The sequence below is a fragment of the Rhinolophus ferrumequinum genome, chromosome 7 (assembly GCF_004115265.2).
Source record: "Rhinolophus ferrumequinum isolate MPI-CBG mRhiFer1 chromosome 7, mRhiFer1_v1.p, whole genome shotgun sequence".
NCBI lineage: Eukaryota > Metazoa > Chordata > Mammalia > Chiroptera > Rhinolophidae > Rhinolophus > Rhinolophus ferrumequinum.
The window spans coordinates 65,876,520-66,020,698 of record NC_046290.1 but is presented as its reverse complement, the minus strand read 5'-3'; the positions used below and the strand labels follow the sequence as shown (position 1 = coordinate 66,020,698).

General features: G+C 35.2%; 1 protein-coding gene across 1 annotated transcript; it reads left to right on the top strand.

Moving 5' to 3' along the window:
- Positions 1–46,850: 46,850 nt before the first annotated feature.
- CHD1 (chromodomain helicase DNA binding protein 1) lies at positions 46,851–125,005 on the top strand. The gene is made up of 36 exons (XM_033110329.1): positions 46,851–48,709; positions 50,757–50,955; positions 74,667–74,868; positions 76,415–76,537; positions 78,465–78,529; positions 80,394–80,543; positions 80,680–80,954; positions 82,463–82,688; positions 83,085–83,185; positions 83,418–83,596; positions 84,604–84,731; positions 85,750–85,966; positions 86,764–86,853; positions 87,902–88,092; positions 88,854–89,042; positions 90,283–90,445; positions 91,282–91,434; positions 93,573–93,644; positions 94,114–94,263; positions 99,463–99,611; positions 99,977–100,073; positions 100,185–100,280; positions 102,076–102,252; positions 105,127–105,287; positions 106,589–106,630; positions 107,773–107,903; positions 108,628–108,766; positions 108,990–109,140; positions 110,315–110,437; positions 111,257–111,382; positions 112,458–112,598; positions 116,334–116,512; positions 120,451–120,547; positions 121,568–121,619; positions 122,164–122,374; positions 123,470–125,005. The coding sequence occupies exons 2-36, from the start codon at positions 50,903–50,905 to the stop codon at positions 123,813–123,815; spliced, it is 5,145 nt and encodes a 1,714-aa protein (XP_032966220.1). The 5' UTR covers positions 46,851–48,709; positions 50,757–50,902; the 3' UTR covers positions 123,816–125,005.
- Positions 125,006–144,179: the final 19,174 nt, after the last annotated feature.

The following is a 144,179-nucleotide window of genomic DNA, read 5'->3' as shown; positions in this document are numbered from 1 at the left end:
GTAAACAAATCAGACATGTATAGCCCATGAGAAGAGTGAAAAATTAGTCAGGAAAGAGAAGTGGGGTCTGGGACAAGAATCTCCTTTGATGAGTATTAGTGCACTTTTTTATCTTCATAGAGTTAAGTAATACATCTCTCTAATGTCTCAGTAAGGGGAATATTGTTCCCTACACTAAGGTTCTTAATCTTTTTTGTGTGCCATGAACCTTTTTGTAACATTTTCATGAAGCCATAAACTGCTTCTCATAATAATCTTTAAATGTATTAAAAAATATGTAGGATTCTGTAAGAAACCAATTTTATTAAGGCACAGTTATCAAAATGTTTTTAAATTTAATTTTAGAATAATACGTGTGCTTCTTTATTAAATTAAATGAGATCTAATAATAGTCTAATAACTGCCATTATTTCAAAGTAGTGATGGTTGTAAACAACATTTGAAGATATTTACAACCCTAATGTCATATGAAAATATGTTTTCTATTGGTGATAAGGTTAGAGAACTGCTCTTATTTCTGTGGCTTGTTGACTACATTTATAATTCTTTAAATGCTAAGGTTTAGTTGGAAGTTACTAAAAATTAAGATTTTTTTTTTCCCTATCCAAGTTCGTAGACTCTCTAGATTTTATCCATTGGCTCCTTGAGGATATTCGGATTTCAGGATAAGATACCCTGTTCTATACCTAGCCTGGTCCCTCAGAGAACCAAACACTTAATAATATTTCTGAAAGTGTGATCAGGTGATCACAGTTAGGGAGTGTTTATCAAAAATGCAAATCTCTTGGCCTTTTTCTAGACCTGCTGAATCTGTATTCTTTTTTTTTTCCTTAAAGATTTTATTGGAGAAGGGGAACAGCACATTATTGGGGAACAGTGTGTACTTCCAGGACTTTTTTCCAAGTCAAGTTGTTGTCCTTTCAATCTTAGTTGTGGAGGGTGCCGTTCAGCTTCAAGTTGTTGTCCTTTCAGTCTTAGTTGTGGAGGGCGCAGCTCAGCTCCAGGTTCAGTTGCCATTGCTAGTTGCAGGGGGCGCAGCCCACCATCCCTTGTGGGAGTCGAACCGGCAACCTTGTGGTTGAGAGGACGCACTCCAACCAACTGAGCCATCCAGGAGCTCAGTGGCAGCTCAGCTCAAGGTGCCGTGTTCAGTCTTAGTTGCAGGGGGTGGAGCCCAGCATCCCTTGCGGGACTTGAGGAATTGAACCAGCAACTTTGTGGTTGAGAGCCCACTGGCCCATGTGGGAATCAAACCCGCAGACTTCGGAGTTAGGAGCATGGAGTTCCAACCGCCTGAGCCACCGGGATGGCCCCCTGAATCTGTATTCTTAATAAGCATTCAGGTGACTGATATACACACTAAAGTCTGAGAATCACCTCAAAGGTTATAGTTATCTGCAGTGGAATCATAGTTATCAAGCCAGAGATTCTTAAATATTAATTTGAGTTATTATAATATGGTATATTATAATATGATATATAGTAGGCCTGGAAGGGACCTAGAAATTTTAATTTTTTGGTAGGCATTTCAAATATTGGGATGAATATGTTTTTAGTTCCATTGTGAAAAATATTCCTAAATAAAGACACTTAAAAGTCAAAGTATAAAATCCTCCTGGGAATTAAAGGAGCTCATGAGGAATGTAAATCAGAATCATCATAACACTACTCTACTCCCCTTTCCTTTCCTGTACCAGTTAACACCCTTCAAAATAAAATCTTTACATAGAACAGTTAATGTATGGAATCAATGCATTCTATCACAGAAGATATAAAAGGTGAGTGACATTCTCTCTTCTCTTTTTTTTTTTTTTTGGTTAAAGTTTATTGGGGACAATTGTTAGTAAATTTACATAGATTTCAGGTGTACAACTCTTAATATGTCATTTATATATACCATATTGTGTGTTCACCACCCAGAGTGAGTTCTATTTTCATCACCATATATTTGATCCCTTTTACCCTCGTCTACCACCCCCTCTCCCCCCTTACCCTCTGGTAACCACTAAACTATTGTCTGTGTCTATGAGTCTTTGTTTCTTCATTTGTTTCTCTCTTCCCATTTTTAACATCAGGCTTTAAACTAGTAGGCAAAAATTAAATTTTTCATCAGCTCAAAAAGCAGTAATAATAAAGTAACAAGGCTGCAGAAAATCTAAAGATCATCTTTCAACTACTACCTTCTTTCTTCTGCCTCACAAAGCTTTATCCCTGTCCCAGAACTCTGTTATTTGAGCTTCAGACCAGTATATCCAACTGCCTACTAGATATTTACCCCTGGATATCACAGACAACTCAAACACAACAAACCAAAACCAAACTCACATTACATTCTTCCATAGAATGGCTTTCTCTTTTACATAGTTAGCCTTGGATGTTGGTACCACCACCAAACAAAATATTCAGAAATTGTCCTAGATGTCTTTCTATTTCTCACTGATTTTTCGGTTAGGGCACACTTTGGGAGTAATGACAAATTTTAAAGCTCCAGCAGTGACCTGGTGTTCTTTAAGTATGCATTTTTTGGAATGCCAGCCTCCAATGTGGCTGATGTAAGACAGATACAGTGATGAGAAGAGTGCTTCTAAGACAGATATAGTAACTGGAAGAGTGCTTTCATTTCCCAAACTAACTGCAACAACACAACTGTAGCCCTCAGAAGGCTTAGGAGATTGGGTTTATACCAGCTCAAGTTTAGGCCTCTGAAAGAAATGCCGTTTGCTTCTATGATTCATATGTCCTTGTATTCATGTTTTCTTGCCATTCAAGTACTACAATTTTTGAGGTTCAAGTTTAGGGTGTAGACCCTGGAGAAGGCAAGATAAATCCTTGGGGACTCACAGGACTCAACTGAATCATCCTGCAATGGAGTTAGAGGCTGAAGCCCAACCTAATTAACTATAATTCTGAATTTGGAACGCTGATCACCAACATCTGGTGTTAACGGACCAAAGCAAGTACATTGCTAAGGTTTGGAAGGTAAGATCACTCAAAAACCTGAAATTTGAAGGGCTGTTGCAGTATTTATGGGTAAAACCTCACAAAAAGAGCAAGGCTTTTGTACCAGGACAGGATCAGGTAAGTGGACCATAGACTTGATGAAGACAAAGATTTAGCTTTAGGATATCAGTCTAACCTCAAGACAGAGCCTCAGTATGCAAACTTTTGACTTCGCAATGCCAATCACATTGTAGGACTGCTCTATATTCTCCACCCCGGGATCTATTTTTCTCTTCATCCTATTCCTCAGCCAGGGCAGAAGGAGTAATATGTACCTCCAGAGAAAATGCAGCTAAGTCCTGCTAGAGCTGGAAAATCAGTGACAGAAAAATATGTTTGTATCCCTATAAGAAGGAAAAGTCTAGCCAAGGCTACGTGATTTCAGTGCTAACGAAAGGTAAGATTTGGTGAATGAGACTTGGCAAAGAAAATACACTTCTTAATGTTTCCCTGTGTGTACCGTGGTGGGAAGATCTTAGAGCACGGTGCAAGCAGACAAAGCTGGGGTTCTGCGGGGATTAAGGCAGCTCACAGAGTGTCGTCTACGTGACTGAGCACAGGCCACCCTCAACAGAGGATTGTGGGGCCAAAACAGTTGAAACATTAGGGGACAATAAAATAATTCATAAAAAGAAAAAAGAGGAGGCTCTCAGGAAATCCTGCATCATGGAGGTACAAACCTTGCAGTCAGTGAGAGTGGACCCTGAACAGCTGATAGGAATTGATTGGTGTCTTGGCGAAATTGGAATCAAATAGCCTTTATTTATTATTTCATTTCATTTTTATTTTATTTCATTTTATTTTTCTGTTTACTCCTTTTCCCTGGAAAATACCTATGCTCTTTTGACCTATGGCTGGTAACAGCAATGCGAATTTCAACTTGCTCCCTCCAATATAGTAGGCACTAATCACAAGTGGTTATTGGCCATTTGAAAAGTGGCTCGTCTGAATTGAGAGATTCCTTAGCTATAAAATATCTATTACATTTCAAAAACTTAGTATAGAAAAAGTAGTCATGAATTTATATATTAATTACATGTTGAAAATATATTATTTTGGACGTATTAGCTTAAATAAATATATTACTACAAGTAACAGCATCTGTTTCTTTACACTTCTTTAATGTAACTACTAGAAAACTCAAAATTACATATACGGCTTATATTATTTTTCCATTGGACAGTGCTGATCTAGACCATGACAGATGTTGGTTCTGCGGCCATTTTTCCTTTTGTATACGAGGTCTGACAATTAAGCTCATGAACTCATCGTACAAAAAGTGCTACATACCTCATTGCTGAATATCACTATGGTCACCTTCAAAGTACTCCCCTTGGGAAGCATTGTACCGACGCCAGTGCCTAGTCCACCCTTCAAAACAATGTTGGAACTCTTTTTCTGGAATGGCCATCAGAGCTGTCGTAGTATTACCCTTGATATCCTGAATGTCATTAAAATGTCTTCCTTTCAATATCTCCTTTATCTTCATGTAAAGAAAGAAATCATTGGCAGCCAGATCAGGTGAGTGGGGAGGGTGTTCCAATACAGTTATTTGTTTACTGGCTAAAAACTCCCTCACAGACAGGGCCACCTGAACTGGTACATTGCTGTGATGCAAGAGCCATGAATTGGCGAAAAGTTCAGGTCATTTTTCATCTAACTTTTTCACGCAGCCTTTTCAGCACTTCCAAATAGTAAACTTGGTTAACTATCTGTCCAGTTGGTACAAATTCATAATGAATAATCCCTCTGATATTAAAAAAGTTTAACAACATCTTTGCAACAAGTTCGCGAACTTAATTGTCCGACCTCATATGTGGTAAATAGAAAGGAATTAGTATTTAACCTATGGTTCTCAATTTAGTATGCTTAGAAATCATGGGGGATCATCAAAAAATGCCATTCTTGCTCCCACCTTCCCAGCAAGATTCTAACTATTATATTTGGGATGCAAACAATGAATTTGTATTGTCAACCAGTTCCCTAGGAGATTTTGATACCGGAGGTCCTCTGACCATACTTAGAAATACTGATGCAGGGTGTACAGACTGCTTTGCTTATCGTAGACAGCGATGGGAAGTAGCTCAGATGCTTGTAGAGAACAGAGACATTGCATAGTATATATAATATTGGGGGATAAGGAGAGAGGGAAATAAAATAGGGAATGATAGAATCTGGAAGAAGAAGTTGCCTTTTGCAAATTAGAGCAAGCATGTGACATTCAAATTCAATATTTATCAAAAGGTCTGGCCAAATATAAAATATGTCTTTGAGTCAGATTACTCTAAGCTCCCATTCAGACACAGGTGTAGTTTCTAGAGTTGTCATGTGTCATCTCAGTTAAAGCACTGTCCCTTCCTATTTCAAATATTTCTGGGGGAAATTCCAGGACTCCAGGAGACTGAATGGCCCCTCTCTGGATGATGCAAGGGAGTTGCGGTGAGGATTATGTGCGGCTGAGGCATTTCCAATACTCTGTAACCTCCCTTGAATGGAAAAGCAACATTCCAAGGCTTGAGTGTTAAATCCATGTGGGTCAACAGGAGGAGGACAAAACACAGGCTCCTATTGGCTTCATAATTGAGGAAAATCAAGGTGTTCTTGCTTCACTTCACCTTCAAAAGAGGACAAGTGATAAAAACAAAAGTAGACAAGAATGCTGGGGGCTGGAGTTTTTCATGTGACACGAGAAGGGTTACACAGCACCATCTCAACCTTTTTCAGTTTATGTCACAGCCTGAGACAACTGGCACAGGGTCCTGGCTATCTGGCTTCCAACCCCCTACCTCCCCTGAAGACATACTTCTCACAGTTTCCTTTGACAAGCACTATTTAAAGTCCCATGATGCAGCATTACTTACAATAGCCAAGATATGGAAGCAACCTAGAGGCCCATTAATAGATGAATGCATAAAGAAGAGGTGGTACACGTATACAAAGGAATATTACTACTCAACAATAAAAAAGAATGACAACATGGATGGACCTACAGGGTATATGTTAAGCAAAATAGTCAGACAGAGAAAGACAAATACCATGTGATTTCACTTACATGTGGAATTTAAAAGAATAAAACAAATGAATAAACAAAACACAATAGAAACAGACCCATAGATACAGAGAATAAGCTGATGGTTGCCAAAGGGGAAGGGTGAAAAATAAACAAATAAATGAGCCCTGGCAGTATAAACAAACAAATAAATACATAAATAAATAAATGTCCCATGAATACATACAGTGTTACATCTGGCTTTTCTTCACTCAGTTTTTCTCTAAGAAACTTGCTTTCTTTATGGATAAGGGACAGGTGGACTCAGGGCTCCTCTTAATTGACTAGGTGGTTTCTCCTTTTCTTTCTTCTCCTGAATTCCTAAACCTTGCCTTTTTAAAAGATCTCATGGGAAAAGAGATCAAAGAGATTATTTGAGTTTGCTTGTTCTTAGTCTTCAGGAAAAACTTTATTTTTGCTTGTGATTTACTTTTGCTTGGGGTAGTTTTTCCTAACCTCTTCTTACCATTTCACCTATGAGTCAAGAGCCCAGATTAGAATATGGGAATATGAGAAAGTGACCGGGGGTGACAGATGGGCATTAGGGAAGTGTGTAACGGTATAGATACAGAACAAAAGGAAAGCAAAGATGCCTAAGCAAATTCAAAACCGGGAATCATAGCGCTAACCTTCATGTACCAAGAACTAGAATAATTTAATATTGATGAAATACTAACACAACTCTGGAAAGACTAGTTACTCTGGGTTGCAGATATTCAGAAATATTAAGTATGAGAATAAGAGTGGTATGTAAAACCTCAATAGTATTCCATATAATACTATTCCACAAATTCAGTCACAGTGGTGGCTCTCGTAACTCACATGTACTTAACTCCTCACTCCCACTGGCGGAAGCTCATGGTTTGATGAATCCTGCACTGGGTTCCTTTCTAGTGCTTACTACCGTTCTACTCCCTCAGAAAATTGTAAGCTTTCTAACTGTTACATATATGTAATCCCAAAACTATTTAGGCCACCTGGGCTCAAATAGATTGGAAAATACATATTTAATGTAATAAAATATTTATTTTTGTTAAATTATAAATGAATACTATTGTAATAAAACATTCTTAAATTTAACACAATATATTCCATTATATTATAAATATAATAAATGCCAAAATATAACAGTAAAATTTGAAACCAAAGAAATATAAATGTAAAGAGTTATATCTACTAAAACTAAATTCCACACAATGTGAGATATAGATAATATGTTACAGAATTGTACACCTGTACAATTTACACTCTATGTAACTTTACTAACAATTGTCACCCCAATAAACTTTAATAAAAAAAAAGAAAATTAAATTCTATGCCTAATAAAGACTTAATAAGAGTGAGTCATTTTGAAAATATTGCTGTCAAATTAGAGTGTTCACGGCAACGGTAAAAATTGGGCGGAAAGTTTTAAAAGTTGAAAGGCTGCACTCAAATTGCTTTATAGGTGTCATTAATTCCTGTTTCACTTTAAAGAAACAGAAACTGTAAAACAGAAATGATGCAATTTGTGTATTCCATCATGCCATTTTGAGTATTTTTTCATGCCAGAAAGAAGACATAGCCAACTCATACTCAAGGGAACTTCATGAATGAATGTATAAGTATGTTTTAAGGCAAGATAACATGTTAAGGTTATGTTTTTACCTTTTGTTTATGATTTCCTCATCTAAATTGACTTTTTTTGGTGTGAACCAAACAATTCTGGGTCATCTTTGGGTACCAACCACATGGAGTAAGATTCCTGCTATTGAGTTTTTTTTTAATTTGCAAATGAATGCATTTATGTAGTTGCTTTGTGTGATTGTATTGTTTTGTTTTGGGCAGGGAGGGAATGAATGGCACCATAATGCTACAGGATATTTTGTAGCACGTAGGAAATAAAGCATAGGAGGTGAGAGTGTAGCAAATAGATAACTGATGAGATACCCTTCAAAACCAATAAACTCTGTCAAAACAGCCATAAATAGCTAAATAAGATTTTTTGGAAGGTCTGGGTTTTTTTGTTTTGTTTTGTTTTGTTTTTTTGTATTTAACTTTTTAAATTTAATAATGTTTTCATGTAATAAAATATCTTGGGCAGTCGGATGGCTCAGTTGGTTGGAGTGGGAGCTCTGAACAACAGGATTGCCAGTTTGATTCTAACATGGGCCAAAGAGCTCCGCTCTAAAAAACAAGGTTGCTGGTTCAATTCCCGCATAGGATGGTGGGCTGTGCCCCCTGCAACTAAAGATTGAAAACGGCAAGTGGATTTGGAGCGGAGGGAGCTGTGCACCCACCACAACTAGATTGAAGGACAACGACTTGGAGCTGGTGGGTCCTGGGGAGGTACACTGTTCCCCAATATTCCTCAATTAAAAAAAAATCTCAATAATATTATAAATATTTATATTGAACCAAAATTTTAGTGATATTCTGTAGGAATTAGTGAAAATAAAGTCATTTAATATAAACTGAAACTTACGACATGATTTCTAGCACAAATTCATACTATTATTGGAGTTCATCAAGGTTCTTATCAAGGATGCAGTACTCAGAGTTCCTTTCCTTCTTTTGACTCCAAATTATATTATTTCATTGTAAATTTTTATAAAATGCATAATGGATGTGTTCATCTGCAGATGACTTTCAACAAATTCTAATTTTACTAGGAAAACTGTGTAGCTAAAAAAGTTATTACCCATTCATCTCTTTTTAAATGCCCTAACACATTTTAGAAACTAAGAGATGAGAAGTAGAAATATTAAATTCAGTATTCAAAATTAAGAATTTTTACATTAATGCTATGATATAGCTTTTATTCATTTAATATTTATCAAGTTTGATTTTGTCACAGATTGACTTTCTTATAGTAGACGTAACAGGACAACTTTTCAATCACAGTAACAAGTGACTAAGGGAAAAATCATGCCTAAAGGAAATTTTGAATTCTGCTTATATTTAATTAAATATGAACAGAAAAAAGTAGTCCAAGTAACCTCCTATAATAATTCACTTATGTCCCATTAGAAACTATCTTACTTGTCTCTTTTATATTGCCAAGAATGGTGATATAGTTAACATTTCAGCAGAATGACTGAATAAAGCTTTAAATAAAATTCTTTAACTCTTCTTGTTAGAGTAGTTTTATGTAACAAATTGTGCCTCAAAAATTATAAGAAAGCTTCTCTCTCTACTTGGAGGTTGCAAAAGGATATAAAATACATTGAAGTTCTATAATGATAATTAATTATAAAATTTAATCAGCACTTTTAATGGCACATGTTTTTAAGTTGTCCTTTTTTTTTAATAACCAAGGATATACACTTTTTAAATAATTCTTTTTAAATAATTACAACCCCTCTTCGTTTATAATGTATATGGGAATAAACCTACTTTGACCTAACTGGATAGAAATCTTTATTTCTTCATTTAAAAAATATTTACTGAGTGCTAAATATGTCAGGCATGATTCTAGATGCTAGAGATACAGCAGTAAACAAAATAATCCTTATGGAGTTTATATTATGACAGGGGGAGACAGACAACAACAAAATTAATAAGTAATTATCTAAGTTTTTCAACTAGTGACAAGGACTAAAAATAAAGCAGGGAAGGGAGACAGAAAGTGTGGGGATAAGGAGAAACACATAAGGCAGTTTGATATTTTAAATAGGATGGTCAAGAAAGGTCTCACTAAAAGATATTGGTAGGGCTTCTACACATTTGTAAAAACTATGACTTTTATGTTAAGTAAAATGGGAAGCTTTTGGAAGTTTGGAAAAGAGAAAAAGTGGCATGCTCCAACTTACCCTTTAAAAACATTCCCAGCTGCTGTGTTGAGCAGACTAGAGGGGACGGGGAGAGGGTAGGAGGAGAATGCAGAGGATGAGTTAAGAAGCTATGGTGGTAGTCCACATAAAAGATTGCGATGGTTTAACAATAGTGAAAAGTTCTTTTATTATTGGGATATCTCTTAAAGGTGGATTCTGAAAGAATTAGTAATGGATTGAATGTGGGTATAAAAAAAGAAAAAAGAAAAAAATAAATTATTGCTCCAAATTATACAGTCCTTATTGTAAAACAGCATTCCAGAAAAATTCAATTTAACAGTTTTTAAATGAGAGCATCTTTGGAAATAATAATCACAATACTAGCTGGAGTAATTAGGAGAGTCTAGGTTATGCTAGTATAAGAAAAATAGAAAGGAAAAATAAATCTCAGATAAAAGTTGATTTCTTCCTTTATGCAAAATTCACTGCCAGTTCAAGAGTTGTTCTAGGGCAGCTGTGTTCCATAGACTTTCCAGGGATCCAGATTGCTTTGATGTATTGGCTCTTTCATCTCATTTTGAGGCCTCTCTAATGACCAGCAGAGAAAGATGAAGAACTGTGAATGGGCTTTTCACTACCTCTGCCTGAAAGTGGTATGCATCACGTCTGCTCATATTTCATTCATCAAATCTAGTAGTATAGCTCTACTCAACAGCAAGGGAGCTGAGGAATAGTAGTCTTCCATGTGTCGGGAAGGGGAGAAGAATGTACATTACTAAAAGCTAGCTTTATTTACTACATTAGCTAACATTATATGATTTTCTATGTGGCAGGCTATGACCCACAAATAAAGACTTCCAGTGATAATGTTCTCAACTTTGATTGGAGCAGCACTTAGGCATGTCCAGTCTGGGCTCATTGTCCTATATACCCTAACAGACGTGATTTCTAATGGTTGGGAATCCACCAGGGCCTGGATTTCCAAATGTTCTGGGGAAAAACAACTACTCCCAGAAATCTACATGTAATAAGGGAAAAGAGATTATGTCTACCAACTTCTCCCTTTATTTGTGGGTCATAGCATACCTTGGCAAGGGGATTATAGTACCCACTAAAGACACACCCATGTAAACAAGCCCCAGCTCTCAGCAGCGTCCATGCCTAGGCACAAACATTCATGAACTCTCTGTTATTTCAATTTTGAACATCAAATTTCACGTCTTGGGAAGTGGATGCTGTGTGTGAAAAGATTCATCATCAAGGTGTCTAGGTGACATCTCTATGCGGAAGCATCCTCCAACTTCATGAATGTTATTCCCTGCCAAGTAGGACTGAAGGAAATCTCTGGCACCCACATGGCACCATATGCAATGAGGATTCCTGTATCCAGCACTGCATTTAGGCCCAGTGTCTGTGTTATGTTGCCTCTCATTTTCCTCAGGTCACTCGTTGGGACCAAAACACAAGTGTTGATCCAAAATACAAACTTAGAAATCCAAGGGACTGTGAGAACCACTTCTGGTCTTTCAAGGGCATCGCTCTATGTTTATTGTCCCAGAACCATGAAGCAATAAATAAGTGGTGATGAACCAGTTAATTCTGAACAACAATTTATCTTTTATTCAAGGCCATGCTCAGCCCCAGACATTACAATCCTTTGGTCCTCCATGGCACACCAAAACAGACTCAGTTCAAGTTCAGTTTTTAGAAAACACAGACTCATTGTAAAGATGGAGAGATGTTTATTATCTTAGAAGTGAATGTGAGAATTCCTTTTATTGAGAGAGGTATTTCATATTCAGAAAATATTTTTCTTAAAGTTGAGAGCAGAAGCTGGGGTCCTGAAAGTCTGGGTATTAGCTGGCATGAAAACTTAAGAGGAAAGGGAAAGTACTGTTTATAATAGAAGCAGAGATATTTGAGCCTCTGGGGAATATTTAAGGGGTGGGGGGGTGGGGAGTGAAACAAGTTGATAGATATATGAGAGCAGGGCTGGAGAGATAAAAGCCCTATGGCACGATATCTGAGAAAAAACTTAGGAAATTAAGGATGACTTACAAGAATATAAACTGTGAACTGGCTTAGCTTCGCATCCCTGTGGGTGCTTAGTAGGCCTGTGGGTGTAAAAGTCTAACAAAATACAAAAACATAAAGGAAATTCAAGGCAATGATCACTTGGGATGAGTTATAGGGGAAGGATTACAAGTTCTTCTTATTTATTCCTCAATTTTGTAATTAAAGAGAATAAACATACCTGACTGTATTACATTAAAAAAAAAAAGAATATAAACTGTGGCGTGCACAGTATTCCTCCTTATCCCCTACAACACGTCAAATGAAATCTACATTTGTCACTAATATGTTAGTGCAAGTCGGTTTTTATGTGAAAGCTCTGAGTTCTGCATCTTGGATGGGACAAAGTAAAACAACGTGAGCCACATATGGCGATGTGGCAGGGAAAAGGAAAAGGCATTTCCTGTTGATATCTTCATTACATCTTAAGAGCTCCATATCCTGATTCTCCTCACCACTGTCCAACAGATGGGCTGTGTGAAACTTGTTTTAGGAGAAATCCTCTAATCTTATTACTAGCCAGTGGTTTTGAAGGAGAAATACAAAGCATTTTTAAGGGATGAGTCAACAGTACACTCCAAGAGATGTTCACTAGAGTGTTGTGTGTGTGTGTGTGTGTGTGTTTGTGTGAAATTTTCTTACTTGACTGAGGCTATCATATTCTCCAAAATTGCTGACTATCTCAAAAAGTTTGGCGGACATTGTCTAGATGCCCACAAATCCATATCTCTTCCTGAGCACCTAGATAAGACAACATTTCCCAGCCTTTGTTACAATCAAATGTGTGATAAGACTGAGTTCTAGCCAATGGGATATGAGCATAAATGACACGAGTCACTCCCAGCCTGACCCATCAAAACTTCCTACGTAAGGTTTTCAATCTGCGATTTGACTGGAGAGGTCTTGAAAGACCTAAAATAGGGCAGAGCCTGGGTCCTTGAAAAAATATTTGGAAGGCCTCCCAATCAGCGCCACTTACAAGAGAGTGCCGGAAGAGTCAGAAATAAACGCAATATGTTAAGCCATTGAAGTTTGGTGTTTATCTGCTAGAGGAGCTAGCATTACAACTTTAATACAAAGAATCACGGTTTTCACTCCAAAAAAAAAAAAAAAAAAAAAGATTCATGTCTTTTCTCTGACGCTTAAAATCATATAATTCCGGAGTTAATATTGAAATAAGAAACCCTCTAGTCCAACCTCTGTTCTGCATTTATTGGACCCCAAGTTCGTCAATAATTTTTCATGAACTCTCTTCTAAGTGAGATTATAAACTTGATTTATTTCCCACATCCTTCCACCATTCCTAGCCTGGGTTTCCGTATATGAGTACCTTCCCCAAGTATACCTTAACTGTTCAAGAATGGTGCTTATTTTGAGGTTACTCCCTAGTGCAATGCAAACTCATAAGCAAATTACATGAGCTTATTAAAAACAAACAAACAAACAACTGTTCAAGGTGCTAATATTGTTCTGGATGAAGTTATACTCCAAACATTGTGTAAGCATAAAAATAGGGTCCTATACTCTCCTTCCAGATGAGCAGTACCTAGGAATTTAATATTTAGAATATTTGTTCCTATTAATAGTTATTGTCCCATGCTTTCACCTTAGGAGTTTTTCTTTTCCTTCCTTTCTCATGAATGCATCTTCCCCATGATGATTACTCTGCTACTTCAAAACAAACTCTCACATATCTGCCACTGGTGAAAAGTCTAGAATCAATTTTGATTTTTGACAAGCGATGTTTCTTCCAGAAGAATTTTTTTTTCCAATACAAGCTTTTTATATATCCACAATCGTAAATATGTAATTTATTTTTTATATCACAAACATTTAGACTCTATTTAGGAATCTTACTTCAGTGATTAAAGCAGTAGCAGCATCAATATGTGAAATGCTTAACGAAATATTATTTTCGATAACTCTTCCCAGACCACCTTAGAGCATTCTGCTAAAATGTTTTCTTCTTTTTTTTTTTTCTCCAAGTGGTTCATATTTAACTTTAAAGGACTCCTTGGTTCACTTCTATTATGCAATAATGTCCTTATATCTTATATTACATTACTACAGGAAAATTTTATATTATAGCAATTAGACTGCAACAAAGCATATCTACAGCAAATTACATATTAAATGTTTCATTCAAATGCCAAAGTAAAACTTTGTCACTTGAACAGCTCATAACAAAAGCACAAAATTTCAAATTGTGTATATTTCCAAGATTTATGCCCCACTACAGAATCAGTAATCCCTTGAAAGGCCATGGAGCATCAAAATGGTTCTCTAATAACTGAAACATTTGTAGCCTTCTTTCTTTGTAGTAACAATTGCCATTTGATGTTTAACAGCATATCTTACTTTTTCTTCCAAGATAGATCTCCTTATTCGGTCCAAACAGTGACAGAATCTCATCATCTTTTAAAAATTATAATCAGGTGCTTTATAAAACTTATGTTTAGTGTTATCATCTAGAAAACTATTTGATGAATTTATTACAGTGTGGTGTTTTGTTTTTGTTTGTTTGTTTGAATGTTTGAAATGCTTTTCGTCTAATTCAACTGGAACCACATACAGTTAGATTGATAAAATATTGGTAGGTTTTTGTTTTTAGAATAAACAAATACTATTCCTAACTGTGTGGCTTCAAAATAGCTTCCCAATGTATTATTCTTTATGTATAATATCTATTAGGAAAAAAGTTTCTAATGCTTCTTCCTTATTAATGTATTATTTCTCTTTTCCTCTTTCCATTGACACATCCAGTGGACTTTAGATCAGCACAGTTACTGCCGATTCCTAATTGTTCTCTCTCTCTCTTTCTTTCTCTCTCTCTCTCTTTCTCCCCCCTTCCAGTCTCTTCTGTACATGAATGCCTTATTATTTTCCTAAAATCACACCATTAGATCATTTTCTTATTTAATAATTTGCTATTGCTGACCAAAGTAGTAATTTGTTCATCTGTCAATTATACATGTATCTTACTCATTTTTGTAACCTTCACACCTAGTACCAAGTACAACTATAGTAAACAAATGGCTTCAAAATTATTCCAAGTAGGTTCTAGAGGGATACAAAGCAGAAAGCAATACTGCAAGGAAAAAGGAAAGCAAAGAGAAATAATATGTAATGAGCTCTTACCATATCATGTTTGGGGAATACCCCGCCCCCAAAACAGCGTGTGAGATAGATATCATTATTCTTATTTCATGGATGAGCAACTAAGGCTAAAAAGTTAAGTGATGACCAAGTGCACACAGCTTAAAAGTGGCAAGCCAAAAGTCAGCGACAGCTCCGTCTATAAAACCTTTCTACTCTTTTTTTTTTTTTTTGGCCTCAGGTGGTGCCATCTGTTTTGAATCATGAGTAGTGTTTCTTACCTGGGAGAGAAGCAGGGATTCTTTGATAGAGAAAACAATATGAACTAATAGGTATTCATATACACGGAGCATTGGGTAAAATTTCAATTGTCCACTATTTTTGGAGCATGGTTCTACCACCACTTCCTTTGGTGAATCAGGTAGACGGATTGGGGAACTTGCCAGTGATCTGAGGCAGGACTTGGGGTAGAGGGTAGAATTACCCACTAAGCAGTTAGCCATGATAGTATGTGTGTTACCAGAGGTGTCCTCGAGCAAGATGGAGCTATCCGCTCCCTCATTCTCAAAGGTAACCATTATTCTCACTTCTAATATTTACTTAGTTTCTGAAGATTATATGAATGGAATCGTGCAGTTATATTATTTGATGTCTGGTTTCTTTCAATCAACACTATATTTATCAGATTCATCCATATTATATATGTAGCTATAGAATATGTTCACGTTCACTGATGAATGGTATTCTATTTTATGAATATGCCACACATTACGTATTGACTTCTTATTATTATTTTATTGCGGTAAGAAAACGTAACATGAGCTCTACTTAAGAAACTTTAAGTGTACAATATATTATTGCTGACTACAGGTACAATCTTGTACAATGTATTTCTAGAGCATATTCATCTCACTTAACTGACACTTTATGCCTGTTGACTAATTACTCCCCATTCCCTCTCTGCCCAGCCTCTGGTAACCACCATTCCAATCTTTGACTGTACGAATGTGTCTATTTTAGATACTTCATACAAGTGGAATCATATTGTATTCGTCTTTCTCTATCTGGTTTATTTCCCTTAGCATAAGGTCCTCAAGGTCCATTCATATTGTTCCATATTGCAGAATTTCCTTCTTTTTAAAGGTTGAATTCCGTTCCATTGTGTGTTTGTGTGTGAGTGTTTATATATCACATTTTCTTTTTATGTATCCATTCTAATTCCACCTGGATTGCTTCCAGTTTGTAGTCTTAGTAAATAATGGTGTTCTGAATCTCCAGTGTAGTTCTCATGTGTGTGTGTATTTCTGTCAGATGTGTACCTAAGACTGAAATTGCCGTTCACTGAATGTGCATTATGTTCAATTTTAGAGATATCATTTTTTCCAAAGTTATTGTGCCAATTATACTCCCATTTAATGCATATGAGAGTTCTAGATCAACACTAACACTTAGTATCCAAATCCACATCAACTATTAGTGTTGATATTTTTAATTTAACCATTTTGATCCCTGGGTAGTGTTAACTAATTATAGTTTTAATTTTCACTTCCCCATTGACAAATGATGTTCAGTACCTTGTCATATATTTATTGATTATTTGGATATCACATTTTATAATGTAACTATTCAAGTTACTTATCCATTTCTATTGTTACCTCCCTTATTAATTTGTAGGGTCCCTTTGATATAAGTATTGCAAGTGTCTTTTCCTGTCTATAGCTTAATTTTTACTCTCTTAATAGTATCTTTTGATGAACAGAAGTTCCTAATTTTAATATTATCCATTTTGTCAATATTTGCCAATCTTTTCCTTTTGTAAGACTGATGAAGGAATCTTTGCCTATAGAAGTGGGATGATAAATAAGAGTTGTCTCTAAGAACCAGGAATCAATTAAAGACAGGATCAAAGCAGAAAGGGAACAAGTGCGCAGGGTCAAGTCACGCACCTTGAGGTTCACTATGTGTGAATATGCTGGGATGACTTAAAGTGTCAGAATTGAAGTGGACACACGCTTTGACTCAGGTCTCTCCACCAAACAGGGCTCAGTCTAAGTGTCTTTGGAATGACCTAAGGGAAAGATGGCGTGCATTCAGGGACAACCTTGATATGGGAGGCTGGTTGGGTTGCAGCACACCAGGTAGCCGGGCCACGGCTTTCACTCTGTACTCTGATTCCCCACCTGAAGCTGTAGGCCCTAGGGGTGGAACAGGGTATATGTCAGCCAGGCGTGGCATGAAGAAATAAAAGATAGCATGAGCAGGGGTAAATATAGGGGGAATATTAAATGGTTGGTTAATTTAATGAATTGTCTTAAAGAAACTTCTAAATTGTCCTCAAACAGGTGCAGTGTAAAGGCCAAAGGGTAGGGAGAGCCATCCAGTGTTTCCCAGGTAGTATGTATGCATTGATGTCTGTTATAGTTTTCTACATCTTTATATTGCTCCTTGCATGTTGGAGAGTATATTACTCCGTCTTTCCACGTTTAAGAGTCAAACTGGCATCTGAAGAAAGAGCAGAAGGGGAGAGACATTTATTTGCTTGTTTAACTGAAAAAAATCCAAGAAGTTCATCATTTCAGGCATCTAGATCCAGGGACTCAAAGATAAATAATTGGGTCTCTGTCTCTCTTCCTTCCTCCCTGAAGTCTATGTTATTAGCAGAAGCAAATACTGAGGCAGTGTAACATAGTGTTGATGAACATAGATTCTAGATCCAGACTGCCTAGATTCAAATCTCAGCTTTAACATTAGCTGTGAAACTTTGGGTGAGACAATTAGCCTTCTTTACCTCATCGCTAGATTTGGGAATGATAAATGTTGACCCTGCCTCTAGTATTATTGTAGGACTAAATGATTTGTGGTTAATAAACACATAGCAATTGCTCAGCTAGTATTATGTAGGAATATCTTGATTCTGTTTTCCTCTGCTTTAACTTCAATCTCAGACAGGCTCTCCTCAGACAGGCTCTCCAAAGATGGTAGCAAAATTGCCACCAGCAGCTCAAGATTTTTATTATTAGGTTTACATCTGCTGTAAGGCGAGATTTTCTGCCCCCAGTAATTCCAACATACCTGTATAGCTCAGAATTTATCTTCCTGTCTTCTATTGTGTAGTTATCCACGACCCAAGCTCTGTGGTTAGGCTAAGGTGACTCTCTGACTGAATCAAAGCTGGTGGGATCAGTCCCAACCTAACAATGTGCGTTGAAAATGGAAGAGAGGCAATGCCCTGAAAAAAGCTCATACCTATACCATAATAAAGGAGAATGTGCTGGCTAAGCTGAAGCATCAAATGTCCAAGAACAGAGGGAGTCCTGTAGGTTTTCTTGAGCAGCTCATCCACGTATCAATCAGAGGTTTGTTCTTAGGGGTGCAGAAAGTGGGAAAGGAGGGATAGAAACCATGATGGCAATGAATATTGTGATTAGCTGAATGGGTAGAGCAATACACTCTTTGAAAATCTCCACTGTTGTAGATTATCCCTTGGGCCTGTATTGTATGTAGCAGTGCAAATGATTTTCTAGAACATGGTTGGTGCAGTAATTGCTCTAAGATGGAGGGTGATGGACAATTGGATATGGAGATGGAGAACTTTGAGCAGTGACTGCTGGAAGCACGAGGAGAAAGGACTCAAATAGTAAGTTATCAGTGTTAGGCAGTTTTTCTCAATAAATCATATGAAAATGACTACAGGAATTGTAGGTTCAGGATAAAGAAGTCTGCCATTTTGGCGAGTGCATCTACCAAGATTGTGATGTGATCTTTGAGGAGATGTAAGTATTCTATGAAATCCAGGGTGATAGTTTTACAGGGGGGCCCAGAGGTTGGGGTAAATGAATAAAGTCTTCCAGGATTTCCTAGTCCCAAAGAAGTAGTTAACTGGGTGATGCTATAGCAAAGGGTGTTATGTTGGAAAGTGGAGCACATGAAATTTCTAAGAGCAACATGAGCATGAGGTACAATTAAGACTCGTGTTTGTATTTCCTCATTTGAATCATGGGGCAAGGTATTTTTTGTCTAGTTTAGGACCTGAATGGGGCTGTGTCTGGCTCACCACCAGACACTAAAAGGTACAATCTCCACTTGTTGTCTCTGCCTTGTTGTCTCAGTTATTGCTAACATTGGTCAAACAGTGAGCTCATAGTCTGGGGTTAGCTTCCCAGTCAGCGCTCGCGTAAGGTCCTCCTGCTCTAAGCCACATGTGTGTTCTTCTAGGTGCTGCTAGAGCAGGGGTGTCCAAACTGCGGCCCGTGGGCCAACTGCGGCCCGCAATCCATTCATTGTTAATCGCCCCTCAGCAAATTCCAAAAATATATTTAGTTTACTTAAATAAACCAGGTGAGGCAATACGTACTTCACCTCGAGTGAGTGGCCCAGCTGTTTGTGTATTTTACTGCCCTTGGTAAAAAACGTTGAAAAAAGTTTGGACACCCCGGTGCTAGAAGAACCTGAATTCTACTTTCATACACTCCAAGCCAGCCATGATCACTCATTCGGTTAGGGTAGGGCTGGACCCTTCAAACAAAGCCTAGAAGATGGCCAGGGACCCCCTCGTAATTACCCAATGGGAAATGCCAGGTTATCTAAATCAAATTTTTCATGTATCTATGCTTAACTAACAAGAGACTTTAAAGTGTCACTTTCTAGATCCTATAGTCATTCATTAAAAAAATATTTATTGAGTATTTATGCGCCAGGCATGTTTTTAAGGTGCTGAGAATGTTTCTGTGAATAAAGCAGACAGACATTGCTGGCCTCCTCCGGCTCCCATTCTTAGCAAAGTAAGACAGAACATTAGATACAATAAGTAAAACATACAGCATGGGAGGAAATGCCATCATGTCTGGGGTTTGCTTTAAAATACACCAGAAATAAAAGTAGTGGGGGTATAAGGCTGAATAAGATGGGTAAAATATTGATAATTATTGAAAGTTAGTTATGGAACGTGGGGGTGCATTACACCATTCAAACACACGCAGACACAACTGTGATAAATGTGATAAAGGCTATATAGAAAAGTAACGCAGAATAGGAGAATAAGGATTAGTTGGGGTACAGTTATAAACAGAGTCGTTAGGGGCGGCCTGCCGAAAGGTGACGTTGGAGAGAGGGTCATATGGATAAGGTCACAGGTTTACTCACTATACGCAGATGTATAATAACAATGAGCTGTTTTCATTTTCTCTGACCTATCTGATTTTCCTGCTGAGGCCCTATCCTTTTGGGAAGCAAGAAAGGAAAAAAATCTAAATTTAATCCAACCTCAGAAAACCTCAGCCGAATCTACTCATTGCCTCAGATGTGTTAGATGGGACACGCTTGTGAGGCAATGTAGAGACGCAAACTTCTCTTATCTAGAATGAACACTACCTTGTCAGTTAATAGTAACAGGCCTGAGGCACCCAAGGATTTTCTAAGTGCAGAAGTCTGCACATCTTTCTGCCTAGCCCAAGTTTATCAATTTTATGTTCTCATCTTTCTTGACAAACTTCCCTCCTCCTCACTCCTACAATCGCTCCCTAGTTTTTTTCTCAAAGTGACACTAACTAGACCATAGATTGCACTGTTCAACAATTACTTCATTTTCTTATTTTATTTTCTTATTAAAATACCATTATCGTGATAAGGGATTCCATTGCCCAGGCCATCAGGAGAGAGGTCTATATACAGTGTGTTGTCAGTCGTAGCCTGTCCTTTGGTCAAACTCCAATTGTGGTTTTAGCTCATCCTATATTTATTGCTACAAGAAACAAACATTCTGCAGTTGCCTCATCCTTATCTACTTTTCACAATGTCTTGGTGACCTGAGTGCAGTGACTTGATACATTCTGCTTTTTATAACCTAATTAATACAATTCCATTCTCCAATATAAGATAGTTTCTTCCTGATCTGTTCTACTCAACACCAAGAATTGAACACTGATCCTTCAGATTCTCTTCCTAAGCACTGCCCCCAACTCCTGTTCATCCCATCCAGAAACTGACTTAACCTTTCTCATTTTTGTGTCTCATTGAATGCTGCTTTTTGAAAAATCCTAGGCTAGTGTTTTTCTTTGTAAAAAATTCTGATCACGGTTCAGTGTGTTGTGAATAGTGTATTAAAAAGAAATGAAATTGTAGTGGATAGAGTATATCAAAATGCACAGCAAGTAATAAGTGTGAGTTTTTTTATGCGAAACTTTTGTTTCAGCTATAACATATATATACACTGAATATTATATATACATGTGATCTAGGTCATAACACAATATTTCCTATTGTGGTTACTGGTGCTTTGAAAGCTTTAGCTTTTGATATGTTAAATGTAAGTAAAAGGAGTTTGGGAAAACCTTTTCACTCTCTAGGTTTTGCAAGACAATTATCTTCTTAGAGAGGTCAAGAAAGTCAGCTTTTGAATCTAAAGCTCATCAATGTCTTTTTTGGTGTAGCTTCTTTTGTGTAATAGCCTCCGGCTTCTTTTATGTAATAAGCCTCAAACCCAGGGGAAATAAGGCTGCAAAGAAGCACTAAATTCTATCAGTATAATATTGTAAAATATCACCCTACTAAACATGCCAATTATGAGTCTTGGGCTTCCATATGGATTTGCAGTTTCTTAAGCAAGAAACGCAGTTTTTCTTATTGCCCCCAAGACATGTTTGAGGAGAAGAAGCAGTAATGGCATGCAAGTCACTTGGACAGCTGTGGGAGAGAAGGCTGGTACTGCAGGACAAGCTGTTTCTCTTTTTCACAAACTAGTTCAGCCAGGTGTTTATGTATAAGTTTTGTGGTCAGCATTCCCCATCCTCCCACCCCTCTCAACTCTGGGCTTCAACAGATGCACTTATCCCACTAGAGCGTAAGGAGTTTGGTTGACAGCTGTATCACTAGTAGCCAGAATAGAATCTAGCATATAGTGTGTGCTCAAAAAAATATTTGTTGAAAAAATTACTGATACAAAGTATATTTTTGCATGTATCTTTAAGAAAAGTATGTTCCTACAATCAACAGTTAGCTGCAAAATGTCCATTGTCCCCACACAGGGATTGGGTGTTAGGCTGTCTGGCCGTAGACCATTGGGCATAAGAATGATAATGCTGACTACAGTACCTGAAGAGGTCCAGAATAGAGAAATCCAAGTCAGAATCCCAAGATTCAAGATTTAAGAGCCAGAAGTTAGACATAAATTCTAAGTTTAGGAAGTAGAAGAGATGGAATGAAGACTCAGAGTATGTATAATAAATGGATCAGAAACAGGGAAGCAGGGCCCAGAATGGTTGCTGCAAATACCATTGGGTCATTTCTTTTAAAGGCCTATGGGTAAGTGGCACATGGTGAGTTACACAGAGTGAGAGGTACAGGGTTGAAAGAGAAAATGGGAAGATGGATAAAGAAAGAAAATTAGACATGTAGGTTGGCATTGGGGTTTAAAAAAGAAAAAAAAAATGTGAGGGCCTGAGTACAGCAGAGGACAAAATCGATTTTGGACACGTTTCTGATAAGAATTTTCAAGACTTGGTGACCAATTGCTAGTATGATATAGAGGAAGAATAACAATGTTTAAGGTAACTTTACTTTGGGGAACTGGAAAGACAGTGATTGTATAATATTAAAAAGGGGTGGAGACTCTATAGAGGAGTAGTTTTGTTACCCCACATACTCATTACTTTTATGAGTTAGTTTTGAACACAGTGAATTTGAAGTGTGTAGAAAATTCAAGTTCAGAGGTCAAAAAGTCCTTTGGAAAATTCTCATCTAGAGCTCAGAAAAGAGATTAGTGTTGGAGCTAAGATTTAGGAATCCATTTGTGTGTGTTAATTAATTTCATAGGACTAATTTGAATGCAGATCATTCATGGAAACATATAGAGAAAAGACAGTGAAGGATGGAAGGATGAGATAGTCTAAAATTTAGGGATAAATGGAAGAAGATAATCCAGTATAAGGAATATAGATGAAACAGGACCAGTGGTATTTAAGAAAACGAATTTGATATCCAAGCCTTGTTTTCTTGTCCTTTCATCCAAGATTATGCCACACGTGATAGCCAAAATTAATCAGCTCATTCAAATTTCTTCCACTTTCTTCTCTTATTTCCTTATGCACATATAGGTTTACTATTACAGGTTGGAATCCCAGGAGACAGACTAAGAATTGGAGATCTGCATGTAGGAGGCCTGTTAGGGGTGTGGGTTACTCTTGGGAACAATATCTGTGAAAGAAAAAGAAGTAGGATCGAACAGAGGGAGAAACTAAACTGTGAGGCAGTTGTAATAGGGGTCTCAGTTGACCTACGGGAGCTCTGAAGCCCTTTGGAAAAGTTCTGAATTATGGCAAGGGGTCCTCATCTTTGTATCCCACACCGACAGACGGGATGTAAACTTGGATACAATAGCTTCTTTAAGTCAAAATCAATTTTTGGAAAAGAATGTAGCTATCAGCAGTCAGCAGCCACTCTAGGCACATGTGGCATGAGCATCTCAGTCCTATAGGGGTTGGAATCTAGGTGTCATAGCACAACATACACTACAGGTTCACTTTTTCATTTTTGTAGGGTGTGTGTGTGTGTGTGTGTGTGTGTGTGTGTGTGTGTTTAATGATTCTCTGGTTTGTCAGTAAGTGTACTATTAAAAATGTGTACTATAAAAAATGATTGCTGAAGTGTTTCTGGGTTGTCTCAAATCCTCTTTGTAAAGAATTCAGATGTATATAAATACTAACACACTAATGAAAAATAATTAAAACTAGGTAATAGGATCAGGAACAGGCATCAGATTTGTGAATTCAGATAATGTAAATTAATGATTTTTTTACTAGTAATTATTATTAAGTAATTCTGAGGGGGTAAACCTGACCTTATGCAAGCCTAAATTTCTTCAGATCTCTTCTGCATCCACTACAAAGTTCATAATTAGTTTCCATTTCATGGATACAAATGAAAGAAATTGTTTGTTGTAGAGGGGTGGTAAGAAGGACAAAATTAAACAAACTCTGCCATCAAGTGACTAGGTAATCTTGGATACATGTGACCTCTCTAGGCTTTTATTTTCTTACCTATAAAATAAGGGGGGTAGACAATTATTCATACCCTTATGCTGTAATGGATACATCAGAAGTGTAAATGATTGATTCATCAGCAATGAATTTATATAGCATGTAGCACATGTTACTGAAGGAACTACTTTTAAAGCAGAATTATAAGATTTTGCCTCTGAAATATATGTAGAATTCTTGAAAGTAGTCTATGACTGCCCTCTCCTGTTAATTATACGGTGAAGGTAAGAAGAAATAAACCAAGTACAAAGCATTTTTATTTTAAGCTAACTTAAAGTTTCCTACCATTCATCCCAACAAGTATTCATTTACTCAGAAAGGAGGACATATATTAAAATACTACATTCATGTGAGTTTGATCAAACATTGTAAAAATTTACAGTTAATGAAAGAGCCCATGGCTATCATTGCATTAAGAAATTGACCCAAGGAAATAATATGCAACATATTAGCCAACATGAATTCATGTCATTAAAGGTAAGTATAACACTTACAAAGCATAAAAATATTTTTAAATGCCATAAAGGAGCAGAGCTAGTATAGTCACTATTTTGCCTCTGAAAAAGCAGCAAGAAAATTTCTATCATTGCTTGCCAAACTCTCAGAGTTCAAGCATGTATCCCAAATATCTTTAATGTCTCCTGACAAATAATGGTGCTATTAGGTATTTAATTTAAATTTCTTATTTATTTATTTATTTATTTATTTATTTATTTATTTATTTATTTATTTATTTGGTTGTTGTTGCTGTCGTTATTTTATTTTGAGCACCAGAAATGAGCATTTTAAAATTGCAACATGAATTCCCTTCTACGTTCAAAACATAACTATTTCTCTCATTCACACACGTCTTTTAAAATTGAGATATAGCTCACACACCATAAAATTCACCCTCTTAACATGTATAGTTCAGTGGTTTTTACATAGTCACCGGAGACAGCCACTATTTATTGAATGTCTACTATGTGCCAGGTTTCTGTCCCATTTGATATTCATGTACCAGAAGTCAGAGTATTCAAATTACAACATGAGCATTCCTTACCTATGCCAGATAAACCGGGCAATGTTGGAATAATTCTTGAGCAGAGATGAATTTAGCCAGTGTGGAAAATGGAATGTGCTTCCAGAGTTAAAGACAATGCAGAGGACAGAATCACGAATTGTTTCCCCTTTGGCATAACCTGTCTTGCTCCTGAACTTAGATGAAATCTCTGGTATTTGCTGGACAAATGTGGAATGGTTTGTCACCAGGTAAAACCGGAGCTCACAGAATTTTAGAGCCGGGAGGTGCCTTAAAACTCCATATCTTATATCTCCACTGTACAGATCAGGGAACCAAAGGCCAAAGAGAGCTACTGACCAGCTCAAATTCACAAACTCGGAGCAAAGTTTTCAGATTCTTACCTAGTGCTTGTTCCTCTGTAACAGTTTCCCAGCTGTATTTCTCAGGGACTCAGGATTCTCCAAATCGCCTACAGGGCTTCTAGGATGATGGAGGTGTGAAGAAGTGGAATAGCCTCTACATCCCTGCCTAACCTCAACTCTAGCGCCTCTGCGTTTACTTCTTTCACTTCATAAGATTCTAGGCCAGCTTTTGTTTAAAGGTAGCTTCACTGTAAAAAAAACTAGGTATATAAAACAAATTTGGAAATTGCCCAACTACTCCTCGTCATCCAGAGGGGATGTGTGCCTATTACTACACACACAGTGTAAGAATTCTGTCCAGAAAACTGCTCAGCACCGCCCATACACTTAACAGATTTTTTAGCAAATGGTACATATTTTAGAATTGCTCATTTTTCAGGCTAGCATAATTTTTAAAAGACCAAAACAGAAAAGGTTTTTCATTTACTGACCTCAAGTTAAGGTATCAAAATTACAGGAAAAAATACAAATGGGTAGATGATTGTACTTACTGACTGAATGCAGATCTTATCTATCTACATTTCAAAAACATCTGTCTGACCATAGTTTCTGAAATATTGAGAATTGAAAATAGAATAGCATCTTCCCTAAAATATTTCATTTAAAAAAATACTTATAAAGGGTTTAAAGTCAAATTGTGCCTAAAGGAGTAATAAAGATACTTTGCCGACAGTCTACTCAAATACATATTCTGGTACTAGTAAAGTACTACCAGTAGTATAGTATTTGTTTATTTCCTAGGGGGACTGATCTTTAAGGAGCACAAAAGTGTGACTTGGCACCTTTAGTGCCAAACAGGTACTAAATGTCACCAAAATGCAGCTGGGTAGAAACAGTAGGGTGCAGATACTCTGTCAAAGCTCTTTGAGATTTTTTTCAATAAATTTCCTTCTGTTGGAACTATGATACTCTCTTGGGTCACTTACTACATTAATTTTCTAGGGCTGCCATAACAAGGCACCACAGACTGGGCGGCTTACACAGCACAAAATGTATTTCCTCAGAGTTCTGTGATGCGAGATGCCAGAGATCAAGGTGTCAGCAGGGCTGATTTCTTCTGAAGCCTCTCACCTTGGCTTGTCCCTGACCATCCTCTCCTGAGTCTTCACATGGTCTTCCCTCTGTACCTGTCTATTTCCAGATTTCTTCTTATAAGGACATGAGTCATTTTCCACCAGAGCTCACCTGAATGATCTCATTCGAACTTACTTCTCTTTTTAAAGACCCTATCTCCAAATGCAGTCACATCCTGAGGTCCTGGGCGTTAGGACTTCAACATCGGAATTTGGGGTGGACACAATTCAGATCACAACACTTACTGTGCAGCAACAAATGCTGCTGGTAAGTGTATAACAAGCAGCAGCTCTCTACAAAGAAAAAGCTCTGACTTGTTTATTTCTGTGGTAAAAATGTCCCCATCGCAGCCAATTTCAAGTTACCACTGTGATTGCCCTGAATGCCGAGTTGGGAAGAGATATGCAGCAGCCCACCATTTCATAGTGTTTGTACCACAGAAATACAAAGATGTAAATAACTTTAAAAGCATACATAGATCAGGAGTCAGCAAACTTTTCTGTGTAGGACCAGGTAGTAAATACCTCCAATTTTCTCAACTCTGTGTTGTATCGAGAAAGCAGCCACGGATATATGTAAACGGATGGTTATGGCTATATTCCAATAAAAGTCCAGTTTGCAGTTGGCCTTTGCCTAGTGATAAGGAGTTGGCACACTCTATTGTTCTAATTGCTTCTTCAGCAGCTTTCAACCACCCTTCCATGATTCAGCTTTCCTCCCGCCTCCCTGATCAAGTTCTGTTACTAGTTGCTGGCATTCCCCGACCTTTCTCGGGCTAGATCACTAGAGAAGTACACTACTTAGATGTCTCTCTAAGACAGAACTTGTCATTCAGCTGCACTGAGTGCTATTTAGCTAACTGCCTTCATCTGTAGCATTTTCAAGACCTGCTATCGTGTTTCAATTGAGGTGACTGACCTCTTCCCTAGCAGCCCTCAGCCAACGCTTGAAACTGGCCTAGCCGTTTCTGCCCAATGTAAGATTTCTCTCACAGGCAGGATTTGTTCTAGACCTCCACATAGTGCTGGCTGAGCTTTGGTCAGATCTGCACCACATCTGAAGCTTTTCCTTCCCAATCTTGCTTTCTTCCACTTTAGCTCTTGTCCAATAGACTCCTTGTACTCCTAATTTCATGTCATCTGTTTCTTAGAATACCCAAAGTGACACAGTTGGTAAAAGACGAGAAAGCAGGCAGTAAGATGGCGTCTGGGGAACTAGCTCAGAACTGTTCCACTTTATCAGAACTGTCAGTGAACCTTTCATTACATGTGGTATTTGGTGCATGGATAGTCCCTGGTAGAATGTGGTGACCCAGTTACTAAAACTTTTACCATCTGTGACTTGTGAGATTATTCTGACATAAAGTGATACCCTGGGTAGAGCAAAAATGCAAGGAGTTCAAAAGTGTGTGTATGTGTAGGAACAATGGGTACAAACTATTAATGGATGGCTTTTATGTTGCATTGAGGCCTACCGAAGGTCAATGAAAACCTGTGAGGTGTCCAGTCAGCTCAGTTGGTTAGAGCATGGTACTGATAATACCAAGGTTGCTGTTTCGATCCCTTCATGGGCCACTGTGAGCTGCACCCTCCTTAAAAATAAATAAATAACCTGAGAGCAGTTAACAAACAAGTGAAAACTCACTATGTAGGCCGGATGGCTTCTTTAGTAGCTTCCAAAGAAGACTTTATTTCCTGCCTTGGGAAAAGAGAAAAAGATTGGACACCAAACTCAGAACTTAATTGTCAAGAAGCTTCAAAAACAATTTAAGCCAAGAATAGGTAACTTGTTGGAAAACTTGGGACTCTGACACATGGGATGGGGATAGCTGGGTGTATGTCCTCCAAAATTTTGGCTCCTGAATGCTCAAAATTTTTGGCTTCTGAATGCTCAGAATCTGCAGAGGTTCCTCACCTGTCTTATTACTAAAACCTAGCACAATAGAAGCCCTTGTAGCAAGCTCTTCAGAAGGCAACAGAGGGCCCTCTCAGAAACTCACCTCCTCTCATGGCTACCACACCAATAACTAGGGTTAAGTCGCAGCATAATCCACATGGGAATGTGCTAGGCCTGATCTGTACCCCAAAGAAGCTGCAAGAATTAGTCAGCATACACTGGCAGGAAATAGGGGAGGATTTGGGACTGGGTCTTGAGCGTGCTTGATCAAGAGAGCTAGAACATAAGACTGAATAAGGGTGAGTTTATTGATTTGGAGGCATTCTTGGGATATGGGATTTAATACCCTATTGTGGCAGGGTCCCAGAGGATGGTGCAAAATCCCTGTTAGGATGGTTCTTAGAGAAAGTAATGGCCCCTGCTGAGAGATGTTGAAATGCCTGAATTGCCAGGGCAGATGGTAAAGGATGAGATTAAAAAGCACAGGGAAACATGCAGGCATATACTCTGTAAGGTCAGAAGCCCACAGGGATGATTATATTCCATGGGAGAGGCCAGAGGATACGCCATTCACCAAGATCATCAGGAATGAGATGACATTCCTGGTAAGAGAGACAAGTGTCTCACTGACAAGTTCAGTGACAACTCACTTCTTAAGACCAGGGCTCACAGTAGATGCTGTCATAGAACTTGGCTTATTAGTAGCAATAGGAATGATGGGGCCCAAAAGCACATTAGATAAGCAAAGCGGAACTTAATGCCAGAAATCAGGGGGAGTCACAATTATCATCAGGACTGGCAAATCACAGTGACAGCCAAGGGAGCTCAACCTGGAAAAAGTTGTGGAGATGGTTTTTAGAACCCCGTGTCCCCCGTGGGAAAACAGATGGGCAAGGGTACTGCCTAATATATGTAATCAAAGAAAGTGAGAGTGGATGAGAAGACTGAGAGTGGTCACTACAATAAAATGTATCACGATCCCTTGCCCAATTCCCAGATATGAGCCATTTTTCAGCTCCAGAACCCATTGACTATAGTGATAACCAGGTCTTAGAGGAAAGGATCCCACAACACTATGACAAGTATACATGATGATTCTGCTACCCTTCCCCAAAGGGACCTAGGCCATATTCTCAGGTAATCATGCACTGAGCAAAGGGGAATATCCAGACATTTCAGGGAAAATTAGGCACAGGGTCTGAGTTGATGTTGATACTTGGAGACCCAGAGAATCATCTTTGCCATCCCTGTTAACAGTAGAAGCATATGGAGGCCGATAATGAAGTACTCCTGGCTGAATCCTGGCTCACAGTGGGTACACTGGGACCATGGAAAAGAGCTAGCCATCATTTCCTTAGTCCCTTAAGGCTACAATTGAGATGCACAGACTGGGCAGTTGGCATGATCCTCTCACTGGGTTTTAGTAAGAGCTGCTATAGTGGGGAAGTCCAAACGGAAGTCTTGGATACCCAGCCCACTTCAGACAAAATAAACCAAAAGCAATATATCATATTTTGGGTGGGGAGGGTGGAGATTAGTGCCACTTTTAAGATTTATAAGGATGCCTGGTGGTGGTCTGTGATGGCTAATTTTATGTGTCCACTTCACTGAGCCACAGGGTGCCCAGATTATTTGGTTAAACTTTCTGGGTGTGCTTGTGAGGGTGTTTCTGGATGAGATTAACATTCGAATGTTAATCTGAGCAGAATGCCGTCCCCAACGTGGGCGGCCTCATCCAATCTGTTGAAGGCAAAGAGGCTGAGTTTATTTATTTTTAAGGAGGGCGCAGCTCACAGTGGCCCATGAAGGGATCGAAACAGCAACCTTGGTATTATCAGTACCAGGCTCTAATCAACTGAGCTGACTGGACACCTTACAGGTTTTCATTAGCCTTCTGTAGGCCTCAATGCAACTTAATAGCCATCCGTTAATAGTTTGTACCCATTGTTCCTACACATACACACTTTTGAACTCCCTGCATTTTTGCTCTACCCAGGGTATCACTTTATGTCAGAATAATCTCACAAGACTCGGACTGAAATTTACACCATCAGCTCTCCTGGGTTTTAGGCCTTTGGACGAGGACTGGAACTGCACCATCAGCTCTTTAGGGTCTCCAGCTTGACCGCTGCAGATCTAGAAACTTCTCCATCTCTATAATCACATGAGCCAATTCCTTATAATAAATTTCCTTTTACATACCAGGGGTGCCAAAAAAGTGTATACACATGACTTGTGTTCATCTCTTGTTATCGGCATACAGAGAGTGCCAAAAAATATATACTCATTTTAAGAAAGGAAAACTGTATTAAAATTGTAATATTCAATATATACTGATAACAAAAGAGGAATACAAGTCACGTTTGGACTTCTGCAAGTACAGAGGTGTTCAAAGTGGTTACCATCAGCGTCAAGACACTTCATTGTTTTTTTATTCTTATGCACATACACATATTTTTTTTAGCTTTTTTTCTATTTTTAGTTTTTGTTTTTTAAAATTAGTTTCAAATGTACAAAACACTGTAATAGTTAGACATTTATTAATTATACCCCTCACACTGTGTCAACCCCCCTCCCCCATCCACTACCCCTCTGACATCGCACAGAGCCATTACATTTCCACTGTCTCTATTCCTAATGCTGTACTCTGCTTCTTGTAAGTATATACATATACATACATGTATATGTGTATATATATATATATGTATATATATATACTTGTAGTTCACATTCATTATTGTTCAGCTTCAGCTTCAGGTGTACAGCGCAGTGATCAGGCATCTACACCATCCCTGAAGTGGTCTCCCTAATAAGACAAGCGTCCATCGGATACCCTACAGAGACTTCTGATTACAGCGAACTACTGCTTGAGCAACATTGACCAAAGTGTCCACTTGTTTACATTTTTTGGCACCCCCAGTTGATTGAGTATTACAATTTTAATACAGGTTTTTTTTTAACCTTCTGGATATTTATGCTATTTCTTTTCCTTTTTTTTTTTTTTTTTTTACAGTTGTCTCATTCATACCTCATTTATCTGAATTTTAGCCAGTTGTCGTTCAGTTTTTCCAAAGCGGTCCACAGAATTTTCATAGAAACAACTACTTGCTTTCTTCATCGACTTACATATTTTTCTTAAAATGTGTATACACTTTTTTTGGCACCCTCTGTATATCCTATTGGTTCAATTCTCTGGAGAACCCGGATACATACATGATCCCTATCATATCTCCATTTAATTTACCTGTCTGCCCCCTGCAGAAACTGGATGGATCCTGGAGAATGATCATAGATGACTGCAAGCCTAACCAAGTAGTAGTCCTGACTGTAGTTGCCAGACTCAACCTGTCTCTTCACTCAAGCATATTCATATGGCTTCAGTTATACAGTATATGATAAAACAAACTGGGCATAGAACCTTCTGGATATTTCTGCTATTTCTTTTCTTTTCTTTTCTTTTCTTTTTTTTTACAATTGTTTCATTCACACCTCATTTATCTGAATTTTAGCCAGTTGTCTTTCAGTTTTTCAAAAGTGGTTCACAGAATTTTCATAGAAACAACTACTTGCTTTCTTCATCGATTTACATGTTTTTTCAATTACATAATTGCAATAACTAGTACAACTAGCATTAACAGATTTAAGAACAAATACATATTTCTTTAAATATACATTTGGACTTATAGGAGCAGAAATATAGGTTGTACTAGAGTAACTTACCACCTGTAAGCATTTAGAGATTCAATATGCCAATGACAGCAGTCAGTATGTTTCACAGATGGAATGGAGTCGGTTATGCATTCCAAGAAGTTATAGTGGATTTAAGATGAAGTGGAGCTCGGCTATGAGAGTGTGTATACTCAAAAAGGACATGATTCTTTTCTCTTTCTCCCTCGCCCCACATGTGTGTATTGGGGAGGGGGGTGAAGCACGGAGGGTAGCGGCAGGGAAATGGACTTTTGCTCTTTTCAACACTCAGCAGATCTGATCTTATCAGTTGTCTGACACCAAACCACCATCAGTCCCCAAAGCCTTCAATACAAATAAAAACTCCTAAACAGGGGTGCATAAGACCCTTCACAAGCTCAGACACCCTATTATTTGAAGTCATATTTCTACCGCGTGCCATTTCACCTCACCAAACCTCCTGTCATGCCAAAGCAGAGGAGACAACACGTTTTCACTTACCCATGACATTGCCACTCGGTCTAGAATGAATTTTTCCTTTTCTAGAGTGACTACATAATTTATTGTCCAAACTGGTGCACATGTGAGAGTGAAAGGGGACAAGAAACACTTACAAACTGCGGTACTCCTATGCAAACAGGCCTATGATCACACTACTTATTATGGGCCCCGTGATGTTCTGATTTCTGTGATCTCAGTGCTTAACACTCAGTGGGTGCTCCAAATTCTTAGTTAAAATTAATTAAGTATTCTATGACTGTCTCCGATTGCTGGTTTTATTTCCCTCGCTAACCCTAGTCGCCAATAATACATATAAAAACTTTGTCTGAGTTACAAAATGCGCTCTTTTTTCCTGGCAGCAAATTCTAGATTACACTGTGAGTGAACACAGGCTGGATTTCAGCTACCACTTTCCCCTCGCCTGAGCATTTTGTGTAATAAAAAATTACTCCAATAGTGTATCTCCAACTATTTATCCTGCATAAAAATTAAGTGGTTGTGGAAGATACTGAAACGCTCCACTAAAATATCTGTCAGATGACACTTGAAATCTGGATGAGAAAACATGCAAAGTGAATTTGTAGTAAGAGGAAGAGAATATCAAACACTTATCTGGAATTTTATGCAGAGTGAACATGAGAGCATGGGGAAAAATCTATTGGAGAGTAATAAATTTGCCTCACATTGAAACAGGGAAGTACTTTACAAGTGGAACATGGGGTCACAATATTACTTAGAGACCGCATACTATCAATATCAATCTAAGAAAAAGAAAAACTGATTTTTACAAGCACTCAGAAACACTATGACAACCATATGCATTAAATGTTCATTTTGTGTTAAGAGATCTATCTGAAACAACAAGCATTCAGTACTTTTTTGGTTGTTCAATACTTTTGTAGCATAGTATATACATTTAAAGGTATTAGCCATTAGGTACTTAAAAAAACAACTTCAAACCTCTTATCCTTTGAGACTCTGCCTTTTCTCCTATGTCTACTCCATGTACCTCATTCTTCTATTACCATTTCTACGTTAAAGCATCAAATATTTTAATTTTTAAAATGCCCGTATCAAAATAGTAATTAAATAACTTAAAAAATTGACTCAATTTAAAATTCAAAGCTTCATTAGGTTCTTTTGAAAACGTCTAAATAATTAAAAATAATTAAAATACATGGTTAAGAAATCAAATAGTTTAGAAAGACTAACAATTAAAAAGAACAACCTGGCCCTCATCTCTCGTCTCCATCTCTGGTCCCTGTTTCCCAGAGCCAAATACTTTTCAACTATTTAAAGCTGTTTCTTCTGCTAGCAAGCTCCAGTTTTCTAAATAACTTATATTTAACAGCTTAGATGATGTCTGATTTTTGTTACGAGAGAGTAGGATTTTGTCAGTTCGGATGCTTCAGCTTCTGGTAAACCCAATCCCAGCTGGTTTAAGAAATAAGAAATTCCTTGATTCCCACAACTGGAAGCCAGTTAATGATGAACTTGAGTCAGCCTCGTTCAGTGGCTCTGCCTCTATTTTTCAGTTCACTTCTCTCTTGGGTGATGGCCCCAACCTTAGACCTGCTCCTTCTGTGGGGGCCAGCGGAGCTGTAACAGTTCCTGGTCTCACACAGACACATCCAACACCCAGAGGAAGAAAGAGGTTCGTCCATTGATCTTTCACATGAGAATAAGGAAATCTGTTTTCTGACTTCTTTGACAAACCCCTTGGATCTCCTTCTTATAGACTGGGTAATATGCTCATTCCTGAACTCTCCCCTGTGGCCTAGGGAATACCAACAATTTATTGGCTTAGACCTGCCCTTCCATCCATAAGTTTATCAGAGTGGCAAAGGGATTGGATTACACTAAACAATTTAGATTAATCAGGCTGACCTCTGTAGGTGTACTAGATGGCCTCTATGCAGTGGTGGAAAGATGGAACGGATGTTAGATAGATGACGCCAACCTCCTCTATGAGCATTTAGCACTCCCACACCACTTCCACCCCTACCACTCCAACAGAACTCCATCACCAGATTTATTTAAATCAGTAACAGTGTTAACTTCATGATGACCATAGAAAAGATGACAATGGGACACTATTATTTTATTTCCTTTCTGTAGAGCCTTTATGCTTTACTTGTGATTTTAATTGCCTTTTTAAAAATCCTACAAAGTTTACTTTGAACATAGCCTTAACTTTTCCAAATTTTTCATCATATCAGTTTATGAGGGAGCTTACCTTCTAGTGGGGGACAAGACAATAGACAAGTAAGACAAGTAAAATGAGGTAATAAAAAAATTACTCACTATAGGAGTAAATCATGATCATTGCTGTGAAGACAATAAACAAGTTAACTAGGAAAAGTAACTGAGGAAGGCCTCTTTAGAGAATGTTGTTTAGAAGGCCTCCTCTGAGGCAGTGACATCTGGCCTGAGACCTGAAGGATAACAAATATGCATGAGAAGAGCTGAGAGAAGCGTGCCAGGCCCAGAAACCACCAAAGCAAAAGCCTGTGAGTGGAACAGAATGTGGGAGGCTTGAGAACAGAAAGGAAGCCACGTGGCTGGAACATAATGAGTAGGGGGGAGGATCATGGGGGTAAGGCTAATTACAACAAAATCCCAAACCTGTTAGAACTCAATTATTTGGTTCTTTGGGCAGAACCAAATATCTCTTAATAAAGAAATAATACAGTGAGGTGACTGATTTCTCTTTAAATTCATAACCACTGCTACACTGAAGGGAGATTATGCAGACTCTTGGAAGACCATGGAAAGGAGGTTGGATTTTCCATGCAAGGACATTAAACAGGGAAGCTATATGATTTGTTTCATGGTTTTAAAGACCTCTCCGGTTTCTATGTTGAGAGTGGATTTTGGGGTGGCAGTAACAGGGCAGAAACAAAGTATGAAAAACATACTAATAGGGTACTATTGCCACTCTCTTCCTCGTAGCAATTTTACTGGATTGTACTTTTTGTCCTATAAAGAGTTTTTTTGAAAAGCAGTTTGAACAGTTTTGAATGTCTAATCATCTTTATTTATTAATGTGTTGGCATTTAAAAATTAGTTATTAGTTTAAGTATGACGATTCATAGGACATCAAACTTAGACAAAATACTTGCACTTATTTTCCCTTCCTTCAAATATATTTTTTGTCTTGGCTAATTATTTCACATGAATCATGTAGGCTCAGCTACGATCTCCTCTGGAAGTTTTGTTAGTGATAAATATGGGACAACAGTTTCATGTAATTTTTTCTTACATTTCTCTAATTAAAGTGATATTAACTAGTCAGAGGAAAACATAGGTGAGAAGCTTCTAGCTAAAGGAGCATTCTTACTTCCTGAAATATTAATACAAAAATTAGTACCAGTATAATTTAAAAAATTTAGTGTGAGAGTGCTCACTCTATTGAAGTCCCATTGGATTCCCTGATGTTCCAGAAATATAATAAGCATGCACTCTCCCTTGTCTTCCTTCTACGTGGAACGCCCCTGCCCCTGCCAAATATCTGCAAGCCTCTCTTCTTCACTTTATTCAGTTGTAGGCTCACATGTTTATTACCTTATCAGAGAAGCTCTCTGTGACCCTGCTTAAAATACCATCCCCGTCACCTCTCTCTCTCTCTCTCTCTATATATATATATATACACACACACATACATATATATATGTATGTTCAATGACTGTGAATGACATTTGAATAAAATGTGTCCTTATTAAATTAAGACCTATATTTATATCACCTCTCTCTATATATACATATATGTGTATATATATAACATGTGTGTATATATTACACATATATTATTATATATATTTATGTTTAAATTTATATATTTATATAAATATATATAACGTATATTATATATATTATTTATATGTATGTATGTGTATATATAATATATATACCCCCCCTTTTATAGCACTTACTACTACCAAATATAACATGTTTATTTTCTGGCTCCTCTCACAAGAATATAAGTTCCAAAAAAATGCAGGAACTTTTTTGTTGTTATTGATTGCTATATCTCAAACATCTAAATCAAATGACATGATACACAGATGTTCAGTGACTGTGAATGACATTTGAATAAAATGTGTCCTTATTAAATTAAGACCTACATTCATAGCACTAACAGCGTCCATGATAAACTAATAATCATTCAACTGTATCTTTCTCAAGTGAACATTTTCTTTGCTCCTATATTATAAATCTCAGGATGAGGATCTGGGGTCTGTGTCCTCCTCGTCTCCAAAAATATAAGCGCCTGTAAAGCAAATGTCATCAGCTCTAGTACTGGCCAATCCTCTATAGCTGTCCACTTCTAGTCCGTCCCTAATTTACAGCCAACTGGAGTTCCTGGTTTACTACCATGTTTTCCCTTTCCAAGACTATAAACAGTCATTCTCAGTGACTTTCAAAATATATGATGACCCGTCCAACAACATCGTCATTTAATTCTATTCTGTTACAGTGGTTTTCATTTTTATTTCTAGATTTCTTTTTGGTTCTTTCTTAGGATTTCCATCTCTTTGTTTCCATTATCCACCTGTTCTTGCATGCCATCTACTTTATCTATTAGAACTGTTAGCATATTAATTACAGTTGTTTTAAATTCCTGATCTGATCATTCCAACATCCCTGCCATGTCTGGTTCTGGTGGTGTTTTTTTGTTTTCATTTTGTTCGTTTGTCTTTTGCCTTTTGGCATGCCTGGTAATTTTTCCCTGATAGCTGGATATGTTGTACTGGGTACAAGGAACTGTTGTAGATAGGCCTTCAGGATGTGGTAGTGAGGTGTGGGTGCAGGGAAGCATTCACCAGTCTTACGATTAGGTCTCAGTCTTTCAGTGAGCCTGCAACCTTCTCAAGTGGTTCTCAGTCTTTTGTGTCCCCCGGCCCCCTTACATAGGACAAGGCGGCTAGAGCGGTCTGGAGTTGGATATTTCCCTTCCCCTAGGTCAGTTAGGCTCTGATAATACCCCAGCAGGTTAGGCTTTCTTAACTAGTTTCCCCTGAAGTCAGTTCTTGTTTAGAAGAACAGAGTGCTCTGACAGAAGCCCAGGGGATTTTTGTCAGATTTTTTACTGTGGGAATTTAGTTGAGTTCCTGGAGGTAAATCTCATAATATTGTGAGGGTCCCCCTTTGAGTGGGTACCCTGAAGTTTTTAACTGAGTTGTCTGCATTGGGCCTCCAGCAATTCATCAATTACAGTTCAGATTTTCCTGCCTTGGACTGGTTCCCACAGTGGTTTCTGCTCGTCTTTGCTCAGGTAAACTATGAGTCCCTGTATTTATTTGCCTGTCTATCCAATTTTGGGGACAGAGGTTTGTCCTGTGTCCTCCCCTCTCTTATGCATCTAAGAAGAGTTGTTGATTTTTAGTCTGTTAGAACGGAGTGGCAATTTGTAAACTCCTTACACAAGGAACCAGAAAAAAAATTAATTCTGTCACTTCATCACCTCCAAAGACTATTACTCAACGTCATTTCACGCCCTCACTAACACTGGACCATGTAAGCACTGATAACTGAACTACCTGTGAAATGTTAATTTTGAACATCCTATTCAGTCCACCCCCTTCTATCTGTCCAGTTCACTTTAGCTTGGCAGTAAGTGTTCAGCCTCTTAGAGACCTCCAGTCCACTGAGCACCCCGCACACTACTTTTTATTATAGCAAAATCCAAACCTTCTTAAACTCAATTATTTGGTTCTTTGGGCAGAGACCCAAGCAACTTATTAAAGAAATAATATAATTAGGTGACTGATTTATCTTTAAAGTCATGACCACAGACGGCAAATGAGCACTGAAGCCAACCTAGCAATCCTACTATGCTTCCCTAGGAAGTTCATCTTTACATTTTCTGAGGTAAAAATGTCCCCTTTTCTTCTTCTGTTATCTCAGACTCCTTCACTCTACCCATTTTCAGCTGAGGATCCTACTCCGTAAGTCACGATGAATACAGAAACTACTAGGGAGGATTTACCTCATTTTCCTTCCAACAAATATTCAAACCTCTCTGCATCTATACTCAACCTTCTTAGCCTTCTTTTCTGTTAAAATTGAAGGACTATTATTTTTCCAATCATGGGCAATTCTAACTCTTGATACCTATATTTTTCTCTTCTTCAGTTATTCCATTTGTCTACTACACAACATCAAATTTCACTCTCTGCTTATTATTCATGCCAGTCCACCAACAAACATTAGTATTTTCTACTAAAAAAAAAAATCCTTCTTTGACTTCCTCCATCCACCACCACACACCTCTCTAACCTTTTCACAGCAAAGCAAGGCTTACACACACACACATTTACCTATCCAAATACAATTTTTATAAGAAAATCATATTGAATATTTATAATAAACAGTATCCCCTCTCAACTGTACCTTCAATTCTGGCTTTTTTATTTTCATCTCCACATTCCACATATGCGTAAGACGCTTGTATTGCTATTTATTAACATATTTAGATTCTAATACATGGTAAATGAGGACGTCAACTCAAATGTTGTGTCTTTTACAACCCCAATTTATTTTGATTCCATCTTCTCTACATCACTGAAGCTACTCCTGTAATCTTAACAGCCATTACACACCGTGTTTTCCCGAAAATAAGACCTAGCCGGACCATCAGCTCTAATGCGTCTTTTGGAGCAAAAATTAATACAAGACCTGGTCTTACATTATATTATGTTAAATAAGACCCAGTCTGATATTGTAAGTAAAGTAAGACCCTACTGCTCTATTCATTGCTCTCTTTACCCTCTCTGGTATTACCCTATCTTTCCTTTACAGAATCCATCCCAATTTGTAACCTTATTTCCTTATTCATTTCTCTTCTCCCTCCCCCAAACTAGTTTTTTCTCAATTCCAAGTGAGAAAAACCTTTGTCCATCTTAACACTATTTTTCATGTATTATATGCCTGAGAAGAGGCATATAAAGAACATCTAAGCAATACTTGAATTAATTCTGCAATCTGTGGACTAAATATAAATTTAACTAGCTCAACTAGAGTATATATTGTACCCAGCTGGAGTGGGATAGTAAATAATAGGCCCTTGAAATCTTATAAGGAATGAGATAATTGAGCCACGTCCTAGTCAGTTATTGGAAAATCTGGCTGCACCCAATTTGGATTTCTTTTTACAGAGTCCTCCAGGGCCATTCCCGACAAGGGACACTTCATTTGTGGCAAGGGTGCCCACTTCTGGCTGGTGCAGATTTTTTTGTACTCGCGAACAGGAAGTGCTTGAGGGGTTAAGATAGTCTGTGGTCTGAGTCTACTTTGGGGTTTTATGGCACGCTCTACTGTGGAGGATTGCCTGCCAATTTTCATTTCGGGAGATTCCTTTTGTGTTTAGCTAATGCTTAAGACCTTAGTGGGTCAGGTTTCTCCTTAAGTTGTCAATTCTTCTGGACTTCTGTTTCTTAGCAACAGCTGGGACTCTGCCTATTGTCATTGTTCTCTGCTTTCGCCTCAAAGCAAACATGAGAAATAGTGGGCATGGCAGCTTGCAGTATGTATGCCACTTAGTAATAGGTGGTGTATCCCAATCCTAGTGGCTGTTGGGAGACGATGTGAAGGATCGTCACAATGTCTTTTGTGGAGCCTGGAAGGGGATGGGCAGTGGAAAATGTTTTGGAGGTAGCTGAGGAATTGTAGTTCCTTTGTATCATTTACTCCTCCTTGAGAGTCCTATTCGTATTACTGCAATTGCACTTTGTGGTATTCAATGTAAAAAGTTGTTAGAACAATGTAAAAGGTTGTGCCAAAAAAGAAATTATGTTGCAATTCAATGAACCCTTCACGTAATTTCTTGATCTGGTTATATATTCTCAGACCAAAGGCAAACTAGCTTCCAATAATTGTCAAATTGCCAACCTACTTTCATCAGGCAACTTTGTTTAGAATTTCTCTTTCCTAATGTACTTTCCAAACTCCACATACAGTAAAACCAATGCATTTGATGTTTTTTTTTTATATTTGGCTACCATGTTCTCTAATGCCCTACCTCAGTGACTATACAGTCTAAGACACTATTGGCGAAAGCCTTAGTGAAGGATTTTCTATTGCATAGCACAAGGTAACAAGTTCCCGCCTTAAGGCAGGGAAGTCTTTATTACCTGCTACCCTCCGCCTTGACTCAGCCAGTTTGTTTCTCTAAGGCTTGTTATTCACAACCACATTCCTAGGCAAACTGAAGCAGGACCCTTCCAGTTGCAAATGGCTAAAATCCACTTAAGTCAGCTTAAACAAACATGCAATTTTATTGTAAAGATAAATTATGATAAGTAATTCAAAAATAGGGAGCAGACTCGAACTTCTCAGGGGACTGAGATCAAGAACTGGAAAGCTATTAGGAACCAAGACAACTATTATATCTGTGTTTTACATGTCAGCACTGCTTCATGAAAGCACCAACTCTGGAGTCAGACTGCTTGGGTTCTACTTTGGCTTCAGCACTTATTTTAGTCAAGCTTCTCAGTTTCCTTACCTGTAAATTAGAGATAATAGTACCAACTTCAGAGAGTCGTAACATTTAGGACACTGAGTGACACAGTAAGTAATCTGAGATGATTCTTGTTCTGCAACATAACTCTCATTCTCCACGTGCTGCTCTCAAACAAGGTTGCCCTGATCTAACTTTGCATGTTTCCCAGAACAGATCAGCTGTCTGATAATCCTTCTCAATTCCAAATCTAAATTCTCAGGACGATCGGACTGATCCAGATGGGGTTCCGTAGTTCATCCTAGCTAAAGCCACAAGCGTGAAGTCACCTAATACATATATAGCTGATATGGCCCACCCTTGAATGTAATATTTCTGTAGTGGGAGATCATGAATCAAAGCCAAAATTTTAAAAAAATAAAAGATTTTTGTGTACTTCTCTCAACTCACTGATCCTCCTGTTCTTCCTTAGTCACAAAGTCCCGATATATGTGACTTGCCCAATGTCGTATAGCTAATAATGGATAAAGCTGTAGTTCAAAACTAGGTCTGACATCAAATCCAAAATTTATTTTCACTAAATAATGCCTTAGAGTTGTTTATATTTATTGAGAACGTATTGAATAGCCGTTGAGATGACTTCAAAGAGTCCAAAATTAGGTTTCCTGGTTTTTTCCCTAATTTCCAATTTTTAAAAATTGGGGTAAAGCATATGTAAAGTTCACAAAATTTAAATGTTCAGCTCAATGAAGTTTTTCATATGTACACACTTGTATAACAACGACCCAGATCAAGATATAGACCTTTTCCAACCTAAGGCTCCCTTATTCCCCTTCTAAGTCAATACCCATGCCTGGAGAAGTTAACGACTATCCTGACTTCTATCGCCACGATTAGTTTTGTTTGTTCTTGAATTTCATATAAATGGAATTATACAATATGAATTCTTTTGTGTCTTTTTCACTCAACACAATGCCTATGAGATCCACCCATGTTATGGTGTGTAGCAGTTTACTCTCTCCTACTGCTGGGTAGTCATGCATTCCATTGTATGAATATGCTTCACTTGCTCCAGTTTGAGGCTATAATGAATCAAACTGCTATGAACATTCATGTAAAAGACATTTAGGATACACTTGCATTCATTTCTCTTGGATATACACTCAGGAGAGAAATTGCTGAATTATCAGATAGGTATAAATCCAGCTATAATGGATACCGCCTATAAATTTTCCAAAGTGGCTGCAACCAATTTACAGCCCCAACAACAGTAAGTTTCAGTTGCACTATAATTTCTCTCTCTCTCTCTCTACATATGTGTGTGTATATATATGTATATATATACTGTCTGTTTTGTTTTAAGCAAGGAAAACAACGTAGTCTATTGTGATAGTCACATTTCTTAGTTCTGCAAACATATTGGCTCTTTTGTTGCTGGTTTTCAGCAAGGCTGAGTTTACGCTAAGTTGTTAGGTAGAATAGATCCTCATTCATTAGCACCCTTATCAAACCACACCCCCCACCTGGTAAGATTTCACTACCTAGATTTTGCCATCTTTGATAGTAGGGTTTCTCTCAACAATGGCACTATTGTCATTTTGGGTCATATAATTCTTTGTTGTGGTGGACTGTCCAATGCATTGTAGTATCTTTAGCAGTATCCCTGACCTCTACCCACTATATATCAGCAGCAACCCCCCCCCCACTTCATTGTGACAACCAAAAATAACTCCAGAGTTTGTCAAAGGTTTCCCGTGGAGAAAAAAATCTTCCTCTGTCCCATTATAACAGTAACCACTATTTTCAAAATGAGTGTCCTTGCCTCTCCCCAGTTCTTCTAAACTGCTATAGTCAATGCAGTGTTAATGCAATGATTTCCATAGTTTTTCAATACTAATGGCACACTAGAATCACCTTTTAAAAAGGGAAGCTTATAAAGAACGCACATGCCAAGACCCCACCTCAGAACAATGGAATGGAATCTCTTGAGGTAGCACTTGAGCATTTTTAATGTAAAGCTCCTCAGGTAATTCTAAATTTTGGCACAGCTAAGAATCACTTTAGCATATTACTCTTCCCAGGAATATACACTTTAAAATAGATGTTTACCAATGACTTTTCAAACATTAGTAGAGCATGAGACAGATATCTGTGGGAAGTACAAGGCTCAAAGACACCAATTAAGTGACCACCTATAGCCGTAACTATAAACAGTGGTATCTCATTCCCAAATCAGGCTTTTAAAACATTCACATTATTTTGTTTGAATGATTAATATATTGATCCTTTCAGCTAATTCTTACAGCTAACTCTAAATGCCCTTCTCTCAAAACGGCATTTCCTTTTTTTTTTTTAAATTAGTTTCTGGTATACAAAACAACATAATAGTTAAGACATTTACACCCCTCATAAAATAACTCATCTCCCCATTTTTGCAACACTGTAAGTTTTTTATCTAAATAAATAAAAATCCACAACCCTCCCCAAACAAATTCATATTTCCTCTCAAGTCAAAGTCAAACCATCCGAAAGAGAAATTTAGACTGAGTCCATTTCTTCCTTTATCACATTCCACTCCAATCTAGTTTCTGGACCTATTATTCCAACAAAATAGTTCTGGCTATGGTGACCGATGACCAGCATGTTACTAAATCCAGTGGGTATTATTTAGGCCTTATTTCACATGACTTCTCAACAGCAATAGGACACTACTCACCACTCCTTCCTTGAAGCACTCATGCCTTTGCCCTCCATTGTACAACACCCTTGTGAAATCTGCAACTCCTTATCCTGTCCGTCATCCTGTACCTAGCCAACATTAATTGAAAGTTCTTTACTACAAAATCCTGGGCTGTCTCCCGTCTACTTCATGTATACGCGAGACCTTATGTAATTTCTCCCTACATACTTAACGGATTTTAATTTCAGTTTAAGATCACCCTTCTCAGCTCCAGACTTCTACCCAAAAGCCTTTTGGATGATTCAAAAGCATCAGAAATAAGCCCTAAATTTATGTCACACCTACCCATCTTCAAACTTATTACCACTCAAGTGGTTGTCATCACCATTAAGCTCCATTTCATTCCACTGTGTAGAGCGTCCCTCCTTGTCCTAACTCAGAATCCAATGACATTAACAAATCCTGTGATTTCCTTCCTTATCTACTCCACTTCTGTAGCACTGCCCTGGTCCATCATGTTATTTTTAATCTTTTAGCCTTCTCCTAATTCATTTAAGTATATTGTATCTACTTTGACCCGCCTCTAATCTTTTCTGGAATTTACAGCTACAGTAAAATCTTCAATTTGCAAATTCCATCATTACCACCCAGTATTAAATCCTTCAAGGGTTTCCACTTGTTCCAAGGAAAGAACCCATTTCTTTCCCTCGCCTTTGGTCCCTGAATAGCCTAGCCCCTGTGCAACTTCATTTTCCTCAGTTTAGTCTGTCCCAGTAGTACTATGTTTCCTGTAGTCCCTTACAGATATGGTGACAATGTAATTTATCATCCAAATCAGGGCACTTCTGAAAGTAAAAAAGGCCTATCGTGGTAAACTGGGATGCAAGCTGACATCATCTCTCTGGCCCCAGAAATTTTGCCTATGTTGTTTATTTTACCTGGAAAGCTCCTCATTTCCATTTTGACTAATTTATACAAACTTTTCAATTCTTAAACCATGTCACTTCCTTGGGGAGACTTTTCTGACTAGGGCTCTCCATTATGAATTCTCACAAGCTTCTTCATACCATTTTTTCTGTTATGATTTTGCAGTGTGATTGTTTCCTGCACTAGACTTTGGCTATCGAAAGCGCCTGTTTTTGCTCTATTATAATCCTCTCTCCTCAGCCCCAGCAGAATGTTTGGTATGCAATTTATTGAATGAATGTTAATATACTGCACTGGGTACACACAGTCTGTACTCAAGAAACTCACAAGGTAGTATGAAAACAAATGCTTTATTATAATACAATGACATGCTGCACTTACAGAATACACAATTTTATGTCTTAAAAGGGAGGTTAAAAAGCTGTGATGTTTCACAGGGTGTCAGTACAACTGTGTCAGGGCACTCAAATGGTTCTTGACAATTTACTTACACAAACCTAAAAGAGATTGATTCATAAGATAGATGGACTATATCCATTTAAAATGAGAGAGATACCTTGCCAATAACCTGAAGAAATATGTGGCTAGAGTCAAGTGTCTGCTAAGAATGGGAGGAGATGCTGGGGTCAAACTGTGAAAAGACTAAGTAATTAAAATATTATGTATGCAAATATGTGTGGTATATATCAATATATGCATTTAAAGCTGGGAAGTAATTTCAGAAGATTTCAAATCTGAAGGAAGCCTACAGGGTGAGCTGGAGGGGAAGATGCACAGAAAATAAGGCCTAAATAAACAAAGTAGTGGGGATAAAGAATCAAAGCTGAAGAAAATATACATGGACAGTAAATAAAGGACGTGGGGGAGAAGAAATGATATAGCATCAATGCACCAATTTGGTATTTTGAGGTTAGCTACCTTTTTGTTTTACTCTGTGTGCACACTTAATTTTGTAAGTAGACAAAGTAGAACCTTTGTATCCACTTAATGCCTAGTAGATTGTATATACAGTTGCCTCTTAGTATCATCTGTAAGAACTTTCCATTTGAAATTTAACTTGTGATTCAAGAATTTACTAGTAAAAATCCCAACACAGTGGCCATAAACAAGGTAAATGAGCTGTTGATGGGTATCAGAACAACCTAGAATTTTTTCCACACTACCTAGAACCTAGACATTCTGCATAGAAGAGGGGAGGGATGGGAGTGTCAGGCACGTGTAGTTAGGAAAAAGCTTCCTAGGTGACTGACTCCTGCCCCCTGCCCAATACTGAGAACCACTGCTTGTTTCTCCTATAAATTTTATGATTAAGAAAATAGAAAATGTACAGTAAATTTTCACTAAAGTAATTTGGGATTTATGGGTTCTAGTTATAGAGGACTTTGTAAATGCAAGTATCATATTTGGGACGCTCTTCCTCTGTTTGGCAATGACCTGGGAGATGACGTCATCACAGGTTCAGATTCCAGGGTATTTTGATACTATTTTGACCATTTTAGCAGTTTCTCATATGCAAATTCTTTAAGCAACATACTTATGGAATTAATGTCCTATGTTGGCATCCAAACATTAACAGAGAAGCAGAGTTATCATTATCTTTGTTACAAATCTCACAATTATGGATATGCGGTTCTCAATCTATCTCCACCTAAGGGTATCCATTGGTAACTAGCTCTAGTAGAATTAAGAACCCACAAAGTGGGTCCTAGATTTTGTGAAAGTAATATTCTTTTCAAAGAATACGAAATTTCCCAAATGGGAAATCAGATTATAATAAAGACCTCCTGATTGATGTTAATTCTCAGGGATGTTTTTACAAGTCGTGTGTTGAAATTATCAACTGTTTTTCTACTGTGTAGTACTAATAGGTTGAGAAAGACAGCTTATTCAAACAAAATGAAACTGAGAATTTAACTGCAGACAACAAATGGTTAAAAAAAAGTTGTCCCAGTTTTTCACTTACCTTGTATTTCTCCACATTCTCAACAGTTATTCTAAAATTCTGTTGAGTCACAAAGTATATTAGGATTTTACCAGATATATAAATCTCCAAGTGTATCACATATGTAGCATATCACATTCAAATGGCAACTCAGTAGTTTAAAAAGGTTTGACATGTATTTTCAGAAAGCATAGATTATATCCATAAAGCAATGATAAAAATGTAGTATAAATATATTTGAAGATTTTATCTAATATTTCTGATTACAAGCCTTTATCTCCCATGGTTACTGCTTTTCTGGGGTTTATTTTTTTACTTACCACTCTAATAATCCAAGAAAGAAACCAGTAGGTGATACAGGGAGTTCTGTATCTTTGAACTAAGCTTTGAACTGTCTAAACAGCTGGTAGACTAAAACTTGAATATTTCCCACACGTTGAAAATAATTATTTTGGGAATGCAATTACCACAAACTCATCTGACTTGAACGGTGGACCTTTACACCAAATCAAATAACTGAAGAATGGGATTAGAAGGTTTCAAAAATTATTAACTTTGAGTGATTCAAGATTGACCAGTGGATCAGAAAAATAGTGACGTGTAAAAGATTTTTCTATTTAAAAAAATGCTTTCAAAAAGTGAAGCAGGACACCATCATGCTTGAAACTATGATACTGTTTCCTTCGACACGTCTAAAAGTTGTATCTGAGGCCTGCAGTTAGTTATGAAAGAAACCGTCAACTAAATTGCAGCACGTTAAACTTAGACAGTTACTAACTTCCCTCGAATTACTTTTGTGTTGCGATTCTGCACCACACCCTCGACCTCGCCCTCCAGGGAGGGAACCTAGAAAGGTTGTAAAAGTTTTGTTGTTGTTGTTGCTGTTTTTTTCCCTGAACCAGGCTTGGGCTACCCACAAATGAACCAAAAGGGGCACAGGACGTCAACAACTTGTTCTCTATTTTCTCTCCTTCTCAGGTGCCCCGCCCACAAAGGGGACTAGACCCCCACCCAAGAAGCCTCGGTCTCAGGTCGTTTAAGCGTAGGAGGTGGCGGGAGGCGACCACAGTTGCCAAACAGTTGGCTTCCCAGGCTGTCTGGTGTGACGCGGCAGCCCCCTCCCCGCCTCTTAGGACACGCGATCAGGCGCAGCCGAGGCCTGGGCGACTGGACCCCATGCATGAGTTGGCCCTCTCGGCTTATCCACTGCGCCCGTCTGCGGTTCCCCGAACCTCATCATAATCTTCAGCATCTCCCTACCACCCTGCTTCCCCGGTTTCTTCTCAGTCTTTCCGCCGCGACATCCTTGCGCAACCGTCCCGAGTTACAGTAGCGTCCATACCCGCACGGAGCGAGCCTGTAGCTCCCACTTCCCGGAACTCAACTCAGAGCCACTAAGGGAGGGCACCCAAGAAAGGATCAGCGGCCCACGGCCGTGGCCAGAGTCCGACGGCCTCTGCGCGGTCGACGTGCGCGCTCCCCTCAACGCGCGTGCGCGTACTCGCTGCGTCAGCACCAATCGCTTTCTTCCTACGCCCCACGACTCCAAAACGTAGCCCCACCCACCGCCCGCGCGCCAGTACGAAGTGTTCGGCGTGCTCGTGCCCGCTCGCTCGCCCGCCTGTCTCGCGCAGAGTAGGGAAGGGGAGTGAGCAGAGGAGCTTACGTCGCGCGGGAGGCGGAGGCGACTGCGTCCTCGGTGGCGGTGGCGGCGGCGGAGGCGGAGGTGGCTACGACAGAGACGGTTGCGCTCGCTCTCTCAGCGTCATGGCGGCTGCCGGGAGCCGATAAACGGCGAGAGCGGGAGCGCGCGCGTGGCCGCGGCGACGACGACGGCTAATTACTTCTGGCTATTGCTGCTCCAGCCGTTGGTGCTTCAATAATGAATTGATTGTTGGATCCGCTCCGCAGGGGATCGCGCGTTGGTGCCGCGGGCCGGGGCTTCCCCTTCCCCTCCGCGTCTTTCCCCTTCCCCCTCCCCTTCACGGACTCCTGCTTACCCCGAGACGCCCGGAGCCCGAGGACTCACTCGGCGGCGGCGACCGCGGGCCCGGGCGCGGGGGAGGCCGCTGATCCTAGTCGGCTCCCTCCGCCCCGCGAAGCCTGCACGGCAGCGGGTAAGAAAGGGGGCGGCAGGAGGATCAGGATGTGGCGGGGAGGACGGGAACCGGCCAGGCGGAGGGCGGAGGCGGCGCGGTGTCCGGGCGGCGGCCCAGCGGCCGGGCGCCGGGCGAAGGCCGGGGCGGCTCTGCGAGGGCGGGTGGCGGCGGACGGGCTCGGCGCGTAGGGGGCGTGTGAGTGGAGAGCGGAGGCCGGCGCCGCGGAGCGCATCCTCCCGCCGGACAGGCGGGCAGCTGGGCGGTCGACCCGGGGCCTCGGCGTGGGGCCGGCGGGCCCGCGAGGGGGAGAGCAGCGAGGCACGAGTGGCGTGCGTTTGGCTGGTGCGTGGGTCCCACCGCGACACGGGCTCCCTGCACGTGGGGAGGGGAGGGGGAGGGGTCGACGGCCCGGGCGAGCCTGGGAGGGCGCGGGGCGGGTCTGCGGGAAGTTTGAGGCGGGAAGAGACTCCGGGACCGGGATGGAGGCCCTGGGAGGCAGGCGCGCAGGGTTGGGGGGGTGGGGGTGGGTGGGTGCGTTCGGCTGGGAGGCTGATAGGAGCGAAAGAGCGATGGAGGGATGAGGGGGGAGGAAGGTTTCCAACCTCCTATCGCGTACCGCTTCGAAAACTTAACAGAAGCAAAGCAATTGTTAAAAGACTGGGGCATAGAGGAGGATTGAAGAGGTTTGACGACTTAGGGTAGAGTCATTGTTAAGACGCTTGAAAGGCAGGAGAGAGCTGCGTGCGCTTGGAGCTTCAGAACTTCTGGTTCTGAGAAGGGTCTCAGAGGAGGACTTATTCGCAGAAGAAAGATGAGGGGAGGAAAGGAAGTTACAATATACAGAGAAAGCCATTTTGAGGGACGAAAGGAAGGTGAAAGTGAACGAAAAGAGGAATGAACTTTCTCAAAAGAGAGAGACTTTTCAGGAAAGAGGCAGTTTGGTAGAGTAACTAGATTTTTAAGACTTGTTTACCAGTAAAGCTCTTTGACTAGTTGGAATGAGTATTCAGCATTAGGGATACATGTTGCGTGGAAGAGTTACTTTTTGGATAACTAGTTCTTGCAGACTCTACTGGACTGTAGTCTCTGGAGAATTAAAATCCCGGTCTAGATGCAGAGTTTGCTATGATTGAGTTGTCAGCGGCCTGTTTTCCCCTCTTTCTTGGTGGAATGGAAATATTCGTAGGAGTGAATTCTCTTTGCTGAGGTCGGAGGACAGCTCTGCTTTCAGTCAGCTCTCGGTACTTTCTGGCTGGGGAAGGATCTGACGTCTCCTTCCCCCGCTTCTTCCTCTCCCTCCCCTGCCAGAGATCTCCTTTGTTTATTCGTGGATGGCTTGTAGGTGACTCTCCAGTGTTGTGCTAAAATCTTGAAAGGTGGAAAGCTGTGTCTTGGTCCATGATTTTTGCCTCAGACTCCCTACTTAAAATATCATAGTGCATGTTCTATTACTTTCTTTAAAAATGGAATCACTGCAACTCCGAAGTGGATAAATACTGTTTAATTTTTTTTTCAGTTCATTATCTGCTTACCTGTGAAAGAAAGTATTTATTTTGACCTATACATTTTTTTAAGATTATAGGACACTTTTTTATTCTGTTCTCGTGAGCATTTTGAAAACTTTTCCTCACTTGAGTATATGAAGTTCTTTATGATAGTAATTAGTGCTTGATTAAAGATAACCTTTTTCCTCCTCACTTCATTTGTGTGACCAATATTTAGTAAGACTCCATTTTCTATTGTTGGGATATATGTATATATTATATACTGCCACTTTGCGTTAGTTGTCTGTTACAGTATATTTACATATTGCTACACAGTTGCAATCAGTCTAAAAGTTTTATCACTCCACAAATATTTTAATTTCTTCTGTCAAAAATACGCAATGGTATGATAAATTCTAGTAGCCAGTAATGCAATTAATAGAAGCCTGGGAATTTGGGGTAAAACCCCCTACTCCTTCCTTAACCACCTCTAATCTAAGTGGCTTAGATCGATTTGTATAAGTTCTAAATAGACTTTCTTTTATCTTTTTCTCTACAAGAAATTTTCTTACTTTTTTTAGGTGCATCAGAAAGGGTCCCCGGGAACCTGTGAATGTTGAAGAAAATTCGTCTGTGATTTTTGATATTCAAGGAGGAGTCAATATTTATATTCATCTTTTAAACTGGGAAGATTTATATTTTATTTTAAAACTTGTTGATATTTACAATGAATGGACACAGTGATGAAGAAAGTGTTAGAAACAGTAGTGGAGAATCAAGGTAAGGAAGCACTTTATTATCAAGTATTTATTATGAAGAGAATTGAAAACTTGTGTGATTCTGTGTAGTTTCTTAATAGGCAGCAGCGTTTTCTGATTCAGATTCTTCCTCTTAGCTATCCAAATACTAAAAAGATTCTAATACATGAAGTTTTTTTTGATAATACAGAGTTTAATTTTTTTTTTTCCATTGAGATACACGAAGAAGAATTTAAATGTAGAAAGTTTGTCTTACTTAAATCTCTATGGAGGCTTATATTGTTTGGGCTAATAATTGAAGCTAGAACAAGTAAAAAAATAAACATTGAAATTGATTTGACTTAGTACATTCTCCAAATAAAGGCAATGAAAATTTCTTTACTTATCTTTTTCTGGCATATTGTCTTCTATACCTGTGCTGTCTAATATATAGTAGCCACTAGCCACATATGGTTATTTAAATTTAAGTAAAATTACAAAGTATTCAAAACTCAGTCACACTAGACACATTTCAAATGCTTAGTAATCACTCATGGCTACCATGATGAACAGTGCAGATAGAAAACATTTCCATTACTGCAGAAAGTTGTTTTGGACAATGCTGATACGGACATTTGCTGCAATGCTTTTTTTCTATATTTTCTTTCAAATTTGAGTTTTTATTATATATATGAATAAGAGTTCTTACTTGGGCTGTGTCTTTGCAAAGAAGATACAGTTTATAAGAATAAGCTATTTTAATGTGTGAGAAACCTCTTCAACTACAGAGTCATTAAATCCTTTTGTAGACCTCAAAGTGTGAGTTATTTGCACATTAGTAATAATACAATCTATGTAGTTATATATGCACTTACCACATGTAGAGATTAGGGTTATGGACGTTGGAGTCAGTCTCTCTGATTACTTATTTCGCTTCTACTTCTTATTAGCTGTGTGAATTAGGGCAAATTATTTAACCTCAGAGGCTTTGAAATGGGGATTATAAAATTGAGATCACAGTATTATTTATCTTACTTATGGTTCAGGATTAAGTGAGATGCTACATATTAAGGGCTTAAAATAGTTCCTGATACAGTGAGCACTCAATATTTGCTTATTGTAATTAACGTCATGTTTTATGTAGCATGCAGTATACTACATAACGGAAACATTAATTACAGTGATGGACAAGAAATAGGAAAGTTTCGTCAGTTAAGAGAGTTTCAGAAAAAATGTTGGATAGAAAATGAAGCAGTGGTTTATGCATTTGACCTGAGATGAGACTAGGGATTTTCTGGTCACGCTAGATATACTTTATCAGCTTTCACAGGCAAACTGTTTAGATAAACAAGAACATCATAGAGCAAAAGGAGCAGTTATGGAAAGCAGCATGATTTAGTTGAACAAGTATTGGACCAGGAGTTATAAAATCTTAGTTGATACTATCTCTGCACTAGTTCTCTGAATGATTTACTAGCTGTAAGATAAGAAGAGTTGAACTAAATGATTTTGAAGTTTCATCCTACCACCTTATAAAGTATATAATAAGGTATCAGACAACAGAGTTTGACTAGAATTATCCGAGTTGAGAGGCTAAATTAGAAAACTTGAATCTCAGCTTTGACGCAACTCTATAGGTACATTGACGAGTAAGTGAATCGTAGTCACATTGTCCACATTCTTATTCATTAATGACCAATGAAATGGTTAATAGGTAGAAATATCTAGAGGAAACACAGGAACCAAACTACCCACAAAATAGGAAATAAGACTCTTGAGAGCAAATCCTCTAGTTAAGTATGCAAAGTGATCATATACTGTTATGTTCTAGCCCATTACCTGTTTTATTAATAGTAATCTTTTATTTTGCTTCCATATCTAAAGCAAAGGGGAGTACAGTAGTAAGTGAAATTTGATAGTATAGGTGAAAAAAATTAAACTGTGAAATCAGATTTACTTATAGGACTCTTTTACAAAGCATGCTCATTTTAAATAATTGCAAAGCATACTCCCTCATTATTCTGAACCAGTATTTCTCCCACACAGGTTTTATGTCCTTCTAAGAAGTGTGGTTGTTATCTAGTTCTTGCAACTGCCTTGGTGTTTATCAGGAGGACCTGCTTCTGTTTTGCTTTCATTTTCTTCCTTACTGCTGTTATGCTATCCTTTTCCTTTGCTCTGCTGTCATTGTTACTAACCCTCAGGTTCTTCCCCCACGTCCCCAAGCTTTCATAACAAGACAGTACAGAGAAGGGAGATTGTACTTAGTATAAAAAGTGAGGAGGTGAATTTTATAGATATAGGAATTTTCTTGCAAAAACAAACAATAAAAGTTACCTTACTATGAATATTAATAAAGAGTGATGAGAGGAGAGATGTGCTCTGCTTTTAAAAGTGTTAAACATTGTAAATTGGATTTTTATTGGCTACAATTTTTTTTTTTTTTTTCCCCCGCCGCCTCCGGCTACAATTTTTAAATGTATTTTTCCTTCAGATTTTTTATTCCCTTTGTGGAAGTTTATGAAATGAGATAGAATTAAGCAAGAAGTCATTTGGCATTTTTGGTGGGTGTCATTAGCTTTCTATTAAAAAATGTTTTTTTTTTGATTCTTTCCTTGTGGAAAGCTCTCTCTAACCACTGACTGAAAGGAAGAAGAATACACAGGAAAATGTCTCTTTGCCTATGCTGTAACTGTCAATTCTGAAACTTATTTACTAAGAAATGTGGGTCAGGATGCACCTGTACATCAGTTTCAACTCAACACAAAGTTTATTATATAACTGAAGTTAAGCTTTCTAAAGATACTACTGGAAGATTTCACAGCGTCATTTCTCAGCTGTGTAGATTTATGTGTATGTTGTTATTTGCAACCAAGTTTTTCAAATCCTACTTAGACAGTTTTCATTTTAAAGTTGTCTTGAATGATGATTTACTTCAGGAATAAATTTATAGGTAAAGACCAGAAATATATAGTTACATTTTGCTAGTTTTTAGATGATTGACACATGCTTAATACTCAGAAGAATCTCTCTGCTTGCCTGTAGATTACATTTCAGTAATGTAAGTCAGTCCATGTAAATTTGAGAATTTATTTGAATCACTTAATTGAATTATTCTATATATTTTGCTCTTGAAAAATTCTTACAGAGTGAGGGAACTTATTTGGTGTTGTGTAATAATGTTCTTAACCATTTAGAATTAATCGGTAGCTGTCACTTGATCATTGTTGACCTTGATTCTTAAAATTCTTTTCTTTTTTTATTATAGCTTTTTAAAGCATTAACGATGCTTGATTTAATATATTTATATGTGTTTTAAATATATATGTGTAAATTTTATATTTACTTAGAGGAACACTATGTTGCACTTAAATTTCCTTGGCTTATAGAAAATATTTTATTACTGTTCCATGATTCAAGAATCTTTGGATCTCAACTTTTAAAGTGTTTTGGGTAGGCAGTGAGTAGGAAATAGGATCTATGGAAATGTTGAAAATGAAAATCTCCATTTTAGAAATTCAGTCTTTAAAAGGCTTTTTAAAGGTTTCTGAGAAGCCCTATGTTCTAAATGACCTGTTACATTTAAGGAACACCAAATCAAAGTTAAATTGAACATTAAACACAGACCATAGTTTTCACCATCTATCTTTTCGTGTCCTATTGAATACCACTATGGTATACCATTTTTGGAAACATTGCTTTTATGTATACACATCAGAAAGATTTCTTGCCATCGTAATCAGTTAATTTTTCACTAAATAAATTTGAACAAATTTAAAAGGCAATATCAGTTAAAATGGTGTTTCCTGAGTTTGCACTTACCTCAGAGTTTTAAAAAAAGTCAATTCATTCTTAAATTTCAAAAGTTTATGCTAAGAAACATTTTAAAGAAACAGAAAAATATGAAATTACAAAGCCAGAATGGCAAGGAATCATTGAGTTAAGAGAACTGGTTTTTAAAATTTCCTGTGATGTCATTAATTGCAGGAAAGTGTGACCTTTCCATCTCATTTTTTGTTAATTCCTATTTCTCAGTTCAATATGTGCTTTCTTCATCTTTTCCTATTAGATTTTTCTTTCCTCAAATAACCTGTACATGGTACTGAATCTCAGATCATCTAAGATCATTTCTTATGCTTGGAAAACTCAAACTGTTAAGCAGGAGTGTTAGTAATAGGTTACTCTCTCTTCAAATAGATTTTACTAAATTAAAAGTTTCACAGAATTTTCTAGGATTGTGGTTAATGTAGATTACTGTAAAATATTTAGACTTTTAACTGGTAAGGATTAGAGAATTGTATATGGCTTGACTTTCAAAGACATTACTTTTATTGACACAGGCATGAGATAAGGTGGAGGCAAACATTAATGAGTAATTGCCCCTTTTCAGTACTGCCGAAGTAGTTGCTTATTTAAGATCTTGATAATTGGCGGCTTACATCTACTACAGTTTTGTGTTTAGAAATAAAAGTACTTCTTTGTGGCAAAGAGAAAGAATAGACGAAGACTTTCAATTTACATTTTTTTTGGAAAATTTAAAAACATACAGCAATAGAAAAGTTGCAGCTCCAGTTGTGGTCCAGCGGCATGGGCATCACCTAGGAGCTTGTCCAAATGGAAAACCTTGGGCCCCACCCCATACACACTGGATCAGAATCTTCATGTTAACTATACTCCCAAGTGATCTGTTTTCATATTAAATTTATATGGATTTATATGGAGCTGTTTACCTGGAGTCATTAAGTACCTTGCTGCTTGTTCTTTTTTGTTATTGATGCTGTTTTTATTACACATGCTTTTTATTTTTGGGGAATCCCCCCAAAAATGGTATCATAGGCCATGCCAGCAAGAGGCTGAGTACATTTAATTTCTCTAAAATCAATAATGGCAACCAATAATTACTGAGCTCTTACTCTTACTGAGCCAGACATGATACACATAGTTCATAGTGTATTACATGAATTTATCACAATTCAGCCTCACAAAACTCCTGTGATGTACATAGTATTAATGGTTCCCACTTGCTAAAAGGGGAAACAAGGTTTATAGCCATTTTTAAAAATATTTTTGCAAAAATTATTAACTAAATTCCAGACTTCACTTGGATTTCCTTGTTTTTTCCATTAGTGTGCTCTTTCTATTCCAGGATTCAATCAAGGGTACTGGTACATGTTGCATTTAGTTGTCAGCTCTCTCCAGCGTCCTTTGGTCTGTGAGAATTTCTAAGTCTTTCCTTTATTTCCTTAACAGTCTTGAGAGTTCAGGCTAGGTATCCTGTAGTCTGTCCCCCAATGGATTTGCCTCATATTTTTATTAGGATAAACTAGGGTTATCAGTTTTTAGAAAGAATATCACAGAGAAGTGCTCTTCTAGGTCACATTGTATGGGGAGCATGACCTCTATATGGTATTACTGTGATGTTAACCATCATCACTTGGCTAAGGTGGTATTTGCCAGGTTTTTCCACTGTGAAGTTGATTATTTTTCCTTTTTTGTACTGTATTCTTTGGAAGCAAGTCACTATGTCTAGCGTACTCTCAAGTGGGTGGGAGTAGGGGGGTGCGAATTAAGTTCCATCTTGTGTTGGGGGGGCAGTGTATTTACATATATTAAATGGAATTCTTCTGTAAAGAAGTCATTTGTCTCCCATTCAAGTCATTCATTTATATAAGCATAGACTTATGTATTTGATACTTTGGGTTATAATCCAATAATATTTTTATTTTGTTGTTCAAATTGTTCTAGGCTTGCCCGTTGGGAGCTCTCTTTCAAATTGGCTTATGTTTTTTAAGACACTCCTATCGTTTTGCCCTAGAATCATTGATTTCTCCAAAGAACCCTGGGATTCCTTTTGTTGGGTAAAGGATGTCGGAAACCAAGATTTGGGTGCTGGGTATGGTTGTTGCTACTCAGGTGTCACTGTTTCTAGGCCATCTCAGCAGACAGAGCAGACAGAGCTAGGTAATATAGGTATACTAAACCATGTGTACCTACATATCTATAGTTGTTTCTATATCTGTCCATCTACGTAAGGTGAACATGAGTTCGTACTGACGTCTCCAACTCTAATTCTGTACTATGGGATTCATCCTAACCTTCCTTTCTTGCTCCTTTATAACTTCCATTTCCATCAGAGAGACCTGGCTGCCACCATGTACCATCCATGTACTCCAGCCACAGTAAATAAGTAAAGCAGCTTCAGAATTTTTAAGCCATACTCCCAGAACAAATTTACCAACTACACTACAATATTTATGTACAGTGTATAGTTCATGTCACATTTAGTCTTACCATTAGTGTGCTCATTAGTTTCTGGTCAAAAAACTGTTTCCCGAGTTATTCAAGTTGGCTATCCCCTTTTTCCATTGTGGCTATACCATAAATTTGTAATAAATTCAGATTTTTTTGTCATAGTTTGCATTCCATCCTGGGATCGTCAGTCACATGGATTGCTTTGTTTTTTCTTCTTTTTTTGCATGTATTTACTTGTTGATACGCAGTTTTATAGGTTTTGGCAAATAGAATAGATAAAATCATTTATCCCCCACCTCAGCACTGTACAAAAAGATTCCTTCACCCTGAAAGTTCCCCTCTGTGTTCCAGATCCACTGAATTAGAATTCCCACTTAAACAAAATTCCCAGGAAATTTGTATGCATATTAAATTCATACACATATATGTGAAGCTAGTTACCTGGAGTCGTTTAGTATCTTGCCATGTTTTAAAATTATAAATTAACGTGAAGAAATATTGTTATCTAGAGGTGATAATGGAATGGCCAGGTTTAAATACACGATCAAATAAGTGAGAATACTCAAATTCATGGGGCTATATATAGGTATGCTGGTGAGGTGAAAAGAAATGGAATAGGGCAAATTACTAGAGAAATGTAGTGGGCTATGGGGGAAGTTTTATGGAGCTCTTTTACTTTTGTAATCTTGATGAGATGATGTAGAAAGAAAGGAAGAACAAATGGTGTATATTCAGAAGTGTGATGGAGAGAAAAGTTTTTACAGAAGTCATAGTCCCATAATAAAGAAGTGCAAGTTCCCTAATAAAGAGAATGTGTTGGACGTTTTACCTTTGCAGTTTTTTACCCTGAGGTTTATTTAGTGTTATGCTGAAGTTTTTGTATGGTTTAGTCCCAGATGGAAAAAGAAAGCATAGCTGAAGGTATTGCGAAATACCCATGGGAGGAGTGTATTACCCATGTGAATGGACTGGCAGAAACACTGGTTTTAGGAAGAGTTTCTAGGAATCTATTCTTCCAGAATCAGTTCTTATATATGAGTGACTGAAAATATTGCTGTTTGTAGTTAATATATTATCTGCAACTGATATGAGATAACAGCTTAGTGAAAAGTCAACTTTAAGTAAATGTTAAACTGCATTCAAAAGTCTCTTTAGTGTGGATAGTCACCTGGAGTTATTTAGTATCTTACCATGTTTTAAAATATAAATTAACATGAAAGATTATTATGATCTAGAGGAGATAATGGAATGGCCAGGTTTAAATACACAATCAAGTAAGTGAGATCTGAGTTATCATTGAAATTAAAATACAGAGATACTTAAAGTTCTGGCTAAGCAGTACTGGCTTTTGGAATCCAATATCTACAGTATCTGTCACAGTTGAGGAATGAAGCACAAAAATAGTGGGGAGCCTTTTTTTTAATGAAAACTATTCCCATTAACAATTTTACATCGCACCTGTTGCTGCTTTGAGAAATACAGTTCTCTCTCCTCAGATAGTTATTTGAGATGATTGAGCAACTACTATGAGGTAGATACCGTGACGTACTAAAATGTAAGATTCTTCTCTAAAGTTTATAATCAAGAAAGAGACCTTAAAATTTATAATACCAGGTGGATATGGTAAATACAGAGAGATACATACAGTACAGCAGTTCAAAGATAGGCAACAGAAGTTTGATCATAAGACAAATGGTTAATTTCTGCATCAAGCCCCATATCAAAATGAAGTTTAAAAAAACATTTTTGAGAGGTCTTTTAAAACCTTGGTAATCTTAAATTTTATATAAGTTAAAAGTCCTGGCAATGTGGCTTTTATAAGGTGAGGCATATTGACAGACTTAGGCAAAAAAGCAAAGAGTAATTTTTATACACAGGAGAAATGATGTTAGAAGGCAATAAATACTATACTGAAGAGTTTTGGGGAGTTTTGGTCAAGATAGCAAAGTAGGTAAATGTTGTGCTTGCCTCCTTTCACAACCACATCAAAATTACAGAAAACCATCATTGAAAATTACCCAAAGTCTAGCTGAACATAAATCCTATGGCTAAGGCTATACACAAGAAGCCACATCAGAACTGGTAGGAGAGGTGGAGATGAGGAACAGGCTGGTCCCACTCCCGTGTGTGTTGGGTAAAATTGGGAGGGATACCCTGGCTGCAGAGGTACCCCCTGAGGAGTGAGGGGTCATAGCTTCACACCAGGCTCCCCAAACTAGGGCTCCAGTGCCAGCAAGAGAAGTCCCCATAATTTTGGTTATGAAAACTGGCAGAAATTATGACTGAGTGACACAGAGGGCTGCTGGAGTCCCAGACGTTTCTCTTAAAAGGCCCATGCATGGACTTACTTGCTGATGGACTCACTCACTCTGCAGGGCTGGGGCAGCAGTGCAAAAAATGTTAGGGACATACGGGGAGGAACTGAATCGTCTGACTGCAGATCGAGGGCTGGAGGGGCATCTTTCTCGTAGAAGTGCTGACAGAAGCCATTGTTCCTTTGTTGCGCCCCCCCTCACCCAGCATGCAGACATAAGTGGCTGCCATATCTGTGTCAATCAACTAGCTAATACCACTCACCCCACTCTGGTGATTCCCTGATAACCCACCCACCCAACTTGCAGGCCCACCCAAGCTGCTTCCAGTGGCTTTTCCATACAAACAGCCTGTTTTGGCTCATGCTGGGGACATTTCTAAAATCTTAAAAGTTCACAAATGCCGAACAAGCAGTATCTCGCCTTGGTGTGCCCTTCTTGCTAAGAAGTCCCAAACCCAGCACTAGTGGCAGCCAGCCTTGGTTCACAGCTTAGCCTCTCCCAGGCACCTCCAAGCCCAGCACAAGTGGCAATCATCTGCAGATCACATTGTAGCTCATACCAAGTGTCCCTGGGCAGGACACAGGCAGTGACTGACTTTGACCTGCAATAGAGCCCCCTCCCAAGAGGCCCCAGAACCAACACACCTGGTGGTCAACTTCAGACCATACCAGAGCACCACCCAGCCACCTCCACAAAAGACATACCCACAGGGAAGACTGGGCAGGCACCAGAGCCCTGCTAAAGCAAATCCTGTTCCATAGGGTCAGCCCCTGCACAACAGCTGCTCCATCGTAGTCACTTCCAGTCCTCAAAACCAGTCATCGTGAGGGTCAGTCCGTCTTATTGACATGCAAACAGCAGCCAAGGCTCAACTACAACGGGGGCACACATAACCCACACAAGGGAAACACCTGGAGCACCTAGCTTAGGTGACTAGGGAGACTGCACTATTGGACCCCATAGGGCACCTACTACATAAGGCCACTCTATTAAGACTGGGAGACACAGTAGCCCTACCTAATGCATAAAAACACAGAAAGCAGCCAAAATGGGGAAACAAACATTTCCCAAATGAAAGAACAGAACAAAGCTCCAAAACAAGAAAATAAAAGGAGACAAGCAATCTGTCAGATGCATCATTGAAAAGACTGGTTGTAAGGATGCCTAGTGATCTCAGTGAGAACTTCAACAAAGAAATAAATAGGAAACAAAAGTGGAGATAGAAAACAAAAAAGAACCAGCCAGAAATGAATACAACTGAAGAATACATTAGAGGGTATCAAAAGTAGATTACATGAAGCAGAGGATTGAATCAGCAAATTGGAAGGTAAGGTAGCAAAAGACATTCAATCGGAACAGCAAAAAGAAAAAAATTGAGGGTAGTTTAAGGGGCCTCTGGGACAACGTCAAACGTACCAACAATTGTCATAACTGGGGTACCAGAAAGAGAAGAGAGAGAACAAGGAATTGAAAACCTATCTGAAAAAATGACGGAAACCTTGCCTAACATGGTGAAGGAAACAGACATTAAAGCCCAGGAAGCACTGAGTCTCAAAGAATATGAACCCAAAGAGGCCCACACCAAGACCCATAATTAAAATGTCAAAGGTTAAAGACAAAGATATCTTGTAAAGCAGCAAGAGAAAGGCAGTTAACCTATAAGGAAGCCCCCATAGGACGGTCAGCTGATTTCCCAACAAACTGCAGGCCAGAAGGAATTGACATGAAATACTCAAAGTGATGAAAAGCAAGTACCTACAACCAAGATTACTCTATCCAGTAAAGCTATCATTTAGAATTGAAGGACAGATAAAGAGCTTCCCAGACAAGAAAAAGCTAAGGAGAACATCACCACCAAACCAGTATTACAAGAAATGTTAAAGGGACTTCTTTAAGAAGGAGGGGAAAAAAAGATAAAATGTGAATAATAAAATGGCAATAACTGCATATCTATCAATACTTTCAATGTAAATGGATTAAATGCTCCAATCAAAAGACATAAGGTGGCTGAATGGATAAGAAAACAAAAAACCCTTATGTATGCTGCCTACAAGAGACTCACTTCAGATCGAGAGACACATATAGACTGAAAGTAACGGGATGGAAAAAGGTATTTTTCCATGAAAATGGAAATGAAAAAAAAGCTGGGGTAGCAACACTTAACGCATATACCAGACAAAATAGACTTTAAAACAAAGGCTATAACAAGAGACAAAGAAGGACCCAGTAATTCCACTTCTGGGTATTTATCCGAAGAAACTCAAAACACTACTTCGAAGGGACATTTGCATCCATATGTTCATTATTTACAATAGTCAAGATATGGAGGCAACCTGGGTGTTCAGTGTGTGAATGGTTAAAGATGAGGTGGTACATATATAATGGAATACTATTAAGCCATAAAAAATAATGAAACCTTGCCATCTGCAACAACATGGTTGGTCCTAGAGGGTATTGTGCTGAGTGGAGTAGGTCAGACAGAGAAAGACAAATATTACATGATTTCACTTATATGTGGAATCTAGAGAACAGGTTAAACGAATGAACAACAGAAAAAAACAACTCATAGATACAGAGAGCATTTTGATGGTTGCCGGATTGGGGGGTAACGGGGGGAGTAGATGAAGGGCGAAGGGTATTAAGAGGTACAAATTGGTAGTTACATAATAGTCTCGGGATGTCGAGTATTGCATGGGGAATATAGTCAGTAGTATTGCAATAATTATGTATGGTGTCAGATGAGTAATGGATTTATCGGGGCGATCATTTCATAAGTTATATAAATGTTTAATCACTGTTATACACCTGAAACTAATATAATGTATATCAACTGTACCTGAAACAAAAAAAATATTTTAAAAGTTTTTATATAAAGGAATGGGGGCATTGGAGAAGAGTGGTGTTACAGCCTAAATTCCCTCACGGAAGACTATTCTTGTTTTTGTGCTTGAGGTAGATTATGATTATTGCCATTTGATACAACTACTATAATGTTCCCAGTTCTAAATGAATAAATTCTGGATAACATTAATAAAAGGAAGTGTGATATGAAAAGAAATTTTATAAGAAAAGATTTACAATTAGCTGTACATGAGTACTAAACATAAAATATCTTGTCTTTATTTCAGTTTTGGCATGTATTTTATAGCAAAGGATTGGCCTTGTGTGCGGTAGCTTACCTCAGTCATACTATCCGACATTGATTATTTCACTTAATGACTCAGCATGGAGGTTGTGCTTACGTGCAGCCCACTCCCAGGGGTATATGCAGACTGATGAAATACCAAATTACAAATAATTTTGTTATGAAGTAAAGCATGTAGTGCTGGGAACTTTGTATTTTTGTGACCATTTATTAAAGTAATCTAAGAGCATATAAATATTTTTAAAGCCTTCTTTTAAAAAAAAACAAAGCAAATTAATCAAATGGATGATTTCTTTAAAATTGAACTTTTAAATGTAGACATTTTGTTTGTGCTAACTTAAAAATTGTGGGTAATTTCAAGCATATGCAAAAGTGGTAACAATAGTAAAATAAACCCTAATGTGCACATCATCTAGCTTCAGCATATTTTATCTCAGGGCCAATCCAGTTTAATTTCTAAATTCTACCTACTACTGCCCCCTCTCACTTAAAGATTATTTTAAAACATGATTTCTATGTGTGTTAGACTTCCACATGGTAGGTACTACCAATGAGGAAAACAGTATTACCAAGTTTTACCTACTTGTTATAAATTATATAATTAGTAATTTACTATATCATTAATACAGCAAATTTCATATATGTTTTATTGAACTATTATTCAGCCCTTATTTCTCATCTAATTCCTAAATGCTTACTAGAGAAACTTCGAATTTATTGTCTTCAGATTCAACATGACTAAATAATCATCTTTGCTCTTAGTCGTGCTAGATGTTACCCTTCCTAGGGTCTATTTCTAGCAGTTTTATTCTTATTTATTCATTTAGCGACTTTAAAGTGATAGAATCATACTTTAAGAAAATTTACTTTAAATAGAATTTTGTCTTGGATTGGTAATTTAGAACACTAAAAGGAACTGTTGTGTTTGTTCAGCTCCTAACAAACCATGGCACGTTTTTCAGAACCATACAGGTAGATACTTTCTAGATATCTGTCAAATGTTTGATAGTTATTGTATGGTTTATAGTAAAAGATAATGTGGATAGCAAATTTTAATATAATTTTATAGAATTTAAAGGTGGTCTGATCTTAGTCATCATCTAGCTGAACCCTTCTCATTTCCTAAATGACTAGGCTAATATATTTTAAATAGGGAGTTGCGTCACATTAGAGGATCATGATCAGATGTTTCTTTTAAGTGAAAATAAACAAACAAGAATAGAAAATAGAGTGTTTTTCATATAGAGTATTTCATCAAACTTGTTTACATGTGTGCACGCATGTGTGTACTGCGTCATGATATTAAATGCATTTGTTATTTAAGTCATGGTCCAAAAAGTTTGAAAGCCTTTGTCTTTGGCCACTAAGACAATTTTTTTTTATTTGTAATTTATCATTTTTTTTAATTGTATGTTATTTACTCAATACCTACTAATTTTCATATTGTTTCCCTAGTCCTTCTAAAATGGATAATGGTTTATAAAAATAGCTAAAATTAAGTCCCTAACTTAATGAATTTCATGGTGTAGTTAGAAGACAGATTTGTGTATAAAAATAATTGTAATGTTGTGAGGGAATTATTAATAGCATGACCAAAATATTGTGAATATATGCTGGAACAGTGACCTCTGTCTGGAGAAATTGGAGAAGGTTGCATAGAGGATATAATGTTTTTGAGTAATCTTAAAAGAGTGAGAAGTTTTATCTGTTGCTTCTGAGGAACTGTTCTCTAGAGGGAAAAGTATGGGGTATGCTACCAATACAGAGCTCTAGAATCACTCCCTCCATAAAGCCTTGCTCCTGCTTCCGTTTCCCTCAACTCCAGAAATTGACCCATCTTTATATATATTTTTCTAATAAGTTTTACTTTTTCCCATGGCGTTTTGTTCCTATTTAGAAACTCTTGCTCAGTATTTGTTAGTTGAAGAGATGAACAAATGAATTCAAATTATATATGCACAAAACTTGTTCTTTCAAAAATGTTTTTTACACATCATTATTATATCACATTATTATCATGTTAGAGAATTAATTAAAGATCCTGTATATACTAGAGACCTCAGAACACCAGGGCTCAAATACAGTTATTTCTTTTTCACTTTCAGGGAAGTGAGCTCTAACCCAAGAAGTTCCCCCAGGTACTCTGGCTAGTGGGACAGCTTTGTTACCCTTAACATACGGCTTCTATTGTTCCAGTGATTGCCATTGTCAGCCAGCAGAAAGGAGATGGGAATGTGGAGGATTTAAGGAAAGCCATTTCATTTTTAAGGCTGGGACATTGAAATCCCACATCATTTCTAGCCATCTCCCAGTGGCCAAAACCTGTTCACATGGCCATATGTAGCTGAAAGAGATCCTGGGAAATACAGTCAATCTATAGTTGGGTGGGCATGTGCCACTGAAAAGCAGAGAGAGCGAAATTATGTAATACTAAACAGCTAACAGAAAATGGATACTGGGTGAATGGGAAGGGGCAAGTAACCAGCATATATGTGGCGCAAACAAAAGGATATTGTTTTAAAATATATCACTCCTGTCATCCTAAAAATTAGGGACTTTCATTTTTCTGATTTTTTTTTTCTGTTCTTCATATGTGTTCATAATTTGTATACTTAATTATAGTATTGGTGTTTGTTTTCTTCACTTAGCCTTCTCGGAGCCTCTGTTTGTTAATTGTATGAAAATGAAAGGAGTAAAGAGAACCAAATGTATGGCACATAGCACCAGTTAGTAATCACCATGTCTTCTTTTTTTTCACTAAATAATTTATTTTGAAAATTTTGTATGTCTATAGGTTTTATTCATAGACATTTTATATATTTATAATTATGACAATACAAAAATCACCTAAAGTGAACTTTGAAATAATGAATCTGATCTTGAATTCAAGAAAAAGATGAGTGTTTCTTTTTTTTTTTAATTTCTAATAGCTATCAATTTTGAACTCCTATATGTCAGACAGTATGCTTTACATCTTTTAATCTTCACAGTAATCCTTAAGTATGTTTATTACTTCTATGTGGCAGAAACCCAAAGCTCATCTAATAGGTGTACAGATATAATTACAAAGAGAAGAAAGGGTTAGAAAGCTAGGAGAAAAGTGAAGATTGAACTTCAAAACACCATTAGGTTATCCCTGAATTTTCCCCACGAGAGTTTGTCAAAAAAATTCAAAAACTGCAAAACTGCCCCATAAGTCCTTTTGAATGACTTTAATAAGCAGTAGAGAGGGGAAGGGAGCAAAGCATAAAATGAGAATTTAGTGCAGTATGCTTGTTCTTTAGAATAATAAATACAGTTCTTTGACTGTGTATTACTGTGTCAAGCACACCATTCTCTATTATATTTCTGTGGAAAAGCAGTTTACCTTCTATTAATGTATGCTATAGCATTCCTACCCCTCCTCCCTAGAGTCTTAATCCATCTAAATATTACTACCCCTTTTTTTTAAAGTAAGGAAAGGAAATGGCATCAACTAGAAAGAAAATCTTTATGTACTAGGAACAAAAGAAGTAAATAAATGGATACATTATTTAATAGCATTAAAATGAGAAATCACTAATATAAGCCTTTGATACAGGTAATCTGATTTACATATAGTGTTTAAATATACAGTCTTTTTTTTGTATTTCAGTGCTACTATTTTGAAATGTTCTTCTCGTTCCTTCTCAGTACTTTTACCCCCAGTCCAATATCACTTTCTTGAGGTTTTTGATATATTCCAAGATTTATCAGGGCCAGTTTCTTCTGATCTGGTGATCAGGAAAGCAGCTGTCCGTTACTACCATTTTCTTAGGTCATTCATTATTTTTATTCTTTCTTTGTGTTCCATTGCAGACTAATTTCCAATTCCTGTGATAAAAAAGTAAAGAATATTTAAGGCTTTTTTCCCCCACATAATATAGAAGAATCTTTGTTTATTCACTTGAGAATACATTGTTCTCATGTATCATGTGTAGGTCTTAGTGTTTTCTTTAGTTCAAAGGACTGATTTGAGTGGAAAGTTGGGTACAGAGAAAGGAGGATGCTATTCCATCATATGCTGGACTGAACTAATATAGACTCAGACTCCCCAAGCACTTCTTACTCACAAACACGTGAAAATGCTAAGTAAAACAGCGAAAGAAAAAGTAGATGCACGGCTGAACTTAGAGAAAACTTTCACTTGCCAGGAACAAAAGGGAACTCGGAGTAAGAAGCAGTAAGCTCTGAGCAAACATGGTAGCATGGGATATTTGGAGGGATATAGACCCTTAGTTCAGGAGGTTGGGGTTCGGTTCAAGAGGTTGGGGTTGGGTTTGGAACTAAGCATTTGACTATGGAATTAAGTTTTCCTTAAAGCTGGGACTGCCTCCTCTGAAGGGTTGCCTCCTCTGAAGAGTCTAGAAAAACTCCCTATATGTGCTTTCAGACATTTTTTTTGTTGTGAAGATAAAATGGAATACATTATGAAAGTATTTTGTAGGCTGTAAAGAGCTATTTATATTTTTTTCTTAATTAGGGAATAAGTGAGAGAAAGGACCATAAGGACCAAGCAGATAACATAAATCAATGAAACTCTCCAGGTAGAAGACATTTGTGGGAGGGGGAGGGTATGACAGGTGACTTGGAGATTATATGCATCATTGAAAGGAACCACTGCTACTTAGGTATAGACAGTTATGACCATGTGGGATGTGGACCCAGTGTTTTCAGATTTTCTGATTGTTCAAAAGAAGCTTCTTAAAATTATTTCCCCCCCAAACAGTTTTAGATAACTTGGAGGAAGAAAAAAAATACAAAAGAAGAAAAGTAGAGGAAGAGAAACCAGTAGGAAAGAACAAGAAAATTTGTATGAAAGACTTAGGCTTATTGTGTTTTTTGAATAAAAAGCAAAGAGGAGATAGGATTAACCATTTATTAATTCACAAATATGTATATTTTCTGTCTGTCAGGTAAAGTGCTGGAAACTAGGGATATGGTTGTTCAGCACAACACGCCGACGCTCACACTAGCCTACTCGTATATATAAGCACGTAATGTGTTCTGGGTGTCTTACGTAGTCTGAGGGAGGAGGTCTAGGAAAAGCTCAATTTGAGAAGTGAAGGATGAGTGGAGTAGTAGGAGTACTAGGGAAGAAGGTGGGGTGAAGGTGTAACAAGCTTTGCAGGTAGGGAGAATTGCTTTATACTGAGACTGTAAGGTGAGAGAGCACTGCAAATTCAAGGGCTGAAGGAAGTCAGTGAAGGTAGTGTGCAGAATAAGGATAGGAGAGGGCTTTGAAGTTGGTGAGATAGGCAGACATCAAATTTTAGTCATTTTATCCCAAAAACAAAGGTGAGCCATTAAAACTCACAAGGTCAGTCTTAGGGCTACCGGCACCACAGGAGATGGGATGGGCTGGGTATATGCAATGAAAAATTGGAGAGGGATGGTGATCTTCATGTTTGTTTGTTAGACTTTGAGAACCTTTTCTCTAAGCCAATCCATTGATACAGAATTGTAACATTTTAATTAAAGGAACTCATGAGGAAGTACACTATTGACGATAGCTGCATGAAAGCACCTAAAAATTTAACTTGCAGGAACAATTTAAAAATGGATATCATGTCTTTATTATTGAACAGAATATTAATTTTTTCTGGTCACTCAAGTTACTAAGAACATTATTTTATGTTTACTGAATAGCCTTTTGGGAAGTAACAACCCAACGTTTCTGCTTATGTCTCATCTCATTTGTCAGAACTTAAGCTAATAGCCACGTTTAGTTGCCAGAAGTTTGTGCTATATACTCTTTCATACTGGGTAACCATAACATTGGAATTTCTGTCATTAAGGAAAAGAAGATAACATGCTGAATTAGGCAACTAGCGCTTTCTGAGACAGCTGCTGTTGTACACCATTGGTCTTTAATTTCCCTTCTTTAACAGTTTTGCCTTTCCAGGTCTCTGTAAGGAAAAGCTTTCTGCAGTTTTTATACTTCTACCTTTCTAGTTTGGCCATTTTAGTAACTGATTGTATAGTACATACTGTTATTTTTCATGCCACTGAATGTTTACTTACTTGCCTGTTTCATAATCATTTGACTTCTGTGGCTTTTAAATTTCCTTATCTTTGTACCTTTTACTACCGCAAATGAGATTTCACAATATTGACTATTACTGACAAAAGCTTGTGGTATTGGACTAATATTTCTTTGCTTATTAACATTTTTATTTTGAATTAATTTCCAATTACTGAAAAGTTACAAGAATACTACAAAGAACTTCTTTATGTATCTTTTGCCCAAATTCACAAATTTTTAAATTTTTGCCACATTTCCGTTATTCTCTTTCTCTATCTCTCTCTTTCTCTCTCTATACACATATATATATAAAATATACACGATGTATGTAATACATATTTATTTTTCCTGAATTATTTTAGAATAGGTTGCAGAAATCATGCCTCTTTACATATTAATACTTCAGTATATCTTTTCTAAGAATAATGGTATTCCCTTACATAAGCCCTGTATAGTTATTAAATTCAGGAAAATTTCCATTGATACAATACTTTAATCTTCAGTCTGTATTCCAGTTTGGTCAATCATCCCAGTTCATCTTTTAGTACAGGGTCCAGTGTAAAATCACGAATTGCATTTGACTGTCATGTCTTTTTAATCTTTAGTTAAAAATCCCTTTAATCTAGAACAGTTCTTTTTTCTTTGTCTTACATTATTATTTTGAAGCTATATGCTATTCATTTTATAGACTGTATTTCTCAATTTGAGTTTGTCTTACGTTCATTTATGATTAGGTCCAAGTTATACATCCCCATCCCCTATGCATCCTGACTGGAGTACTGTATAAGAGATGATATGTCTTTCTCAAAGGTATCATAATTAAAGGCTCATATTTGTCTGTCCCTACTGGTGATACTAGTTTTGATCACGAGGACAAGGCAGTGTTTGGTTTTTCCACTGTACTTTCTTTTTTAAAAAAAAAAAAAAATTCAAGGTGCAAGTCATTATCTCTCTCTCTCTCCCTTTTTTTTTTTTTTTTTTTAAATTTTTTTATTGGGGAACAGCGTGTTTTTCTAGGGCCCATCAGCTCCAAGTCCAGTCACCGTTTTCAATCTTTAGTTGCAGGGGGTGCAGCCCACCATCCCATGCAGGAATTGGACCATCAAACTTGTTGGGAACTCAAGCTCTAACCAACGAGCGGAGCCGTCCGGCCGCCCTTCTGCTGTACTTTCTAATTTACCCACTTCAGCTAATAAGCAATTTGTGAGAAGACACTTTGAGACTGTACTTGCCTTACTCATCAAACTCTCCTCCTAGATTTAGCATTTCTTAATGATTCTTGCCCAAACCAGTATTTTCTATGATTGCAAAATGGTAATTTTCTAACACTACCACCCTATTCACATTTACCAGTTAGCATTCAGAGCTCTATCAGAGTCCTCATCTGTCTGTCTGTCTGTCTACTTACCTACCTACCTATGTACCTACCTATCATCAGCATGGATTTCAGGAATCCTATTTTGTTTGCTAGTTAATAATCCTGTGCTGTTTGTTTTGATGGTCAAATCAGATTTGGCCAATGGAAGCCCCTTCAGGTTGGCTACTATGCCCTGTTTATTGTTTTTGTTTTCCCCTGTTATTTTGACCTGCCCCCAGGTTTTGTTTTGTTTTTTCCTTTTTTTTTTTTTTTTTTTAATATTTTGCTTTTTGGCGCAGCAAGATTGTTTAGGTTCATCTTTCACCTTCCCTGTCCCAGCCTTAGAATCTGCCATTTCTCAAAGGACTACTAGTTTATTTAAGTGTAGAATAGTATTTAGAAGTCAAGATCTGGGTGCTAAGTGATTATTAATTTAAAACTGCAAAGGGGATATGTTTACATTTGTTGATAAATAGCAAATCGAAAGATACACGTCCGTAAATACAAAAAAATATATGCAAAGGGCCACTTTTTGGTATCACTGTTTGTAATAACAAAAATTGGAAGCAAAAATATATTCACCTTTGAGGGACAAGTTGAAACTACATTGTGTCTACAAAATAGTATATATAGTTGAATAAAGGAATGGGGAATATATCTACTGCTGTGGAATGATCTCCAGGATACAGTGTGTATACAGATGCTTTTCAGCTTGTGATAGGGTTTCATCCTGACAAACCCATTGTAAATTGAAAATATGGTAAAAATGTGTTTAATATGCCTAACCTATCGAACATCCTAGCTTAGTTTAGCCTACCTTAAATGTGTTCAGAACACTTACCATTAACATGTAGTTGGGCAACATCTCACAGATGCTGACTAGCATCACAAAATAGTATCTTAACACATGACATTAGCCCAGGAAAAAATCAAAATTCAAAATTTGAAGTACAGTTTCTTCTGAATACTTACCACTTTTGCACCATTATAGTTAAAAAATTGTAAGTTGAAACATTTTAAGTGGGGTACTATCTGTAATGCATCATTTACATGAGAGTGTAAATATGATTATTTATAAAAGGAGGCATATAAACATTCTTATTCATAATTTGCTCAAATTGAAAAAAGGGAAAATAAAACTTTTAAAAATAATTACTAAGGGAGAGAGAGGACATAGTACAGAAGAGACAAGAATGGAAGCTGGACTCTGACTATAACTTTTGCAGCTCTCAATTTGGATCCAAATAATAAAGCAACATTAAGTCAAAAGAATAAAAAGCAGTCCTTAAAAATGATAAAAAGCAAATAATAATCCAAATAATAATCCAAATTGGTAGCCATACAGAAATAAATTATTTCAGTTGACTATATAGCAAAAAGTTGATTATGAGAGTATTCCTGAAGGACAAAAAACATTAAAAGAAATCTTAACATTTAGTTATCATATCGTTAATAAAAATGGTATTGTTATTTTGAAACTATACACAAATTATAAGATAAAAGCAAATAAATAATTTTATTTATTTTATTTAGTGTCATTTGAAACCAAGAAACTCACCCATCAAACATATACTGAGCTCTTCATTTAGTGCTCAAAATACAAAGGGCAACAAGTGAAAATTCCAACACTCAGAAACATATGGTGGAATCCCGAAGGGGTAGGGTACCAAGAAACAAAAGAAAACAGAAATTACAGTGATCATGGCATGGTGTTCTCACTCCAAAAACAGTAGTATGTATAGGATGTTTTGGGAGTGCTGAGGTAGAAGGATACCTAATTTAATGTTGATTTGAGAATGGATTCAGGAGATATGTGTTGAAGAAGTGACCGAGTATAATAGAAATTATATAGTGGAAAACAGAGGGAAAGAGGAAGTGGGGGGGGGGGGAGTAGAGAGAGAGAGAGAGAGAGAGAGCGCGCGTGCGCGCAAAAGCAGGAAATAGAGAAACTGGCTCTCAGAGACTTAGGAGTATAAGTAGTTTGCTTTTGCTAGAACGAAGGATTTAAATGGGAAACTGGCAGAGAGATTCCTGAATGGCCTCGTAGGTGTTTGAACTTTGTTATAGAAACACAGAGACTTAGAAAGTCACACCTTGCTCAGGCTTTTATTCTAGAAGGAGCATTTGCATCATGGGCTGAAATAGAATTACTTTATTAGGAACAGCTTTTCATCTATTTTAGCACAAAATTTTATGTTTGAGTGTAGATTTTTCTCTTCTAAACCTATATGTATTTTTTCAATTTTTAGGATTTTCTTTTTAAATAAATTATATAAAACATTTACATGATTCAAAAAATGATGACTTATTTCAGTCCATGTTTCCTCTCTTCCCTTCTCTGTAGGTAGTGATTTTTAACTTAATTGTTGGTTTATGCTGCCATCATTTTTTTTTAAAGTATAAGCAAAGATGTATACATGTTTTCCCCTTCTTATATGAGAGGGGAGCATGCTATAAACATTGTTTTGTATCTTGTTTTTCTTTTTCTCAGCTATATCCTGTAGATCATTCTATGGCAGTATATAAGATATTCCTTATTCTTTATATATATTCTTAATCCTACTAAGAACAATTAAATAAAAATAAAATAAAGTGTTCTAATACCTAACGTAAAGGCATTCTGATAATAAACCTAATGCCATTAGAGTAGCCTGGACTTAACGTTGTTTACTTTTATCTCCAGCCAGAACTACTTCTGCCTAAAGAATATGAAAAGAAAGATTCCTACATTCACTTAAGAATTTTGATTTATTAACAAGGAATTTTGACTAGCTATTCATCTTGAATGGCTAGTTAAGATATAGTTAAGATGTGAAAATATAACTAAGTTATAATTAAGAATATAGGCCCATTATAGTCCTCCAGATTCAATCATTCATTCATCTACTTTTCAAGTTCTTATTGAGCATTCACCTGTGAAAGGTACTATGGTAGATACTCTGGAAAAAATAAACGGTACCCTCAAGAAGTTTATGAGCAATTAAAGTGATACCCCTTCAACCTAGTTATTTTTTCCTACAGAATTAGTTAAGTCTCACTTTCTTCTAAATGTTTCCCTATTACTGTACCAAACTTGATCATATTTTAAGTGCTTCCCATACACCTGGATCAGGTATCTTAAACAGCACAGAATAGTATTTATTGGTTGACGTACCAGGCTAGAAGTTGTTTTAAAGTTAAGGACTGTCTCGTCTGTTCTCCCAGTACCTAAAATTTATTGAATAAGTGAAAGATGTCTCTTATCTAGAGAGTTAAAGGAGAAATGACATTGTATATAAGGAAAATATCTTCTCTAATACCTTGCTGAAATTTCTCTCGAGGTACCCAAGTAAAATATGGAAAGTTTTGTTTTGTTTTGTTTGTTTAATTAAAAGGCACTATGCTGTTTTTGACCTCAGAACCATATAACCAGAGGATAGAAATTGTGGCAAAGTGATTTTGATATGATAGCCTTTAAGAGGCAAATTTTTGTTTACTGTTTGTTTCTGTGAAGAAAAATATTCCACTAGGTTTCCAGATTTTAAAAATATGTATATATTTGTTTGCACTTTAAGCATTTTCATTTATACTTAACTTTTGGAATAAAAAATCTTCTTGTAAACTTTTATGCCTGTGTTTCCATGTAGAAACCATTAACTCCTTGCTCTGGAAAAGGAGAAATTACTTTTAGAAATGAATTACTTTTAATATTGCAGTCTATTTTCATAGAGTAATACCTCCATCTGGTGGTTTTCCTGAAAATTACGGCAGAGGATTTGAAGCTTTGGGTTTTTCTGTATATACATGAACCTGTCTCATAAAGCTAGATGAAATTACATCAAAAGCTATCTACCATGTGTATCAAAAATTTAGTGCCCTAGTTTTTAACAGTTAATATGAGAATACCATGTGACCAAATGACCTTGGAGATAATAATAATTTACACAATCAGTTGTTCAGTTCAGACCGTTTCTAGGCTTCCCTGTACTGAAAATTAGTAATATGGAAAATGATAGTTTCCAAATCAAATATTAATTGCTTTCACGTGTGTGTATAGAGGTTAGGAACGATTGTGAGAATTTGCTATTATTTCAGGTTTATTACTCTTGAACCATGACAGTCAATGATTTTCTCAGAGAAGCAATTAACTGATTTTATTTTTAATGCACTATATTTCATCATAGCCTAATTATAATAAATTACATCTCCCTGGAATGATAGAACATAGAGATATAAACTTGAAAACAAGTAGACACTACAAATACATTTCTTTTCTACCTGTTAGTATGAGAATTTTCAACACATTTTTAACTTTTGCTTCACACAATTCCTACTTTATATTTAGTACTACTAAATAGTCTTTTAAAGATAACCCTCTGGCTTAAACTTCCCAAATTTCTAGCCCAGGATTTTATACTTGGTCGAATATGCTCATTATCTTGTAGGAAGATTGTGATCTGATTGCTTATGTTTTAGCCAAAACTGTACAAAATCTATCAACCATGTCAGTTATGTATTAACATTAATTCCTTTTTCTATTTGGCCATAGAAGTTGAAATATGAAATAAACAAGGTTTAATGATTTGGGACTTTCTGCTGACTTTTAAGAAAAATTAAAATCCTAATGAATTTTATTTGAAATCTGTTTCTTTTCAAATTGTAGCCAGTCGGATGATGATTCTGGGTCAGCTTCAGGCTCTGGATCTGGTTCAAGTTCTGGAAGCAGTAGTGATGGAAGTAGTAGCCAGTCAGGTAGCAGTGACTCTGACTCTGGATCTGAATCGGGCAGTCAGTCAGAGTCTGAGTCAGACACTTCTCGAGAGAACAAAGTTCAAGCAAAACCACCGAAAGTTGATGGAGCTGAGGTAATAAATAACGTATCCAATGAAAGGTAGAATTCTTGTTTACTTTGGGAAAATTTGTAACATTAATTTATAGTAGTCTTAATATAGTTTTTAGAAAACGTTAATTTTAAATATTAAAATTTACTATTGATTCTCAAAGTTGTGGTTAAATATCTGGAATAAGTGGCTTGGAAGAGAAGCAGTCTGTAACTATGAAACAGCAAGTACAAAATACACACAGAGAAATAAAACCTTTTCTTCCACTTTCTGAGGCAGAAATTATGTTTCATAAATATTCAGTGTTTCATGGATAAAAATTAAAGTCTTTGTTAATCTTACAGTGTCTGATCGCTACTTTCAAGATCTTCAAATGAGATACTTTATTGCTAACAGCAGAAGAACTCTCTTGAAGTTGGTAGAATAGGCTAAGGGATATTCTGTTTCAAAAAAGCTACTACAAAATTTACTAAAACTTGTCTACACCTCATAGTAGTATACAGTAATGTTACTTAGAGTACCAGTCATAATAAGGTGCTTGGGCCAGAATATAAATCAACACATAGCTTCGTTCATGGAGAAAATATTGTTACCAAAAAAAGGAAAAGGTCAGCTGAACTAAAATCGTGCTCTGTGACATACGAGTACAAAGTGTGATTGAAAAATATAGCGAATGATTAAATTAAAAAATTGATTACAGTAAAAGACACATGGCCATTAATCCCCCTCAAAATACTCTCCCTCGCTTCAAAGACACTTAATGCCATCATTCTTGCCACTTTTCTGAGGCAGTTCTGGAAGTCCTTTTGTGAGTGTCTTCATCATCCATTGTGACAATGCTCCGTGTCACGCATTGCTTGTGGTACGGTAATTTCTGTCAAATAAAAACATTACTACAGTGTGTCCTCATCCACCTTATTCACCGGAAATGGCACCTTGTGACTTCTGGCTCTTCCCCAAAGTCAAAATGACCATGAAAGGTAAACATTTTGAATCAATTCAGGACATCGAGGCAGCCACGATAGTGAAACTAAAGACACACATGAAAGAGGACTTCCAGAACTGCTTCAGAAAATGGAAAGAACGATGGGATAAGTGTGTTCGAAGTGAGGGGAAGTATTTTGAGGGGGATTAATTGCAATGTCTTTTACTGTAATAAAATTTTTTAAATGGAAACGTTCACTGTATTTTCTGTTACACCTCATAGTTGATTTGCATTCTGACTCAAACTCTTCGTCTTCGTCTCACACCGATTTAAAAAAATGGATAGCCATACTTTGAGTAACACTGGTGTATCATGTTACTACTTTGTTTTTAGAAATAATACTTGTAACACCAAAGAACATGTTGTTTAATATTGTCTGTCTATGATGCTTTTATATACAACCAAAGCTTAACATTTTATCTTAATTATATTGCACTAATATTGTATTGTATATAATGTAAGTAAAGAAGATAGTCTTAATTTATTACTTGCAGGCAGTAAAAATGTTGATACTTCTTTTTAATAAATTAGTCTTCAATTTTTTTCCAAAACTTCATCTTTCACTGGTTCATGTTTCTATTATAGTTTTGGAAATCTAGCCCTAGTATTTTGGCTGTGCAGAGATCTGCAATGCTCAAGAAGCAGCAGCAGCAGCAGCAGCAGCAGCAGCAACAACATCAAGCTTCATCTAATAGTGGATCAGAAGAGGTGAGTTTTTATTATGAAAGCTATTATTTTAAAAGTAAACATGATACCCAATCATTTAAGTAGGTAGGTACTTAAATTATTACAAACAATGTTTTTTAAAGAATAGATAGGAAATAACTACATTTAAATGTGTATATCAAGAGTCTTGAAATATAAACATACTTTATCCAATAATTCCACTTTATGAATTAATCCACAGCAAGGGATGATAATTTGTGCATTTGCTCATTAAAGCAAAACTAGAAATAAACTAAATTTGAATACTAGGAAAATATACACAAACCCATATGTATGCACACACACATATGAATTAAGAAATATTGTACTATTTTTACAGAATATTCACAGAAGTCTCAACATATTTTTAAAAGAATAGCCTGCAGCTGTAAACAGTGTAATTCCTGTGTGTGCATGTGAGCATATATGCATCTGTTTCCAGAAAAATGTTCAAGAAGAACTGTATCAAAACCGGTCTAATGGGGAAGAAAAATATTAAAATTTGACATACCAACAATTAGGGTTTCTTTTTGAGGCCATATTAGGCAACAATAATGGTCTCCAAAGATGATAGTTGTGTTTTGTTTGTTTGTTTTTCAATTACAGTTGATATTCAATGTTATGTTAGTTTCAGGTATATAGCATAGTGGTTTGATATTTACATAACTTATGAAATGATCCCCCTGATAAGTCTAGTATCCATCTGTCACCATACATAGTCATTACAATGTTATTGACAATATTCCCTATGCGGTACTTTACATCCCCACGACTATTTTGTAACTGCCAGTTGTACTTCTTAATTCCTTCGTCTTTTTCACCCAGCCTCCTAACCCCCCTCCCATCTGGCAGCCCTCAAAATGTTCTCTGTATCTATGATGTTTCTGTTTTGATTATTAGTTTATTTTTTTAGATTCCACATATAAGTGAAATCATGTGTTTGACTTTCTGTGTCTAACTTACTTCACTTAGCATAATACCCTCTAGAAGGGTATTGTTGCAAATGTTAAGATTTCGTTTATTTTTATGGCTGAGCAATATTCCATTGTATATATTGTAAAATACCTTCTTTATCGAATTGTCTATTGATGGACACTGGGTTGCTTCTATATCTTGGCTATTGTATCTGAAATGTTCTTTGTCTTTTGTTATAGGCTTTAAGTTCTATTTTGTCTGATTATAAGTATTGCTACCCCAGCATTTTTGGTTTCCATTTTCTTGAAATAATCTTTTTCAATCTCTTCACTTTCAGTCGGTGTGTGTCTTTCGATATGTAGGTAACATATGTATGCATCTTGTTTTCTTCTCCATTCAGCCACACTATGTCTTTTGATTTGAACATTTAGTCTACACATTTACATTGAAAGTAATTGTTGATAGATAGTAGTTGTTGCCATTTTATTATTCATATCAGTTTTTCTTCTTTCTGAAGAAGTCCCTTTAACATTTCTTGTAATACTGGTTTGGTGGTGATGAACTCCTTTAGCTTTTTCTTGTATGGGAAGCTCTTTATCTGTCCTTCAATTATAAATGTAGCTTTGTTGGATAGAGTAATCTTGGTTGTAGGTCCTTGCTTTTCATCACTTTGAATATTTCACGCCATCCCTCCTGGCCTGCAAAGTTTCTCTTGAGAAATCAGCTGACAATATTATGGGAGTTCCCTTATACGTAACAGAGAGATGATAGATTTTAAAGTTTTGTACAAAAAGCTGACATTGTGATATTTACCTAATTTCACTGGCTGTGTTATAAATTTGCAGTAAAATTATTAATTATGTGCTAAATAATGATATAAATATAACAATAACATGGAAAAAAAGAGGTTTTATAGTTAGTGTTATTAGCAAAGTGAATGTTAAATAGTGTGGCGAGAAATACTTGATATCATGGTTAAATTGTAATTATTGATAACAACTTTTTTCCTTCCCAGGATTCCTCTAGCAGTGAAGATTCTGATGACTCATCGAGTGAGGTCAAAAGGAAAAAGCATAAAGAGTATGTCATTTTGTTCAACTGATTACTTACTTTCATAACAGGGAAATCTTAATGATTTTGTATTTCTTCCTTTATGAGAAGTTGTTGTCAAATGTGGACTTTTGTAAATTCTTGGTTCATGGCATTTTATTAGGTTAATTTAAACCATTAATTCTTAACATTTATCTTTCTGTGATGACCTGAGGTTTTTGTGCTACTCGTTTATCTCCTATATCCCTCTCCCCTATATATTTTTATGTATTTTATATATGTAAAATCTATATACATAGATTTTTAAAATCTGCCTACTCATAATGTCAGAAAATCTTAACTTTGGAAACCTGTATAGGTGTGTAAGGGACCAGCTGATGATGGATTTTAGGTGATTCTGTTAATTTATGTTAATAGTTACAGTTTTCATCTGCATATGAAATTTACTTCCTCTGTAGAATTTATTTAAGAACTCACTGTAATTTCATAAATATCTTGACCCAGAAAGCGTTGAGTACTTCAGACTCTCAATTCAGATACCTAGATGGTTTGAGTTTATTTTTTTTCTGATTTTTTAAAAAATAATGTTCTTTCTGTGTCTTATTTTTCAGTTTTCTTTGATATTTTGCACTTTCACTTTGGTGTGTCTAGCTTTGAATTTGTTGTCTATTCCACTTTATGCCCTAAATTTTATGCATCTTTAATGTGAAGACTTCTATCTCTTACTGGTTTATCTGTTGGATCCTCCACCCTATCCTCCATGAATCTTACAGTGTCATGTTTTTTATCCCTTTATTGCTCTGCCACAAACTGGCTGTTCTTCAGATGGGTCTTCTAGTTTACTAAGCGCATTTCCAACTGCTGTGTCTTATAAGCTATTTAACTCTTCCACCAAGTTAATAATTTCTAAACTCAGCATGGGTGCAGGCAAAGAATATTTTTAAAAATTAGTAATTTAGGATGATGGGTAGACTTGCTTGGATATAAAAATAATTATGATTTATATTATAAAAAATATAAAACGGAGACTTTTTCATACATCCTGCCAATTATTACCTATAATGTGTAACCTCTGAAAAACTCAAGATACAGAAGAATTTGTTTCTCTATTATGTTTTTTATCATAATCTAGATTTTTATGATATGTACTTGATTTTATAACCAATAACATAGTCATTGATGCAAGACATACACATAGCAATGGAGTAGAAGCAGTGGCTATGAGACAGGATATAAGTACATATATAAGAACTTAATGTGTATCTTTCATTTGAAGTTTATATTATAGCAGAATATTAACATGTGCATCCAGTATTTTTTCTGTATATGTTGATTGGAATTAAATAGACTAAATAGATTAAAAATAGTAATAAAGGTAATCATGAATATTAAGGTGGCCTGATTTTTTAAAAAGACTTTTCTATACTGTATCTTAAGTTTCTTAGTGAATGTGTACTAATTTTTAAAGTCAGTTCTGAAGGATATAATTTTTTAAAAGCACAATCTCTAGAAAATTAAAATGACAGGGATTTGAATCTTTTTGAGAGGACAAGTATAATAGTTCTATAAGATTTTCAAAATTAAACCCTGTGATTCTTTAAATTAACATACTATGTTTTCATCCATTGTGATAATCAACAGAACATTTACTCATTTGCCATTCTTTGAAGTATAAACTAAATGATTAAGAAAACGAGTTATGAGAGAAATCTGTGAAGAATATTTTCCAGCATTTCCTTTTCTACAGACATTTAGATATTTTTAGTATGGATGAAAACAACATTTTTAATGTTATTAACTAGAATGTAATTTGATTAGTTTTGTATTTTATCAGAGACAGTTTGCTATACGATGTTAAGTGTAAACAAACATATTTTATATATTTTATATACAGTGAAGACTGGCAGATGTCTGGGTCTGGATCTCCATCTCAGTCTGGTTCAGATTCAGAATCTGAAGAAGAAAGAGATAAAAGCAGTTGTGATGAAACAGAATCTGATTATGAGCCAAAAAACAAAGTTAAAAGCAGAAAACCTCAAAATAGGTAAGTATAGTTCTCAGTTTGATGCTGAAAATTGTTTGTTATAAGAAGGTATTCATTCTTTTTGTATGTAGTTTCTAAAATATGGTTTTATGCCATTGTTTCTGTAAAACACCTCTCTCCTTCTGGTGTTCCCTAGATCTAAGTCAAAAAATGGAAAGAAGATTCTTGGACAAAAAAAGAGACAGATTGATTCATCTGAGGAAGAGGATGATGATGAAGAAGATTATGATACTGACAAAAGAAGTTCTCGACGCCAAGCAACTGTCAATGTTAGCTATAAAGAAGACGAAGAAATGAAAACAGATTCTGATGACCTATTGGAAGTTTGTGGAGAGGATGTTCCTCAGCCTGAGGAAGAGGAATTTGAAACTATAGAACGGTTTATGGATTGTCGGACTGGGAGAAAAGGAGGTATTTTTTTTTTTTTTTTTTTTTGTTTGCTGGTTTCAATAATATTTAGTAAAGTGCTTCTTGAAGATATTTCAATTTTGAAAGCAAAGGGGGTGGATTTTCTTCTGTTTTTCATATTTGCTGTGAATATACTTTGCTCTTAGCTTGAATATTTTCTTCCCAGAAAATAATCCATTTGACCTCAATTCATAATTGCAGATAATTAGAAAAATTTTGACCTGTGTATTTGAGTTTTTCTATCACCATCCATAAAAGTTATTTAGGTACTTTGAATTTCACAGACAGTTTGGTTTTTTAAAATGTTTTTTAATCTAATCTCAAATATGTATGTTATTTTTAGTTATTTTACATGCATTTCCCTCTTTGTTTTGTTGAGATGTAATTGACATATAGCGTTGTATAAGTTTAAGGTGGACAACATAATGACTTACATGTATTGTGAAATGATTACTACAATAAATTTAGGTAACATACATCATCTCACATAGATAAAATAAAAAAAAGAGAAATTCTTCTCTTGTGATGAGAACTTTTAGAATCCACTCTCTTAGTAACTTTCAAATGTATCATACAGCATTGTTACCTGTAGCCATGTTGTACATTACCTCCCCAGTACTTATTTATCTTAAAACTAGAATTTTGAACCTTTTAACAATTTTTACCATATACCTCTTGCCTCTGGTTACTATAAACCTAATCTCTTTCTGAGTTTTTTATATGAGATTATACAGCATTTGTCTTTTTTTGTCTGACCTATTTCACATAATGCCCTCAAAGTCCATCCATGTTGTTACAAATGGCAGAATTTCCTTCTTTTTTTATGGCTGAATATAATTCCATTGTATGTATATACACCACAACTTCTTTATTCATTCTTCTGTTGATGGACACTTAGTTTGTTTCCATGTCTTTGCTTTTGTAAATAATGCTGCAGTGAACATGAGGGTGCAGATACTTCTTTGACAGTGATTTCAGACATGCAGTTTTTTAAGATGATTTTTTAAATTATTTTAGTTTCTAATTATCAGTCTCCCAATCATCAGTTATTATAAGTTGCTGTATGATCTTAGCTGTGCCACTGTCTTTTTTTTTTTTTTTAACTTATTTATTTTAAGTGTTTTTCCAGGACCCATCAGCTCCAAGTCAAGTAATTGTTTCAGCCTAGTTGTGCAGGGCGCAGCTCACAATGGTGGCCCATGTGGGGATCGAACCAGCAACCTTGTTGTTAAGAGCACCGTGCTATAACCAACTAAGCTAACCGGACACTCCTGCCACTATCTTTTGACCTTGTTTTTTCTAATTTTAAAATGGAGGGGATTAAATTAGATAACCTTTCTGTTCTAAAATTCTGAATTTCTGTTATGTATGTGCAATATAACTTCATATAAATTCTTGTTCTGATACTTTAAGAGAGCATATATTTTTCTATTCATATTCTTGAATTTTTGAATTCAAAGAAGTACTCCTGTAACAGAATTAAAGGGAATGTATTGTGCTTTCTTTTTCAGCTACTGGTGCTACTACAACCATCTACGCAGTTGAAGCAGATGGTGACCCAAATGCAGGATTTGAAAAAAGCAAGGAGCCAGGAGAAATCCAGTATTTAATTAAATGGAAAGGATGGTCCCATATTCACAATACTTGGGAGACAGAAGAAACCCTTAAGCAGCAGAATGTTAGAGGAATGAAAAAATTGGATAATTATAAGAAAAAAGATCAAGAAACAAAAAGATGGTAAATACTTTATATTATACTTAATTGTTTATAGATCAAAGACAATTACTAAACTTTTTTATTAATAAGGAATACCTTGTCAAGAATCAAATAATAATCTAAAATAACTATTTGTATATTTATTTGTATTTCATCTCAAGGTAAAATTTCTTAGGAATAAGCATAACTAACACTCTCCTTGATAACAGTCACACAGAAGGTGTCTCATATATTTAATTTTTAAAGTTAAAAAAATTAGTGATGCTTTACTTTATTTCTGTTTCAATTTCTTTATTCTTTAAACTGGCTCACATGATAGAAGTAAAAATGGGAGATTTTGTGCTATTAATAATATTTGGGGGATGGGTTATTTAGAGGAGATTCTGAAGTCTCTCCCTGGATTTAATAATCTTTCAGGTTGAAAAATGCTTCTCCAGAAGATGTGGAATATTATAATTGCCAGCAAGAACTTACAGATGATCTGCATAAACAGTATCAAATAGTGGAGCGAATAATTGGTTAGTAATAAATAATTCTAATTGAATTTTTATCGTTCCATGCTTGAAATGATCTGAAAAAAAATTTAAAATTTGTCACATACACATCAAATTGCAGTAGCTTGCTTTAACTGTAATAGAGTATTGTAAACCAGATGACTAATTTTTGCTTGTGTAGTTTTTACCAAGAATTATTCCTTGGATAAGATTTGATGTAAAAAAAGATTAAATAAACGTCTGATTTATCTCACAGCTCATTCCAATCAAAAATCAGCAGCTGGTTATCCTGATTATTATTGCAAATGGCAGGGCCTTCCATACTCAGAATGCAGCTGGGAGGATGGCGCTCTTATTTCCAAAAAGTTTCAAGCATACATAGATGAGTATTTTAGCAGGAATCAATCAAAAACTACTCCTTTCAAAGATTGCAAGGTGAGTATTTTACATTTTTAATTACTGAAAATGTATTTATGCATCATAAATATGACAAGCCCAGATAGAGAGTTAGATTCTGATTTGAGGTAGGCTAAGGAAGAGAACTGCTTGAATGGTAGGTCTTACAGGAAATGATGTTCCTGTAATTGTTATGTGATCTTAGATGTGGCACTGTCTTTTAGCCTTGGTGAGCAAAACTTTGTCAGAAAAATGGTGGTGGTAGTTGTGGTAAGTAAGTTAGGGATACCAAATAGGGAAAATTCCTTCCTAAACCAGATGTATATGATTGATTTAAAAGGTAGTGAATATTGTCTTTCAAGGTAGGAAACAAAAAGAGAAATGTGCCCATAAAAAGGTATTCAGAACTACCTTGCCTAATCCCGCTTTTCCCCGAAAATAAGACCTAACCGGAAAATAAGCCCTAGTATGATTTTTCAGGATGACATCCCCTGAACATAAGCCCTAATGCATCTTTTGAAAAAAAAATTAATATAAGACCCAGTCTTATTTTGGGGAAAACACTGCATAAGATCTTTATAATTTATTATTAGTGATAGTTTTGGGATCTAAGTACCACTAAAATTTATTTTCTTATTACAAGATTGAACTATAGTCATAATGGTAATTTAGAAATCAGAAATTAAGTGGGAAGTTAAGCCATTTTTATGGTTTATTTCTAGGTCAGAGTTGAGCATTGGTTAAAAATGAATGAATTTAACATAGCTTTCCTTTGTGAAATACACAAAGCCCAAATATTACAGCAGGAACGTAACTCTTTAATTTTTTATTCAAGAAAACGGCAAAATACTTCACTGTACATTCTTGTCATAGTAATAGAAAACAGTCTTCTTTGAATGCTCAGATATATTTTGAGTCATGGAATTTCTGAATTTGATGATTTGAGATGAAATTTCAAAATTTATGGTAAAAGTTGAGATTTTCATCTTTTAATATAATTTGTTACATTTAATAATTTTTCGTATTAACATTTATTTCTGTTGAAGGTATTGAAGCAAAGGCCAAGATTTGTAGCACTAAAGAAGCAGCCAGCCTATATTGGAGGACATGAGGGTTTAGAATTAAGAGATTATCAACTGAATGGTTTAAATTGGCTTGCTCACTCTTGGTGCAAGTAAGTATATTAGAATCATCTGTTTAATTTGAGAGGATGATAATTTTACAAATACAGAATTTGGAAAAGATTTCTACCAACATAAAGATAAATACCCTTTGGTATTTTTATGCAGGTCTTTGGATTTCCTTATATATAAACAGTACTTAATACATACTAAGCAGAAAATCCAGTGGAGTTTTGAGTTTAACCTGTTTGTCACTGTACTTAAAGTTTTTATTGAACTTAAAGTCAGAATATATATAGTATATTCCTGTCCCACACTAGTCCTGAACTGTTTCTCTTTCTTACAGGTGTTTCGAATACCCATTTAGCCCTCCATTTTTTCCCCTCTCCTATGTACCCTGCTCCATTACTGGCAATATAAGATGACTCTAGGGTGCAAATTTTATTTATTTTTTTAACTTAACCATAGCTATAGTTTTTCCTGCTATATGTTGTTCCTGTTTACTTTTTACTTAATACCGGGGGTGCCAAAAAAATGTATGCAAGTGGACACTTCAGTCAACATTGCTCAAACAGTAGTTCGCCATAATCAGAAGTGTCTGGAGGCTGATAGTAACCACTTTGAGCAACTCTTGTAATTGCAGATGTCAAACGTGATTTGTATTCATCTTTTGTTATTGGTATATATATATATATATATATATATTGAGTATTACAATTTTAATAGTTTTCCTTTCTTAAAATGTGTGTACATTTTCTTGGCACCCTCTGTATATCTGGACTCTCAGTTGTAGGTGGATTGAGTTTTTGGCTACATAATTAATTCAAGATGATACTGTCAATCTTTAAGCTTCTGGCCTAAAATGGTAAATTCTCTCCACTTCTGTTACACTATTACAAAGACCTTTACATTTATTATTTATAGCTAATAAAAGTGGTATATTGTATATAATACCTATCAGATTAATTTTATTTAACTTTTCATATAAACTTGTACATGGGTTATGTAAAAAGGTTTCTTTGTAAATTTGAATCTTTATTTCATACATAATTTTTGTTTTTAACTTTGTAGAGGAAATAGTTGCATACTTGCTGATGAAATGGGCCTTGGAAAAACAATACAGACGATCTCATTTCTGAACTATTTGTTTCATGAACATCAATTATACGGACCTTTTCTATTAGTAGTACCACTCTCCACTCTCACTTCCTGGCAAAGGGAAATTCAGACATGGGCTTCTCAAATGAATGCCGTGGTTTATTTAGGTGACATTAACAGCAGAAACATGGTAAGTTGTTTCTCCACAAATTTAGAAATCTAGGCATACTTGTCTTTGAGGACAAGTATTTTATTTGTCTTTTATAGTCTTAGTTTCTAGCATAGAACTTGGCCATAAAGTAAGTGTTTGATACATGTTTAATTGACTATGATAAAAGTCAGTTTTTGGTTTAGTGTTACTTTATACCGTGTTTCCCCGAAAATAAGACCTAACTGGAAAATAAGCCCTAGCATGATTTTTCAGGATAACATCCCCTGAACATAAACCCTAATGCGTCTTTTGGAACAAAACTTAATATAAGACCCGGTCTTATTTTCGGGGAAACATGGTGGATATATTTTTTTCTTTCTTATGGAAAGTTTCAAATATACTTGAAAGCAAACATGAGAGTACAATAAACCTCCATGTGCCTATCTCCAACTTCACAATTTTAGCTCATTGCCAGTTTTGCTTCACCTGTACCTCTACATGGTACTTTACTCCCAATTACTGTGAAGCAAACTTGAGATATCATATTTTATTCATAAATGTTATTAAATGAGTTAGTCCACTAGTGTTTTGTTAACATCCCTCAGTGAAAATTGTGTAGTGTTAAAAACATGTCTGCTTTATTTTTTATAGACGATTTCGACAGGGTGTGGTATTTAATTTTACTTACTATATGGTCAGTGTAACTTGTTGGACTGTATCAAGAATAATTTAAACTATTTTATTACATAATAGTTTTTTGTGTGTTTTAGATATTCAGGTAAAAGTATGGTTTTCTTAATGTGTTTCTTAAAATTATCTTTAAAATTTCTTGATAGATAAGAACTCATGAATGGATGCATCCCCAGACCAAACGGTTAAAATTTAATATACTGTTAACAACTTATGAAATTTTATTGAAGGATAAGGTGTGTATTGTTATGTTTTTCTGTTTGATGGATATCGGTTTTTCCTTTACAATGTGTTATGGATAGGATGAGAAGATAATTTAAATCAGGGGTCAGCAAACTACAATCTATGGGTCAAATCTGCTTATTTTTTTATGACCCTTGAACTAAGAATGATATTTACATTTTTAGAAGGTTATAAAAACAAACCAATGAATATATGACAGAGACCACCACACATTTGTCTGCAAAGCCTACAATATTCACCATCTGGCTCTTTACATAAAACTTTGCCAACTCCTGACTTATATGAAACTAGTTTGATGTACTATCTGTTGATTTATAAGAGGAGGAAGATAGATAGCTAACAGGATTAAACTACCACTAGGTAAAGCACTATGCTAAATGTGTTATAGCTATTGCCCTACTTAATTCTTTATAGTTAATATCTCAAGTAATTCCCATCTACTTTATAAGATATTGCTACCCCTACTTTACTGAAAAGAAACACCAAGTCTGAAAGAAGTTAATGAACTTGCCTAATGTCATACAACTATTAAGTAGCAGAATCAGACCTGTCTCTGTTTTAAGAGACCCATGTTTATATGTGAGAAGTCTATAGTTCATAGAAATTATACAGTGAATTATATCTATACTTGAATTAAGACACTGTTCCAAATTTATATCATATTCTCTACAAATTGACATTCATAGAGGCTTCTACTGAACTTAGGCTAAAAATGTTTTGTAAAATTTTTAGATGATAATCATTTTTTTCTTCCTTTATTTGAATATGTAAGCTAGTAAAAGCTTTCACTTGATGTTATGCTTTGTTTTATAATGGCTAAATTAGTCATGGAAAGAACTTTATTTTGCATGTTGAATTACTTGATTTGAGTATTCAAATAAATCTTGAAATAATACAATTTTTATTTGAAAATTAGACAAAAGCTTGTATTTAATTTTAATTCGCCTCATTTTAATAATTTGAATTTAGGTCAAATGGGAAGGCTAAGTTTGAATTTAGTTTTTCTCTCAAAACATTCACTATGTTCTTTTTCACTTTAAGGCATTCCTTGGCGGTCTAAATTGGGCATTTATAGGTGTAGATGAAGCACATCGATTAAAGAATGATGACTCTCTTCTGTATAAAACTTTAATAGACTTTAAGTCCAATCACCGTCTCCTTATCACTGGAACTCCTCTACAAAACTCCCTCAAAGAGCTCTGGTCTTTGCTTCATTTCATTATGCCAGAAAAGTAAGATAAATCGGGATGTACAATTTCATGTTTTGTATGCTAAGTTTAGGACAATAATTAGTGTAGCTAATAAAGTCAGCAAGAGGTTTTATTGCCCTAAAACATTAAACCACAGTTTATTAAGAAGGAGAAAAAATGAAATGGGATGAAATGTTTCATACTTGTAGTAGTATTTTCATTTTTTAGTTTGTAAATAAATAAGCTTGAACTCATATAAATTAAAACAGTTGATTTTGCCCATGTTCAAAATATATCTTGCTTAAAAAACAAAACAGTATCATTCTCAGTATTTAACAGTAGTGGTAAAAATAAAAATAACAAGGTGTAGGTAATCTCATTTTCTAAATGAGGAAAGCTAGACTAGATAAGGATAAACAGCTTGTTCAAGGTCGCATACATACTCTCAGTAGTTTCAGAACTTTAAGCTTAATTATATTCTCTGTGAAATATTTTAGTAATAATTACTCTCATGTTTGAGAATATTTCATCTTTATTTAGCTTAAGGAGAATCATTTCTATAAAACAACTCCTTATATTTCATCTTATATAATAGACTTCATCTTGTATAATAGACTTTGAAATAGACTGAAATAGACTTTTCATCTTGTATAATAGACTTCTTGAGAAGGATAGTATTAAAAGTGACTAATTTTAGCTAATTGTTTTCCTAAAATCTATGTTTTGTTTACATGTGACTACCCTGAAAAAATAGATGCAGTTTGACTTTTTTAGTGATTCTTCTATTTTTTTGAATTTGTAAGGTTTTCTTCATGGGAAGATTTTGAAGAAGAACACGGCAAAGGCAGAGAATATGGTTACGCAAGCCTCCACAAGGAGCTTGAGCCATTTCTTTTACGCAGAGTTAAGAAAGATGTGGAAAAATCCCTTCCTGCCAAGGTTGAGCAGATTTTAAGAATGGAAATGAGTGCTCTACAGAAACAATATTACAAGTAAGTTGTAAACTGAGCACATGTTCAGAACATTTAATTCTAAGTAACCGCCCTGTACTTGTCTCATTGAGGTGTCCCCCTCCCCTATTAGGCTCTTAGAGCAGTAACAATTCTTGAATTTTAGAATACATTTATTCTATGGCATATTAGGGCAGAGAGAGATTGAATGACATGTCCAAGATAATGGGTGATATAAGATTAAATAATTCACCTTTAACACATCATTAGTTGCCTCTCTCTATTTCATAGACTGTTACCTTATGGGGGGTTGCTTTTAAGTGTTCACATTTCCCTGATGCTGAGACGTGATTATGTAATTATGATATTTATATAATTGACAGCAGTAGAATTCAGGAAAAGAAACTTAGAAAAAAATTTTAAGCCTCCCTAAAAAATGTTAGGCTTGCTTTTTGATATTAATATTGAATTTTTTTGTATAAATGATGCATGTCAGATTTATATAGTAACACTTCAGTGACTCAAAAGGCTCTCCTAATATCTACTTAAACATTTAATTGCATAAAATGCACTGCTACAAGCATTTGAATTCTCAGAAACAAACTCCCATCACTCAGCTGTTTTTTTCAACTCACAGCCAGGATTACTGTATCTGTAGCCACCCCCAATTCTCTCAACCCCTATCATTTTGAGGCAAATCAGAGATATAACTGCTTTACATCCTTTGAAGACTAACCTTGTAAAAAGGAAGAAAATAAAAGGTTGTAGAAAACAAAGTATTAGTAGATCATGGTGAGAGGAAATGTTATGTATAGTTTGTGGAGTGATAAAATAACCACCCATAATTTTTCTATAGCTTGCACATACATTGTGTAATCATAATTTAGAGAAGGCAGTGTGTCTAAACCAGGTTATTATTAGGTTTCTTTTAAGTCTATGTATTAGGTGTCTAATGTAGCGAAATTTATAAGGTTAAGATAGATAATACAATTGACCATTTTTAAAGTAAATTTTTGGAGAAAAGGATTAATACCCAATATTCACTGTTTCATTGAAGTTCTTACCATCTGTAGTTAATGATTCAGATAACAAGTTACGTGTTCTCATTAGTCTTATGAACAAGGTTGGTCTGCTTGTGAACAAGGTTTGGTCCATTATATATCCAGCTGTAAACTTTATAATGGTACAATTTTGGTTTGGTGCTTATTTTTTGTGGTATTAGAATTCATCCTGGTAATTGTTCTCTGCTAAACATCATTTTCATGATTTTTTTTTAAAACAGATGGATATTAACTAGAAATTACAAAGCCCTCAGCAAAGGTTCCAAGGGCAGTACCTCAGGCTTTTTGAATATTATGATGGAGCTAAAGAAATGTTGTAATCACTGCTACCTCATTAAACCACCAGATAATAATGAATTCTATAATAAACAGGAGGCCTTACAAGTAAGAATTTTAAAATAACTGTAATTTTAGTAAAGCAAAATTCTAGAAATGTTTATTTCAGTTATAACTGAAAATAGCAAAATGCTTTAATATATCGGTTAGAAGTTCTCTTTGATTAATGGTATATGTAAATAATAGTATTGTTCTTTAGTCTTTATAAAAGCCATTAAAATGATAATTTATCCAATTAGTTATTTTGATCATTTTTATAATAATGGATCTAATTATAGGCTGTTGTAATTTATCCAGCAAAAATCTCTTAGTATATTCTTAATTGTGAAAACATTTCACTAATAGTGATTATTCTGAATTCATGTCATTGCAAATGGTAGTCTTAAGATGAACATCTTGACTTCAAATCTTAACCTTCCTCTCGTTTCTGGAAGACAAATGAGAAGTCAAAAAAGCACAGTTGCCGTCTAGCCACAGTAGTGCTTTAAAGTGCTAGGATCATGAAGTTCTCTATGTATAAAGTAGAATACGTTTTCTTACTCTTTTAAAACCTTTGGTTGCTTACTTGCTGCTTCTTCCAGTGTATTGTTTTACAACTTAGATTTTTGGAGAAATAGTGTAATAACTAGAAAACAGACTGAAACAATGCCTTTTTTTCCTCCTGAAAAACAACAAAAACATAGATGCTAAATGGCAAGGAAAATTTTAGCTTAAATCACGAGCAAAATGATAAAGGTCCTAGGTTTTAAAAACTGATCCAACATTATGAAAATTTTAAATCTCATTTAAAATAATTAAACAAACTAGAGAGTTGAAGGGGCATTTGTTTCATTTGATTTGTTCTTTTAACATGTTATAATAGTTGTAATTTATTGTTTCCTTAGCACTTAATCCGTAGTAGCGGAAAATTGATTCTTCTTGACAAGCTGTTAATTCGCCTAAGAGAAAGAGGCAATAGAGTTCTTATTTTTTCTCAAATGGTGCGGATGTTAGACATACTTGCAGAATATTTGAAATATCGTCAATTTCCCTTTCAAGTAAGCATTTTATTTTGTCATTTTTGTTGCCTTAAATTTCATCTAATTCCTCAGCATATTCTACAAACCTTTGAAATTCTTTTGTAAATGAAGTATAGATTTTCATATAAACTAAGAAAATGTGTGTGAAAAAAAATTCCATTTGTCATTATTCTCTTTTTTTTCTTCTTGACCTGAATAGCAAAGCAATTTCTTTTCTCTAATTTTTCTTTTTATTCTATATATTTCTTTTCTGTGTTCAAGTCTAAAGGAGCAGCCTTACATATTAGACTTTAGTCTGAGGAATGAAAAGAGAGCAAATCCTTGTGAATGTTACTCCCAGGACTATTGCAGATTCTTAAGATTTATGTGCTCATAATTACTCTAATGTATAGTTTGCTAAATAAAACCAGATGACTTCAGGGAAGATACCAAAGACCAAGATGGGCTTATTTTCCATTTATTCAATATTTATTTTGAAATTCATTCAACATAATTAGAGATGATATGGATGAGTGTTTAATGTTAAGAGTTAGGTGCTAATCTCAGTACTTTACGTCTAATAATTTTAATCCTTACAGCGATTTTATGAACAGTACCTGGAACATAGCAAACACTCAGTGTATACAATCTAGTGAATGATATTTATTTAGTGCAGGTAGTAAAATAGAAGTAGAATTATAATGATCAACCTCAGCACACATAATCCCTGCTCTGCTGGAGCTTACAACCTGGTGTGGGAGGTAGACAGTAAGCAGGTAATTACGAACAAATAAAACATTACATTCTGGAAAGTGCTGCGAAGGACAGGTGTTTGGTGATAATGAACATGATTGCGAAATACGTAATCATTTAAGGGAAAAAGTAGAAAGAGTACCATTGATTTTTTTTTTTTAACAGCTTTATTGAGATGTGATTTCTATTCCATACAATTCATCCATTTAAAATATACAACTCAGTGGTTTTTAATATATTCACAAATATGTGTAATCATCACCACAGTCAATTTTTAGAATGTTTTTCCTACCTCAAAAAGAAGCTGTACCTTTAGCTATCACCCCTATTCTGTTCCCCCTGTCCCCACCATATCCCTGTGTTGGTTTGTTTTTGGACCAATTGTTATGTGTACGTGGTCAAACTAAAAAAAATAGTACAGAAGTATTTGTAAGCAACTGTTTTCTCTGCTCCTAGTCCTTCCTCATTTCCAGATCACTTCCCAGAGAAAATCATTTGTAACTTTCTTTTGGTTTAGATTATGCCTCAATAAATGATACACCACTATTTTTTAGAAGTTTTTTCTAATTGTAATTTTTAATGAAAAAGAAACAACAGTATTTAAAACATTTTATTTTGGACATCTTTTTAGCTCATGTTTAGTAATCACTCAGCATGTCAGGCACTGTGCCAAGTGTTTTATTCTCTCACTGAATATCTATGAAGTAAGTACTGTCATTATGTCCATGTACTGAGGAGGAAACTGACGAGGAAAAAAATCAAGTCACTTGCCCAAGGCACCCATGAATACTCACATTGGGCCCTTTGGAGCCCATGGTGCCCCAAACCAGTGATTCTAACTTTAACCAGAGAGTTTTTGCTGGATCCCCCTCAAAGTTTCTAATTCAGTCAGTCTGTGATGGAGTTCAGTAGTGTGCATTTTTAAGTTCTTAGGTCACACGGATGCTGTTGGTCCAGTAACCACACTGGACTTCATCAGTGTTTTTTAAACTGTGGGCTGTAATCTATTCATGGATCTGGGAATCACTTTAATGAATTGTACTAACGTTTTTAAAAAATGAAGTAGATTATAAAATATGAGGGTATATATCACAGTACATTGAGTCATGAAACTTGCTTTGAGTGTATAGCTGTGTACTCATTCACAAGTAAAATGTATTTCTTACAGTGGCAGAATTACAGTCAGGCAGAATTAAAGCCCATGCTATTATTTACTATTTGGGGAAGCAGTTCTAGTGGTTAAGAGCACAGACTCTAAAGACGGAATGGCTGGGCATGGTTTTACTGCCTAAGAAGTACCTTCTAGTCTTACAGTCTTAGCAAAGCAATGGTGCATGGTCATACTTAATTTTATAATTGATTTTGATTCCTTTTTAAAATTTTTCAATCTGTTATATGAAGTATTTTAATGTGTTTTATTCTAGAGATTAGATGGATCAATAAAAGGGGAGCTGAGGAAACAAGCTCTGGATCATTTTAATGCCGAAGGGTCAGAGGTATGAATGCTTTTAATATTATAAATTGTTTTAGTCATTATTTTAGTCATACTTGTAGTTTTTTGTTGTTTTTTTTTTTTTTAGAGTCTTATTGGTGCTAGCTAGCTTTCATTTGCAAGTGAAGTTTTTAAATCGGTATTCTATGTTAAATTTGAAGAATTTTACCTTTTCTTATCAATACTATTTCAGCATAAGATAATTAATTTGCTTCAAAGTAAATTAGCCCACTTTCATTTAGAATTCTTGTTGAAGTTGGTGTTTACGTTTCCCATGTATAGCTGTAATTTGGGGTCTTGTTTGGTTTTGTTAGAGTTTTATATATTTTAATATTTTTAAAAACTACCTTTCAGTTTTATTGGTAAAGTACTTTTTACATTTAAAAAAAATCAATTATAAAATTTTTATATCAATTATTTACTGTCACAGTTTAGAAGAATTTAAAATCATGCCTATTTATAATTCCTTATAGGATTTCTGCTTTTTGCTTTCCACAAGAGCTGGAGGTCTAGGAATTAATTTAGCCTCTGCTGACACTGTTGTTATATTTGATTCTGATTGGAATCCGCAAAATGATCTTCAGGCACAGGCTAGAGCTCATCGAATCGGGCAAAAGAAACAGGTATTTTTATTCCCCTTATTTTACTCTTTCAGAATCTTTTTATGATTATTGTGGTTTTGGTTTACCCTCCTGATCAGATCGTAGGAATACAGTCATATGGCTATTTAACAGGTAGAGTACTGAGGAACTCAGATTTACCAAAATCCCCTGCAAGTCTGACACTGAGATAACTGCCTCAGTAGAATCATGTACTCTCTTTTGATCATGGTTTCTGTTTATAACTATAGAACACAGTGTTTTTGTTTTCGTATTTGTTTTTAATTCAAGTTTATTGGGGCGGCTGGTTAGCTCAGTTTGTTAGAGCGTGGTGCTCTTAACAACAAGGTTGCTGGTTCGATCCCCACGTGGACCATTGTGAGCTGCGCCCTACACAACTAGATTGAAACAACTACTTGACTTGGAGCTGATGGGTCTTGGAAAAACACAGTTAAAATAAAAGTTGAAAAAAAAGAAAGTTTATTGAGGTGACAATGGTTAGTAAAGTTACATAGTTTTCAGGTGTACAATTCTGTAATACATCATCTAGGACACAATGTTTTTCATTGACTATAAATTTTGTAATGTCTTCATTTACTTAATTATTCAAAGAGATTTTGCTTAGTATATTGCTACCTTTTTGTTAGCCTGTATTTTATGCATGTTACTGTAAGATTCTCTTTTTTTATTTCATACTTTTTGTACAACTGTCTGGCAGTTGTAACAGGCCATGAGAAAAACCGTCTGTCATCCTTTTGATGCCTTGGTCTTTGTATTTTAATTCATTTACCTCCATCTAGAATAGTGCTTCTCAAACTTCTCCAAAGCAGGAGATATGAGCAAGTAGCACAAAAAGGCTTATTTATTTAGCTCATTTATAATACCTTTAAAACATTTCCTACTGAAAAAATACATAATTTAAAACTAAAAAATATGTTGTATTCAAATAATTTTAATAAAACTGTCTCATCAGGAATGTATCGTATCGTGCTTCTTCCTATAATTTCTTATACTCTGGAACAAGATGACATTCCCCTACCTGAAAGCTTGTTTAGAGTAGTAGTTCTCGACTTCATCAGAACAAGTGACCCCCTTTTTATAACAACTATTTTTAGTATCTGCTTTTCTATCTTGAAATGGATACATGTAATTTGAATTCTAATGCCCTTACAGTAATTCAGGTAAAAAAGTTCTTTTGAAATAGTATCGTATTTCCCTGAAAATAAGACCTAACCGGAAAATAAGCCCTAGCATGATTTTTCAGGATGCTCATAATATATACCCTACCACAAAACTAAGCCCCAATTAAGATTGTCAGCCAGACGGCCACATTTAGTACATCCATTGCAACACACGACTGATGTATTGAATTATAAAGTAATATTAATATATAATTAAATATAAATAAATAATATTATTGACATTAATACTTAAAATAAATGACAGTATAAATTATAATTAAGTATTTGCAAATACCCAAGCGGACACCTTTGGACAAGAGGTAAACGCCTATGTAAATGCATGAATTCAAGACTTATTGCTGAATGACCAGAGTACAGACACAATGTATGAATAATGTGCACACTTGAACGAACGGACGTTATGAATCTTCATAATTCAATACTTCATGTGTTGTAATGGATGTACTTAATGCACTCATATGAAATAAACATTTTCTGAATTTTGGTGCCTGCGATTTTTCGTCACTGTTGTGGATCATCATTCTTAATTGTCATCATTTTTGTTGCCACTTCTGTCTCATAAGTCTTCAATTAACACTTAATTTAATGGTGGATTTAAAGGGAATAATGTCTTGACCCCCAGACGAGATGAGTGCAAAAATAAAGCTATTCTATTGAGTACAAGAAAGGAATTGTGGAGGACTCCCGGGGCAAGAATCCTATAGCTTTCTGCAAAGACTGCAAAGAGAAGAAGTGGGATCTCCGAATGGCCCAAAAATGGCGAGCAGAGCATGATAATCTCAGTCAACAGGTGGACGAGGGAAATGCTAAAAAGTGCAAGTGTGGATCAGATCAGCAACCATTATTTCCTGAGCTGGAAGACATCATCTATGAGTGGATTGCTGACAGAAGAGCAAAGGCTTTGGTTGTGCGCCGGGCAGATATTCAAGCATTTGCCCTTGCAATGGCACCACAGTTAGAAATATCCCCAGAAGAATTCAAAGCATCGCAGCACTGGTTGGAGCTTCCTTCAGCGATATGAACTTTCTCTAAGATCAACAACATTGTTCAAGCTGGAAGATACTGAAGTTATTAAACATGCACTTGCCATCAATTCCTTTGTAGATGGCATCGACTTTTCTAAATACCAACTCTCCAACATGATGGCTATGCACGAAATTGCAGTGTTTATGGGCCAACGATCTCAAATGACAATTGATCAGAGGGGTGCCTCATCAATCTATATTCTCTCCACTGGTTACGAAAGTGCACGTGTTACCTGTATTTTGGCAGTTCGTCTGGATGGAAAGAAAGCCCCACCTCTAATCATCACTAAGGGCAAGAAAGATAAGGTTGAATGTGTTTCAGGCATTTATGTTCTTGAAACCGAAAAAGCCTGGTGCACATAAGCAGTTATAGGGATGTAGGTAGATTTCATGCTGCCACTTATTTTGCAAGGTGGCCAAAGAGGTCTGCTAGTCTGGGATTCAGCCAGCACTCACCACGCTAAAGACATGAAGAACTTCCTTGCAGAGAGAAGAATAGATCAAATAATGATTCCCGCAGGAATGACTGCCTATCTCCAGACTCTTGATACTGCAGTAAACAAGCCATTCAAGGATGATTTGCACATGGAAATCAGTGACTACATTGAAAATAGAATGGAGAGAAATCAGTGTGGAAACTTTGTGAAGCCTAGCCTGCAAGAGGTCGTGACTTGGGTGAAGAATTCATTGGATAAAACCACTGACAGCTGTGTTGCTAATGCACTACAAGCAGGCTCCATGGACAAGAAGTGCTCATTTAAGGAGAGCTCTGTTGCTGGACATGAGAGATTGGGGCCAGTGGTTCTACAGGAAATGGAGTTGCAAGAAATTCAAGCTGGAATTTGGGATTTGGAGAGTTATGACGATGATCCAAAAGATGATATGACTGTATTTGAATAAATGTAGATTTTTGTGTATGAATAAATGGGTAAATAGATTGTTATAGATGAATAAATGTAGATTGTTGTACATGAAAAAAATAAGACACTCCCTGAAAATAAGCCCTAATGTGTCTTTTAGAGCAAAAATGAATATAAGACCCGGTCTTATTTTTGGGGAAATGCAGTATATATTTCAACATATATGACTATTCTAGGATGTAAAGAATAAGTTTAGAGTTGAGAGACTAAGAGCAGGACTCATTCTCCATAAGTACAAAGGATGAAAAGAACAGGGGTAGCGAAAAGAAACAACGCTATTTAAAACTTTTTTTTGGACATCTATTGTTTACCTTATGTTTACCTCATATGTGGATAAAAATTGTTATTAGATTAGGTAATATAATAACAGACTTTATACGTTATAAAGAGGGGAACTTGAAGTAGAGACAACATACCAAGATAAATTATAGACTATTAAAAGAGGACAAAGTGAGAAAATAAGGCATTCTCACGGGTGAGCTGGGCCTAATGTATATGGGAAGAGTCAGAATATCCCTGTATTATGAGTGAGATGGGCAATAGTGATCAGTTGCACTGAACAGATACCACCTATATTGAAATCCTCAACACACGGCCATCACTTACATTCCACTTACACGACTTAAAGACCTTGGCCACCACATTTTCTAATAGATGATAGAACATAGAGGATATATTAGGAAAAGAATTAGTAAGAAAAGATACTATGGAAAGTTGCATGGGAGACCTGTGGGAAGAGTATCTGAATTAAGATCACAAAATAATGGCAATACAGATTTCTTAACATTTTGTTAACATTTTATTAATGATTATTAATGAGAAACATTATTAATTTCATTGTTGATAAAATATAGTAAGATTCCTATGCTTCATGTACGTGCTACTTAAGTAGTATTTGGCTCCAAATCTGATAGAAGGAGTCTCAGATCTCCTGTTAAATATTTGCATGTAGCAACTACAAAATGAGTAGGTGTAGATGATAAATACAGATGAGTTTTCTTTTTTTATTGCTGTGATATGTTTTATTTTTTTAAATTAGTTTCAGTTGTATAAAACAACATGATTAGACATCTACACCCCTCACAAATTGATAACCACCACCCCCCCCAAGTCTGCTACCCCTCTGACATCATAGATACGTAGCTGTTACAGTATCATGAGCTGTGTTCTCTATGCTGTACTTTATATCCCGTAGCCGTATATATTTATATATATATATAATTATAGTTGACATTCAATATTATTCTACGTCATCTTCAGGCAGATGAGTTTTATTGGTGACACCACTACTATTATATAAACAGATGGAAATGATAACTTTTGATAAAGACTCAAATAAAATAATTACCAAATTGTCTTATTTACACATAGTTGCAATCCTGAAAAAATTAATGTGTGTCATAACTTTGTAAAAATGCTCTGTGTTTATATTAAAATAGAGTTAGAATTTAGACTCAAGGTAATTTAAAAAGGTTTTTAAGAATCATTTGAAAGATTTGAAAGACTGGGGATTATTTTTCACTGTGAGAATGTCCAGTTTAATGCAGAATGTCTAGTATCCCTGGTTCTTGTACTCTAAATGCTGGTAAGCCCATGTAAGTATTGTGAAAACTAAAAATGTTTCCTTAAATTTTCAAATTATCTATATGGTGGTAATATTTGTTACAGAACCACTGACTGAGAAATAGGGCAAAATTACTACACATCAACTTTTGTCTGTTTTGGAGAGCTTTATTTTAGGGCAGGACTTTAGCATAACTTGGAGAGTAGATCATAGAATTTTGGATGATATGGAATGATAAAACACGAATCAGGATTGACAAAACTGGTGTAAGGTTGTCATAAGTTTACCATATTTTTCCCAGTTAAAAGATAATTTAAAAATTACTGTCATTCTTTAAAAAAGAAAAAGCAAACAAAATCTAACCAAACGTGAGGAAAGACATACCCTCAAAATAATCTTTAATCTTTCTTCAATCTTTAAATTGAAGAAAGTTAGCTTTGAACACATTGCTATATATTTTTTAATTTTCAGTTTACTGAAACGTTTGTGTTTCATCATGCATATCTTTACAGGTGAATATTTATCGTCTAGTTACAAAGGGATCGGTTGAAGAAGATATTCTTGAAAGGGCCAAAAAAAAGATGGTTTTAGATCATCTTGTGATTCAAAGAATGGACACAACTGGGAAGACAGTACTACACACAGGTTCTGCCCCCTCAAGGTATTTACTGTAAAAAATATATATATATATCATTTTAGACTCCTACTACACTCATTTTTCTGAAATGTTACTGTATCTAATGTTGTAATATTTTTTTTTATTTTTTAAGCACTGAACTAATTTTTAGTCAATGACATACATTCACTACTTGATTTTGTTACTCTAGTTTTTGTAATCTTGGGGGAAATCTCTTTAACATCTAGGCTTCAAGTTCTTTAGTTTTAAAATAAGTATACTGCTAATACTTCACCTATCTATGTCATATAACTATTGTGACTATGTTAATTATTAATAAAGGTGCTATGTAAATGTTAAATATTTAACTGTGGGTGTTAAGTATAATATTTTTTTTTTCCTGATTTTAGTTCTACTCCTTTCAATAAAGAAGAGTTATCAGCCATTTTAAAGTTTGGTGCTGAGGAACTTTTTAAGGAACCTGAAGGAGAAGAACAAGAACCCCAGGTAACAAAACTTGCAAATGTCTCATCTATTTAAACTATACTTAATACAAAGTATATTTACTTTAACACATATTAAGATATATTTAAAATAAAGATTTCTTTCTAATTGTAGGAAATGGATATAGATGAAATCTTGAAGAGGGCTGAAACTCATGAAAATGAACCAGGCCCTTTAACTGTAGGAGATGAATTGCTTTCCCAGTTCAAGGTAAATTTTCTTTTAAATTTTCGTTATAATTATATTCGTATAAATTGAGAGGGAATAATTTTTAATTTCTTTAAGCACCATCAGCAAGGTAATTTTTAAACAAAACTTTCTTAATTTTTTTGTGTGTATTAAAATTTTCTCTGGTGTATGAAGTTTTATTTTTCTTATTCTGACAAACCAGTAGCAGCCTGATTTGAAAGGAACAAAATCATTTGTGAATAGTTACATTTATTTAGTGAATGCAGAGGGATGTTATTTTTTTAGATTAGCACCTAGAATAGTTTTTGGCAAATAGCATATCCTCAAATATTGGGGTAAATAAATAAATATGGTCTCTTATTTAGATTTCCAGGACTGAAGGCTTTTAGCTGATTTTTATTGGAGCAGTTTTTGACATTAGATTAATTTAAGCATTATCACAAGTAAGAAGGCTCAAGTAAATCAGTTAGGCAAAGTAAACAATAAGCTTTTATTAATAGTTATAAGTACTCCTGGTTTGGAGAGGGCTAAAAGGTTGCAAGGAGTCGTAAAGCAACGTAAGTCAACTGACCTCAGAGAGTAAGTTGTGTGCCAATTGTTTAGTATAAAGAAGCAGGTTCCTTTATATCCTAGCCATTTTCCACAAACTAAGGATTTTAAGGTTTAATTCAATTTGTCATTTGTTCATTCAACAAATATTTATTGAGCACCTGCAGTGTGCCATGTACAGGGACACAGCAGTGAATAAAATCTTTGTAATGTTAATGGATCACTCTGGCTGCAATGTGAAGGATATACTGTGTTGAGGAAAGAATTTAAGAAGGGAAATAAGTTAGTAAGACTATTTCTGTAATCCTGGTGATAGGTGAAGGTTTCTGGAATTTTCATGGACTCTGGGTATGGTCTAATTAACTTTTCACATGAAGTTATACTATTTGTTTTTTTTTAATTTGACTAATTGAAAATTTGAAAAAAGTCACCGGTAAGTTAACTAGAGACTATATTAACTCTATATTGATTATTTTTTTACTAGTGAATTGATACTCACACTTTGCTGCCTTTAGGGATGTCATCACATTTAAATAATAGACATGAAAGAATAAACATAATATTTTTAACCCCATTCCTTATGTAGGATAAGCAGCTTTCTTGTCTTCATCCAGTTATCTATAGGTTTTAATGTACTAATATTGGAAATTGGCTTTAATGAATGCTTTCTATACACTAGACTGTACAGTTCCTTAAATGTATTATCTTCTTTAATCTTCACAAAAGTTAGTGTGCTGTTACTTTCCCTTTTTTTTAGGAATGAAGAAACTATGGCTTAGGGAACCTAAATAAATTTATCTAGGATTTTAGAACTGTTGTCTCTTGTCAGTAGCTCTTTAGGTACTATTTTATGATCATAAAAATAAAAATATTGGATTGTTCTACAACACTTGGTAGTTAGTTAATGGACTTGTTTGGTAATTCCTGCAGAAGGTGATTTAGCATGATACTACTATAAATTACTTTGTTAATTTTTTCTAGTTCTGTTGTAGTAATACTTTTGTTGAATAACAGGACAAAAGAGAATCATTCCTGGAAGAGAATTCTTAGAAGTCATTTGGTTTGATCTACTTTGACCTAATGAAATGAACTTAGATGGTTTAGCATTCATATTTGGTTTAATCCATAGTCATATATTCATTATCCTGAGAATATTTAACTTTTATTGTCTTATTCTGGTATGCCACTTGTCCCTAAAAAAGAAGAATACAATTTAAGAACGTTCTTCTTTAATGCTTATTCTGTGAAAATTCTGGAATTTTATCAGGTTGCTAACTTTTCAAATATGGATGAGGATGACATTGAATTGGAACCTGAAAGAAATTCAAAGAATTGGGAAGAAATCATTCCAGAAGATCAAAGAAGACGATTAGAAGAGGAAGAAAGACAAAAGGAACTTGAAGAAATTTATATGCTTCCAAGAATGAGAAACTGTGCTAAACAGGTGACTTTTTAAATATAAAAGATACTTTTACAATATCTTTTTTTGGTGGCTCCTTAAATTGTAAGAGTATTCACACATGGACTGATTTCTTTTCGTTTATGAGAGATATTTCTTTTCTTGTAATGTCTTCATTTAATTTGATAATCCATGCCTCATAAAATGAGTTGGAGAGTATTTGCTCCTCTTCTATTTTAGGAAAAAGTTGCTTAGAATTTGTATTATCTTCATTAAGTGTATGGTGACATTTGTCAGGGAAAGCATCGAGGCCTGGAGTTTTCTTTGTTAGAAGACTTTTTAACTATAACTTCAGTTTCTTTTATAAATATGAACTATTCAAAATATCTGTTTTTCAGTAAATTTGGTAGTTTGTTTCTTTCAAGGAATTTGTTTATCTGAGTTGTTGCATTTATGGACATAAAGTTATTTACAGTATCCCATTATTATTCTTTTAGTGTCTGTAGGATATTTAATGATTCCCTTCTTTTCATTTCTAAACTGGTAACATTTTTCTTGATTATTCTAGTTAAAGGTTAATTTTATTTATCTTTTCAAAGAACCACCTTTTGATTTAATTGATTTTCTGTTTTAAATTATATTGACATCTACTCTTTATTATTTACCCTTCTTTTGCTTTAATTTTTTTTAATATCTTAAGTTATAAGCTTAGACCATTAAATCAAGACCTTTGTTTTCTAATATTAGCATTTAATACTGCAAGTTTCTCTCTAAGCACTGCCTTTTCTGAATCTCCAAATTTTTATATCTGCTGTTTCATTTTCATTCATTACAAATATTTTCTAATCTTATTTCTCTTGTGATTTCCTCTTTAGTGCATAGGATTTTTTTTTTTTTTTTTAGATGTCTAATTTCCAAATATTTGGGAGATTTTTCAAGTATCTTTGTTACTGACTTCTAGTTTGATTCTGTTATGGTCAGAGAGCATATCTTATGTGATTTGTTGATGTTTATTTTATTGCCCAAATGAACAAAATATCAGAGTTTCAAATAACAGTAACAGTGCAATGCCAAGCTACATATATTGGATCCTGCTGTAAAGGGAAAAAAAACTTGAATACTAGATTATTTTTTTTTTTTGCATTAATTTTTTTTCTTTTTTTTCTCTTTTTTGAGAATACTGCATTACAAGATTAGTTGTCTTGATTACTGAGTTTTTTGGTGCCTCCTTAAATTTTGATTCTGAGGCAAATGAGGGACTTGCCTATCCTTAGTCCTTGTCCCCCTTCACCCAAGGGTGGAGATTTTTTATTCTCTTTCTCTTTTCCTATAACTATATTAGGTCTTCTCCTGCGCCCTCAGTTTAGTAGGTGAGATGGATCTGGCAAAGTTTCCTACCTATCTTCTCAAAGGTGACTGCTTCCTTTGTCCAACGCTGCACCACGAAGGAAAGTTTTCTCTAATTTTCCACCCTACTTCTAGTCTTTTTCTTGAGTACCTGGTGGAAGTTTGTGGGGAATCAGTCGCCTGAGAGTGGGTGCAGGTTCTTGCTGTGTCTTTGGTTCCTAGGGAACCTGTGCTCTCATGGTAGCCCACACTCAGCCTTTAGCAAATTTTACCTAACTTCCTCTTACCTGCTTGTTTGTGTGGTACTTGATGTCTGTCACGAGTGATCCAGTGTTTAAAATCCATCTCTTCTTACAAGCTGCTGTATTTCTTTATGTTTGAGACTACTAGATTGCATTGTGATTTTGATGTGTTTAAGAAAAGGTAAAATTTTGTAGATTATGAGTTTGTTGTTAGGGAAGGCGTTACCTACCAACTTTTTGCATCCCAGGCCGAAATGGAACCAAATAAGATGTATTTGGACTAAAAGTGACCTTGTATGCAGTTTTTTTAAACCAAACCCCAGACTGGTTTCCTTTTATAGTGCATGGGAAACACAGTATTATACTAGATTTTGTAAAAGGATTAGAGATTAGAACAAGAATTGAATGCCCATCCTTGATTTTCTTAAGCTTTTTAGCTATTAGGCTTTCAGAATATGTACTGAGACTTTGGAAAAATTCCAAAGACATACAGAAAATATATTTTGATGTATCTGTTAAACAACTAATGTTACAAGTAGGCTTTTATGGGGGTTCAACTGTCATTTTTTCTGTTAAATGTTTGATTAGCCTAATTAGAATACCAGTAAGTAGATATTTAGAAGAACAGAAAAAAAAATGACACAATATAGAGATACCTAGAGATACCACTAGTAATAATACTATGGTATACATAATTCCAATGTTTTTTATACATATCATTTGCCAAATTTAATTGGAGTCATTAATTTCATTCCTTTGACAGTATAAAATAAATGTTAATTATTCAACACAATTTTTAATGGCTTCTCCAGTTTCCATTGTACAGATATAATATTGCCAAATTGCCTTCTGTCCCAGTTTAAGTATCCACCAGGGGTGTATTACTGTTCATTTTCCTGTTACTATTACTAATACTAGCTACTATTTCTTAATTGATATTGATCAAGTTGATGGATTACTAAAAGAATTGCATTTCATTGTTAGTTACTCATCTTAAAAAATGTACCAATAATGTATAATTTTATGTTCATATTATTTTATTAATTGCTTGTTAATAATAATAACTGTTGTCATATTTTTACAAAAGGAAAATGGGCATATTCCTGCTGATTTTTAAGATTGCTTTACGTATAAAGGCTGTTAATACCTCTTTGTCACTAGCATACTATATTTTTATTTTGTTTGCATTTTAATTTTGTTCATAGAATATTTTTGATACATAGAGAAACATTTGAATTTGTTAATTCTGTCAGTCTTTTGTAGTGTTTTCTTTGCTCTTACAAAAGAAACCTTCTTTAAGTTTGAGTAAATTTTTGTTTTCAAATTCCAGATTAGTTTCAATGGAAGTGAAGGGAGGCGCAGTAGAAGTAGGAGATACTCGGGATCTGATAGTGATTCGATCTCAGAAAGGAAAAGGCCAAAGAAACGTGGAAGACCACGGACTATCCCTCGAGAGAATATTAAAGGATTTAGTGATGCAGAAATTCGGCGGTAAGATGACATAAGACCACTTCAACTTGTTTTCATTAGAGGGTGAAACTGAAATAGAGAAATCCCATAGTTTTCAAAGATTAAGATAAAAGTTTTAGAGGAGGCAAATACATGATAATTGTGTAGGGATTGGGTAGTTCCGCTTTTAGGTAGGTGTTCATTATAACTATGAGGAGAAAAACAAGTTTGGTATCTAATCTTTGCATATTATTTATTTATTGTTAGTCTATTTAGACTGCTAAATTTCTTTTGTTTTTTTTAATGTAGTTCAGAGTGGCCCTTTTGAATAGTGAATGTATATTTCAGTACATTAGATTTATTACAAATTCTCACTGCGGTTATGACTCCCAACATTATTATTTTTATGTGGGAATAATTTAGTTCCATATTTTTCTAGTTTTAACTCTTTTTGAAAGTAACCATATTAAGAGCATTTCTAAAACATCCAAGTAGGAATTGAGGTAAGATTGCCATGCAATGTAAATTGTAGTTTTCTTTCCAGATATGTTTATTTGTATATACACATTTACTTAAGGGTAATACAATAACAATTTACTTTATATAATATTTTTGCTTATGCAATTTGTAAAAAGATTGTTCATTGTATTTTGAGAAGTTGTTTCTTTCAAGCCATTGTAACTGTTTTTTTTTTTTTTACATCATAGACCTGACTGATAAAAAGTTCTTCCTCATTCTTTCTCCAGAAAACTAAATATATTGTTAGATTTTATTAAGGGTACTTGTATGACCACCTGATTTGCTGGACTTTCTATCTTTAGTTGAAGAGGCATTTCAACTTCTACTTTTCCTGGATAATTTCTCTCATCCATCAACCACTTAGGTAGCTTTGTTCTTAAGTAAAATTTTTATTTTCCATTGTTGGTATAATACCATACACCTAAATTAAAGCTATATTCAGTAAAATTTTATCGACCCTTGGAATGTGAGGAGGTATAATATGATTGACAATTCTTGAGACACTTCCTGTGGTAGTCTTGAATCTTTTTTGTCTTGTAAAATAATAAAGTAATTTCTAAAATAAAATTTAGCTTCTATTGTTTTATTTATATTGCCTTCTAAACATCATCCTGGGTGTTAAAATATGTCTTGTCTTACTTGGTATGTTTTAATGTTTTAACATTTTGGTTTCTAGCATAGTTTATTCATTTTTTTGTTAGTAAACGTTCCTTTGAATTAATTTTTGCACTAACAAGTATTTTCTTATTTTTTATTTATAAATATATCTATTTTTTAATGGATAGTGGAGCGCACATTTAAACCAAACAATTATTTTCTGTTAGGTTTATCAAGAGTTACAAGAAATTTGGTGGCCCTCTGGAAAGGTAAATACATCTATTCTCATAGAATTGTAGCATGCGTTACATGCTTGTCAGCTTTATTGGTCTGTACTAATATTCAGTTTAGCTACTTTGTTAAATTTGCTTTAAACAGGCATTTACAAAGTAAATCTGCAGAAAGAAAAATTCAAGTATATTTTTAATGATTTTGTTACTACCCTTAATTCTTTCTACTCTTTAAATTTTTATCTGCAAAGGGAGTCTTCTATAAAATACATATATTTGTAAAATACTTTGCATTTTTATAATTGTATTTTTCAAATGCTTTATCATATGTATATATATATATATTTTTTTTTTTTTTTTTTTTTTTTTTTAGTCACAAACTTATAAATTAGCAGATTCATCCTTAGAGAAGTTGAATTGCTAACGGGCAATTCTGTTTTCCCTTATCAGGGAAATTTTCTTAAGTTAGCCTAATTACAGCTCCTTTTTACACAAACTATATTAAAATTCAACTTGTCATGACAGGTTTTTTTTTTTGTTTGTTTGTTTTTTTAAGTTATTTGTTAACCTCAGTAATTGTTGGTGATTTGGATATTCTTTGTCCTTTGTTGTGGCAAACCCACTGTCTAGATAGTGATAAAGACTCAAATTGATTTGTTTCTTTAATCTCTAAAACTCCCTCAACTATTTTAATTTGAGATGACTTGCATGTAATACAATGAAAAACTTACATAATTATTTTACTTGTATATGATGGAAAAAACATTTTGAACATTAATAATTGTGTTATCGACTCAGTGCATAGTAATAAAAAGTATGGAATTTTACTCTTGCATCTTTTGTATTTATAATTATCATAATGCTTAACCACTTTCTTTTGAACTTAAGAGCTGATCAGTTATGAAAAGCTTTTATACAATATTATATAATCTTCAAATTCGGAGCATACCATTTGCTTTGTAATGAATCGGTTAACTTTATTATCCTTGAATATATAAATGAATTTTCCCTGCTAAATCTTCCCAGTTTTTACATACCTTGTGCCAGTTGAGTGAAGTAGAATTTGTAGGGCATGCAGTAGTGTGATTTGTAGAACTTGAGATAAAGTGAAACTGAGTCTCTCTTAAGTGGCACCACTTTATTTTGCATATTTACCTGAAAATTGTATTATTTTATTACAGATTAGATGCAATTGCTCGAGATGCTGAATTAGTTGATAAGTCAGAGACAGACCTCAGACGACTAGGAGAATTGGTACATAATGGTTGCATTAAAGCGTTAAAGGATAATTCTTCAGGAACAGAACGGACAGGTAATCTTAAAATGAGAGTGATTTAAAGAGAGATAAATAGAAGTTTCAAAGTATGCTTTTAGTGAGTTACATAGATAATATATCTTAAGCTATCTATTCATCAATCTTAAAAGATCGCTTATAAAACAGAGCAAGGCCATTCCTGGGTAATAGGAAATGGTCACAGAATTGTATTAATGAAGGCAGTAGATTCTATCTGCCTGGAATAATTCTGGCTGGGAGTTAACATCAGAAATTACTGTTAGTTATACTATATTTTTAGCATAGGTGACTGGGAAAAAATATTGTAAGGATGCACATGTGATACTGATTCTGGTCATAGTTCCTTGATTGTGGTTATTTTGCAATTCATCTACCTAAATAAAAATATTTAGATAAGAGTTAGTAATCAGATATACTGGGGGAAAATCACACAAGAACTCTTATTTAGAAGCTGACCGTAATTAATAGATTGATGTATTTTGTGCAATTGATAAAATAAATATGTAAATACTTTTTTATGAATCCACATCTCCTACATTATAATCACTAATTTGTACTGAAAAATCTTATAGTAAAATTTAAGGTTTGCCAGTAAGTCCCCCTTAATAATAAAAGTATGTAATACTTATTAATACAGGTAAATAAGTAATACTTATTAATATAGGTAATACCATATGTTGCTTTTTTATTTTGTAGAATTATATATTTTATACTTTTTTATACTCTTTTTAAAAAAATTAAGGTGGTAGACTTGGAAAAGTCAAGGGTCCAACATTCCGAATATCAGGAGTACAGGTGAATGCCAAGCTAGTCATCTCCCATGAAGAAGAATTAATACCATTGCACAAATCCATTCCGTCAGATCCAGAAGAAAGAAAGCAGTGAGTTGTTTATTTTTTCCATTGTAAATTATTCACTGTTACTCAATAACTTGGATGTGAATGTAGGTTAAAAATATTTTTCACGTCATAGGAAAAATGTTTTGATTCAGTGTTCTTAAATATAAAATAAAGCACAGTATTTTAATTTCTAATGGCTCAAATATGTTTTTCAAAATTTTTAATAAAGCTATTATAAACTTGACTTTGTTAACTTTAATGCTAGGTATACTATCCCATGCCACACAAAGGCAGCTCATTTTGATATAGACTGGGGCAAAGAAGATGATTCCAATTTGTTAATTGGTATCTATGAATATGGATATGGAAGCTGGGAAATGATTAAAATGGATCCTGACCTGAGCCTAACACACAAGGTACTTAAATATTCCTTGATTCTATTGATCATTAATGTAGAATTTAATTTTTGTTTTTAAACGATGTTAGAAATAAACTCAACTAGAGTCAGGAATCCAAGACTCTAGCTAGCTGTGTGACCTTTAGAATCTGGTTTTCATGAAGGGATTGAATTTCAATGATCTCTTGAGATTTTGCTTTATATCTGAAATTATATTTTTGTTACTAAGACACAGGTATAGTTTTCTTTAGGTTAAAAGTAAACCTCTCATTTTATCATTTAACTGCATTATTCAGTTGCAAAAAGGGATTCTGAAATCTTGCATAATTTTTTTTTAATATCCATGTTTAGGATTTTGGGTGATTTGATGCTACCATATTAGCTAAAATAATTTTTTTGCCTAGAATGGAAAACACTGGAAGCATTGCCTTATTCTTATCATTTAAGTTACATTTTTATATTTTACTTCATCAAGGACAAATGGGAACCATCAGATATTGGTATTTTGTCATTTGCTACTATGAAGCAAAACTTAAATTGTTTAGATTCTCACTGTAAAAGGTTCCTGACAGTGCATGCTTTGGGTCATCTTCTAGATAGATGATACTTTGCATTTTAGGAATTTTTGTATACTTTATAGCTAATATACTGTTATTCAGAGAGAGGAAATCTTAAGAATATCAGTAATGTTTAATAACACTGGATGCTAAATACACTATTGTATCTTGGGAAGAAATTTCTAACCTCACACTATGTTCTCATTTTGAATGGAGGATTTTTTTCCCTTGTGTTTATTTAGAATTCATTCCCAGGGAAACTAAATCTTTGGCTGTGGCATAGGTATAAAAATATGTATTTTGGGGGGCTGCTGGTTAGCTCAGTTGGTTAGCGTGGTGCTCTTAACAACAAGGTTGCTGGTTCAATCTCCACATGGGCCACTGTGAGCTGCACCTTTTACAATAGATTGAAACAACTACTTGACTTGGAGCTGATGGGTCCTGGAAAAACACATTTAAAATAAATAAAAGTTTAAAAAAATACACACTTTGCATTCTAAGATGTTTATTCCTACAAATTTAAAGAATTATGACTTGTTAGTGAATTATACATGGTTTTAAAAATGGATAAGCAGTTTTTAACTTATAAATTTTTCATTTATTTAAGACAACCTGAAAGAATTAATTGCTTTTCAGATTCTTCCAGATGATCCTGATAAAAAACCACAAGCAAAACAATTGCAGACACGTGCAGACTACCTCATCAAATTACTTAGTAAAGATCTTGCAAGAAAAGAAGCTCAGAGACTTTCTGGTGCAGTAAGTTAAAATTCAAATGCATAAGAGTAGTTTACTTTTCAGTAAGACAAGTCTAGTTTATTGATTACCCGAGACATCTGTAGTTAACTAAATTACTTTCCTGTAATTTAGTAACATTATTTAAATATGGTAATATTTTGCCTAAATTATCTCAGCATTCATGTTAACACTGATGAGTCAGTGATCTTTCAGAAGTGGGATTAGGTGTTTTTTGTTTTTTTCCTAGTATTTGGAGAGGCAGTGAGGGCAGACTGTTCAAGTGGTGTACTTATTGAGAGGTCAGGCCTTCATTACTGTTTTATTTGGAGACATTGGAGAGCTTACGGGACAGTATTAAAGATCACTGAGCTTGTTTATGAGGGGGCTCCAAAAACTGTGTAGGAAGAAGACACTAAAAAAGAAGAGGTGATTGGAAACTACAGCAACCTTTAAAAGTCTACCTGTGACCACAATGTCATAACTACCTATGTACCACTAAAAGTAATTCTTAATGCTATTTTCAATAGCATTGAATTTAGTTGAAGATAATAACTTAGGATGGTAAAAAAAACCCTTTCTGTTTCTCTCCACTTTTGCTTCTAATTCTTTTTTTAAAAGAAAAAAATAATTGTTGGTTAGTATTTATTATTCATATTAATACATACTTAATTCATTAAGTTTATATGACTCGTTGGCTTTCTAAGGTTGGTGCAGTTCATTAGAAACAGGCTATGGATTGGCTAGGAATATGTGTTCTTTTAACTTTTTAGATTTAATGTTTAAGAAGTTTATTAAAATGGAATCTATAGAGTTGATTAGAATAAAAATAATTACTTTTAGGGAGGTTCAAAGAGGAGAAAAGCAAGAGCTAAGAAGAATAAAGCAATGAAGTCTATAAAAGTGAAAGAGGAGATAAAGAGTGATTCTTCTCCCCTGCCCTCAGAAAAGTCCGATGAAGATGATAAGGTAAGAATGTATTTTAGAAAAGCAAACAGGAACATGGCATGTTTTGGTATTCTTTACATTTGAAATTTGAACTAAGGCCTGAAATTTTACTTTGAGGTAACGAAATTCTTTTTTATAGTTCAGTATGTAGTCTCATTTACAGAACAGTATTCTACCCATCCAATAGAATATTATATATCACTAGAGGGATAGAGCTAAGGTCCTTCCTTTTCAAACATTTGCCATTTAAATGAAGTTCTGTCTCCTTTAATTTTATTATGAATTTTGAATGGGACTGGCTTCTCTTATTTTATATAAGAAGGTAAACACTGCATGTACCATTATTAATTGGATTCTGGGTTATTTCTTTCAGAATCCACGTACATGCAATCCATAATCATGCAAAGAAATTAATCTTTGTTAAGATTTGGTTAGTAATACATTGGCCATACTTACACTTTCCAGGATGAGATCACTTCTGTGAAACATCCATATAAAAAAATTAAAACAGAAAGAGACAGTGAAGAAAAACCTGAGCCAGATGTTTGTATAAAGAAGGAACCAGAAGAAAAGAGGGAAGCAAAAGTAAAGGAAAATAAAAGAGAACTTAAAAGGGAGATAAAAGAAAAAGAGGATAAGTAAGATATAAAGGAAAAAGATTTTAAAGAAAAAATAGAAAACAAAGTAAAAGAAGCTATGCAGAAAGAAAAAGGCATCAAGGAAGAAAAGGGATGCAAATCATAATGTAAATTTTAGAAAGTTACACAATCAGCTTATTTATATTTTAGGAAAATAAATTGCCTACCAGCCCAAATTAGCCTCAATAACTGAGTTCTTAAAAAATGCATGTGGGTATCTAGTAGATGAGAAAAATAGGTTCGAATCCTTTTTAAAATTACTTCCCTATTGGGTAACATTATAGAGTAACTTTATTTTTGGTTTCCCCAAATAAAATTGGAGAAAGATAAAATAGACAAGAATATTAAATGTAAAATAAACAATTATAGGATATAATAAGAGTAATTACTTTCTGGAAGTGTTAATCAGTTTGTCTTTGCTTTGTTGGATTTTGTTTTTATTTTCTCTTTTTCTTCAGTTAAGCGAATCTAAGTCTGATAGCAAGGAAAGAGCCAAGAAATCTTCAGTGTCAGATGCTCCAGTTCATATCACTGCAAGTGGTGAACCAGTTCCCATATCTGAAGAATCTGAAGAGCTGGATCAGAAGACATTCAGCATTGTAAGTAGTTAAAGAGTTTCTGGTTATTAGTAATAATTCGTACAACATTTAAATTGCAGTTTCATCTTTTGGAGCTTTTAATTTAGAAATGTATTTGAATTTGATAGTACTGCAGTTCAGATTGATAAAAACAATGTATTTCAATTTTGAAAGGTATCTTAAATTTAAAATCAACTTGGAAAAACTTCTTAATAAAGACTTCAAGGAGAGGCATTTAGGGACTACTTAGAGTGAACTATTTTCCCTCTGCTTGTAGATTTTTAAACCTTTGAATTTTTGAACCTATTATCTATATAACAGTGCTTCTTACCTATAGTGAAGGACTAGCTTATTTTCTAGTCTTGTACAGACCAGTACTTTTAGAAAATATAATAAAAACAGAGTAAAACTTTTAAAAATACATTAAAAATATAACCCTGTTGTTTTATTACTACATTCAGTAGACATAAAATTGAACTGTCAGGTTGATAAAAGTTTCTAAATTTTCTGTACTTACCCTTGTGGACTAGTGCAGGTTCATACACCACACTTCGAGTAACACTGGTCTAAAATATATTGGTTTTACATGCTACTGTGCTTTTCATCAAAGTAAGGGAAAATCTATCTTGTCCTTTTTCCAAAGGGTTTAGTTACTGGATGTAGTCAGGAACCCAGAGTGGTCTCAACTGTGAAATTAATTGTAATGCAAATTTTGAGGAAAACTTTTTAGTGAGGTTGCAGTGTGGGAAAGCAGTATTTTGAATATACTGGCTCTGGAGCCCAAGTGCTGCTATTGGAAAGTATGAGGATTAAATGAGTTGATACATGTAAAAGTTTACAGAACAGTGCTCTACTCAAAACATTTGTAGTGGTTGTGTTGGATATTGTTATTGAATTCAGACATACCACTAGTTTGGTAGATGACCAAAAAAAAGTCCCACAAAATCAGGGAAGAGTAATAATTTTAAAGAAGAAGATTGAATGATATGAGACAGGTATGAATTATCAGAATTGAATAGGAAATATACAATTACAATTAGTTACTGTAGGGAAATTTTATAGTCTATTACATAAACATATGTATGCACAAATATATGTAAATATATATTCACATAAAAATCATCTTCAGGGATTTCTAGAATTGTAATCTTTTACACTATTTGGAGCTCTTAACATACTCCCATCACTTGTTAGATATAATCTTAAGTCAGTGTTATCACTGATATTAATCAAATGCTATACTTGAAAAATAGAAATTATCATCTTCTGAAATTACATTTGTGTTTGACCTCTATTATGCCATCCTAGATCCCCAGCTCACCTTCTTGTGCCATTTTCTCCTCTCTTTTGTACCCTGGCTAGAGAGTGTTGACTAATGAACCCATTTATTCATTTCCTACTTAATCAATGACATGCCCTAATATAACTTGAGATATTTTTCATGCTCTTTAAATTTAATGGCTCCTGCCACAGTTTTCTTTTCTTCCTCACTTTTGGCTATTGACATCCCTCCAAACCCTGAGAATATTGGGAACATTCAAAGTAAGTCACTCCTGCTCCCCTCTGTCATCTTATTTCCTTGAATATATACCTTATCTCTGGACTTTTATTTTTATCTGTTCTCCAGGTTCACATTCTGGGATTCCTAAGCACCTTTTTAAGGTGCTATTTGTGAGCTATATGTTCATCAAGCCTCTCTATCCATTTTCTATTGGTATTTTTTTTAACACCCTCTATATTGGGAGTGGGGGATGCGGCGGTAGTGATGGCATGTGTTTGCTTTACTGAGGTGAAAGCATTGAATTCCTTTGAACGGCTTCCTCTACTGTGCCTGCTCTATTACTGAGTTAGGTGATTGCACCTCTGGCCTCTTTGCTTTGCCCACATTTCCTCCTTAGTCTTCTGACTTGTTCATGTAACTGCTGAAATGGAAAATTATCTGTTTTGCCCAGTGAATTTCTTCTCCATTAACCTTCATAAGTGATCTTGAAACCTTTTGTATTATGGAGAGGAAGATGGAATAGTTTTAAATACGGACTCTGGCGCCAGACTTTCTTACCTTACATAATTAGGATTTTATTGCTATATAGTTGACCCTTGAACAACGTGGATTTAAACTGCTCGGGTCCACTTACAGGTGGATTTTTTCCAATTGACCCATGTGGTTCAAGCCCAAGTTATTCAACAGTCAGTTGGTGGTTGGGAATCCATGGATCTGGAGAGCTGACCTAAGTTATACTCGGGCATTGGGTGTTAGTCTAACCCGTGCGTTGTTCAACGGTCAACTTAAATTTTATTTAGGAATAGCTCTGATTGAGTTCAGTGGCCTTTTCTCCATCTTGCTTTCCATTGACATCTTTGCCTCACTTGACACCTTTTGATTTTCCTTAATGTTTCATAGATTTGATATTTCTAAATATCAGTATAATTAAGCAGGTAAGAAAGAGTACAGAGTTTGGGATCAGACCTGGGTTTGATAGATGTCATTTTATTTTAAGCTTTAATTTTTTCTATAAAATAGAGTAAATAGTATTGCGAAGATCTATTGTCAGAATCAAATGCAGTGCATTTTTAAAGCCATGCATAGACTCTGGTACCTAATAAATTCTTTCCAGATATTAGTTATCATTGTTCCAGATCCCATCTCCAGGCATTGGCTTTAGCATAGATTTTAGTCATCAATTCCTCTTTTTCCTCCACCCACATTCAGTCAATGAGCAAATCATATTAGTTCTACCACACTGATTTAAGCCCCAGCTATCTGTTTCCTGGATTATTTCCATAGCTTTATAGTTGATCTCATTGCTTCAACCCTTCCCATTTTACCCTATACTCTTTTATTCCTCGGTTTGTACTCCACACAGCAACAAGAGTGATAATGACTGTTACAGGGAGAATAAAGTCGCCCTATATTACTTCTCTGCTTAAAACTCTGAATGGCTTTCACTCTTATTGAGGATAACAGATTGATAACAATAGCCTTGAAAACGTAGCATCTAGTTTACTCCCCATCATCTCCTGCTACTTTTCTTACTCACTTGGTTCCAGCCATGCTGGATTTATTTATTTTCTGTAATTTGCCTTTTTAGTAATATTTTTATTCTGGTTTTGTTATAGGTTATAGTTTTTATTATGCAAATTGGACTTTAGCTTAATAATACAATTTTTGGTATGTCATCCTTTTCTTATCATGCCAGTAATATGTAGGCCAAGGAAAAGGTTGGTTTCTATCAGCCACCCCCAACTCTGCCCACCAAAGTAGAATAGTAACAGAATTCATCAATTTGTTTTGTCCCAAAGGTTTAGAAAAATAGACAGTTTATCCTTGTAGCTATTTTTATTTTAATAGCTTTGCCAGTATATTTTATTATATAAAGATCCTTATTTTTTATATTTTATTCTATATTATAATGAATATAGGATATTAAGTTATACTCTGAAATATTTTATTATCTTTTAATAGTCTGTGTTCAAGACTGTTTAGCATGGTGTGCTACAGTGTAAAAAGTACCCTTTTTATACAGTAAAATCCAAAGCTTTTATTTACACAAAGACTGATTTTAAATGACAATGGAAAGCCGTGCTTTCTAAAGAGAATCTGAGTGGGAAATCCCTGATATTTAAGAGCTGTGAGGTGATATTTAATGCTTATTTTAGGATCAAACAATGCTATATTTACTCATGTAAATATCATTGAAAGAAGTAGATCTTTGCTGAATTCCATGTATTTATGTTCTTATTTTCCTGTTTTTAAAGTGTAAAGAAAGAATGAGGCCTGTCAAAGCAGCTTTGAAACAACTTGATAGGCCTGAGAAAGGCCTATCAGAAAGAGAACAACTGGAGCATACTAGACAATGTTTAATAAAAATTGGAGACCATATAACGGAATGTCTGAAAGAATATACAAATCCTGAACAAATCAAGCAGTGGAGAAAGTAAGTGATATACTTTTCAGGAAGTATTAAATTAGTGATTATGTAACCGTCTGTTAGTCTTTTATATTTCAATTTATTTTTCTACTTCTGAAGTTTAGGTAACAATAATATTTAGAGGGGTAACCTGTGTATGATTGTTTTCATTTTTTTCCTTTAACTTTAAGGCTTTTTATTCATGAGTGATTGCTTATAGCATCATGATAAACCACAGTTGGCATCTCTGCCTTTAAATAAGAAATAGAGGTGTTTCATTAAAATTCAGATTGCATTTTATTTTTTTAAATCTTCACAATTCACCAAATTATTCTTAGTAATACCTTTAGAAATTGGTGTGCCAAACAAATTTATTGTTACATAATCTTAGCAATTCATCTTTTCGGTATGAGTATAAAGCTTTATAAAAATTAATATTCTCAAGCAATGTAACATACAGAATTCTATTTTCCCCTTTATTTTAGAAGTAGCAGCAACACAGTTAATCTTAAAATTGTAGCTCTGAACTACTATATTATACAAATCACTTAATAATTACTAGATCCAGTTGTTAAGCCAAACTACTAGACACAAACTACTTTGTTGGGCTGGGACTGGGATATGGCAAAGGGCAGGTATCCAGGGCATGAACTTTAAAGAGGCACTCGTTTTTAGGTTTGTGTAAATGCCAGTGCTAGTCCCAACTCTGGGGTTTTGACCAAGATTACACAGTTCAGCAGGTGATATAATTAGGAATAGAATCTAATTCCTGACTAGATTTTTCTAGGGAAAAAATGTTTTACAAAGAAATTAATCATAAGCAAAAAGTTTATTAGTTTCTTACCTTTTACTCTTATGAGTTAACTACAGAATGCAGATGCTTTAGTCTGTAAGTTCCTTTAAAGGGTAGATGAATTTTCTCAGCTACTGTGAATTCAGTTCAGTCAGGTATCATTTAGTTAATTTTCTCAACTAAGTTTGTTTTTAAATTTTATTTCAAGGTTAATGTCGTATCTATAATACATATTTATGCCTTGTGGTGACCACTACTCTGACATAGTATTCTTAACAATTTAAAGATATGCTGATTCTTTTTAGCCTTTTGTTGTAGTAACAAAATAAAAACTAAAATACATTAATTTATCTTTAATAAATGTTCAACTATTTTATATGCTGATGGAATCCAATGAACATTGCAGTCATTTTAATTTTAGAATAAGCTGTTTTATATAATGTCAAACATAGGATAATAACAGGATTTGGTTTATTAAATTAGATGTCAGTTACAAAGATTTTACTTTATATTCTTAGTGTTGAAGTGTTGAAGTTATTGAATAATTTTCCCAACTGCTACCTAATAACAAACTTTTCTAGAATTTGTTTAAAGAATTATCCTTCATGACTAAGCATTAGTTATTTCTTCATTCTTTCACTTCATTGGTAATTGATTACATGGGATAATGTAGTCTAGAGAGTGCTTCTTAATTTTTTGGACCATTTCTTACCCAATTGTCTGTTCAAACTCTCCATTTGTAAAAGAACTTAAATACTGTGATGAGGCAAAACCGAACTTTCTTGATTAGTTTTTCATTTATACAGTATATTAATTTGTAAAACTCAGCAAGTGTAAACTTAAAAGTTATGCATTTTATTGTATGGAAATTTTATTTTAAAAGAAATAACTAAACAGGTATTGACGAGTTAATGATATGCATTCTGAGGTATTTAGAGGGAGATGTCCTAATGTCTGTATTTTTCTTTGAAATCCATCAAACAAAAATTAGATTGACAGGGATGGACGTATAAAATTATATGTAATGCAAACATAGTAAAATGTTAATAATTGAATCTAGGTAGTAGGTATATGGGTGATCATTGTAAAATTCTTTCATCTTTGATGTATGTCTGAAAATGTTCAGGATTTGGAAAAAAATTGAGGAAAAAAATAATCTATGCATATGTATTGTGAAGGCCCCATTAGTTTAAAATACCTTTCTAATATTAGTCTTGATATCTTAATATGCTGCAATTTATTTAAATAGCCTGATTTTACAGATTATAAAGTATTGCTAAAAGCAAATATTGAAAGTATTATGCACATATATGTGCATTAAATATCAGGGGAATTGCTACTTTTTAAGTTGCAGTGCATTTCTTTACAGTCTCTTTTTTGTAAAACTGTAGGCCAAAATATTGAATAAGTATCGCTATATGCTACAGTTAAGCAAACAACCTTCACAAACTAAATTGGTAATATTAATGGTAATTTATAATTAATAAAACAAAGAAAGAGAAGAAAACACTTGAGAAAGCCACAATTGACTTAACACTGATAAAAATGTTTCTAGAAAAATCTCCAGATATCCATCTCTGTATGCACATGTGCTTGGATAATTTTGCAGTTAATGCATACGTCATAGACTTAATGGGTTCCAAAATTTGAACTGTCAGCTCCAAGTCAAGTCGTCGTTTTCAGTCTGGTTGATTGAAGCTCTAACCAACTGAGCCAACTGGCTGCCGAGGAATTACTAATCTTGGGAAGATAATTAGGAGCCATATCTTCTAGCCTTACTTAGCTGTGTATGAGTTTAGGCAAGTCACTTAGCCTCAGTACCTCATGTGCTTGTTTATTTTGAAAACTGACTTTTGTATTTACTGTACCTACATTAAGGTAGGTTATTTGTGGAATTAAATAATAGAAAAGAGTTTCGAAAATACAAAAACTGTATAAAGTACCTGGGTATCAATAGTATCTTCATTCAGGGCTTTATAACTTAATGTATGCTTTGTAGTGATAAGCAATAGATGCTTGATATTTGAGAGAAATATGTCTCAGCCATTAAGAAACCCCCAAATTATTAGGTTGGTGCAAAAGTAATTGCGGTTTTTGCAATTATTTTTAACCTTTTAAACCACAGTTACTTTTGCACCAACCTAATAAATGTTTCTGTGTAATATCGTTTCTCCCTTAAAACAGAATAAAAAGTTACTTTCCAGCTAAGAATTTTTGTTCTTGGACCTTCTGTTTTCCATCCATGTCACTGAAAGATGGCTTTCTTTTGGGAAGCCATTGTTCATACACAGATTTATTTATTTATTTTTTAAATCCATTAAAATTTATTTCTTGACTCATTAAAGATGTTGATGTTGGGTAGTTTGCTAAACTCAGTCACTGGCTAATTAGTAATTTCTCTACCCTGTTTATTATATAAGCAAAATTTCATCAAAATCATGTTTTAACATATCTACTGAAAAACCTAATCATTTAAGAAAAAATTGTGAATTTGTGAAGCCATTACTATTTCAGTGATGGCAAATAGACTTCAACTCCAGTGTCACTGATTATGAATGGATGCTGAGGAAGCTGTATTGAGAAGTATTATTCGTAGGCTGCATCTGAACTTATGAAAGAGCACTTTGATTAACCTACTGATGCTGATCTTGGGATGGGAAGCGAGGCCTGAAGACACCATGTTGTACCTGATTTGTAGTGTCTGGTCATGTTCTTCTAATGATGATTTCATCACTAGTATAAAATGACAGTTGCTTTTTAATGCATTATTTAGGACCCTTCTTTCACAAGCTAAATCCACATTATCTGATAGCATCTTTACTCAAACTACTAACATAGCTTGTTCCTTTCATATCTAATCAGAATCACATTGATTTCCTTCCTGATTTGTAAATTTATATCTTTGGTTTCAAATTAGGATTGACTACCAGTTTCACTCCAAAATTATAAAATGAAGGGATTTGAAAGAGAAGCAAAACTTAATATTTAGTTTCATTTATAGTTTTATCGATCTATAAAGTTTTTTAAAACACTAGAAATAATCTCCTTAGACTTTATTTCATAGAGGGCTAAGTATGTGTGTATGTGTTTTTCTGTCTAGAGGGCAGGGGTTCCATGAAAAAGCTAATAACTATTTTCCTCCATCAGCTTAATTTGCCTTTTCTTCTTCTAGAAACCTGTGGATTTTTGTATCTAAGTTTACTGAGTTTGATGCAAGAAAATTACATAAATTATATAAGCATGCTATTAAAAAACGGCAGGAATCTCAGGTAAATTAACACATCATGTTTTTCCTTTATTTTTTCCTTTAATTTACATAGTTAAAACTGAGACAACTTCCTTAATAAGAATTCAATTAGTAAATATAGAAAGAAGGAAATAGAAAATTACCATTAGAGCACCACAATAAAAACTTACAGGTAAGATCCTGTGAAGGAAGCTAAAATTAGTGGACCAGAAAACAAAATATTGGCATAGTCTAAAAGTCTCTGCTCCAAGATGTTTATTAATTACAAAGAGAAATAATAACTTTTTAGAAAAGAAACCTGCCTGATATCATTGTAAACAAGCAATCAAGGGTAACATCACTAGTAATAAGTAAGACATGTTCATGACATTTTGAATCCCCTGATATGATGCACTGAGAAAGGTACATCACTTCTATGGAATTCTTGGCAAAATGCATAACCTCAATCTGATTATGAGAAAATATCAGACAGACCCCAATTGAGAGATATTCTACACAATACTTGTCTAATACTCTTCATCAAGATCATGGAAGACAAGAAAAAACTAAGAAGCGGTCCCATGTAGAAGGAAACTAAGTTAGACATGAAAACTAAGTGTAATAGGGAGTTCCAGATTGGATCCTGGAACAGAAAAAGGACCTTAGGAAAAACGTGAAATCTGAATGCAGTCTGTAGTCAAGTTAATAGTGTTGTATCAATGTTAATTACTTAGTTTTGATCATTATATCATGGTTATAGAAGTTACTAATATTAGGAAGCTGGCTGAAAGACATATGGCAATTCCCAGTACTATTTTTGCAGCTTTTCTGTTAAGTCTAAAATTATTTCAAAATCGATTATTTTTAAAAGTCATGGGACAAATAAATACTTTATACTTCAAAAAAGATATCTGCAAATGCGACATTTATACATTCTAATATTTTATGTAAGGACTTCTTTCAGCCTCAAGATTTTCTTTTTAGATTTTTTGTTTTTTTTTCCTGTTTTGTAAGAATATTTGAAGCCACTTAAAAGATTCTTACATATGTACATTTATTTTAGCAAAATAATGACCAGAACAGCAACTTGAATGCTCAAGTGATTAGAAATCCAGGTAAGTCAATCTTACTAATTATTTTGGAAAGTAAATTTTAAAATTGTTTCCCTTTTTTGGGTTTGTTTTGGATAACACATACCCACATTATTATTATTATATCGAGATTATTATACCCACATTATTATATCTATTATCTTCAATAATCCTTTTTTGCTTATTACTAACTTTTCCGTAAATCAGCCTTTTACCAGTTTCCAAAAATTGTAGAATAATTGTTAAAATGATAAATAAAATAAATCTATAATGCAATAATGCATCCTTTCTGTATAAGAATCACAAAAGTATAGTCTGTCTGAGCAGGAAATGGGCCTTATATTTTTCAGTTGTGATTTTTCACATTTCAGAATAAAGTGACCCTTTTGTAAGCCTTAGTACTGCTTTTATAGACCATTTCTAAAGGCTTTAACTGCCTGTATTTGGGAACTGATTGTGTTTAGGTGGAGTTGACACAAGAGTTCTTGTAATCTAAGAGCAAAGTTACTTTTGTTTACCATGTGGTTTTTAAAGTCATTAACAAAAGTTGGATTCTTTTATCTAACAGATGTGGAAAGATTAAAAGAGAATACAAATCACGATGATAGCAGCAGGGACAGTTACTCATCTGATAGACACTTATCTCAGTATCATGATCATCATAAAGACCGACATCAGGGAGATTCTTACAAAAAGAGTGACTCTAGGAAAAGACCCTATTCTTCTTTTAGTAATGGTAAAGATCATCGTGATTGGGATCACTACAAGCAAGACAGCAGGTAAACTTGACAATCAGTTTTGAAATTTTGCTTGTTCACGTCCTATTTGTTTATTATTGTTTCGGGGTTTTATTTTTTGAAGGCTTTAAACAGTAACAACCTGAATGTAACAACAACAGAATACATTTTATTCCTTTATTAGTAAAGGAATATTTTCACTAGTTGATGATTACTAAAATCAAAATAAAAAGCAGAAGAATAAAAGATCAAAAATAAATTAGACTTTCTTTGTATTTCATTTGTGCTCATTTCGTAATTTCTCTCTGAGAAGCACTGTCACATTATAAACACATCAGTGGTAGAATGGCTCTTAAAATTAGAAAAGGGCACAAAATGAAAAGAAAAAGCGTTATTTGTAGTAGTAAATATTTACAACTTCACAGGCTTATAGAACTAATTTATATTGTTTATAAGAACGACCTTTCATGAACCAAAAAACATTAAATTATGTTCAATGTATTTTATTTGAAAAGGCAACCATTTTAGAGATGTCTTTTCATTAAACTGTCATAATTACTCATTTTTTTAGCAGACTGCCACATTTATGTATGGAGCATTGCAATAAAGACTCATGTGTTAAGTCTTATTATATAACTAATCAAACCTAAGGAAAGCTTTTAAAAGGCATAACTAAACCAATTAAAATTCTCTTTTACAAATTATTTCATAAACTGCATTTTAGAGGTTATTTTTTTTTCTGTTTACAGGCTCATAAAAAGGACCTGATTTCAAGGGTATTCTAGATAGTTGTAGTTATCTTAATTCCAACTTCCAGGTAATTAAGATGCATTAATACAAATGATGCATAAAATAAAAAGTAACAAACAGTATAAAATGGGCATGTGAAATTAGATGCTCTCTCAGGTGCTCTGTATGGTTCACTTTAGTTTTATGAATCAAGTGGTTTTTCCAACGGCATGCAGAGATATTACCAGTGATTTAAGCTCACTTTACGAAGTTTTATAATGAAGCACTGAGCTTCTATACAATTAAAAGTATGCTTTAAAATCTTTTTGTTTTATTTTTTAATTACATTTTATTTGGAAACATTTAATTTGCACTATTAACTAAAATTCCTAATTTCTTTTTTATTAGATATTACAGTGATAGAGAGAAACACAGAAAACTGGATGATCACAGGAGTAGAGATCACAGGTCAAATTTGGAAGCAAGTTTGAAAGATAGATCTCATTCTGATCATCGTTCTCATTCTGATCACCGTTCTCATTCAGATCATCGGTCAAGTTCTGAATATACACACCATAAATCTTCCAGGGATTATAGGTATCACTCAGATTGGCAAATGGACCACAGAGCTTCCAGTAGTGGGCCGAGATCACCACTAGATCAGAGGCCTCCTTATGGCTCCAGGTCTCCATTTGAACACTCAGCTGAACACAAAAGTACACCTGAGCATACCTGGAGTGGTCGGAAAACATAACAAAAACTGCTATTTTTGTCTTTCTGGACTTTTCTTTTAGCCATATATCATAAACCAACACAGTAATTGCCTTACATGACTTGAAAGATATAAACAGATCTTCTATCAGTAGCAGTATTGTTACTTCTTTCCAGGATGCAAGGTCTATTATCCCAACAGAAGAGAAAATATTTTTATATTTAAGGGTTATGCTGCACTGTACTACAAATATTGTAGTGCTTTTTTTTTCTTTTTTAAAGAAATGGAAAATGTTTACTATTACAGGGACCTCAACACTGCCCTTCCATATAGGCTGGATGAAACTTTTTAAGTCAGTGATTTTAGACTGACCTCCATTTAAATTATGTTTGTATATGAACTTTACTCTGACCTGTGATCATGTTTCAGGAAGGAATGAAAGAGAGTTCTTTTCTTAATAAAGAAAAAACACTCAAGGACTTTGTTCACTTTCCAAAGCTACTTGTTTACATTGTACACTGCGACCACCTTGCCGCTTTTCATCACAAGCTTGAATATTTAAATTCTGTACTTATATCTGTAAAATAGCCAGGAATTTCCTGTTTGTGATCTATTATTATGCCTTTTTACATACACACAAAAAAATGACTGTAAATTATTGTAAATGGATTAAATGAGCTTTCCTTACTTCCTTCCCCTTCTCAGGCTTTTTTTGACTGTTCCTTTCCCTACCAACTCAGGCCTTCTTATCATTTTTTAAAAAAAAAAATCAGTGTAATAACACTTTTTAATGATTTGTCTTGATGGAATCATTGTTTAGAATGTAAAAAATGGGGAAAGGGGCCACTTAATTCCATTAGTCCTCTTTTTATATTGACTATTTTATTAGATACATGTTACTTCTTTCTCTTTTTTTCTTTTTTAGTCATTGTGTTTGTAGTAACAAAGTGGTGAGATAATATGTCAAATCTAAACTGCATGCTCTGGAAACATTTTCAGATGCATTTGGTTTAAAAGGGTAGGTGTATGAACACTTTTCAGAATCCAAAACAGCCAAAAGTTATTGTAAATCCATTTGTTTTCCCTTTCCATGTGGGCAATAATGTCAAATGTGCTATGCAGCCAGGTAACATTTTAGATAAACTTGATTGACTTTTAATATAAACTGTTACAATGCACACTGATTGTATATAAAAACCTTATATATGACAAATTAAATTTAAGAAAAAGGATATGTGGGCTCCTGTAATTTTCTGCTGCATTCTTATTCCCTCAAGCACTTAACTTTTTTTTTTTTAAGTAGTAACATTTAGCTGCCAGCAAAAGGATATTTTGGTAAGCAGTTGAATATAGTTAATAATGTGTAGCACTACAACTAAATCTATTTTGAAGATTATATGAATCTATGAAGTAAAATTTAGATCATAGAAATTTTTGTTGGACTCATTTTGGTTTTCTGCAGATATTATTTTAGAATGCCTTATATTTATTCACAGATTTTTATTTTGTTATGATATTCAGTGGGAATTTTTGACTGATGTAGCATACATTCTTGGATGTGTGCTGTAATATAACAAATTTGAATCATAACTGATAAATATATTGAAATGTTTCAATAATATTAAACGTGTCCCTATTGATTTAGCTTTGGGAGCAATCGACAGAAATTTGTTTATAGATGTATTTTTTTAAAGTATTTTCCTTTTATCCGATTAGGTCTAAAATGTACACTTTGGGTACAAAACAAAGCTTTTTTTCCGTTTTTTTATTTGTTTTATTTTAAGCAGTGATTCCTCCTTTCAGTAGTTACCGTGAAGAATGGTGATCTGTTTTTTCCTGGTATATCAGATAACATGAGGAATAACTCAATTTTAGAATATCTAATTTATAGTTAAGTATAAAAATGATAAAATAATTTAGTACCTGTACACAATTTTTAAGCTTTTTCACATTTAGAATAATTATTTTATTCCACAAGATAACATTTAACAACAAAAATTGTAATGCTCAAAAAAATTAACACAAAAAACAGATCAGGGCTGGCATTTCATCACTTTCTAGCTGGGATATTTGCATTATATCCTATTGTGCAAATTATAAAGAACAGTATTACATTTTTTTGAGACAATGGAATGGGCTCTAACTTTAACAATGCTACATTTAGTTGTATGTTTCAGTCAACTAATGAGTTGAATGAAAAATCGGAAACTGTATGTAACATTTATTAATTGATGGAAAATATGTTCATTATTTGTAAGAAGTCAGCAATTAAATAGAAAAGGAACAAGCCATAAAGTTATTATGACACAATGGAGAAGAACATAAGTACATATATATAACAGAACATTCTCTATAAAATATGCTTAATTTTTGTCTTACATGCTCATTCTGCTTTGCTTTTTTTATCCATTTGTGTTTAATTTTTCAAGGATGAGAGATTATGCATAGTACTGTACCAATTAACCCTCCACTTTAATAATATACAATAAATGATTCTTACTAAAAGCAATGGCCTGTTTGCTTATAAAGATAATATTTTTTTTAGGATATGTTAGAAATAATTTTCAGACTGAAAAAAGCTGGAAAACGAGTGCGAATGATTCATTCACTAATTTGCGAGTGAGTGGCTTAATAAAATCAGACCCGTTAATTGTGTACAATGTAATAGATTACATATGTGATAATTTTCCTTTTGTAATCTGTTTTTGTAGTTAATGAAAGGGCTGTGTGTATTATATGCTGATTTACACAGATTTCATTTTCTGAGATTTATGAAGAACATGTAGTAGGGGCAAATGGCATAATTCTTGTCTTTACACTGCATTACTCTTCCTGATTAGAAAAACCTTTCGACCATATGTCACTTCCATAGCTTTATATAATTATGATAGCTTTGGGGGGGTTGAGGGAGAAGGATGGAAAAGCAACTAATCTTTAAATACGGGATTTTGTTTTTTCTATTCCAGCTTCATGTGAAACTCAAGTGTGAACTGGTAAATGTGGCTTATTAAAATTTTGAGTAGTTTATTTCTTAGCAAATAATAACAAGATAATTTAAAATATCTCAGAATTGATATATTTAAGTATATTAATCTAGCCACCTCAAACAGATTACTTAAATTCAAGACTCCATTTAAAAATACAAACAAAACTTACATATTATTGCAGCACTTTATGCAAGATTTGTAATGGGTGGAGCATGTTGAGGGGAGGCACTAGGCAATAGTGCAACAACAAAAATCTTGGGACAAAAATATAAAAAATTCTGTGTTAAAATTCTTAAGGTATGTAACTTAAAATATTTAAAAGAAAACAGCTCCATTGAAATTCTATTTTCACCTGGCAATAACTATAGTGATTTTGTAGAACACTATGCTTTACTTTTTTGTTTGTTTGTTTGAACCTAGTATGTTGATTTTATTACAGAAAATCTTTGGATTCTTTATAAAAACCTAGGGATAGGAAATGATAGCCATGTCCAAGAATGAAAGGTGAGATTCCTTGGTAAAGTAGAATTTTAAAAAATACTTTTCAGATTTTTTTAAGGATCTATACAAATTCTCCAATGGGGCTTCATGTGTCAGATTTTCTATCCTAAAAAACCATTAGCCACCTTGTCCTTCAGTTTAAAAAAAAAAAAATTAAAACATGATTAGTAGTTCAAAATCCCAAATGAATGAAATGCTTTTAATTTCATGCCCCACTCTACATTTAAGTCTTGATCTAAACATTAAAGAGGTGTAAACAGAAAAGAAAAAAACAGCTCATAATGATTCTATTAAATGAGCTAAGGATATTGATTGCATTCATGACATGCTTTATATCTGGCAGAAGTGTGGGTTGCATTGTAATTTCATTAATGTAGACAACTATTAAATTTCCCATGTGTAGAATGAACTGTGCAATTGGACTGGCATTTTTACTTGTTTTTTTCTTTTTAAATCTTTGCCTTGTGTTCAAGCAGTTGCACTGTACTGTGTCTGCTCAGGTTGTGCCTTTGCCCGATTCTTTTTTTACTTTCTGGAATTTCTATGGTATTGCTCATATGACATTTGATTTCTGTCTTCTGTCTTAACAGCTTTACTATTTTTCTTTTTTCCATTTCTGGAAAACCTTCCTCTTCAGTCACTCTCCTGAACTCATCTCCATTTAGATATCTAATAGGCATCTAATCTTAAAATTTTAAAACCAGACTCAACACTTCCTCACCAATGACATTTAAAAAAAAAAAAAAAACTTACAATGTTCCATAGTCTTTGATAAGTGACTGGACTCATGTTCATAGCTCTCTAATCTATGATGCTTTCCCCCAGGTACTTCTCACCTCCTTCATGCTACTCCCATTGGTCTTAGAATACACCAAAAAACACTTCTGGGTCTTAGTATTGTTCCTTCCATCAAGAATGCTTTCATCCCTGATTTGTAGAAAGCTCGTTCCCTCACTTAATTGAGGTCCCCACTCAAATGTCATCTCAGTTCTCCGAATTACTATCTTGCCGCTATTTTATTTTTTTTTAATTTTAAGAGTTTATTTGGGGGAAATCCATTAGAATTAGGCAATGTCAAACCAGAAGTGATTAGGAGTGCTCCACCAACAAGCCCAGGGAGAGACTTTTATAGAGAAAAGGTCTAAGCAAAGCAGGGAAATTATTGATTGGCTATACTTAAAAGCCTAGTTAGTTAGCTATTTGTGATTGGTTGTCCTTAGTGTATAGATGTTGTAACCTTGAGGCATTTACAGGCTCAGATTTTGGTTTGCTTACATGGGCCTCCATGACATTTGAACCACCTTAGTCTAATAGCCTTCTTGTTTAATTAACAGTTCTAGGTTAAAAGTTCATCACCGTGGCCACTGTAATCACAGATAATCTTTTATAAGGTTAACCTGCTTGTTGAGCTATAACACAGGGTTTTATTTACCTGAAGCCTCACACAGGACCCAGTTCAGCTTAAGTTGGACTCAGTCTGACCCCGGACCCAGTCTGACTACAGCCCATTTCCAGTTTCTGTCTGGAAAAAGAAATGCTCAAAGTCTGAAAACTCATAATGCAAAAGTGTGGAGCTAGGATCCAGGATTCAAGAGGGATTTATCCACCAACCGTCTCCAGAGGCAGCGAGCTCAAATGGCTCAGCAGTTACCTTTGCCTGGTTGTTCATTGCTCCTGGGGGGTTGCGGGGGAAACAAGAGTCTAGTTTGGTTTCTACTGTTAAAAGATAAATTGAGGCATATTAAAATTTTTAAGAATTTATTTGAACATAAGTTGATTCCAATCAGGTGGTGCCAAGCCGAAAGTGGTTAGGAGTACTCACACCCCTGTCATTTTTATATTTCTTACGTTGCTTTTTATTCTAGCACTTACCAATACTTGTCTTTATTTTTTTAATTCATCACTGACTGCTTCCTCACTAAAACGTATGCTTCATTAGGGCAAGGACTGGTTTCTGTTCACAGCTTTATCCCCACTTAACTAAAACAGTGCTGATACCAATTGCATTTTTTTTCATTATTTTGGTATCTTTCCCAGGAATGCTATGTCCCATAAATGGCCTGCATTACCAAATTTTTTGTCTTGCCGTTGTTACCTGATTTGTTAGTGTTATTGGAAAGTTTTGTATGCCTTATCAATAGTATCACTATTAGTAGAGTCTGTTTACTGTCTTCTAGTTTTTAAACTTGACTAGTAAGAATCACCTGAGGTACCTGAGAAAGAGAGAAACACCGAAGTCTAGGAATTAAAATTGGCAGAGGAAGGCCCCAAGTAATATGATTTTAATATTTATTTTATTGACTTGAATAGTAGAGATTAATTACAGTTATAGATAATACATTTATACTTCGTATCAATGAAAAATTGGTTTCTGTAATTTATGGCTACTTAGGAAGTATACTTTGTGAAGAGATTCAGAGATGTGGTATGTAATAGAAAAATACAAAATGTTTGTATTTTATCTTTTGTAAAAAAATACGTTTTTAGATAGCATGATACACTATCTTCCTATTTACAAGTGAAGAAAAGACAACTTGTAAAGATGCTGTAGTGGAAGAGAAATATGTTGCATCTCCAATGTTTTTAAAGTGAAATAGCAAAAAATACTCTCCCATTTTAAAAAATTTAAGTCATATTTACATAAAAGGTAAATTCATCCACTTTAGGTACACAGTATAGTGAACTTCGACATATTTTACAGTTATGCAACCACTAATGTACTTAAGATGCCAAATATTTCCAATCTATCTGATGGCAACTACTGATTTGTCCCTAGTGTTTTACTTTTTCCATAAGGTTATATGAACGGAATCATACAGAATTTAGGATTTTGAGCCTGCCTTTTACTTAGCATTATGTTTTTGAGATTCATCTTTTTCTTGCATTTATTATTAGTTCATTCCTTTTTATTTCTTAGTAGTAGTCTTGTTGGATATACTACAATTTGATTATCCATTCAACTGAGTTTCCAATCTTTTGGCTATTATGAATAAGGATACTATAAACATTTCAAGTACAGGTCTCTGGGTAGACGTATTTTAATTTTTCTTTGGTAAGTACTTTGGAGTTGGATTGCTAGATTGTATAATAAAGTTTTACTTTATAAAAACTACCAAACTTGTTTCCCAAAGTGGATATACCATGTTACTTTCCCACCAACTACAGATGAGAGTTTTTATTACCCTGTATCCATGTGCATTTTGTATTGGAGGTTTTTTCCATTTTAGCCATTCTGATAGGTGTGTAGTAACTTAATTTGCATTTCCCTAATGACTATTGATAGTCAACATCGTTTCATGTGTTGGTTTGACATCCTTATCTCTGGTAAAGTACCTTAAATTTTCCCCCCATTTTATAAAATAGAATTGTTCATACAAGTCTATTAGATTAACTGCAAACATTTTCTCTGAGGCTACGGCTTGTCTTTTCATTTTCTTAACAGTGTCTTTTGAAAAGTAGAATTTTTAAATTTTTTATAAATTCCACTTTATCCGTTTTTTTCTCTTACGGTTCATTTTTTTGTGTGTAGAAATCTTTGCCTTACTTGAGGTCACAAAGATTTTTCTCATGTTTTTTTCTAGAAGGATTACATTTTTAGGAATTGAATTTAAGTCGATGATTTTTGTATATAGTGTGAAGTACAGATCAAAGTTGTGTGTGTGGGGGGTGGGTTTGTTTTTGTTTTTGTTTTTTGGATATGTGTATCTAATTTTTCCAGCATTGGTAGAAAAGACTATTCTTTTCCACTGAGTTTCTATTTCACCTTTTTGAAAATCAGTTGTCTATATGTGTGGGTTTGTTTCTGGGCTCCCTATTCTGTCCTATTAATTCATATTTCTGTCCCTGTGCCAACGCAAACTATCTTGATTACTGTACTTTATACTAAATTAAGTAGTATGGATAGATGAAATTGGGTAATATGAGTTCTAAATTTTGTTATTTCTCAAATTTGTTTGGGCCTTCTAAATTCCTTTGCTTTTCCACATACATTTTAGGATCAACTTGTCAATTCCTACCAGAAATCCTGCTGAGATTTTGATTGAGATTATACAGAACCTATAATCAATTTGGAGAATATTGACAGTTTAACAATATTGAAACTTCTGGTCTATGGCCACAGCATATGTCTCCATTATTTAGGTCTTTAATTTCTCTCATCAGTGTGCTGTGGTTTTCTTCATTGAATGAATCTTGCACATATATTGTTATATTTACCCCTTAGTAGTTCATATTTTCCTGCTATTATAAATTATTTTTAATTTCAATTTTTAAATGTTCACTGATATTTAGATTTGACCGCTATTCTGTGACCTTGCTATACTTACTGAGTTCTAATAGCTTGTTCCAGATTCTTTGAGATTTTCTACATAGCGTAACATATCTTCTATGAAAAAAGTTTTATTTATATCTTCACAATCTTTCTGCCTTTTCTTCTTGCCTTAATGTAATATGTTGATAAGAATGAGTGTCTTTATTCCTGTCTGGGGTGGGGGGAGGTAAGAATTCAATCTTTCACCACTGAGTATGGTATTAGCTGTAGGTTTCTTTGTAGGTGACCTTTATCTTCTTAAAGAAGTTCCATTCTAACATTAGTTTTCTGAGAATTAAAAGAAAAATAATAATTTGTTTTTTATTCGTAAAAGAACCATAAGTACTTATTCATGTGATGTGTGCAACTTCTTAAATCATGGAATCAGATTGGAGACTGCCATCCTCATTACCTGTTTTTCTCACAGTACTTGCTTTTTATCAAACATCAAAAGATAGCTTTGTGTTGTAAAGGAATCTAATGATGAAACTGAATTATCTCAGGCTGGTACTTAAGTTGGTTTTTACCAGTGGGCATTATTACTGTGTTTCCCTTGAAAATTTAAGTTTTCCTGCAACACTCCTGTGTTTTCACTGCATTTGCAAATTACAGCACCAGCCCACACTCAGCCTTTAAGAATTCATTAAAATTTAACTGATTTATTCTTACCTTCTTTGTGCCCTCTCTCTTCACGTCATATTATGTCAAATATAGTATATGGTTCATGTATATCAGCTTTTGGAGAGTCTTGTCATTTTTTAGAATTCAGCTCTCTTGGTTGCATGGTGACCTCTGCTCTCTAACAGTTTCAAGGAAAATGATTATTATTTAGATTAACCATCTTTCTTGTTAACGGATAAGAGAAATGTTCTCTTAGTTATTTACATCCTAAGAGGGAAACTCTCAAATGGGTGGATTTCTTTTTTTTACTCTACTATACAATAAATTGCATGCACTCTGCATGTACAGTTTGGTGAGATCTGAAAAGTGCCTACACTAACATAATTATGATGGAGACTATTTCCATCACCCCAGAAGTCTTTATTGTGCCCTTCACAGACAATCCTCATACTTAAACTGTGGCCCAGGAAACCACTTACTGATCTGCTTTAAATTACTGCAAATTAGATTTATCTAACTGTTTAATAAGTAAATTATTGAAATCATACAGTATGCACTCTTTTGTCTGACTTCTTTTGCTCAACATAGTGTTTCTGAGATTAGTTCATGTTGTTGCCTATATCCATAATTCATTCCTTTTTTATTGCTGTGTGATTTTCCATTATGTGGATATGCTACTCACTGGTTTCCAGTTTTTAGCTAATATGAATAAAACTTCTAAGAACATTCCTTTACAATTTGTTTTGTGCATGTTTTGTTTTCTTGAGTAAATACTTTGGGAAAGAATTGCAGAGTCGTATAGTAAATACTTACTGAGTTTTTAAAGAAACGGGATCAAATAGATGGTGATGGAAGGAGAACTGACTGGGTGGTGAACGCAAAATGTGATATACAGATGATGTATTACAGAATTGTACACTTGAAACCTATGTAACTTTACTACCCATTGTTACCCCAATAAACTTTAATCAAAAAAAAAAAAAAAAAGAAAGAAAGAAAGAAAAAAGAAAAAAAAACTGCCAAACTGTTGCCCAAAGTAGTCATACTATTTTGCAACATATGAAATTTCCAGTTGTTTTTCATTCTTGCCAGTGCTGGCTATTGTCAGTTTTTTAAAAGTTACCATAATAGTTGTGTAATGCAGTCACATTATGGCTTTATCTGCATTTTATTTATGACTAATGATATTAAACTCTTTTCATGTGTTTTTTGGTCATTTATATGTCTTATGTGAAGTACCTATCAAATCTTTTGCCCATTTTGTAATTGGGTGGTTTTTTCCTCTGGAAGAGTTATAGTTTTAGCTCTTATATGTAGGACACGGTTCCATTTCAAGTTAATTTTTCTGTATGATGTGAGGTAAGAGTTGGGGTTCATTTTTGCCCCTCTATGGATATCTAGTTTCTCCAGCATCTTTTATTGAAAAGTGTAAGCTTTCCCTCAATTATTTGACCTCTTTATAAAATATCGATTGACCACATGTGTATGTCTATTTCTGGACATTCTATTCTGTTCTGTTGACTATATATCCTTATGCCAAAATAAAATGGTCTTTTTTGTTAAAGATTTTTATTAAAATATAGCTAACATACAATATATTAGTTTCAGGTGTACACACTAGTTATTCAACATTTATATACGTAAAGAAGTGATCACCATGATAATTCCAGCAACCATCTGACACTGCACCATGCTATCACAGTATTATTGACTATATTCACTATGCTGCACATTACATCCCCATGACTTATTTGTTTTATACCTGGAAATTTGGACCTCTTATTCCCCTTCACCTTTTCCCCCTTTTTAAATTTTTCAATTACAGTTGACATTAAATATTATATTAATTTCAGGTATACAGTATAGTGGCTAGACATTTGTATAATTTAAGAAATGATCCCCCTGACTAGTCTAGTACCCACCTGGCACTATACAGTTATTACCATATTATCGACTATATTCCCTATGTTACCCCACATCCCCAAAACTATTTTGTAACTATCCGTTTGTACTTCTTAATCCCTTCAACTTTTTCACCCTGCCTCTCACCCCCTACCATCTATCACCCCAACAAAACTAGTACCCATCTGCATCATTCATAGTTACTACAATATTATTGACTATATTCCTCATGCTATACGATACTTCCCCATGACTACTGTGTAACAACCAATTTGTACTTGTTAATCCATTCCCTTTCTTACTCTCCCCCAGCCTCCCTCCCATCTGGCAACCATCAATATATTCTCTGTATTTATGAGTTGGTTTCTGTTTTGTTTGTTTATTTTGTTCTTTAGATTCCACATGTAAGTGAAATCACATTGCATCTGTCTTTCTCTGTCTGATATACTCCACTCAGCACAATACCGTCCCCCCCCCGCCCCCAGGTCCATCCACGCCTCTGCAGGTGGCAAGAACAGTTTCCCTTCCATGGCTGAGCAATATTCCATTGTATATATGTACCACCTCTTTATCCATTTTTCCATTGACAGATGCCCAGGCTGCCTCCAGATCTTGGCCATTGTAAACAATGATGTAATGAACATAGGGATGCACATGTCCCCTTGAAGTAACATTTGGGGTTTCTTTGGATAAATACCAGGAAGTAGGATTACTGGGTCTTTCTTTGTCTCTTGTTATAGCCTTTGTTTTAAAGTCTATTTTGTTTAGTATAAGCATTGCTTATACCCCACTTTTTGTTTGTTCATGAAATATCTTTTTTCCCTTTACTTTTTGTCTGTATGTGTCTTTCAATCTAAAGTGAGTCTCTTGTAGGCAGCACATGGCAGCATATGTAAGCGTCTTGTTTTCTTTTTTTAAAATCTAATTGGGGGATATTGGAGAGCAGTGTTTCTTCAGGGCCCATCAGTTCCAAGTCGTCCTTCAATCTAGTTATTGATCGCGCAGCTCAGCTTCAAATCCAGTTGTCATTTTCAATCTTAGTTTCAGAGGGCACAGCCCACCATCCCATGAGGGAATTGAACCAGCAACCTTGTTGTTGAGAGCTCGCACTCTAACCAACTGAGCCATCTGGCCGCCCCTCTGGCAGCTCAGCAGCAGCTCATTGTCTTCAATCTAGTTGTGGAGGGCGCAGCTCACTGGCCCATGTGGGAATCGAACCAGCAACTCTGTTGTTCAGAGCTTGCACTCTAACCAACCTAGCCATCCGGCCACCCCAGGGTCTTTTTTTCTTATCCGTTTAGTCCTCCTATGTCTTTGAATGGAATGTTTAATCCATTTACATTGAAAGTAATTGATAGATAAGTAGCTATTGCCATTTTGCTATTCATAATTTTGATCTTTTCTTTTTCATCTTAAAGAAGCCCCTCTAATATTCCTTATAATACTGGTTTGGTGATCAACTCCTTTAGCTTTTTTCTTGTCAGGGGAGCTTTTTATCTGTCCTTTGATTTTGAATGCTAGCCTTGCTTGGTAGAGTAATTTTGGTTGCAGATCCTTGTTTTTTATCATGTTGAATATTTTGTGCCAATCCCTTCTGGCCTGCAAAGTTTCTGTTGAGAAATCAACTGACAATCTTATAGGAGCTCCCTTATAAGTTACTAGTTGCCTTTCTCTTGTTGCTTTTAGGGTTTTCTTTTTGTCTTTAACCTTTGCCATTTTAATTATAATGTGTCTTCCTGTGGGCCTGTTTGGGTTCATTTTGTTTGGGACGCTGCACTTTCCTGGACTTGCACATATGGATTTGGACTCATACGTCTATTTCCTTCAGCAAGTTAGGAGAGTTTTCAGGTATTTTTCCAAATAGGTTCTCAATTCCTTGCTTTCTATCTTCTCCTTCTGATATCCTGATGTGAGTGTTGTTACACTTGATGTTGTCCCAGAGGCCCCTGAAACTATCCTCATTTTTTTGCATTCTTTTTTCTTTTTGCTGTTTTGATTGGGTGTTTTCAATTAACTTGTCTTCCAAATCACTGATTCAATCCTCTGCTTCATCTAGTCTGCTGGTGATTCCTTCTATTACATTCTTCATTTCAGTTATTGTATTCTTCTGGCTGGTTCTTTTTCTGTGGTTTTTATGTCCTTTTATTATGCTTGCTATCTCTTTGTTGAAGTTCTCACTAAGTTCCTTGAGCATCCTTATAACCATTGTTTTGAACTCTGTATCTGGTAGGTTGCTTGCCTCCATTTTGTTTAGTTCTTTTTCTGAAGTTTTCTCCTGTTCTTTCATGTGGGATGTATTTCTTTGTTTTCCTCATTTTGGCTGCCTCTGTGTTTATTTCCATGTATTAGATAGGTCTGCTATGTCCTCCAGTCTTGGCCAGGTGGCCTTTTGTAGTAGGTGCCCTGTGGGGCCCAGTGGCACAATCTCCCTGGTCACCTGCACCAGGTGCTCCAGGAATGTCCCTTGTGTGGGTTGTGAGTGCCCTCCTGTTATAGTTGAGGTTTGTTTGCTATTGACATTTCGGGGGAGGGGGATCGACCCTTAGACTGATTGGCTGTGGGGTTTGGCCATGTCCACAGTTTACAGGCTGTTATGTGGCTGGCTTACCTCAATAAGTGGGATTTACTCCAGTGGGCTCTGGTGCCTGTTAAGACCTATCTTTGGATGTGCCAATTCTGGGGCAAATTGGGTGGTGGTCTGCTGTGGTCTGAAGCCAACCTCCAAGTATGTTGGTTCTGGGGCCTTTTGTGAGGGGCTCTGGTGCAAGCCCAGGTCACCCACTGCCTGTGACTGGCGGGGGAATACCTGGTAACAGCTACAAAGTGATCCGCAATGTTCACTGCCTCTGCTAACCCTGAAGGCATGTGGGAGAGGCTATGCTGTGAACTGAGAATGTCTGCCACCAGTACCAGGCCTATGGTAGCCTCGCAAAATGCCAGGACACCTCAAGGCCTGCTGCCACGTGCCAGCTCGCTTAAGTTTCAGCCACTGATAAAGCCTCGTGTGCTACACAAGGTGGGTGAGGCAGAGTCTTAGGGAGCCACTAGAGTGGGAAGATCTGTGGTCACCTAGTTAATGTAAATTCTGGTTTGGTGCCAGTGCTGAGCCTGAAGCTACTCAGCAAAAGTCTCAGAACATACTGAGACCAGTTGCAGCCAGCCTGGGGTCTGTTGGACTCTGATAATTTTCCAAGAAAGAGTGCAATGCGAGCTGGGGCTGGCTGCCCTTGAAGAAAGTGCCTCTGACATTGGGGGAGTTGGGTGGGGCGGGGTCCCAGTGAGTCAGCAGGGCAGAGATGCAGAACTCACCAGGACAAACAGATTTAGATTTGGCCATGTGGGGGCGTGCTCAACACAGGAAAGATGACTCATGCCTGCTGGCTGCATGGGAAGAGATCTCCTCACAGGGAAACGGTGACTGTCTTCCAGCCCTCAACTCAAAGCAGCACAACTGAGTCTATCCCCGGTAAGTCTCCAACAGCCGCCCAAGTTAGTCTCCTTCCAGTGGAACCCAAGGTAAATTCCTGGGAGTGACTGAGTCTGTGCGCGGGCTGTTTAAGAGGACACCTGGGTTTCTTGCTGCCTTCCGTCCAACCCCGATGGTCAGAATCCCCACTGTTTTTCACAGGTAGATGTTGTGGGGGTTTTCTTTCCAACACCTGTACTCTGGGCTGGGGTCCCTTGCTCCTCTATGGTGATCCTCTGCTACTGAGATATTCCTCCTGGTTCTCAACCTCCACACGGAGGTTTAGGGTTAGTCAGTTCCCTTTCTCCACCCCCTCCTACTAGTCTCTACATGGCTTCTTTTTTATATCCTTGGTTATAAAACTTCTGTTCAACCAGACTTCCAATGGTTCTCCAGGTTGATTGTTCTATAAGTTAGTTGTAATTTTAATTTGTTCACGTAAGGAAGCAGGCACAGTGTTTATCTATTCCACCATCTTGGATCTCCTAAAAAGGTCTTGATTACTATAGCTTTATAGTAATTCTTGAAGTCGGGTAGTAAGAGTGCTGCAACTTTGTACATTTTCCAAACTGTTTTGGCTATTCTAGGTCCTCTGTATTCCTTCATATACCTAGAGTCAGCTTGTAAATTTCTACCCAAAAAGTCTTGTTAGGATTTATATTGCAATTGCCTTTAATCTATATAAATTTAAAGAGATTTGGCGTCTTAAAAATAGTGAATCTTCTCATTCATGAGCATGGTTTATCTTTCCTATTATTTGCGTGTTTAATTTCTCTCAAATGTATTGTAGTTTTCAGTGATTTGGACTTACATTTATTTTGTTAAAATTATCTCTACATATTTAATATTTGTGTATGCCATTGTAAATAGTTTATTTCAATTACCATTTTTTTTTATCCTAGTGTGTAGTTACCCTATTGATTTTTGTGTGTTGACCTTGTGTCCCACAAACATACTAATCTCAATTATTAATTCTGTAGATTTTGGAAGTTAATTTTCTTAAGTTTTTCTAATACATGATCATGTTTGCAAATAAAAACAGCTTCAATTCTTTCTTTCTAATCTGTATATAGTTTTTCTTCCCTTACGTCATTAGGTAGAACCACTAGTACTATTGATATGGGATAGGGGTGACAGTGGACATCCTTGGCTTATCCCTTATCTCAGGGTGGAAGCATTTACCTTTCTCTATTAAGTACAATCTCAGCTGTGAGATTTTTATAGATGCTTTTTATCAGGATTAGTAAATTACCTTCTGTTCTTGTTTTGAGGAGATATTTTATCATAAATGTCTGTCGAGATATGTTCTTTATTGTTTATTATTAATATGAATTACATTGATTTTTAAATGCCAAACCAACCTGGCATTCATCAGATAAACCCCATTTTATCAAGACGTATTCCACGCTCCGTACACTGTTGAATTCTACTTGCTAATATTGTGTTTAGGATTCTGCATCTATGTTCATGGTAATATTGGTCTGTAGTTTTATTTTGTAACTTATTTTTTCTAGTTTGACTCTCAGGATAGTGCTGACTTTATAAAATGATGACGAGTATATTCCTTTCTTCTATTTTCTGAAAGTTTGTGTAGGAATATTATTTCTTCCTTAAATATTTGATAGAAGTTATCAATGAAGCTGTCTAGACTAGTTTTAGTAAATATAGGACTATTGAGATTTTTTATTTCTTTAGTCAGTTTTGATAATTTCTGTCTTTCAAGGAATTTGTACATTTTCTCTAAGTTGTCAGTTTTTTTTTTTTGGCATTATATATTAATTCTTATTCCTTAATTTTTTACATATCTGTAGGATCTGTAGTAATATTTCTCTATTCTTTTTTTCCTGATGCTAATCACTGTGTCTTCTCTTTTTCTTATTCATTCTAGCTAGAAGTTTAATGTTTTTATTGAACTTCTAAAAAAAAATTCACCTTTTGGTTTTATTGATTTTTGTATTGCTTGTCTTTAAAAAAAAAAGATTTTATTTTTAGAACCATTTTAGTTAGTTTAGTTCATGGCAAAAGTAAGTGGAAGGTTCAGAGATTTCCCATATACTCCCTACCCTCACATATGCACAACCTCCACACACCACCAAAATTCCTCACCAGAGTGGTACATTTTTTATGATCAATGAACCTACATTGATACATCATTATCACTCAAAGTCCGTAGTTTACATTAGCATTCACTCTTGGTGGTATATATGCTAAGGACTTTGACAAATGTATAATAAAATGTATTCACCATTATAATGTCATACAGAATAGTTTCATTGCCCTAAAATTTCTCTATGCTTTGCCTATTCATTCCTTCTTTCCCCCAACCCCTGGCAACTATTGGTGCTTTTAAATCTGCATAGTTTTGCTGTTTCCAGAGTGTCATACAGTTGGAATCATAGAGTATGTAGCCTTTTCAATTGGCCTCTTTCACTTAGTAACATGCATTTAAGTTTCTTCCATAGCTTTTCATGGTTTGATAACTAATTTCTTTTTAGTGCCGAAGAATAATCCATTGTCTAGGTGTAACAGTTTACTTATCTCTTGATGTACCAAAGGACATCTTCGTTGAATCCATGTTTGGACGATTATGAATGTAGCCTTCATATAAACATTTACGTGCAGGGTTTTGTGTGAACATAAATTTTCAACTCATTTGGGTAAATACCAGAGATCATATAGTAATAGTATGTTTAGTTTTGTAAGAAACTGCCAGACTATCTTCCAAAGTGGCTGTACCACTCCCATTAGCAATGAATGAGATTTTCTGTTGCTCTGTAGTCTCTCCAGCATTTTGTGCTGTCCGTGTTTTGGATTTTGGCTATTCTAATAGATGTGTAGTGGGATATCATAGTTATTTTAATTTGCAATTCCCCAATGACATATGATGTTAAGCATCTTTTCATATGCTATTTTTAAAATTCTCATTTTTGTTTTTGCTTGCATTTCTCTGGATTAGCAGTGAGTTCGAGCATCTCTTCATCTCTCATATTCATTTGAGTTTCTTCTGTGAATTGCCTGTTCATATAATTTGTCTATTTTTCTATTGTTTCTCTCTTTTTCTTGTTGATTCTTAATGACTCCTTTGGAATGCCAGGAAATTAGTCCCTTATTGGTTTAAAATATTGTAAAAGATATTTTATTGAACAAAATTTCTTAATGATAATCATATCCATTATCTTTCCTTGCTTTATGGCCTGTACTTTTTTGAGTAAATCCTTTAACTGCAACTTGGTCACAAAATATTTTCCTGTATTATTTTCTATTTATTTTTTATATAGATTCCACATTTAAATTTCTAATTAATTTGGAGGCTACTTTGTTTATGGTTTTAGGTAAGAATATAAGCTAATTGTTCTCCATATTGTAAACCTGTTCCTCTAACATTATCTGACAATAGTCTTTCCTATTCCTAGTGATTTGTTGTATAACCTTTGACATATATCAAATTTCTGTGTATACTCATGTATATGAGTTCAAATTTGTGCTTTCTATTTTGTTTCAATCTTCCACTTGTCTGACGCCTTATTATTATTGTATCACAAGTGTTACTATGTAGTAGGACAAATCTACCCTCTTTGCTGTTCTTAGAGCTGATGTGGAAATTTATGTATCTTTAGGCAAATACATTTTTTTCTTTATATATCTATCTGGATCTTAAGGTTTGTAATTAATTAATACAAATTAAAAATATACAAAGAAAAATGTGTGCTATATTTGATGCAGAATTTCTCTGGTTGGATTTCTCTGGTCTTTTTTGTCTATGCAAATCGTTATTAAATAGTTAATGCATCTGTTACAATGATGTTTATAGTATATTTATGCCAATGTCAGAGCAATTAGTGGAAGTATTTTTATATTTTCAATAGTTTTATTTCATATTCCTTAAGTATTTTGGGACTAAATATACAGATACATTTAGAGGTTCTTATTTATATAGAATCAGAGTCAGAAATTAATCTTAAAATTTGCCTCATTTATTTCACTTAGTATATAAGAAAATAGAGACACAAAGAGTTAAACTGACCCACTCAAGTGGATACAGGTTAATTCTTGGTGAACTCAGCAGTAAATACATATTTCTTACCTTTGCCTTTATTAAATATAAAGTTCTGAACACATCTATGATTTATTTGCTGCTGATTCTTTGGTTCAATTATAACACAGGAAAACATGTTTGCAAAATAGGTTTTTCAGATATTAAAGAATTATTTTTCACAATACTTTGTTCCTACAGGACCCTCATTATGGGCTTAAATCTGGGTGGGGACAATAGTACTTTTGATCAATTTGGGCAAAATTGAGACTAGAGGATGGTATTTTGGTAGAAGTTTCTTGCCATCATAGCAAGAAATATAGGTCTGTAAAAGCAACTGCTTTCAGATTGTGCAGTCTCACTATTTGCATATTTACCAAGTTTGAGTACAGTTCAGTGTACTCTTACTTATACTTCTTGTTTATAATTTCTTATTTATAAGCTCTCTTATTTATAACTTCTAATTGAAATAGGATGCCCGAGCAAGTGAAAGTATTTTGCAAAGTAGATGCTATTAAAAGACTTTGGTAAGGATGAATATCAATATTTAAATGTTCTCTCCAAAGGCCATCCTGTTAGATTACAAAAAAGTAACACGATGATGATATAGACTCTATGTCTTTCTTAAGAGACTGGCAAGTTTTGGAGACTTTGTAATGTGTCAGTTTGGCTACGCTCCCCAGAATTCCCAGAATTACATTCCCCAGAATTCCCTTCCCTGTGCGTTGCCAGTTAAGGTGAGCCACAAGGGAGAATTCTGTGGGGGATTTAGAGGGCAGAAGTGAAGAAGCAGCCATTTGTGCGATATACATCTTGTCGCTTATCTGGTGGTAACTCACCTCCTAGTGTGTGGCAGTGGCCAGGACTGCACAGTCCCTGCCTCCCCTGGGCTTAATGATGGGCCCTCGTTCTTGCAAAACACTCGCTCCATTAAGGTGAAAGGCAACAAGAATTGACACATTTGTCAGGCTGTTCTCATGGTCTCCAGCTTGTGCTTGTGAATTTGGGATTGTTCTTGCTCTTCCTCACTTTACATCGCATCTTCCTTTCCCAAATGTCTGCTGCATGGACTTCAAGCTGCAGCATCAGATGCGAAGTCAACAGCCTTACAAAAATGACTTAACCAGCTCTCACAATCAATACGGTCATATTCCTGTACCAAATCCCTTTACTTTATCTGTCTCCCTATCTATCTATCTATCTATCTATCTATCTATCTATCTATCTATCTATCTATCCATCCATCCATCCATCCACCATCTATCTCCTAGTTTTTCTTCTTTTCTGATTAAATGCTGACTGATACAAAATATTTCATTTATTCACTCAAGTATGATTAAAATGCCCTTCTAAGCTACATGCATTTAATATACCACATGCACATTAAACAAAAGATGTTAATTTTTTTACTTTCAGTTTTGTTCTAGATCAATGACTCTTTTTCTTCTTCTTCTTGTTGAATTATCGGGAACTTTGACACTGATGATCCTTGCTCTCCTTGATTTTAAGACACTGACTGTATTTTATGTATTAATTTGCACGTTGGGCTGCAAGTAAAGTAACAAATTCTTACTCAACTGGTTTGAACATGAAGCTTTCTCCCACAGTCTTGAAGTACGTATCTCTAGAGTAGTTAATCAACAATTCAATGATGTAATCAAGAACCCAGATGCCTCCCACTTTCGCCTCTGCTATCTTTGAGCTGGTCCTTTATCACTACAAGCTGGCTGCAGCAGTTCAAAGAGGAGCAACATCCAGCAGGATATTGGAAGCTCCTCTTCTCACATGTTTTTCATTAGCAGCAAAGACATCTTTCCTAGAAGTCTCCACAGCAGGTTTCCCTTCATAATTCATTGGCCAGAATTGTGTATACATACGAGGTCTGACAATTAAGTACATGAACTCATCCTAGAAAAAGTGCTACATACCTCATTGCTGAATATCACTACGGTCACCTTCAAAGTACTCCCCTTGGAAGCTGTGCACCGATGCCAGTGCCTTGTCCACCCTTCAAAGCAATTTTGGAATTCTTTTTCTGGAATGGCCATCAGAGCTGTCATTGTATTACCTTTCGTGTCCGGAATGTCATCAAAATGTCTTCCTTTCAATATTTCCTTTATCTTCAGGTAAAGAAAGAGTCATTGGGGGCCAGATAAGGTAAATAGGGAGGGTTTTCCAATACAGTTATTTGTTTACTGGCTAAAAACTCCCTCATAGGCAGTGTCGTGTGAGCTGGTGCATTGTTCTGATGCAAGAGCCATGAATTGTTGGCAAAAAGTTCAGGTCATTTTCGTCTAACTTTTTCACACAGCCTTTTCAGCACTTCCAAATAGTAAACTTGGCTAACTGTTTGTTCAGTTGGTACAAAATCATAATGAATAATTCCTCTGATATCAAAATAGGTTAGCGGGGCTGGCCCAGTGGCTCATGTGGTTAGAGCTCCATGCTCCTAACTCCGAAGACTGCCAGTTCAATTCCCACATGGGCCAGTGGGCTCTCAACCACAAGGTTGCCAGTTCAATTCCTCGAGTCCTGCAAGGGATGGTGGGCTCTGCCCCCTGTAACTAAGATTGAACAGGGCATCTTG

What these genes read in the sequence shown, in the direction of transcription:
- CHD1 (XM_033110329.1), top strand. Translation starts at nt 50,903, where the DNA reads ATGAATGGACACAGTGATGAAGAAAGTGTTAGAAACAGTAGTGGAGAA. An exon ending in CTCCTTTCAAAGATTGCAAG is followed by an intron (nt 83,597 to 84,603) that starts GTGAGTATTTTA and finishes TTTCTGTTGAAG; the next exon opens with GTATTGAAGCAAAGGCCAAG. An exon ending in AATTGCTTTCCCAGTTCAAG is followed by an intron (nt 100,281 to 102,075) that starts GTAAATTTTCTT and finishes GAATTTTATCAG; the next exon opens with GTTGCTAACTTTTCAAATAT.